This window comes from Poecile atricapillus, chromosome 5, assembly GCF_030490865.1.
Source record: "Poecile atricapillus isolate bPoeAtr1 chromosome 5, bPoeAtr1.hap1, whole genome shotgun sequence".
Lineage (NCBI taxonomy): Eukaryota > Metazoa > Chordata > Aves > Passeriformes > Paridae > Poecile > Poecile atricapillus.
Genome location: NC_081253.1, coordinates 26,186,941 through 26,298,330, shown reverse-complemented (window position 1 = coordinate 26,298,330; position 111,390 = coordinate 26,186,941). Strand labels below are relative to the sequence as shown.

At 43.7% G+C, this 111,390-nt stretch overlaps 2 protein-coding genes across 4 annotated transcripts; both read left to right on the top strand.

The window, feature by feature from the left end:
• Nucleotides 1-9,875: 9,875 nt before the first annotated feature.
• Nucleotides 9,876-88,701, top strand: PLEKHM3 (pleckstrin homology domain containing M3). Of its 3 annotated transcripts, XM_058840569.1 has the most exons (9): nucleotides 10,410-10,522; nucleotides 18,677-19,528; nucleotides 25,916-26,851; nucleotides 38,915-39,060; nucleotides 43,729-43,922; nucleotides 55,452-55,515; nucleotides 72,186-72,343; nucleotides 82,269-82,331; nucleotides 83,883-88,701. In XM_058840569.1, exons 2-9 carry the CDS (start codon nucleotides 18,877-18,879, stop codon nucleotides 83,968-83,970), a joined length of 2,301 nt encoding a protein of 766 aa, XP_058696552.1. In that variant the 5' UTR covers nucleotides 10,410-10,522; nucleotides 18,677-18,876; the 3' UTR covers nucleotides 83,971-88,701. The 3 variants fall into 3 exon arrangements, with proteins under 3 accessions (XP_058696550.1, XP_058696552.1, XP_058696549.1); XM_058840567.1 differs by lacking the exon at nucleotides 10,410-10,522 and adding an exon at nucleotides 9,876-9,959 and having other exon boundaries at nucleotides 82,269-84,018; XM_058840566.1 differs by having other exon boundaries at nucleotides 82,269-84,018.
• Nucleotides 88,702-104,334: 15,633 nt separating this feature from the next.
• Nucleotides 104,335-106,211, top strand: FZD5 (frizzled class receptor 5). The gene has a single exon (XM_058840570.1). The coding sequence runs from the start codon at nucleotides 104,481-104,483 to the stop codon at nucleotides 106,209-106,211; it is 1,731 nt and encodes a 576-aa protein (XP_058696553.1). The 5' UTR covers nucleotides 104,335-104,480.
• The last annotated feature ends 5,179 nt before the right edge of the window (nucleotides 106,212-111,390 follow it).

The following is a 111,390-nucleotide window of genomic DNA, read 5'->3' as shown; positions in this document are numbered from 1 at the left end:
GGATTATTTCACCTGCTTATTATCCAAGTTCAGTCTTGGATCATGTTCACATTCATTCTTGGTTCATATTTCTTTTCTGGTGACAATGCTTGTCTGAACAATGAGCACATCTTCAAAGCCAGAACCATCATCTTGCCAGTTTATATTGGCCTCCTGAGAAAGCTGATAACCAGAGTGGACTTGTACAATCTGTACCTGTATTTCATGGATTAGGATGTAAACTAAGATCTTGCATTTGCCTGTCCTGTGTGTTTGCCTCATCATTCTTAGGGTGACAATGTTTAGCTATGTGCACGTAGCTAGCTCAGAGGATTTTGGTTTGTGTTTTTGTTTTGTGGTTGGTTGGTTTTGGGTTTTTTGTCAAAAAAGAAGAAAATGGTCAGACTTCCTTCATCTTACTGAAATTTCCTTATATTTGCTCTCTTTCCCTTTAGGATGACAAAGGTACCAACTGCATTAATCCTTTTGGATGCTAGAGGGAGCTCATGTCTTGAGCAGTCAGAATGAATCATGATACCTTGCACAATTCTTGAGGAAACACAGATGGAAAGTAAAGTGCTATTGATGACTATAATGCACCTTTTTCCATCACTGGCAAAATAGAAGGGCTGAATGTATCTGGTTAGGAAATTACACATGGCTTTCAGAGACACTCAGATAATTAAATGCTGTAGCTGCAGTTTCTTCTATATCTGAGCACCTTGCTGTCGTGACTGGATTTATCTTCCCAACTGCCTCTGAGGAAATAAATTGTCTCTCATATCCCTATGAATACATGGGAAGTGTGACACCAGGAGCACTCATGTTGCTATGTGTGTGTATATACATACACAAAGTAGTAGTCCAAACAAAATTCTCCAAAGCACTCAGAAGGAGTCTTGAAAACACAAGGTAACATCATGAAACATATTGACTGACTCTTTTGCCATCTCCTTGTTCTTCACTAGGGATCTGTAACAGTGCAGTTGATAGCACATTAGCAACCAGAATTTAGGGTCTTTCGAGGCTGAAATGCAGCCACACTTGAACTAGCCTAGCTTAAATACATTACCTAAGATAACTTTCCATAATCAGAACAAATTTTAATTTACATTACACTCGTTTCATCATTCAGAGTTCTTGTCATGTGGACCTCTAATCCTAGTGAGCACCACCTCTAATCTGTTTAGTTATATTTCAGCAAATCCTTGCTCCAGAAGAAGAAGCTCAGCTGTCACTGCTCACTTTAGGTGTCAGGGTAACTGCAAATGGACAATCATACTGCTCCAGTGCCTGAGGCAAAGCAAGCTTGCTGTGCAGAGCTTTGGCAAGCCGGGCTTGGCATTTGTGCTGCGGCAGCTCTGCCCAGGAGAGGGCAATGATGCCTGGCCATGTGCTCCAGCAGAGTAGCCATGGTGGGGAAAATGTAATATATTGGATAGGAAGGTCCATGTAGAGAGGTGGATATGAGATATGACACAAAATAATCACTCAAATGCAAGTCACAGTATCTCAGTGGCATGTTACTGCCAGAAACATGCTGTCCTGGTGGATATAGATCCTGTTAAAGAAGCCAGACAAGGAGGCTCTTGCAAAGGGCTGAAGATGGGAAGGCATTACAATGGCATTGACTTCAAAGATACCTATGTTTAAGTACTGCAGTTTTGATTTACAGCTGAGACTGATTTCTGGAATAGAAGATACTTCAGCCCTCCTCAGGGTATACTCAGAGTGCCTAAGCCTTTCTCCTTGGTATCTTCTGACACAGTTATCTAAAGCCTGGTTGCTTGGGCTTTACTCTTACAGGATGCAGTAAATACTAAAAACTGTTACTCTCTTATAGGTGACACTGTAGAGACTCCTCTGCCCAAGGCAAACTTATGTTCCTTTACCACATAAGAGGTTCACCTGCGTGAACACCAACACATCATTTTTATTTACTTGGATTCCCTGTTAATTCTATCAGCCTTTTCCCCTTCTTTTTATTTCTGCCCTAGGTTTAAAAGTTAAAATGAAAAAGGCTGAGACTATTATAACACATACTATTGAGGCTGACCATATTCTTAGATGTGCTTTGGACATAAGTACCATAATGGATAGATGGAGTAAAGAGGATTTTAGTTCTCAGGATAGGATTTATATAGCAGTTGTAGCTATGGGGAAATTATACCTGTGGGCCACATTTATGGTCTTGAGAGCTGTAGTCCTTAGAACCAGAGAGAAAAAGAGCCCTGAGACTGCTCTAGCTTCCATGGAACTGCAGCTGCACCTGAAAGGCAAAAACATCTGCAAGAGTTCCCTGCTTTGCTACTTGCTAATTAAATTAGCATTAAGGTGAAGAGTCACTGTAGAGAAATATAGAGGCAGACTCTGAATGTCTGGCTGTAACTTAATAGGAGAAAATTAAAACAACTTGCTAGCAGCAACAATTACAAGGGGTCAGTTGTAAACTTTTTTTTAAGGTAGAGTCAACAGATTATTTGTGAAAGTCTTTGGCATCTCAGCCTTCTTTTAGATGGGATCTGGGTCAGGGTTGTCTATCCAAACCTTTCCTGGGGGATTGGGATGGAAGTTATTGCTGCGTAACATCTGTTCCCTCATCTCGCTCCAGCTTCAGTATTTCCTACCCACGGCATTTGCATCCCAGCAAGGAGCTCATATAGGCTCTGTTCAAACTGAATGCAAGCAGTGTCTTGTGAGACATCCCTGAATTGGCTGGAGGCTCCAGATGGTTGTGCTGCTATGCAGAGGGACTGGCTCAAGCTCTGGGTGCAGGATGGCTGCTCACCACAGGTAGGTGAGTGAAGTGTTGCACAGCACTGAGGTGTCAGTGTTCCTCCCAGTCCCAAAGCTGGCAGGATTGGTGCTGGATAGGGGAGTTGCTGCACTGAGCTGCCTCCCATGGTATAGATGTTCCTCTCTTCTGCTGTATTAAATGACTCACAGGGCGAGTGAGCAATATCCTGACACCAGAAAAAGGTCAGTGCCCATGACTGGGAAACTGGAAAAACCATGGGCTGCACCAAAACAGGCCACAAAAGGCCAAGACACTGGGTGGGGTCAGGACAAAGAGAGAGAGAGATGGGCTTGGAGCAAAGGCAGGCAGGGAGAGTTCATAGGCAGGTAGGGCAGAGCAGAAGACATATCACGAAACAAAGAGTACTGAACATTCAGCTCTATCCCTTAAGGCTGCCTATACCCCCATAAGATAGGGAGGCCAAACATGGTTCAGGGATACAGAAGCCACTCCTGGTCAGGACAGGAGTTCATAAAAACTTTATTTCTCAGTCCCTATCAGTGTAGAGTTTAAGTGTTCTCAAATGTACCCTTGCAGCAGCATTCCCCTTTCTGGACAGGGAAATGGAGATATGGAGGCTAAAGCAGCTTGCTGAAACTCACACAGGAAGCCCGTGGCATGCCAGAGGAGTAAAGGAAGACAGTCACCACCCTAATCTGACATTCCTGCCTGTAAACCTTTCCAAATGGGGCTGCATGGGCAGGCAAAAATGTCACACAGTTGCTACTGTCCCCCCTATTCTAGTGGACCCTTGATTTACCAGGCTGCTGAGTGAGTGAGTGCTCCTCTGTACCACTCCTGTTATCCTGGAGAATGGCCTGCAGGAATAAAAAGGAGGTGCAGGAAACACCAGTTGAGGGCATTAGAGGGACAGGATTTTGCTAAGCTGGCAGAACAAGACCTGTTTAGTAGAGAAAGAAGAGTTCTAAGGATACAGAGACAAAGCAGGGAAGTTGCATTGAACTAAACCAGGATGGCACTTGCAGAGATTAATAGCTGCTTCCTGTCCCATATAATGTCTTCTCCTTGCAAACATACACAAAGGATTTTCTGGAAATGCATACTTCTTCTCACTCCAGTCCAGTTTCCCCTGGGTTTCAAGATACAGGTGCAATTGAATAAATGGCTCAATTCTACATTAAATGAGATCAAACACAATTCGGGGCACAATCCAAAACTATACAGCCAATGAAGGCCTTTTCATTGTTTTAGTAGGATTAAAATCAGTTCTCGGTTAGATATTTTATTTAAAGTAGAACAGGATAACAGCAGTAGAGTGAAATAAAACAACCTGGAGAAATCCACTTATGCTCATTGTCTGTTTGCTTCAAATGCCAGTAGAATTATTAATAATAATATAAATAAATAAAGGGGGAGGGTGGTGAGAGAATATCTCTGTACTAAACTATAGATGTTAATGAGCAAGTCTAAATAGAACTGGCTTGATGAGATCTGATGTAATAATTCCCTGCTCACTACAGGAACTAGACCTGGAGGAAAATAAATTGGATAAAGACTTGCAGACAAGATGGTGGCTCTAGGACCGAAGCTTTGCTTCCAAGACCTTACTTGCTGAGTTTCCATCTATTTTGTACCTGTTGCCTCACCTTCAGTTGTCCTAGTCTGGGTAAAGTTCCACAGTGTCTCACTGCCCATCCTAGCTCTGTCACTAGGAGATAAGATACTGTGAGCTCTCCTACTTTCTAAAGTACCATCTCATTTCGGCCTGCCATTCACAAGGTGCTCACTGAAATTTCTTTCATGCAGGGTCTCAAGACTCCCCTTCTCATGACAAATCTCTGCCTTGACCATCCCTTCTTTACATGCTGCAATTAGTTGTTTTGTATCTATATCTTCTAAGCTGTAAACCAACCATTTTTTTTCACCTTTCTGTTAATTTCCCCTTGCTTTGGATATCAATGAGATTTCAGTTCTTCCCTCTGAGTCACTGCTTTGTTTTTGTTCAAATATTGTCTTTATTTGCAACAAAGCTGGCAGTATTATCTGCTAGTGGAAAAGAAGGACTTTTAAAGACACTTATAAAGCAAAACTCATGCTAGAGGCCAGGTCCTGTGCCACTAGTAATCATTGCTTTATTTATGTTTAATGATTATTCTTTTAAGAAGAAGAAGAAGAAATAATATAAACAGAAACTGATTAACATGAATAATGAAATGCTGAAAACAGGATGGATTTTCTGTATCAGGAATATGATCCTGAAATGTGATTCAAAAGAGGGTGAAGGAATAGCAGTGATCTTCATGCACTGCAATAAGACTCTGGAGAAAGAACTGTATCGACTTCCTAGCTCTGCCATGGTAAGATGACCTCAGGTATTATTTAATTTCACCGAGGCTTAGCTCTCTCTGTGTAAAGGGTGATTGTTCTTTCTTTGACTTGCAAGATTGTTCTGAGATGTTTTGATCCTATAGAGATGGTGTTCAGTTTCTTTTGTTAGAAGAGATACAGTTACTGGTGAAATGTTGAAAAGGCCAAAATCTTGAAAATTTCAAAACTACCAAGCCCTGAGGAAACAAGGGTAAACTCCTTTATAGAGGCTGTTTCTTCAAACCAGAGTCATGTGGTTTAAGTGAGGAGTCTGTCCCCACATATCTTTCTTTCTTCCTCTGTTTGTGATAAGCCTTTAGCACCAGGATATTTGCCTAAGTGGACAGGACTGCCTGTGCAGAGAATTTTGTCATTCCATACCTCAGCTGAATGAAATAATTTACCATAACAAAAGAGGCCCAGCTGTGAGGTTCCCAAGAGTGCTAAAGGAACTCTTCATGCCTACAGGCACAAAGGCACTGCTTTGTCTCTGCCGTCCATGGACTGGTTGTACAGTACAACCATCTACTTGAAGGTGAGATAGAGTAGCACAGTGTCCATAGCTTGGCTTCAGTAAAAGACCTTCCCAAGTACTGGGGGAATAATTTCCTTTTATTGCTCTTGAGATTCCTCACTGGTTAAAAATGAGTCTAGAAGTTCTCAACCTTGTATCCACAACACCTTGGAACAGGCTGTATTGTTCAATATTCCTATCTGTGTGTACCATTACAGTTCTCTCTTCCAATGCTGTTTTTAGCAGAGACCTTCTGAGATCTCTTGGCCCCATTTCATCGTTTTTGTGACCAGCATGTTGACCCGGTAATATTTCAAATTGCCTAAAAAACTGGCTGGCCCCTTACAGCTGGTGGTTGAAGATGGGGACAGTTTCAGAGCTCTCAGAAGAATTTTAGCTGCATGCTCCCAAAAGTGGCTCTGAAGAATGTTGGGATCGATGTTCATGCTTGTTTTTGCTTCAGTCCATCTCTTCATCACCAGAGAACTGCCCACAGCCAGAAGGTGGGAGACATTGGCCCATGCTAAAAGCCAGCCTGCCGTCTCTGGCAGTGTGGGAAGGGGAGGCTGCTTCAGTCGTGCCTTCCCAGCAGCATCTCCCAGTCACAGCTGCTGGATAATGGACAGCAGCCCCAGGTTTTCCTGCGAGAACTTAATCTGCACTGTCGTCCCTCATTACTGCCACTCAGTGCCGTCGTGTCCAGCCATGAAGGGTCACAAGATGACATGAGAGAGGTCGGGCAGGGGGTCTACAAAAGGGTCTGGCGAGCATCGGGAAACATGGAAAGGCTAAAAAGAGAACAGCTACCCAAACGATGCTCCAAGCGGCTCGGTGGGGATGGAACTGAATGCGGCTGGGTTCACACTAAGTTTTCCCGAAGGTCACTCTGCAATATGGTAACTCCCAGCCCGGCTGTCAGTGCCCATAAAGGCAGCTCTCCTCACGGTGCGGGGGTGGGGAAGGGAAGGAGGTTTGTTTAGAAGCATTAGTGCGCCCCTCCCCCGGCCCCATTAGTGGCCCTTATTAAACCAACACAGACAAAGAGCAAAGATGCCCTCGTTAATGGAGAGTCTTCGATAATTACTCTGCTCTGCCGCTTCTTTTGGGGCCTGAATAGCCTTTGAATAATGTTTCTCTTGCTGTGGTTGCAGACAATACCCTCGCAGACTGCTTTAAGCGGTGCCAATCCCATTAGCAGAAGAATAGCAGAGCTTTCTGGTTGTGTGGGTGTGTGTGCTCACGGGAGGACAGCGGGCTCGCAGTGGGAACAGACTACGCTGCCCACTGCTTCGCTCTCCTCCTCTCCCCCTGCCCTTCAGGACCCAAGGAAGCAAAGCAGGCAAGCGCTGGGCGAAACTCCATTTGGGAAACCATCTCCCTATTTAAGCAGCCCCCGTGCCAGGGGCTTGTGAGAGCCGTGCTGCTACTCACTGCAGGAGCGCAGAGACGGGCATGGCTGCTCGCAGAAGGGGAGGGAAGAGCTGGGAGGCAGAAGCCCCGCAGGACTGGGGTGCCTCCAGCCTTTCCTCATGTTCCCCAGGCACAGCTCTCTTTGTGCCCACACAAAATTCTAAGAGGACGGAGGCCAAATAGCCCCCAAAATCAGAATCAGGCAGAGTTACTGCTTTACAGAGGAGATGAGACACTCATCCTTCTGCATGCAGTTGATTACAGAGCATGAAAATGGCTATACCACCCAATTTTGGGAGGGTTAATTTTGAGCCGCACACCCCAAGCAGGAAGCTAATTAGTGTGTTCAATGGATAGCTGTCAGCCAAACTTGGAAGAGTTGGGATAATTCTACCTGAGCCTTTCTCTTTGATCTCCTCTTCTGCATGATAAGTGAAAATAGTGTATAGCTGGGCTGGCTGTGGTGTTTAATTTAATCATCTGATGATATTTATTTTCACAAACATGAACTCGGGCAACAATTATCAGAAAGGCTTCATCTTGTGCTGAACGCTCCAGTTAATGTCCTTTCTGTGAGGAAATAGCTTCTATGTAGGGAGTCAGTAATTAAAACGTGTGAAAAAAGGCCACTTTTTCAGAGGCAGTGGAAGACTGGTGGGTCTAATGCTCAGCTGGTATGAGCTGTCAAGTCAGTCAATGGCCAAAATAAATGGGCATTGCTCCTTCCACATTATGCCAGCAAATGATGTGCCCAGAGAGTTGCTGAGTTTCCCAGTTTGAGAAGGAGGTTTGGATTCTTGTCAACAGGAGCCAAACTGAGGAACACATGGTGCAATGATTTGGTCTTTGAAAGATGATTCTGGAACACTCATAGACAATGTTCAGACTGAAGGAGCACTTGGTCCAGCAAACTCTTCCAAAAGGAAAGCATCTAAGTTAAGTTTCTAGTATAACTAAAGAGAGGCATTTTTTCCCTCTTTGAACACAGTGTTGAAACTAAGGGAAAAAAATGACATTTGACACATTCCAAGTAGCAGGAAGATGAGTCCATGTGTCCCAGGTCAGTATCTTTGTCATATGGACAAATAATGTACAATTATTTTACTCATACATGTAACCACCATATGGCTCCATGCACAGTTCAGTGTTAGGCCATGTGCTGATGGTTGGTGAGCAACGAGGACAAAGCTGGAAGTCAAGCTGTGTGGAAGGTTCTGATAAATAGCCATCACTATGCCTTTAACCAGTATATCTTATTGGAAACAGCTCGTGATTTCATGTTGGGGGACAATGATATGCTTAAACAATGAAAATTGCAAAATCTGAAGCTTGCATTCTGAAATATATATATATAGTAAAAACAAAAAAAAAATTCAAAGGTTCCTATTTCTTCAGAACTGAGAGTGTTTTACTGGAGCTTTGAAACATAATGTCAATAATTGGGGTGGTTTTTTTCCATCTCCATTGGCACACACTGCAGGAAGAAAAATCTCTACTAGAGAAATCAACTAGAGGAATCAGAAGCAAGGAAGAGATAGTTGTTTGGTTTTTTTACAGTGCACACTACCTGCTTTTCTCCCCTGACAGCTGTGTCCCCACAGGTAGTGGACCAGCACATCCTGTGTACAATTTGGTTGGACCTGAAAAGAAACTTTTAGTTTGTACCTGGAAGAGAGGCAAAGTTCTGAAACACTGTCAGACACAGGAGTCCTAGAGAGTGTCTTTCCTTCTGAGGAGCCCAAGAGATAAATGTCTAAGTACCATTTGAGAAAAGGCTGGATAGTGATAAACAACATGGCAGGTAATGATGCTGCCTTGTCCTTTGTGGGATCTAGGTGGATACAGCTGGATTGGAATAAAAAAGATCAATCCTTGACTGTTACCTTCTTTACAAAACAGTGAAGAATCATTCATCTTTGGGAGCAGAATATGTTATTTTTGAAGGCTGAGATTAATTAATTTTCAGCCAGATTAACTGGTATTTTATGTGCCAAAGGTTCTCATTTATCCTTGCTGTCACCGAAGTGAGATAACCCATTCAAATAACACTTTGTTAATTGTGCCAGTTGCGTTTTACAGTATACATAAATGATTGATATGTGAAGAGATGAAAGCTGGTGGAAGCTGATCTAACGCCTGCTTTTTGCTGTGTATCGTGAATCCACTTTATGGATTCAATTCAGCACCACATCTTGTGGTTCCACTTCAGCACTAACCCGATCTCTGCTGCTCAGCACAGCACCACCGACTCCCCTGCGGCACAGCCAGCGAGACACCACCGTGCCCAGGAGCTTGGACCTGTGCATGGTGCTAGTGACAGATGGTCTGTGTACACGGCACATCAAAATCCACGTACATCCCTAATCCAGACGCGGCTATTTCTTGCCGTGAGGTTATTTTTGCAGGATCAGTATCGCCGTGTGGGTTGCCATGCTACCTGAAACAAGCCATTTGTAATTGTCTTCTAACTCTTTGTTTTCCTCGGGGAACAGGTTCTGCTAGAGCTCCTTTTGCTGCCCCGTGGCGCTATGGATTTATGCACCACGCTGCTCCCCGCAGCCTTCGCGCCTAGGTAAGCGATCCCGCACTTGGGACTGTGAAAATCCCGCTAGGATTTTGCGTTTCCCATCTCTCCTGAAGCCAAGCGCCAGCTTCCTGAGAATCTCGGCCGCTTTAAACTTGGAAAGGTGCAACTTTACCCTTGATGTTTATACAGGAAAACCTGTGGTTTTTCGAGTTCTGTATTTTTAAGGGAAGTGAGAGTGGCGGGTTTCCCCCGGCGCTGGCGGCGGCAGGAACCTTGGTGCGGCGGAGCCGTTTCCCGCGGCGGCCGGGACGGCTTTGCGGCAGGACGCGGCGGCAGGAGGGGCCGCCGGGCAGGGCCAGCGCGGGCCCCTCCCGGAGCGCGGGCACAGCGCGGCCCGGCCGCAGGTAAATGAATCCTCCCTTTGGTCCGCGGGCGGGGCGGGGCCGGAGGGGCTGCGAGGCTCCCCGGGCCCTCCGGGGCGGGCGGCCGGGCCGGGCTTCCCGCAGCCTTCGCCGCGCTGCCTGCCCGCCCGAGCGTGCGGGGCTGTGGGCGAGGGCCCGGGCGCGGCCGCGTTTGCATTTACAGCACGAACACGCCTGTAGTCATGTGCTTGTCTGCAAGGACATGTTCCCCTCTGCATAAAAAGGCCCCGCGCTCTCCTTTTCCCCACCCGGCTCACGGTCTCGCTAGGAATTTGGGTGCTCCTCGAGTCAGACTCCAGTATGTGTAGGCACAGGGTGCTGACGCCCCTCTCTATTTCAGTAGCCAGAGCTTGTCATATTGCCGTGGTCTTCTTACCTTGCAGTAAAATTGCTTCTTTTAAGGTGCAGGCACCCAGACACAGCCAGTGGAGTTATACGTTGTGGAATCAAACAGGCCTTACAGGAGAGTCTGTGTTGTGTGGGAATGAATGTGTGCTGGCTGGAGTATCAGCAGAAATGTGGGGTCACTGGCCGTGCCAGGTGAGGTAAGGGAAGAAACTCGAGCCTACGTTTTTGTAGGGCACCATGACTCGCTCCTGACCTGTTCTGCAAATATGCACAAATGGCCCTCATCCTGCAAAGCTTTACAGACAAATCGCACTTTCAGCACTGCATACCCTACTAACTTGACTACAAAAACTCGCAGTAAGAATAAGAAGGCATCTGAATCTTAGTTGGTCTAATGCCCATACACTTTAAGCAACTGTAATTTTCATCTTGCCACTTTAATGTCTTAATTATTGAAAATTAATGAATTTGGAAGTTAAATCAGAAATCTAAAATGTGAAACAGAGCACTGTACAGTGGGAATAAAAGTTGTTATCAGTCTGTAGTAGCTAGGTAGATTGTTCCTGCAGGATCTTATCAGACTGAAGTCAGATAATTGTTAGCATTTCAATATCATCAGATGCCTTGAGGTTTCTACAGGGTTTCTGCTAAGATTTTCTGTAATGAAGATGTAGTTCAGTTTGGAAAAGACTGTGCTGGGTAGTCAAGGAACTCTGTGGTTACATCCATCCCGCAGGGTTAGCTGTTGTGGCAGGGCTGCCAGGACCTGAGCATTTGGGTTGCTGTGGTACGTTGTCGAACTTAAGCATTATTTGGATCATTGTTTCTTTTCCTTCTCCTGCCAGTTTATGTGGCAATGCACTGGGGTTCTGGCTGTTTGAAAAACAAGAGAAGAACTTAGTTGAAGGTCTGAAATGAGATTGTGATTAAGCTTTTTTGTGATTGTATTTCCCTCAATGTCAGCACGCAACCACTAACAGTTCTGGGAAATCCAGCTCTCACTGTAGAATGGCTTGTAGTGTCCCAGCTGATTCTTTAGGTACTACAGTTGGAGAGAGGAGTTAGCTCCAGCTGCAGATCAGGACTACTCCGAAACCTGTACAGTACAGATTTGGATATCAAATGTGTTTCTTACAGCTGTGCTGGGACCTCAGGGGGGAATTGGTCTCCTGTGTTTTGTTCATTCTCTTGTGGGAAATGGTTTCTTATCTTCTTTTGGGCCTCTGGGGAAATGCAAGCTGTTATGCCCAGCTTTGCTTTTTACTTCTGTTTGCAGCTCAACAAGGGCAAATTGAAAATGTTTTAATTTCTGAACTTTAAAAAAAAAAAGTCAAACATTTAAGGACTGACTGTCTTTCCTCTTCAATCTAGTCCTAGAAAATGTGGAGTGAGGAGATACTTAAAAAATTTCAGTTTGCATTAAGTAGAAATGTTTCTTCTTTTTTTTAAGAGAAGTTTTATTTCACCTGACATATACCAAGTTGTTCCACATCCTAGCAGGAGCCAAGCTGCTCCATAGAGGCAGATACCATTAGAAGTATTAGACTGAGTCATGTTGTTTGTCGTTTCCTGCTTGTCTAGTTCAATCATGCTTCCTCTTGTAGTGGAGGAGTTTGTATCACCCCTCTTGGATACCCTGTTCCTTGACAACTTCTGTACTCTGTGCTGAATTCAGGAGGTGACAAGCTTCTTTTGTGGTGTCTGTGTGCCTGACAGAACAGGCAGTGTTCTTGTGGACAAGGACAGCATATAAAATCCCAGTTATACAACTTGGACAAAACTGGAATGTAAGCACAGAAATAATTTACTCTCTCAGGTTGTTAGTTGAGACTACAGGTGTGTTTAAAACCACAGATCCATGTCTTGGGCCAAATTACTGCACTGCTTTGTTCTTTTTGTCCCTGTGGATTTTGCGAGGTCAGGCAGCCACCAGGCAGCATGCAGAGGGGGTGGTCTGGGCTTCAGTCTGATGTGACCTAGGAAAATGCCCACGATGCGTTTGGCTGGCTGCAGCCTGGGCTATGTGTCACCACCAGCTGCTCCCCTGTGGTCAGTCTGCTTGGCTTTTTGTTCCTTTCCTTGTTGAAATCCTTCATCCTTCATCCCAGCCCAGCTGCTGGGATTTTAAATGGTTGGTTATCCCCAGGAAGTGACACAGCCCTATATTACTTGGTGGTGCTCCCCAGACAGGAGGGATGTGTGTCAGATGGCTGCGAGGCAAATGAGGCAGCGATAAAGATCTTGGGAGAGCTGTCCAGCAGTCAGTTTCTGGAAAAGAAATCCTTCTGGTGGTTTGTCTTCCTACACTCCTGGGTGCTCCTCAGCCTCTGGCCCCACTTTGTTCTAGTGGAGGCTGTTGTGCTCTTTGCAGCTTAGTGTTTCTTGTGTTTTAATCACTGTTTACAAATGACAGTTAAAATTAAAGATAATGTATACTGTAAGCAGTGTTTATTGTGCATTGCTGTGTGCTCATCACTGGATGAGCTGTTCTGGAGCTGTGATCTGTTAGCTCTCCACATGGGAAGATGCTTGGCATGGATGTTAGAGGCACTCGGTGAGATCAGCAGCTGAAGAAAATCCGTGCTTCACAGACCCAGACTCGTGTCCTTGCTAAGGGTCTGCTTCCCCTCACAGAACATGGCATTCTTCTTCCTACCTGGGTTCACTTATTTCTTCATCTTTTTGCAGTGGTTTATTTTTGTTTTGTTTTCTGTAGAGTAGAAAATATCACCACTGTCTTTTAGCTTGACTGTAATTAGGCCTCAGGTTAATTGCAGCTGTTCCTGCTGTTTGCCTCTCCCTGGGTCTAGCAGACAGGATGTGGGAGCTCTTCTTCACTGATAAATGTTGGCAATTAATTTCATCCTTAAGGGCAATGAGACTGGCAAGCAGGTGGGTTTTCAACATGGAAATGGTTATGCTTACATTCAGCTACCCTCTCTTGACCCTGTAGCCAAGGATTCCTGACCAGGGAGTCTCTTTCTCCAGTTTTTGTGAGTTTTTCCTGAGTATTGCCAGTGGGTTTGTGCAGGAATATCAGTCAAAATATATTTTTGTGAGACATTTTAAAATTGGGATAGTCTGAAAAATGTAAGCAATTAATTTCTCAGTTTGTCTGTCCAGGAAAGAGGCCTTTTGGAGAGAGGTTTGAAACATATGATCTAAGGACAATTGCCTGGGTGATGTTGAACCAACCATTGACTGTCACATGGCAACCTTTTGAAGCAGTGGTTCCCTGTATATGAAAAGTTTCTTGTAGTTTTCTCTTCTTTGTAAGGCATGGTAAATTTCCTCCAGCCATTGAAATGGTGGATTTAACAAGTTTATGTGCTTTGTCTCACTTGATGACCCAGTAGGTCACCTGGGGTTTTGGAATCACTTGGGAAAAGGCTTGCCTTGTGCCATGGGAATGAAATACAGCCAGGATCCAAGAGAATGTGATGTTTGCACAGGGACGGTGTTCCAGCTGATGCTCACTCTCTACAGTTATTCCTTGTGAAATTCCTCCTTATCAGTTGCCTCTCCAAAATGAGTACAGGCAAGTGGGGGTACAGCCTTCAGCAGCTGCTCAGAGAGCTGGCCACTGCATTGCCTGGGGGTCATAACCACTCGGAGGGAAGTGTCTTGAGCCAGGACTCTTACAGGATTCTTCAGCTCCTTGTACAAGCACCTTGTGCAGAACTGCACAGGCAATGGTAAAGGCTGTGTGTGTGACACATCTGTGCATCCTCTTCTGTCCACTCAGGTGTGCCCACCTGACAAAGACAGCTCAATTTCTTAACTATCAGGTAGCACCTAAGTCATCAGCTTCATAGCTTTTTCCAGGGATTCTCACAGCAGAGCCTGGTTGTCAAGGACTATCACTGACCTAAGTGTGTCCTGTTCAGATTCAGGGTAATACCTGTCTCATGTGACTTACAGAGCAGGTCAGAAATCCTTGTAGCAGCAAAACCTGTAGGTTGTGATTGTTTCAGGTACCTCTGGAAGACATTCAGGTAGCAGTCTGAGGTTGCTCAGACTGACAGGTAGAAAAGCTCAATAGGTACTCAGCTGTGCCAGCCCCAGTGGATTTTATTCAAAGGGACGGTGCATCCACCTCTTCTTCAGATGACCTGTTGTTCAGACCAGGTTTGTCTGAACAACACATAGCCCATAAACTGGACTGTAGTCATCCAGGCCTACAGCATAGCAGAAATAAGTCCCTAGGCTGCTTGAATTTGCTCTGCTACCCAGTTGTTACCCAACTGAAAGAATCTCTCTCTGTTTTCCTTCTTGGCTTTGGAGTTTCAGCCCACAGTTGTAATGCAGTGTGAGATAAGCACAGCTGGTTCCCACAGAAGGTTCCGGTGTGTTGAGAACGGGATAGGGCAAGCTTCCCAGTGCTTGAGGCACCCCTGCTCTCTTGTTTGAGTACAGCTAGCTTGTAAAACTCCTCTTGTGCTCTTGAGATAAAATTCTAAGAAACCCTAATCTTTGCCAGGAATTTGAGCCTAAGGGTCATTAAGAATCAATGAAACTTGAGGGACTTTTAATTTTACCTGTCTTTTGCTACCTTCTACTGACTGAGAGCTCCTGTAATTTATGCATTTCCTCTTGAACATCATTGATAGTTCCTTTCTAGTTCTCTCTCCAAGTACAAGGGGAAAGGGGAAGTCTCTATCTGTTGTGTGTCACTTGTGTTAAGCATCTCTATTACCTGGAATAGAGGTACCAAGTGCCCTGAGCACCAAAACCAACAAGATTGCTTATCAAGTTGTGTGAGATCTCCTATTCTTCCTTTATTCTTTTCTCCTCTGCATTTTCTGTGCTTTTTAAATTTTGCCATGCAATGCTTGGATAATTTCCGTGACCCACGAGGATCCAGAAAATGTATCAGGAAGCTAAATGATCTCTTCTGGTGTATATTCCTTGGTGTTTGTCATTCATGATTTTTCTCTGCTGTCAGACTGTGCTGTTACCTAAGTTAAATCCATGTGGCTTCTCCAAGGGAGGTAATCTTTACTAAACCAAACTTCAGTGTCTCACGTGCTATGACCAGTAATCCTTGCTGTTTACCTCAGCCATGTGAATGATGGGGCCACTATAAACTTGTGATAGCAAAGACTACTCATGTTGTAAGTGCACGTTAATTATCTGACAGCTGCATGTTCATGCTGGGCAGATATACAGGAAAGTGTTTCTCAGCTGCTGCAATCCCTGTGTACAGCAGTTTTTGCTGAGTACAATGCAGCATATTCAGTCATCCTTTTTTTCCACTAAGACTAGTTCCCAGGGGCCTAGATGAGCACAAATCCAAGCTTATAGTTGCCCATAGCTTCATCAGTCTGTAATAGTTTGGGCTGATGCTTCTTCCTCTCATATTCCCTGCCTTCGACTGAATGTCTTTGGAAAATGTAAGGTGTTTCAAGAAACAATACATAAAGCAATGCATTTTATAGTGACTTAAAAGAAGTTTAACATATCCCATTGTTTGCCTTTTTTTTTACCCTGCCCATGAAGGAAGTGATTTTTACTGCTTTCTCCCCTGGAGGAGATGCTGATGAAACTGTTTACTGCCATGTCAGAGTTTGCTTTCAATTGGCACCAAATCCATGCAGACATGTGAACTAAATTTTTGCTGAGTGCCAGTGTCAGAAGGTGCCTAATTGCATTTATGGAGGATATATAATTGCAGGATCCCGGTGCTAGTGGGAATTACTGGCACAACTCTTTTGGTGGTGTAGGAAAGGATGAGCCTGCCACCACTGATGTCACCTTTCACATCTTTATTGAGCTAGGCAAACAGACTAGTTGGGAAGGTATGAGTGCTGCAGTTTGTGAACCATGTGATACAGGGGCCTGTCATCTTCTCATGACCATGTGATTCAGCATCCTACTGGAGATGAGGTCAGTTTGTAGTTTGGCATCACCACACTTGGCTGGGTGGTTCTGGATAGCTCCAGTCTCACAGGATCCAGAGAAACGTTCAGCTGCTTGAAGCCTCCGGCATTTAAAAATGAACTTGTTAAATGTAAGTGTCAATTTTTATCCCTTGCTTTCCATCTTTCCTAGTGGCTTAAAATAAAGAATAGGCCAATATTGTATCTGCTATCACTAAAATGCTGCAGTGGCATGTCACAAGCCCTTCTGGAGTGATTGCTGCTCCAGTTGCATGAGGGAGTGAAAGGCTGCATTCTCTGCCAATCCCCATGAGGCAGAGTGAATGGACCAGGCTGTAGCCTTTGCTGCAGGCCTGTGATTCTGTTGGTGCTAGTTTTGTTCAAGTGAATGCCTCTTGGCGATTTGCAACTTCAAAATACAATACTTGCTGTAAAAATATGCTACAGAAGGATGTAAAGTGGACAGGTTGCACCACATTATGTCCCTTAGGCTGTTCCTTGAGCTTCCAAGCTCTGTGGTACCAGGGAGCAGGACACTCTTCTGGGGCTGCTGGCAGGAATGAGCTTCAAGAGTAAACTCCATGCTGCATTAAGCTGACAATGCAGATGTGCCCAGGATGACTTAATTTCCCACTGCTGTCAACTGGTACAGTTGCACAGCTTTGCAAAGAGTCTGCTCCCATACTGTTCTGATTTGAAATAACTCCAGGTCTGTTTTGTTCAGCCCTCTGCTTGTGGTTTTCTCTCTGTCTTCAGTGTCTTTATATTAATATAATTGAAGCTGATCCTCCCCTGGTTTGCTATGAGGTTAGCAAAGTGAATCCTTGCAAAAAGTTGAGGGGAGAAAGATGTCAGTGTAGAGGCTTGATGTTCCAGAGTTGTGTATGTGATTGGAAGTTACTTAGTTGGAGTGTCTTTTTGGACATCATAGTCTGAGCTGCAGATCTCCTAGGAGGGTGAGCTGCTGCTTTTGAGCACAACTGTGTCATGGCTGGCTACAGCCGAAGCCATTGGGGGATTGTGGAGGAGATTGGTTTGTGCTACAGAATTCTGTGCTCCCTTCTTGGGGGTTTGCTGACCACCTTCCTCTCTCCCTCTGGCTTGCTATAGTAAAGGGCGCCTATTTAAGCAGCTTTCCTAATAGAAGCCAGTCTAATAGACTGTTCTGGATTTTAAAAACCCACCTTAAATAGAAGTATTATCTGGTTGGTTTTGATGCTGTTTAATAGATGTTTTTTCCTGCTTAGTGTAAATCTTCATTCGTCCTGGTAGCACTTCAGCAGCATTTGCAAGCTAATGAGCTGCTAATTATTAGCCCACCCCAGCTAATTAGTTTTGTTAAGAGTGTATTAATCTAGACAGAGCTCTGAGCTAATGCAGCTTTGCTGCTTCTAGGACTTGAGCTGATGTGTTCAAAACTCTGACTTTAAGCTGTTCTGCATGTACAGGCTCTGGGTACTGCTGTTCTCCTGCCAGTACAAATGCCCAGTCTCCAGGTCCCAAGAACTCTGACATTTGACAAGTTAATCCCAATTTAAACATACCTACTGTGCATTTCCCTTCAGCATGGCAGCACTGTGGATGGAGCTTCAAGACTGAGAAGTTAGCAGCAGACTTGGTGTGGCAGGAGTCAGCAGTGGGACATCCCCTTACTCCACCATAGGGAATAGAAACTCCCTTTCCTTCCTCCTCACAGGTGTAGGCTCAGGTGATCAATACAGCTATCAATAGTTCTAGCCTTAAAGCTCCTTGCTGGTCTTATGTTTTGCCCAGTTAGTCAGCAGTTTGGAAGTAAAGTTCTGCAGATTGGCACAGTGCAGGATATGGTGTATTCTGTTTTGCTGTTAGGATGCATTGTCTCTGGGGCTTAGGTTGCTACATGGTTTCACTTAGGTTTACAGTCATATTCTAGAAAGAAAATGTGTGGAGTATGCTGCAGCAGCCTCATAGAATTGATTTATTTGGCAGGTGTCACAGTTCTGTTCATGCAGACAGGTAGGCAAGGTAGCCACTCTAAAACCCGTGTTGGTCTCCATAAAATTGTGAGTTCAAGCAATCTTGGACAAAAAGGCAAACAATTTGGGGCTGGTTAGCCTATTTTATGACCCTGTAGTTTATCAACTTTTTCTTAGAACCCTAAGGGAAGCTCTATGAAGCATTCCTTAGGTGGCTAGCTCTCAATGCAGCTTTCTAAAGCTTGGTTAACAAATGGTATCACTTTGCTTTCCTGTCATCTGGTGCCTGATCTTGCTCTTTCAGTTCAGAAAGGAATTATACAGAGTTCATACAGAGTGAACAACAGAAACGACAGAGGGTTTCTTCATACACAATATTGGTGCCACTTGAAGGAGAAAGTTAAATGAAGGGGATTATTGTGAAAGGAATGATGTGATTAAACGTATTTAATATGTATGGGTTAGATATCTATGGAAATAGACTCTTACTGATGTGATGTTTTGCTTTTCTTTACAGGTACTCTTCATCACTATGGACTTGTTTCATAACAGGGACCATAGCCCACTTGGCCAGTGAGTGTTAGATCTTCCCTCTGAAGACAAATTGAATTGGTTACTTCTACCACTATGGGTTGGGCCTGGTGACTGTTTGCCCACCACATTTGAGTTAATAGTGTGCCAGGGACAGATGTGAAGCAGGTCCTTAGCTCCATATTGATGTGGTATCTTCTTAACGCCTCGCAACGCCTTGAGCCCACAGCAGCACAGGATATGGAGGCTCTTGAAGTGGATGACATTAGCCCTGCCTTGGAAGTGACTGAAGACTTTTTCAATAGTTTTGATACTAAGCTTGAAAAGATTGTGGAGCCCTCTGAGGTGTACAGTGTGCAGGAGGTCCCTGAACTGGTTGGGCATGAGGTATTTGATCAGATAACAGAGAGCAGGAACCTGAGGAACGTCGCCTCCTTAGCCAAAAGTAGCCTCATCTGGGATCACTGCAAAAATGGCCTCTTGGAAACCAAAGCTCAGACAGCGTTCCCTACCAAAGAGCAACGCATGGTGCAGAGGGGAACAGCTGCTGACAATGTTGCTTGGGCAGGGGAAGGGGAGACCACGGCTTTTAATATCTTCAAGATCTGCCAGCGGCGGAGAGATAGGCCTCGTTCAGTGAATGACATCCTGGTGCAGAATGAGGAAGCCTCTGTGTTCAAACCAGGGCACAACAGGTCACGCTCTGATATCAGTCATGTAAACTGGAGAGTGGTCTTCACAGGCACCTCCCTGCAGCAGCCACCTGGTCAGGACAATAACTGTGCTTTGCTTTCCTACTTGGCATTAACCAAGGGAGAGGACATCCAAGGAAACACAGGTTTGTGCTGGTGCTTTGTTTATGTTTATATGAGGAGTTTCCTATTTAGTTTTAATATCTGTCTTGAAAGAGGAGCTGGATGTTAAGAAACACACTCAAAACCCAACCGTGACGTCTCTCTTAAAAGAAGAGAAATCAGTATGGCTCTTTTGTCTTAGAGGTGGGCTCTGTGTGTTTGCCTGCTTAAGGATAATTTTTTAAACTTACCTTGATTTCTGTTCTTTTTATGGTTTAAAAAACAAAGTTTGTTTTACTTTTTGATTCTTATTCAGTTCGACTCAGGAAAAAATAATTTATTTGCTATGTATTTCTGATAATTTCCTTGCATGATTTTCCCAAACTTAAAAAAAGCTTTGAATGCTAAAGCTATTAGGAGAATGGCAAATGCAAACAAAAGCACTTTTCATAAAGTGAAAGTGTTGCCATTACCAAGAGGGTGTACAGAGCTTTACTGTAAGGCCCAAGATGTCTGCTCTCTTTAAATAATGACTCTTCAGTCCATAAACAATTAACAGAAATTAAAGCATTCAATTTGTCAATATTAATCTAAACATGTAGGTTATTGTGTTATATTGTTACATAGTTGCTGTATCCCAAAGAAGGGTGTTCTGGGTTGACAAAGGCAAGTATACTTGCTGTTATTTTTGTTTAGGGGGATATATTGCTTCTTGTAGAGTGAGGTCTCTGTTCTACATCCTTTCTTTGGAAAGGATGCAGAGCAGAAATGCACCCACAAGTCTGGGGACAAAGCTCTTTGTTTTCGTCAGCTGTATCCTGGGCATCTCCTGACTTGATGTGTAAAAACTTACACATTGACTTAATGTGTGAAAACTTCATATGCCCACAGAAACTCCGTTGAAATGTTGCCACTGAAGATCCCTACGTGTCCCTCCTGGTGTTTTAAGCTTAAAATATGATACTTATGATACGAAATTCCCATGGACCCACTTCTCCAGGTTGTCAGTGCTTGCTGTGTGCCCTCCAAGAGCCTTTCTGTATGGAATGTTGGAAGGCTGGGATTCCTTCTTTGAGGAAGAAGAGCTTCTGTGCTCTGAAAATATACTTTTTAAACCTGTTTCCTTTACCTGTTCTATTCAGCTGCTGTGCAAGTTTTTCAAGGTAGCTATGCTGTTTCTTCCCTCTGTGTTTACAAGAGTGCCTCACAAAGAGTTTGCTGCTACTGTGAGCTGAGCTGAAAAGAGAAGCGCAAAAGCAAGAAAGTAGGATTTGCAGATGTGTATCTGTGGCTATGAATTGTTCTCCAGAAAAGATTGAAGAATGTGTTTGGAGGTTGGATAAAACCTGCTGAAGTTGTTAAAGGGGTCATAGTGGTTGCATCCTTAGAAGACATCCCTTTTCAGGGTTTCAATCCAAATTAAATTAATGCATTAGAATGAATGAATTAAATGAATGCAGTGAGATACAGAGAGGACCTTCAGCAACTCCTGTCAGTCCTCACTGCTGTAAAGGACTTCCCTCTGGAGCCTGCAGAGGTCTCCCAGTCCTCCAAAGCTGTCCCAGTTACTGCATAGATGAACTCTTCACTTTTTTTTTTCTTACTGTCATAGTACACCGATTACTGTGGGCTTATCTGTTCTTGCTGCTTGCTCTTTTATTGAATCATAGAATCATTTAGGTTGGAAAAAACCTTTAAGATTATCTACTCCAGCTATTAACCCAGCACTGCCAATTCTACCACTAAATCATAATACAAATAATATGACACTGAATCCTTTCCATGTGCTAAGAAAGAAAAGGATCTGAAAAGAAGCTCTGCTTTTTGGGGCAGTATCCTAGGCCTGCTGGTAAAAGAGCTCATGTGCTGGAAATAAACCCTGTTTGTGCTATGGGGCACAAGCAGGAAGCAGAGCTAGCAGAGACAGAAGTTGTAAGCAAATTCAAGGCAGGCTTTTGTATTTCTGGGCATGTGGTCTGGCAAATAAAGAGAGAATACTGCTTCTGTAATATACAGTGAAGCTTGGCTTGGATTTTTAAAACACAGTGTTTTAAACACAGCATGGCTTGATGGTCATTCAAACACCACCACTCCCGATAGTGTGGATGCTACAGTACTTTTTCCAGGTAGCTGATTTGTTTGCCTGTGAGCTTGGGGAACTCCAGAGCTGTCACTGTGTGGAGCATCTACACACTGACAAATTGAAAGATACATACCTGCAGACTCAGGTGGGAAGAAAAGACTGTATTTTTAAGTAGGAAGATAGTGGTTATTGTAGATATGAGGCACAGTTTTCCTGTGATCTAGCAAATCCCTCCAAGAAGGTGACTAGCCCAACCCAAAAGGGTCCCAAACGTAAGTTTTGCAAAAATGCTCGGTTTAGTAAAAATCTGAGAGGAAAAGTAGTGACAAAAACTCTCTAACTTACACTTATTACTTACTAAGCATTAGAGAGTTCAGAGAGGAGTGCCCCCTCACGATGCAAACTCCTCACAAGCTAGACATCTCTGCTTCCGCTCTTTTCCAAGTTACTTGGAATGACTGTTGTCAGAAATGCTTCAGTGGTGGAGAACAGAGTAAGCTTTCCTGCCATACAGGAAAAGGATTAAAATCCTGAAAAGGATCCTGAGATGCAAGTACAGTCAGTTGTTCCGGAGTGCGTATCTTCTGGACATGCTGGTACAACATTTGGTCTCTCTCCAGAGGTGCTGGTTGCAGCAGCTGCCCCAAGTGTGGTGAGTGGTAGGTGGGTGCTAGGCTGTCCTGGTTTCAGTGCTGTGTGCAGGGCTCCTAGCTGGGATGAGGGGCAGTTCCCAAGGGAGAGGAGAGATGCTGAGGAAGATATTACTCTGTCCCCAGCTGCTGAGTCTCTTTGTTTTCCTCTGCCTTCTTCCACCTCTTCCCTTGAAATTATAACTCCAAATGGCTCAGATGTGGGCCATTTACTGTGATTATTTCAGGTTTTTTTTTCTCTTCCTCAATTTACTCTGCCTGTCTCTATAAGGAGGAAAAGAGATGCACTTTGTGTTTGGAAGGTGGATAGAGAGATGGTACCATTTGCTCTGTGAGCAAAAAGGTATTATCTGGCACGGTGCATGTGGAGGAAATAAAGGAGCAGAGCTGTTAATACGTGTGTGTATGTGCAGCATGTGGATTCAACCCGTCTGCCAGCATCTATTGCCCTGACCTAAACAATACGAGGCATTTGAATGTTAATCAAGGTGGCTGCTGGTTCTGTCCCAGTTTGAGGGAGAGCCATTGGAGCCAATTTCACAGAGCTTGAAGGGAAGAGTGGGGTGAAGGAGGGAGAGGGGTTGCCCCTGTGAAAGACAGGGAGAGATAGCCTTTCTCTAACTCAACAAAAGACAAGCAAACCTGTGTGCAGATGAAGGAGGGGTGGCTGGGGGAAGGTTATGAGTTGTCTTATTATGGAGAAGCTTGGACGGTCATCTGTACTTGATGGAAGCGAGAGAGATTGCAGTTGGAGCTGCAGAAGCGCTGCCTCCCTGATTGGATTAATAGAAAGGGAAGATGACTCTAGAATGGCTGTCCATTATCTACACTACAAAGGGATTAGTGTGGGTTTCAGAGAAATTAATGGCTTTTGAGTTAGTGCAGAAATACTAATGAATGTCAGGGCCAGAGATGTACAGTGAACAAAATTGGCTCTTTTTTAGCGTGTCCATGTGTGTGCACATCTATCCATCTGGGCTATCAAAGTGTGCTTTTTCTCTACCATTTTGGGTTATAGATTAGGCTTTCAGTTTTCATATTTAGCTGAAATACTCTCGAGTACTTTATTGATATGCAAGGTATAGTTATACTGACCTTTTTAGACCTAGTGCCAAAATAGCAATTTTTAAAATGCTTGTTACGGTTTTAGCCACATCTGCAGGAAATCTCTGTAGATGGAGTGCTTTGAGCATGGTGTTAAAAGCAGGCTCCATTCTGAGTATGTGGGTGAATGGGGAAGCTGAAGCTGAGCTGTCAAGGCGAAACCTAAGTGCCTCCTTTTTGTTAGGGTGGCTGCAAGGTAGCATCCTTCCTCCATTTTTAACCCCATGAAATTTCCATTCCAACATTAAGTACAGCAAACAGTAACTTTTCATATATGTTCATTAACTTTAACTGGAGCTTGTCTCCTTAATCCTTATAAATCCTTAAAAGTTGATCTTTGCTGAAGAGCTGGCAAAACCTTTTACACTGTTGCTATTCTGGTTCTTTCTCCTGCCCATAGAAGAAACTGAGAATTACCAACAGGCATACTTCCAGCCAAAGGGAGGAGCATCTTCTTACAATGAAGGTTACAGCCCAAGGTTGCCTCAGCTGGTATCAGAAGCTCCTGGACAGTAACTAAGTTCTTCAGATACTCAAGAGTCCCTGACTCTCCTTATGCTCTGGGAGGACAGACAGACTCACCCTTTAGCCAGCAGTGGTGAGAGCAGTTTGGCTAACAATCTTGGCTGTATTAGCTGGGAAGGCCAGTACAGCTGGGGATGTAGTTTCTGTACAGGCCTGGTTTTGTTTCCAAGCTTCATCCAGTCTAGATATTTCTGTTCTCATACTTCTGTGTTGCAGACGTCCTCAGTATACTCAGAGTTGATGTCTAAAGCTTGTTAGAGTGTGGGTTGTTAACACAAGTGTAACTGGTTAAGCTGAGATGCTGAATATGTTTTATGCCTCCAGCTATCCCTGTTCCAAAGGCTGTCAGCCCTAGGGTGGAAATCTGGAGTAGGCCAGCTCTTGTATTGCTGTGGTCTGTAATACTGTGTGTTAAGGTCAATTGATGCTGATTTTGTTGTGACCTAATTATGGTGGGCCGTGGATGAGGAGCGGTTTCCTGGTGGCTACCTTGCCAGGAATAGCAGACTCCAAGGGAGATAATCGGAGGCAGAAACCTTTACTTGTGTCTGCTAATTCTGTCACTGTTTGTAAGTAAAGTCCCAGCACAGGTACCCTTACTGGAAGGGTGAAGTAGAACTCATACGGGGTAAGAGTTTGTTCCTCAGGCCTGGGTTGTTTTGGGGTGCCAAGGGTTACAGTTGGTATTACGGTGTAAAAGTGAATGCTTCTGAATTTATACAGGGACCAACAAGAATTGTCTAGAGCCACATGCCTAACCCAAGGTGAAAATATGAATCTTGCCTGTGGTGGCTGAAGTGGTGCAAATCATATTGGAACAAATTTTGTATGGAAACCCTTTTTTAAAACTAAGAAATGCTTTAGATAAGTCCTTTTATCATGGATTAAGAAAATTCCCCTTGACTTTGCTTTGGGTTGAGGTTTGTGAAGTGGTCTGCTCCAAAGCACCTGAAGTGCTGAGATGCTCAGGTGTATGTGTTTGAATCCCTCTGGGCAGCCTCTCACTTTTCATTTTTGGTTGTGTCTGCTACTCGTGAGCCTGATTCTCATAAATCAGCAAAACTCTGGAGTAAACAGAGCTGCACTGCAATCTTCTGGTCCCAGATTGTTCTGAAATGTAAGAGATTTCTGTGTTGGGCACAGTTCTGCATTCGCCAGGTCAGTCCAGGTGCCAGGTGCTGTACCCAGTGCTGGCAGCAGGGTTTTCCAGCAGTTCCTCCACAGGACACAGCTGTGCCCGTCAGCCACAGATGGCAGAGTGCATCTCGGCAAGGGCACAGCACTGGCAGCTGTGTCAAGAGCAGCTGAGGGTCAGAGGGATGAGAATGTGCTCCAGCCCCTGGGGAGAACGTGGTGGATGGAGCAAGATCTCCCTGGAGGCCCATGTGGGACCCCATGCTGGAGAATGTGGAGATTTCCTGAAGGAACTCTGGCCACAGAGAGCTCATGCAGGAATACATTTAACCTGAAGGACTGCAGACCCTGGAGAGGACCATGCTGGAGCAGGGGAAAGGTGTGAGAAGGAGGGAGCAGCAGAGAGGAGCTGACCAGATACCACTATTCCTTTTCCCTCTGAGCTGTTTAAGATGGGGGAGGCAGAGGTGGTGTGTGTGAAAACATGAAGTTGAGTCTGGGGAGAAGCAGGAAAGAGAGTTGTTTTAAATTGTATGTGTTTATTACTGTCAAAGTCTATTTTAGCTAGCAATAGATTTCTTGATAGTATTGTCCACTTCTGGACTAGGTTCTGGGAGACCTGCAGTGTTTTGTTGCTCTGCCATTGTTGTTCTGGCTATCTCAGGAAAATTGCTTTGCTTCTCTGTCCCTATGTTTCTTTGTTCCCTTTTTGTAAGGTGTTTTGGTACCTCTGGGTAAAAAGTGTTGTATTCTTGATGGCTCAAATACAGAGTTAGTGCTTGTGTTTGATAATTATAACCTATTAGATGAAGATTCTCTCTGTGATCCTATCCTCAGATATGCCGTGTATGGGTAGGAGGGATGTCGCAGCCAGAATGATGTAGTAATTTGAGACAATTAAAAAAAAAGTAACATTCTATTTTTTTTTCCTCCAGAACACAAGACAGTGTTTCCGAATCTTCTGAAGAAGGGATACTTGGAAGTTAGAAGAGACAATGACAGCTACTGGCAAACCTGTTATGCTGAGCTCTCCCAGTACAAACTGTACCTGTATTGCTTGGACAGCAGTGGCAACCAGACTCTTCCCACCGTGTATCCACTCTTGCGTTTTCAAAGGGTCACTGTTACTGGGGGCATTGAAACCAAGGTGGTGGACACTGTCCTGTCAGACAGCTCACAGCTACAGCTGAAGGCAGAGTCATCGTGGGAGACTTTGGACTGGGGACAGAAACTTTGGGAAGCGGTGCGTGCTTCTGTGCCTGCATTTACAAGACAGCAGGAGAAACTGGAGAATGTGCCAAAGCTGGAAAATAACAGTGACCTTTCTCAAACTAATGGGTTATTAGAGAAGCCTATGGAGCTCTTCCTATCCATGAATTTGACTGAAAACACTAAAGATTACCAAAATATTCTGAAATCAGGGACTCTTTACAGGTTAACTGTCCAGAATAACTGGAAAGCATTTACTTTTGTCTTGAACAGGTCTTATCTCATGGCATTTCAACCTGGTAGGCTTGATGAAGATCCCCTGCTGAGCTACAATGTCGATGTGTGCCTGTCGGTCCAGACAGATACTCAGGATGGCTGTGACTCTTGCTTTCAGGTCATTTTTCCCCAAGACGTGCTGCGACTGCGTGCAGAGACCCGTCAGAGGGCCCAGGAGTGGATGGAGGCACTGAAATCAGCAGCCAATGCTACTCGAAGTTTAACTCAAAACCCACAGGTGACGCTTAGGAACAAACCTGGAGATCGGCCCCTTGGAAATGATCTCAGAAAGACCAAGCGCCAGTCTGTGACCACCAGCTTCCTGAGCATCCTGACCACATTGTCTCTAGAGAGAGGGCTCACAGTTCAGAGCTTCAAGTGTGCAGGTGAGCAGCCAGGTTGCAGCATCTGCACCCACACCCCCTCTGCAGGAGAAGAAAATTACTTGAAAGAGCATGTGTGTGTTTTAGCAGCGCAGCTGTTCCCTGCCTCTCACTGTGGCTGTGGTTAGCCTTTCTCTCTGTAAAATGTGGAGGAAAACCTATGGGATATTCACAGGTTCATCTGCTTTTGATGAGCAGTGCTGAAACATTAGATCCTGTGCATACAGCACTACATGGGCCAGGGCTACCCTTCAGGGTGGCTGAGCTGTTTTCTTGATTCAGGATGCTGTAAAGGTGGTCCAGAATCAAAGGGGTTTGAATTAATTTGTTGTCTGACTCTAGTCCTATAGGCAAGATCATGTTTTTACCCAGTTTGGGAATGCATTGAAAATAGAGAGGACCTGTGTGAATGCAGTTCATTGTCATTTTGCTTTAGCAAGGGCACCTATCTGGAGCAAATTTGGGCACCGTATGCCTAAACTACAGTCTCTGACTTGCTTTAGTTACACTCAGAAATTGTCAGCTCAAGCAGAAACAGCTCTTTTGGAGACTTTTTCTCTTGTATTATGGGAGCTGTGATGGTCCTGCCTCCTCCCCATGCTGCTTTGGGGTGTGGTTCTTATGTTGCTCTGGAACCACACATGACTCTGGGGGCTATCTGTGTGGGCCCAGAACCTACTGGCTGGCCTGAATCCCTTCCATTGGAGACCTGGGTCCTAGAAGTACTGGTCTGTCTTCAAAATGGACTGTGGGTGCAGTTGAGTTTGTCCTTCTCTGGTAGTCAGTCACCTGCAGGTCATGTTCCTGCTCATCTCTCCACAGTGCATGGCACTCACCTGGCAGCATCATGATGAGGATTGGCATCATTGCAGTTATTGATTTGGTCACGGTATTTGGGCTTCTGCCTGAATTCAGCTGTTTTTGGCCACATTTGTATGATTTTATGTAATTTGTTTTATATTTTGCTTCATCCTCTGACTGAGGTTCAGGAGAGTTTCAAGTGAAATTTTTCAATGACCTCCTCTAAAATAGGATCAGGCCCTGGGATGGCAGCAAAATACATGTCTCCAATGTGAAACAGGTTTTAGTCTTGCTTTATGTAGTATGGGAGCAGACTTTTCTCTGGGAAAGGGTGATCATCCCAAACGTGGGATAATTAATCTCCACTCACTCATGTATTCCCTGTAAAAATAAGGTGCTCTGACCAGGGCTGCATGATGTCTTTTCCTGATACACCTGAGACATTCCCAATACTCCTGTGGTGTCCTTGTAGTCTGCCAAACTGAACAAATGTTCTTGTGCAGAGAAACTTCTCTTGAGTTGTGGAGGGTCTGTGGGAAGCTGCTCGCAGGGATCCTCTGTCCCCGAGGATGGGGGCTCACAGCACTTTCTGCAGGAGCGAGTCCTTTGCCACTCCTGAGACCTTGGAGCCGGCTGGAATTTGGAGCTGTTACCATGGTGCAAAGAAATAAATTATTTTAGTTATAACTGGGAGAAACTGGGGAAACTTGTTTGGTTCAGGAAAGTTCGTGCAGAGGAGGCACCCGGGCAAGCCGAGTCTCTGTCCTTGTTCCTTGCTCCCTGCGGGCAGTTGTGCCGTTCCGGCCATGGGCTGCTGTTTAACCTGAGGGGCCTGCTGTTGGTAATTACAGCGTGCAGGCATTGAGAGCCTTCTCCCCAGGGCTGCTGGGAGGGGTAAGCTTGGAGAAAGATGAGGAGGGGGGAGGAAGAAAAGTTTTGCTGTGAATTCTTCAGCCATTTAGTGCAAATTCCTGTAATTACCGTCTTTGTGTCCTGTCCCAATGGCACATAATACAGCAGAAGCCTTTCCTAATTGAGACCTTACAGGAGGTACAAATCCCTCCTTTGTTCAGCCTGACAAATTAGTGCCAGAAAGCGGCAAGGTCCGAGTGGGAATCAAAGGCAAGCAACACAAAGATGGAACTTACGGCTACAGTAATAACCCTCTCTAGTCCTGCAGGGGTGGGAGGGAAGGAAAAGTAATGACCAATGAAAAATGAAGGGGTTTTTGTTATAAATTCCCTTGACATGACAGCACCTCAGGGCTGCTTTATTTATTTAGGAAAAGCGATTAAATAGTAATACAACAGGGCAGACCATTGTCTCTCGAGCTACCCCCCTTCCTACAGACCCCTGCTGCCTTGGCTAATTGATTGACAATGAACCTCTGATAAAGAAGGTTGCTGGGAGGACCTGATGAGGACAGGCTTTTTAAAATTTATTTTCTCTTTGCAGTCTTTGTGGGGTTCCCTTCCCTGTTGTTTTTTTTTTTTTTTTCCTGTTTGAAATGCTCCCTGCATCCCTCTTTCCTTTTCTCCATCAGTAAAAGCTTTTCAAGGAATTGGTCCCAGACAAACAGCTGATATTCACAAGCAGGTAGGGAAGAATGTGAATGTCTGTGCCTCGCTATTGACAGGTTTGTCTTGGAGTCTGACCAGCACTTTTCAACTATAATGTCAGGGCAGTGGTGTCACATGTAGTCATGGGGCAGGGAGGACAAACTATTGATACCCTGGAGTCAGAACAGCAGATTGAAAAAAAAATTGTCTTTTGCTTGATCAGCAGATACAAAAGCTTTTCTCCACATTTCTAACTCTGTTTTACTACAGAGGGCAGGGCATTATTTGTTGTAATTTGAAAAAAAATGAGTGAACAGGCCACTGATTAGCAGTGGAGAGGCAGGGAGTTGATAAACCCTTTTAATTTTGTGGCCATTATTTATATTTTTGGCTTAGAGAAAGGCTTCTAGGGAAAGGTAGGCATTTCTTGTGCATGAGTTCTCCTGAAAGTCTGTAAGGAGCAAATATCCCCAGGTGCCGTTCACTATCTTTATTTCTTTGTCATGTGTTATCAATTTTCCATAGATGGGGAAGACAAATGGCCTTTGCCCTTGCATCCAGTTTTTGCATAGCTCCTGTTCTTTTGATGGCTCTCGTCTATTTCACCTTTTGTTTTCTTTCCCCCTGTCCTTTATTAAAACAGACATTTTTTCCAGAGAAGTCAGTTGTGTCTGCCAAAAACTCTTGTTACTTAGACAGCAAGTCCTAATGCATGTGGGAATTTCTGCCTTCTGTAAAAAGTGCTCTGCACCCTTTCATTTGTCTGTGTGGCTTTCCTTGCTCCTCTTCTGGGGCGCCTCCTGTCTTTTCCTCCCTGCTTTCTCCATGTCTCCTCACTTGCCAAAACGATAAATGCTGCTATTAGGGCTTGAATGACTTGGCTGGCTGAGCTGAAGACTAGGTGCAGAGAAGCCAAGGTTAGTAAATGTGCTATTTCCTGAGCTTGTAGGCCTGTCAAATGAAGCAGCAGGTGGAGAGCTCTTGTCTTTCAAGGAATCATTCTGCACCTAGTGCTGTGATCATGTGTGTAACTGGGGGACAGCCCAGTGCAACATGCGTGGGTCATGCAACTTCTGCTCTATCTCAGCCCCTTGGTCTGGAATCAGTAAAAATTTTACTGCAGTAAAAGTAAAATATCTTTTTTTCCCACCTCTTAATGAAAAGAAAGTATTTCCTAGTAGCTTGCAAGCCAGCAAGTGTGATTTAAAAACAAAACAAAAATAGTTATGTGCGATGTCAACTTTGTTCAACTTCTGAAAAAGCCTTGCAGTTGAAACTTCTCAAATACAGATAGTTGAGAAGCATCCTTGAATTTCACAAATACTTGGTGAACTGTCATTACACCCAACACTTATTTTTAGCATGTCACTGAAATAAAAATGCTAGAGGATAAACCCTAGAAAATGCAGCACAATAATATAATACCATAAGGTCCTTTGGAAGGTTTTCAGCACTCTTGTCACATTTTAGTTCTGAATAACCATTGTTCTCACCTGTCCAGGGCTTTTAGGATTGTGCTTTTTCTAAGTGCTGTATTTGTTTTGTGCTTGGTTTCATTTCAATTGATCTCTTTCTTCTAAGGCTTCAGCAGCTTTTTACCTTCCCTGTATTTGAGACTCTGTAAAATCCCCTAGGAATGTTTTGCACTGTAAAGGTTTTATTGTTTAGGTATCTTCACTTTAGGTTTTAGTCTTCTAGTCTTGTATGTGACTTTCAGGCCCTATTTCTATTCTTTTAAAACTAAAACTTCCACTGCTATGAGTGGGATTTCTAAACCAGTTGAGCAGAAAAAAACATGTCTAAGTTAGTGTTTGGAAAATACACCATGTTTAATTAAGGTCATTGACTTGTTGGGAGGAGTGGGGGGGAGTGTTTCCAAACAAGGGTGACTGGAATTTGCGTAGCAGGGAGCACTTTATTTGCAGTGGACCTACATGTTTCAAAACACAAGGTTGCTGGGCCACAGTGCTTTGCCATATGATAGCTCATTTTGGAAAAAGATCGGAAGATACCACATGTCTGGGGTGATTAAACCTGTTTATCTGTGATCAGTTATGATCACAGAGGCCATTTAATCTTCATTGATGAGTTCTTCAGTGCAGTTCTAGGATGGCATGACTAGAAGTGACAGTGAAAATTATCAGCTTTGTGTGGTAGAAGTTGGATCCTTCAGCCTCCTGGGATTTTGCTGGAACCTTCACAGAGTGAGATTTTCGTCTTCATGAGATTCGGTTTGGAGTTGGCCTGCTGCTGCCTGGAAGTGCAGTTTAGATAAGTGCTTGATCAGTTCAGTGCCTATTCTGTGCCCTGATGTGTACTTTGCAATCGGCTGGTGTTTAAGTGACTTCTTTGTCTCAGCTCTGCAAGAGGAACTGCTGATACAACTGTCTTGGCTGAGGAATATATGTATTTCTCCTGGCAACCTTGAAGGGAGCCTTTTCTGCCTGTATGGGGATAGGTGACCCCATTGATCTAATATGCCCCATCAACAACTCTGCAGGTTTTCAGTATGTTCTAGTGCTAAATTTTTGTACTATTGTGAGCTCAGTTCTTCTGAGTGTGAGCATGTCTCTACTGTAAGCATAGGCTGTTCTTGGCTATGCCTTGTTTCTTCCTGGCTTGTAGATTTAGGTATGAGTTCCACTGTCCCCAAAAAACTCTTGGTTGTCTGGGGACCTTTTTGGTCCATTTCTTGTATGGAACTAGTCTTGAGGGATCTTCTGGCATAGAGTGCAAAGAAAAGAATGCCCAAACCAGGGAGTCTAAATGTCCAAGTCTCACCTTTGTTGAGATGGAAAAAAGCTACATCTGGACAAAAGGAAGTATTTTTCAGACATGAAAACTCCAACACTTATCCACCACCCCCACAGTTCCTCTCTGGAGAACCCAAAGGTTCTTCATTAATTGTGTGCAAGAGAGAGCTTTATTTGTTGGGCTAGCATCTTTTATATCAGTCAAGCCAGCTTTTGCTGCTAAAGGCCTTGGCTTCCCAGAAAGACATAGGCATCTGCACAACTTTTTCTGCAGTTGCAGTTTATACCAGGTTCCTGAGTTGGTTTGGGCCACATCTGTTAATTTAGTTGCCTAAGAAAGCAAAGTTTGTGTTCCAATGCTGTTTGCTCAGTTTTATTCTTGCCTCATAAAATTTGGATCTACCTGACTGTCCTAACAAATTTTGTCAGAGATTTGGCAGATATGTGTGAAACTCAGAGGTGTCACAGAAGCCAGCATCACAGGGAGTCCCTCCTAATGCTGCTCTGGACTAAATTCCAGTGAAGTGCACTGTGCATTTGTTTGGCATCAGAGTGTCCTTGCAGATGTACAGCCTTGAGGGACAAACACTGAAAGAAAATGGCTGCTTTAGGGTCCACTGCTGCAGAACATCTGTGTGTGCTCTGGCAAGGCTCTCCCTTTTCTGTTGCATGCCAAAGCAGTGTATTATTGCAAAACTATTACATATGGATCAAATCAGAGGCAATGTAAAAGAAACTGCAGAACAAACTAGAGGCCAGCTGGCAGGAAGGGCTTAGGTTCTCAGTCTGGCCCTCTGCAACATCTATAATCTCTGATATGTACCTGTGCTGTGTAAGTCTGAATAGTTCATATGCCCAAGGCAGTGGTAGTGACCAAGAAGAAATTCAGCCAAATAGCATTGGTAAAAATATGTAACCACACTTACTGCACAGTTTTTCTTCTGTTAAAAGGAGATACAAAGTCTGTTGTGTATTCAAACAGAGACAGATCTGGTTATTTCTAGGTATGCTAATGTTGTATCAGATAAATGAAACTTGGCAAATCAGGTAGTCTTCAGTGTAAGTCAAGGAGTGAGCAGTGCAGGGATCTTCAAACTAACTGCACAGCAGAAATGAAAACTGGGCTAAGTAGAGACTCATTTTGCTAAATGGCCTAGCTGAGTGTGCTGTCACCAGTGTTTGTTCTCATCACACAAATGGCTGGCCTGCTCTTCGCTCTGTTTTCTGGTCTTCCTTCTCAGTATGTAGAACCAAGCATGAATGTAATCAACTCTACAAACAGGAATGCCATTATTAATTATGCTTACATTATCTCCTTACTTCTAGCTGGCCGGCAGGCTTCAAGAGCTGCCCCAGAGAGTGTGTTCAGTTCACATTCCTGACCAAAGAGTGGTGAATTACTGAATCCTACCAATAAGTCATTCCATGGTAGATCCCATTTCCTTCTGTCAGGGAGCACTTCAGAGTCTCAGCAAAGCACCAGATACTGCAGAGAATAATCCTATAAGGGCATGGGAATAAGAATATCAGATTAGTTTGAGGTGTATGGTGTTATTCCTCAGCACTGTTGTCCCGCAAACACAGGGAAGGGATTTGAAAATGTGCAATAGGAGAATGCAAAGTGGCCATGTGTTAAAAGGGTCACAAAGAACGGCTTATGTGAAAAGCATGTCTTCAAAGCTGTTTGTAATTTCCTCCTCTGTGAAAAATATAACTTTGCCACCTCTTAGAATTTGATACTAAAGGTAAAAGAACCTGTCTTCTGATGAAACTCAAGCAGGGAAATCCAAGCACATAAAAAACTTGTTCCCAAATGTATGGTTTTGTTGCTTGTCATTTGACACAGATAGGGTTTTTAGTTCTCATTTAGTGATGAAATGTTATTCTTGACTTATATATGTGAAAAGCAAGCTTGTACTTCGACTTTTAAGTTTTGGTGTTATAGTTGCAGGCTTAACTACTATTAGTTTTACTGGGAAGGCAGAATTTAGCTGTGTAAGCTGTAGCATGCCTGTATGCTGTCTTCTACAAAGGACATATACAATAGAGCACCCATATGTGCTATCACCAACTTGTTTCCAATATGTTTTTTTTTCCTTGATTGTTCATCTTCACAGAGAAAGTCACAGCTCTGTGCATTCAGCATGACTGATGTAAAGGGTTTTATTCACTTCACCTACCCCCAGCCATCTAAATATTGGATGTCAACACCAATCCAGTCTTTGCTGATTGGAAGAAAGACTGGGTGCCTAGGTAATAATTAATCTCATGTGCCCTGGAGAGCTGCTCTGAAGCTGAGTGCCTATGAGACATCTCCAGTAGGGCGGGATGGATCATTGTCTGGAGTGTCTAGTCTCCCCAGCCCAGAGCCACCAAGCCTATACAGCTAAGTCAGCTGAGCTGGAACATGTAAGACAGGAAAGAGGCCTATGCATTGTACATACAAATGGTGCTAAGATGGATGATCTGTTATTTTAGTGCTTAGTCCTAAGCTACAGCTCAGGATAGTTGAGATTTCCATTGACTTGAAACAGTTGGGCCACCATTTGGAGTCAAATAGGAATGCTTGCACCTTTCATTATTTCTGGAGAGGCTGATCTAGTTTATAATTAAAGTGGGATGTGTACATTGACGGCATGAGTTTTATATGTTGCTTGATAGGGTCAAACTCACATGGATTCAACAGTTTTTGTTTTTTTTTACTTTAATCTGTTAAGGTTTTGTTGTCTTTTTTTAAAGTTCTTAAGAAACTCACAAAAAATGTAGGCAAGGAGAGTAGTGTGTCAGACTTTACTTGGAGGTTTATAAGTTTTTAATTATTTATTTAAAATAAAATTGCTTTGGAAAGTAATGGTGGGAAAAGGACAAAGTGTAATGCAAACCTGGGTATGCATAAGAGAGAGCTGAATTGGATTTTTAGTGTGTCTTCCTTGTGAATTTGAGTTTTCCCATGATGGAGTGAATTGGTATAGATGCACAGGAATAAAAGAAAGCAACTGAAGTTATTCTCACCTTATTTCTGTTTGTGCTGAGCTGATAGAGCAATGTTGTCTGACCTGACACTGAAAATTTGTTGCTGTGTTCCTGCTTAGTCTGCTTTATGCCTTTATAAATCTGAAAGCCTTTTGAAGTCTATGGATCATTTTCTTTTCTTTGTATTGTATGTTGTTTCTAAATGAATTAGCTTCTAAGCTAATCTGTCACAGATTTAATTATGGCACACAATCACAAGGGACTTGCTTTTTCCTGTTACTGAGCAAGGAACTTTATTGAATAAGGAAAACAGTTGTGTACTTGATTCTAATTTGGTCTTTCACTTTCTCTGTTTCACTGTGGAGCTACTCCAGTCTTTTCTTGTTAAAAGATTAAAGATAAAGGTATCTGGATAAAAAGGATAGTTGTGTGTGTCTTCCTTGACCACAAGAGTATGCAACAACCTGAAAGTGGTGTTTTCTGTGCTTCAGAGAAGAGGAATTGTGTTCAGATGTCTTGGATTCCTCCTCCATACTAGACCACCACCTTAAGTGAAGGAGAGTTTTGTTACAACTTTTTAACCTCACCTTCTGTACTACTTTCTTCCTGAAGTCTTCGCACTTGGACATGAGCTTCTTGATGTTGATGCTCCTGCTCTGTTCACAGACATGTTGTTGAGAGAGATTCATCTGTGCCCAACAGCACTTTCTTACTGCTATTTTTTCTAACCCCTATTTTCTTTCCTTGATTCCAAGGTTGTTTTATTGTATTTTCTGTGATGAAAGGTTTGGGATGATTCCTTCCCTCTCTTTGCTAACAGTGTACCTTACAGCTACATTTCTTCCCTCTGTAGCTTGCTCTATAACATTCTTTAGGGAGGGATGATTTTAGGTGCTAGCAAATACTGTGGTATTCTCTTTGCATTAGTCTCCAGGTTTGCCAGACCTTTGTACAGATGTTATATAGATAATATTCTCTGTGAGCATTAGGAGTAGGTGAGAGAGGTTTGGTGAAAGTTGTGCTGCTTTTTTCTCCTATCCTGTGCAAGGTGCTTTCTCTAATTATGTAGGCAATTAAGTGTTTTCTCTGCAAACATGGTCCCTTCCCAAGCCCTAAACTTTGTTGAATTGTGTTATCAATCTTGGAGGTGGTCAGCAACATCTAATTGTCCTGCTGGGAGAGGTGCTCAAGAGTTTCAAGCCAGGGATCAGTACTAGCTATGCTTCTGGTAAACATCATGGCAGGTTGATATACCTGAATACCCAGGTGCAGGATTTCCAAGGTCATTAAGCCAATGGCTATTCCTTCTTCCTCTTCTTTCTCATTCTTGATCTATTTTTTCCCACCTTAAAAAAAACAAAGTAGCATAAGTGGTCTATGCCACAGAAATATGTTTGTCACAGTACACCACTTTGAACTGCATAACATCAAAGAAAATCAGTGCTTTGATAACTTGATTTGAAAGGGTTGTAGAAATAGCCATCATTATGAATCACAACAGAGAGGAATGGAAAAGATGGTGATTTTCAAACAGCAAAGCTTGTAAAGTAGGGGAAAATGTAATGTGGATGCCAGCACCACATTATCATCTAACAAACCCCAGCTACACAACTGTTATGTAGCTTTGCAGAGCATATTTTCTTGAGGATATGAAGAGGAATGAAGAACACTAGGTGTAAAGAGAAACGAAAAAACAAGCGTGGGCTCAGGGAAGAGTTGAAAGGAGGAAAGCAATGCATGCTGCTTGGGTACTAATTTCTTCCACTTCCTCCTCTTCATAAAACTGCCCTTCCAGAAGATGAAGGGTATCCAAGATTGCTTGCTGAGACTCTCCTCACCCCAGAGAACTTCAGTTCTTATGGTTGGGCATAGGGAAGAGGAGAGAAGCCCCCCAGCATTTCTGTGCTTTGTCACTCCTCTCCCGAGGACTTCTCTCTCTGTGGACTGGAATGAGTTTCTGGTTCTAGAAGGCTGCAAGAAATTAAGTCTTAAAGTGGTAAATTCCCAGCTGCAAATGTTGAATTTTGGCAGCTTGAATTGGACTTCAGCTTATTCTTGCCTTTGGTCTAACAGACAGGAGTTAGGGCATTAAGACAAGGTAGCAGCCAGTGGAGCAGGAGATGCATGGTGCTAGTTAGGTGAAATCAGTATGTCCTGTCCCATCCTCATTTTCAGACTAGTAAGTGTTGGCTAGTGGGGAGTGTTTATAAGGTTTAAATGACATTAAACATGAGTTGGGAGACTATTTGCATTCAGACACAGCTTTACCACTAGAACTTCATTAATACTTATGCTCTGGTCTTACAAAGTAAAGGAGAAGACATGAACATAGTTATCTCTTTTATCAAATGACCTGTTTATCTGTTTATTTTTACCAAGAAACTGCATGTCCTTTCTTCAAAAAACAAAAAAATGGCCAGGAGAAGAGGGAGATGGAAACAGGATATGTCCCATACTGATTCACTTGGTAGTGTGTATTGCAGAGAATCAGGGGCCAAATGGCTCTGGAGTGTGAAAGAGGAGGAAGTGAGCTAATTGTGTTGGTTAGGTTATTCTAATGATTTTTATTAGAGCGGAGGGGGATATGGTGACATCATTTGATGTGGGGAAGGAGGAGCTCAATTTATGCCTAGAGTAGCTGACCTGCAATCTTTCCTCAAATCAGTGTAACTTATACTGGGGAGAAGTCACGTAATTACACTAAATGTAATTAATTATATTGACAAAAGCAATTGGTCAGTGGACTTCTACCTGAAAAAACTCTCTTTAATGAATGTTTTTGCAGCAAAAGTGATGTACAAGGATTCTGAAACTCAGTATTTCTAACCAGCTGCAGCAGAGACCATCTGAGCATGCAGCGCATACCAGAGCGGAGCTCTGGTGCTGTGGTTGAACCTATAAATGTCATATAGGGACACTGGCATTTGAATGAAAAGCAGAAATACTGTCATGTGTGCTGTGTCTAGAGGTGTTGTTAACAACTGCAGACATCTTGGTGTACCTTGCCCAAACATTTTTAGCCTCACTTCCTGAGCATGTTTTTTAATGTGACTGTGCTGTCTGTCTTCAGTCATCCAGCCTAATATTATATGAACCTTTTGTCTCATTTTTGTCATTATTGAAAGGCAGAAGTGTCAAATATGTTGAGTTTCTATGTGTTTTGTGAGAACAGGTGGTCAGGTGAAGGAGATCTCGCATTAGTTCTTTCCAACTAAAGCAGCAGCTTTTGAATACGTTGTTTTACCCCAGGGACTCCACACAAGAGGGCATGGGAAGAGGCAAGGGATCTAGCTGTGAATAAAGTGTCCAGCGGACCTCAGACCTTGCAAGACACAGAGTAATGCAATTGTAAGGAAAAATAACAACCCTGCTGGAAACTGAGCTGTGTCACTACTGCTAGTCAAGAACTACTCATTCTCAGTGTGACTGCTGCTCAGTTATTATTCATGATCTGACTGTGGTTTGCCTTGGCTGTACTAATTCTGTGGCTGAGTCTTACCTGCCAAGTCGAGTCGGCATTCCTTCTGGATGTCAGTGGGAGCTGCCTTGCACTCCTGCAGACAGGCAATGCTGGCCTATTCTTTTGTGGGGAAAATGGGAGCTCTCTGGAGCAAGCAGACAGTGGAATGTGGCCTGTCTAAGCTTCAAGCCATGCTTTTCAGATGGCCATGGCTTTTAAATGCCCAGTGTCTCACAAGCAACTCTTCTGCCATTGTTTCTTGAGAAGTGCTAAGTATCTTTTGACTGCTCTCTGAACTCCTTGTCAATGACACCAAAGTTAGCGTGTGCTTTTTCAGTACTTGTCCAAGAATACTGATATTTATTTTTCAATTTTTTATGGAATGAGAAATATCTCTTGGGTAAAATAAATAAAATATTAAAAGGATCTCAAATGGAGGAATACTTTTCTGTCTCCATCCTGAATGTGTATCTCTGGCTTGGTGTACAAACACAGATTTTTGCCCCTCTCTTTTCTCTAGGCTGTCAGCGCTCCATAGGTTTGTCCAATGGGAAAGCCAAGGTGTGCAGCTACAGTGGATGGTATTACTGCAGCACCTGCCATGTGGATGACAACTTCCTTATCCCTGCACGGCTGGTTCACAACTGGGACACTTCCAAATACAAGGTAATCTCCCTGCAGGTTGGAGGAATGGAATTCCTAACAGAAACACAACAGCTCGCATGTTGTGGGCATTGACTGCTAATACTGTCTTCTCTGTCCCTCTTGACAAAATGAGCCATGCTCTCTCAACAAGACATGTTTTCATCACAGTTTCCTTGGCCAGATCTAAGGTGTTCCCCCACAGGAGCAGCCATGCTCTTCCTTCTTGGTCCTTCTTTTTCATCATTGCTTATCTGGCTGTTCAAGGGACAGGGAGAGGTAGCACACAGCAAACTCTCTTTGAGCTCTAATCCTTGCAGTTATTGGGCCCTTGAGGAGTACCCATTTCATGACCATCAGGGACTAAGGATTAGCACTGCTTGGTAATGGATGCTAAATTGTGGAAATGCCTATAGGAAACTGGCCTACCTAATGCAATGTTTGAGGCCCAGTATGTCCTGTCTCTTGGCATGAGCATCTGAGGACACTAGAAGGACATTGTACTTGATTGAACCAGAGAGATGAAAGCAATGTAACGAGAAAATTCTACAGTTTTTCAGTTGCCACACAAGAGCTTTTCTAAAACTTTTATAATCTGCTATTTGCTGCTGCCTCGGTGGCTGGTTGCTAGATAGGGGCACTGATTACCTGCCTCAAAGCATTGTACCAACAAATACAGTAACAGTGACAGTGTTGTTTTGCTGTCTCAGGCAGTATATGCTGAAAGAATAACAAACTCATAAGGAATCTAGACCATGCTAGAGCTTCAGACCTAGCAGCCACTGTGTGGAGAGGCTGTTTGATGTTTTGTGTCTGCGTATATTATTATTATGTGCTATTTGAAAATGAAAAAAATAACCAGTAAATGCCCTATTAGAGGAAAAGCAGGTCTCTTGAAGAAAATTTTTCAGATGGGGAGATTATTAAAAGGTAGCCACAGCCTGCCATCAGGAAAATGATAGTCTTGCTCTGTGAAATGCAGGATTCTTCAAAGTTGCAAAGCTTCAAGGTGTGGAGACTAAAAGCCCTCCCATGCCTAGAAGTTAGGAATATTTAAAAGTTCTTTTTTTGGATGCTTTTACCAAGGACTAAACCTGCCAGCACGTGGTAGTATAAGCAGATCTGATATGGGGCTAGTGGATCGTAGGGCAAAGACCTCGTATCAGGCTGTCAGTAAATACTGCCAAGAAAATTAACTGGTTTTTTTTCTAAACCTGCAGCATAGAAACTATGCTCTAGTCTGTTTCCTGAGGTATAGGCAGATGGGAAAAGAGAAAGAAACAGAGGGTTAAAGCTTAAGCATTCACTACAAACTTAGTCTATTGTCATCTCACTGTAATAGTGAGAAATTTAGTTTTGCACTTTTTTGTAGACAGAATGGTATGAGGTGCCTTCGAAAAAGCAGATTCTGTGTAGCTTCTTTACCTGTCTTTGCGTGAAAGTGCTCAGAGAGGTGAATTTAAGAAAGGAACACAACCCCTCAGGTAGGAAAAATACAGCATCATCCCCAACTATAAGGCAGGGAGGGAAGGTGAAGATAAGCACACTGCCCTGCTCCTTGTAGGTAGCAGAGAGCTGGCCTGAAAGTGGAGCTTCTGCAGAGGAGCACATGCTGACTGCACACCCCAAAGAAGGTCCTGCAGGAGGTAAGCACATCCCACATTTGATGGTCAGGACTGAGAAAGAGGGCTCCAGGATTCTAAAACTTACATGTGCCTGTCAGTCCACCAAATTGGAAGCAAAATTGAATGAAGATTTTGCAAACTGGCACTCCTTTCCACTGCTCACCTCTTCCCCACCTCCTCAGGCGTTTCTGGGGTCTGTCCTGTTTCTGGTAAAGCAGGCACCAAAAGGTACAGTAGGACATGAGCTGTTACAGTGTAACTGGGAATGTTTCTCTTTTTATGTTTCATGAGTTCAACATCCGAGCAGCAGCTGTAAAATAAGCTGTGGCATCAATTAAGTTTGGAAACTGAGAGGTTCTTGTCTGCTTTTGGCAAGATAGGTCATGAAAAACATAAACAATTAACCTCTCTAGAGCTGTCTGTTCCCATACCCAGGATCCTGAAAAACAGCAATGCAAATAACATCTGGTAGCAGATGGGTAGGAAAAGAGAAATCCTCTTGGCTGCAATAGAAGCTCTTTGAAAGGACTTTGCAGTTAGACACATTTCTTCTATCAGAACCAAAGCTGCAGCTCAGCCCCAAGGTTTGCTTTTTTCCCCTATGTCTCCTACTGGTTTCATATTTGTATTTCTCATGTATTTGCATGAAGGCAAAAGAAAAGAGGCAGTTTTGTGAACATGCTTTCCTCCTTTTGCTTAGGCCAAGTGTTTTCCCTGTTTGTATGCAAAGCCCACCAAATATTGCAGTTGGTTTCAGGCGGCTTTCAGCCTGCACAAAATGCCAGACACAGTAGGAAATGAACTGCCAGACCCAGAAGGTTTCAAGAGAAGCTGACTTATGCTAAATTGAATCTTGAACTCTAAGTTTGCTGACTCTAGAACAGAAAGGTCTGGAAATGTTAGCATCCATCCTTGTATGGCATTTAAAGCTATTTAAATGAAACCCTATTGCACTTTGCATCTTCTCACTCCTGGCTGATCTAATAGGATTGTTTTACTGCCCAGTAAAGTTGGGGGACTGTGAATATGCTAGGATGTGTACTAAAATATTGAATTAATGTGACTGCCCAACCCTTCCCGTTTTGAGACTGTGTTTCAGCCTTTTGTAACATTGCTGTGTTTGTCAATGTGAATTAATGTTTTACAAGAACTGTGTGTCTGTGTCAGCCATGCAGAGTGGACTGACACCTCTCTGTCAGCCGTTGATGCTGGGCAAAGCTGCTTTTCCTGCAACCAGTGCTCCATGAATGCATTGTATTGGCCAGGAGAGGGGAAGGTTTGCTTTGCTACTCTCTCCTCAAAGGCTGCGTTCAGACCATGCAGCACCAGTGCTGTGCAGTAATACTTGGTCATCATCGTGCATGCATATGGCAGAGTCACTCAGGGCACCTCAGCTGTGGCATCTCTTTGTTTCTATGCTCTTAATGCCTCAGGAGAGATGCCCAACACAGGGCACAGGTGTGCAGAGGTGGGAGTGTAGTATTCTGACAGGAACCACCCTCCAGTTCCCAAGACAGCAGGGCAGGTGGATGAGGAGCCTATCACTTCAACAGAGGCTTAAAGCAAGGAGATAGACCAAGACAGTGCTGAGCACCTGGTCCTCCTGGTGGCCACACACACCTCCTAGGGAATCATGGAATATGTGCTTAAATTTGCTAATTGATGGAAGAGGACTAATAAGTACTATAGATACGGAAGTTGCTAGGGGATTGCTGAGCTATTGCAGTCAGATGCGTAGTGATTGTAAAAGCAGGTTGTTTAACTTCAGTTTTTAGTGCACTGCAATAAGCATAATAAAATACCAACATTGCTAGTATTAAAAAACTTGACAAGTTTGGAGTTTATAAAATTTTGTTCTACAAAATCCGAGGTGCTTGTGTTGCAGTGTTAGCTCTAATTCCACTCAGATGGCACAGTCCCTTGTTACATGCAGGATATTAAAAAAAAAAAAAAGAAAAATTAAGTTAGTGGGGTGTTTAGTGTTAATAGGTGGGATATTTAATACAGCTTCAAGGCCTGGGAAAACTCTGGAGTTACGGTCTGCTGTATTTAAAATTGCACATCTTGTTTTCTGTGTAGTTATTGGTAGGAAGGCTGGTCTTGGCATATTTCTTAGATTTGTATTAAATGTTGTGAAGAGGTTACATCTGGGACTAGCTTCCCCTGTCAGTAGCTAGTTACTCATGCTGGTTTTGGAAGTGGTGCTATTTATAAGGATGTGTATTTTTCTTTCCTACAGCACCAGAAGGGAAAAAGCTTCCTAAATCTCAAGAGGCTGTGGCATGTGTGCCCTTTCTACTTTTGTTAGCCTAACTCATCCCTCCCTTGTCTCAGTGTAAACATTGACTTAGAGGTCCTGGAGGATTAATTGAATTGTGGAACCAGTAATATTTCTGTAGCAGAGTTTCAGGTGATTTGCAGCTCATTTCATGTAATCCCATCTTCTCTTTTCCAGCTGTGATAAAATGCAGAAATCAGGAATGAGAGAGAATTTAGCCTTTTCACTTAAGGAACAGGAGTATCTTTTCTACTGCAACAAGAGTCCCATTCATTTATTGAGATTACAGTAGCTTTTTGCAGATAAAGCAGATAAAACAGAGCACTGTCATGAAAAATGAATTAAAAACTTGCAGATGGAACTTTGGGAGTAATACCAATAAGATTCATTTTTATTTATCTGTATTTTAAAAAGCACAGCAACTTGCTTTTTGCCATAAAGAAAGCAGTGAACAAACAGAAAAATATTAACAGGGAAGAAACTGGTAATTCAGATTTTGGATTTAAAAAAAATCTAGTAAACTATGTTAATCCACAGCAAAAGCATATGTGACTGCAAATATGGTACTTTGGGTAAGTAGCTATCTCATACATTCAGTTTTGAAGGGCTAGATGAAGTTTGATTTGGCTATAAACAGAGAAAATTTGGATCTCTCTCAACTCTGTCTCTATTTGTAATTGGTAACAGAGTAGATTTTCAGATGCATGGAACAGCTGAGAGATCACAGAGGGGGAGATCTGCTTGAAAAGAGTTGGGAGAAAAGCCTAACTAAACTGCTTTTCTCTTTAGGTATCAAAGCAAGCCAAAGAGTTCCTGGAATATGTTTATGAGGAGCCGTTAATTGATATCCAGCAGGAAAATCCCATGTTGTACAATCATGTTGAACCTCTGGCAACTGTTGTCCGCCTGAGACAGCAACTAAAATCTCTGCGAGCCTACTTGTTCAGCTGCAGAGCAGCAGTGGCTGAAGATCTGCGGAGGAGGTAAGAACCACAGCCAACCTACAGCATGAGGATGGAGCTTCCTTAGTGTGTTGCCTCTCCTGCTGCCTGTTTTGATTTTTCTCACACTCTGGTTCTGAAGGCATTGCCCATTTAGAAGGATGTTGTGTGTGCATCTGACTTTTCTGGGAAGCTGGGTTATCCTCTGCTGAAGAAAATTATTTTATAAGGTCTGAATATCTTAAGTTGTTCTTGACAGCTGTTAGCCCTGGGGCATCACACATTGTGATGAGCACCTTTTACTCCTTCTCAGGCTTTCTGGCTGTGTGTATTTTCAGTCGGATCTGCTCCCACATGCCCCCTGCCATGGCATCACAGTGAGGTAGCCACTGCTGGGACCTTTGAAATACCTCACAGTGTGACAAAGCATGAGGGGGTCCAGAATCAACCCCCTTTCCAGCATTTCTGCTCTCCTCTGTGATATGACCTCAGCCAAATGATTTATGCTGGTCACTTGCTCAGCCAGTATCCATGACATGACTGTGCTGAATGTTTTGTTTATTGGCAAGTACATGGCCACAGCACAGCAAAAGGTGTTTCATGTTGAGTTTACTGTGGTGAAAACAGGAGTTTTATAAAAAATGAAGTTAATTTTAGAAGTGCTGTACCATAGTCCATTCAGCTGCTGCTGCATTTTTCTAACAAGCTGAAAATGAACTATTTTCTTAAAACTGTCAAGCCACAGCTGTGATCTTAAAAAGGCCAAGTAGTTTTTGGTGTGGATCTCCAAGAGATGGGAAGATGTCTCTGCCCATGCCATACTGTGAGGTGAGTGGCTCTGGGCATATGCAGCTGACCTGATGAATCTGTAAGCATTTGTATACCCCAGTTTTTAAGACCAGACTGGAAGTAGGAAAGCCACTACTTTGATATTGTGAGCTGCCAAAGGGCAAGGCAGCAGGTGACTTCAGTGACTATTTTGAGCATGGTGTTCTAGGGATCTGAATTCTTTGGAAGGGAGAAGAGGTTGCACCAGTGTCTTTATGTCAGGTAAGGAGAGCTGGTCTGCTGTTTGGTACATGACCTATATCATTGCTTTGATAAACTACCTAGAACAAATAGGAGAAATACACAGCAATAGGTTTATGGAGAGCATTGCTGAGTTCTTGTGTGACATGCATTGTGGGTTATTATGTGTTTGTGTGTTACTACTCAATCACTATTATTTTCTAGGGCAGCTTACAGCATTTAAAAAATTAGGATGCTTTTCTTTTATTCCAGAGGATGGTATTTTCTTGCAGAGCTGGTTTTCTATGCCATCCTCTTCAATAAAACTAAAAGGAAAATAAGATTTTGGAAGGTTGTTCAGAAAAAGTAGCAGAAAGGAAATTATGCTTTCTGATTAGTATTGAAAAAAGTAATTATCTTATTAAAATAGACAGAAGGAGTCAAGGAACTCAACAGACTTGGGTAAGACAGTAAAAGAAGAGAGTTCAAAGGAGGCCTAGCATAGCAATCAATTGACTAGAGGTAAAATAAGGGATGAGGGAAAGCCAGGAGAAGGAGTTTCAAATAAGAAGAAATCTCAGGAAACTGAGTTAATGAAGAAACCAGGTCAAAAGAGGAGCAACCCAAAATCTGCCTTCAAAATGGAGAGATGACAATTGCTAAGTAAATAGAAGAGAGAATGGACAAAATTTAGGACAGAAATGTGAGCATGCTTAGAGCAGAGAGGAGAGAGAAAACATCCCTGTGTCCAAGTGAAACATCCAGAAGGGTAGAAGGAGAAACTGTGAAACAGTACTCCTAATGCTCCTTTTTCTTGTCTAAGAGTTTCTTCACACCATCTCCAGTTAACGCTGTGTGATGGAGAGAAGGACCCCAGGCCAAGAAGGGTTTGGTTTTGTATTAGAGAACATCTCCAGTTTGATAGGAGATACTACAAGTGTAAAAGCCACTGAAGGAATGTACAATACATGCCTTAGAGTCCAGCTCCTTCTTGGTTTGTAATGTCTCTCTTGAGGTGACTTTGGTGCTCAGTTGTTCCCTCAGATGTCCCTAAGAGGTTTGCAGAGATGAGAACAAGGAAGTTATTTTCCTGTAAGGATTTATTCCTTGTTCAAAATGCTTCCAATGGCTTTATTGCCTTCATCTACTATCCCAGTGTGAAATGTTCACTACCAATGTGATGACTTTATAGAGCACAGCTGAAAAGCAAACAAAGAAAATACGTGATCTAAATTTTCCTTTGGCTCATCACAGGGGCAAGTTGCAAGAAAAGGAGTTTAAACATTATGGTAAGGCAGCATTCCTAAATTTAGTACTGTTTCCTAATTAAAAGTGAAAGATAGAGAGAGAATTGAGTTATCTGTCCTGCTCTAAAAACATTCTTTTTCTGCTTGGTCTTCACCTTAGTATGTGAACAGCTATTAATCACAAGAGAGTGAACACAGCATCTTGAAGACCTGTCAGACCCATATAAACAGACTGAAACAAACTGTTAATATTGCTGTCTACAGAGAACTAAAAACAGACTGATTAATTGTATTGGCACCTTGCTGCCTCTGGGACACTGATAGAGCCTGCCTTATTAGGGAAAAGCAGATCACTCTGAGGTTTCTTTTATTAATATTATTTGCATTATCATCTACTTTAAATCTATACCTCGCTCTTCAACCCAGATCACAAAATGAAGATGGCAATGAAGTTGGAAACTCTTGGTGTCCTTTGTGAAGACAAAACTGTTTACAATGCTTACAGTCACTTTTTCTGAAGAATTCCAGATGGCTATAAACCAGGTTAGCTCAGGATCCAGTTAGCTTAAATGTGGAAATGGTGTTTATAATGTTTGGTGTGCCTAGATAGGTACTTTGAGAACTTTGAAACCTGGCATCTAGCAGGGAACTCAGGATTGAAACCACATTGAATATCCAAGTGACAAAGTAGAAAGAAAGGAAGAAAAAAAGGAAGGAAGGAAAAGACAGAAGAAATCCTTAATGTTGCTAGAAGGCTCACAGTAAAAATGGTCTATGTCAGTTATAGTGATTTATTCTCACCTATTGCTCCACTGGATTCTATGCTTTTATATTTGCTGGGGGGAAAAAAAATAAGGAACATGGACTTGGCTGGGAGGTGAAATAAGGCCCTCCACCAGCACGTATCAGCAGTGTTCCTCTGATACTAGCCAGAAGAGATTCGTAGTCTGTTGTGCTCCCTGTTTTACAAGGGGTGTTGTTATGCCTGGTTAGCTGTAACTGTCACCTTGGTGTTGCAACACATCATTTGCCTCAAATGTCTTTACTGAACAAGTTCTCACTTGTTTTTGTTGCCTTGCTCATGTGGATGCTGTCCAGGCAGAGGCATACAGGACTGAAACCTAGAGCCAGCGCAGAATTAGTGCAAGTGGAGCTGTACAGATCCCACCACTGCCTGCAGATGGTGATTGAATGGCCCAGACAAGCCAAGATGGAGTCAATAAAATAGATGGCTGGGAAGGGAAAGAATCTCTGGGTCCATTAAATAGTGAGGATATTCTATGAAATTGTGCTGAATGATGCAAGTTCTGTTCTGGATTTGCTTTGTTCTTGTCATGACTGAAGATTCTTTAGGTGAAGGAACTGTCAGAATGATTTTTGGGGTAGTGTTCAGATGCCTTCATATCTCCTGTCAGGTAGGGTAACCTATGGCAACCTTGGAGCTCCATCTGGGGAGCCCTCTGGGCTCTCTGTTCTCCTAGCTGTACATTTAAACTTGCAGTTCAGGTGCTGCTAGCCCAGATACTTTAGACAGATGGCAGTGATACAAAGTAAGCGTTTTGCAGCACATTCCCCCATGCATTAGTCCTTGTTGTAGTGCCCTTGTTCTGTAAATAAATCTGAATGGTGGTGAGAAACTATATGGAAAAACTTGCTTCTTGTTACTCATCTCTGTTGGATGCCATTTGTCTGTCAGCTCCAGAACAGCAATACATCAGTTTTACCCTATCAAAACTCCAGTGCTAGATACATCACTTAGCAGGCTCTAGCTTGGTGTTCCTGTGTAGCAGCAGGAGGTTAAAGGTGCACCTCCGGTGCTGCAGACGTGTGCTCCTGGCTGAGCCTGCTGGTCTGTCAGCGCAAGGTGAAACAAGCCCAGATTCAGTTATGCTGAACAATAGAGTCCTGTCACTTCCTACAGTGAGGCCTTAGACATATCACTTCTGACACAGGAGTAGATTACTCTCAAAATATTTGTGTGGCAATTGGAGAACCTGTCTAAACACATCGCAGGAATCCTGATTGATCTAATGCAATCACTATACCTCCAAATACCTCATGTATGTGAAGCTGGGGCTATGTCATCTTTCAGACCAAGGACAACAGAAGGTCATTAAGTCATCTCCAGACTGTCAAAGGAGACTTCATTTTCTTTGCAATGTTTAGGCCATCTGGGGAGTGGAAAATTCCAAAGCAGGAGAATAAAGATATGGGTTCTGAAAGCAGTAAACTGCAAAAAGAAAGTCTGAGCAGGGAAGAAACAGAAGGATGTAGTTTCGGGGCTCTGAGATAATGGCAAGATGAACAGAAAAAGAAAACTTGTTGCATGGGTGGTTGGAAAGAGGGTAGGAGAGAAACTCATTCAAAGAAGCTGTCTATATAACTTGAGAGGAATCAGTGTTAAGACCAAACAACAACCCAAAGTGAGGAAAGGTGAGAAAATAAATGCAGAGAAGTATGCACAAGTCATTTGTTGTTTTATTTAGATCCTGCATGCCTGTAGTCATTGCAGTCATTGCAGTAGCTGAAATAAAGTTGCCTGTTGATGGAGCTCATACAAACAGACTACCTTCACCTCTTCAACTCATCTCTCTTTTGGAAGAAGTAACCACACAGGCAGGATCTTTGCAAATTAGCATCTTAAAAAGTGTTTGGCTAAAACTGAAGGGATGGTGTTAAGGTGGAATTTGTGCTTTCATTTCAACTAGAGGTAACAAACAGCTGAAGCATTGAGATGTGTGCCAGAGCAGCCAGGGTGGAGGCAGTGCTGCTGTCTGTTCATATCAAGGGAAGGTCAGAAGCACAAGCTGATGTTCTACCATGGTAAGCATCCAGCTGAGGAACCTGCCAGAGCTTTCCATGGTAAATCTTCCAGAAGACAGGTGAGTCTTTCAGTTCACGTTAGCATTTTATGGTCCAGGGGGCACACCTGTATCTCCTTGTCAAAGAGATGAGTAATATTACATCTCTTTCACAATGGTAATTTCCATTCACCTTTTGAGACCAGGTTGCTTTCAAAAAAAACAATGATCTAAAGACAAGTTCCTGTTACATGTGGGCATCATGTTAAGTATGACTTGTGCCATTTTTATCCCTGTGCTTTTATATCAGAACTTCCAGCAGCAAAGTGCAAAGGTTCAAGAGTGCCTGACAAAAGCAAAGACCATTTTCTTATTCTTAATTCCAAGTTAACTGGGGATCTAAACTATTTTGATTTTAAAATGAAACTGTCTCTAGTTCTCTGTTCTGCTTTTAGTAACTGTGATACTTAATTCATGAGTTAGATGTGTAGTAATTCCTGTCTTTCACAATGTTACCGTAACCTTGCTCAAGGAACCGCAAAGTAGAGTTGATGTTGATGAGAGGTACTGCATTTTAGTAGGAAGTTTATAAACTGGTTCAAGATTGCTGATGGGTGATAAGAGTAACTGTTTCAACATAGAGATGCTTGTGGGGAATTTCATAACAACATGAAATAATACCTTACCTGGACATGCTTGCTAATAAATCTAGCACTTAGTGTGGGCTGAAGATATGTGGGAGTGACAGTTCCCAGAACATAACCAGAAGTGTTCGTACCTCATGAATGTGAAATTATTCACAAATGCTTTTTTGCATAAATTCATAGAATTAGAAAAAATAAATTAATCTGGCATAGTACCACAAGAATGAAATGAACAAGTAATGTTTTGGTTTGGTTTAAATGAATTCATTTATTTTTACCTTTTGACTTCAAAATCGCTAATTTTTGCAAGCCCCTGCTTTTCTGAACAACTTTTGTTGGCTGGAAATTTGGGTTCTTCTCTCGCAGCAAACTTCCAAGAGCTAAGATTTCCGAGGAAATACAAAATCAAAAGCCTGAAGAAAACGAGAATGATCAACACTGGAAAAAATCCTACTTTTTCCCCTCACCTCTGATGCCATTCTCTTCCTTGAATTGACAATGTCCATTTCAAATTAATTGCAAGAGAAAATCCAGCAAGAAATGTTATTTACCTTGCCTTGTATATTTGAGATAACTGGCAATTGTCTGATACCCCTCTGTACTTACAGAATAGTAACTCTGAAAAATTGGAGCTGCTCTCAATGAGATCAGAGTGCACACAGGTCCTGCCCATCTGCTTCACACGTGGCTGCAGCTGGTGCAGGTGTATGGCTGCAGGGACAGGACCAGAGAGAGCTCTTGCCTCTTGTTCAGGGCCAAAGAAATATGGGAAGAGTAATAATTAGCATGTGCTGGCCTTGTGCTGTATTAGTTTGCAGTGTGATGCAGTAGCTCCAGAGGTGTGCATCGCAGTGCCAGGTATGAGCTGGATGAGGAAGCGGACTTGGTACCCTGGTGCTGTGCCAGCTGTGGGTGTAGCAGCTTCCTGCAGAGGGGTGGAGAGGAGGCTGAATGCAGCGCTGTGCTGGACCGGGTCATCTGCGTCCCCTGTGAGTCACAGCTCAGTCATACAGTTCTCAGCCTGGTCAAACGAGCCACTCCTGGCTGGCACATGAAACTGTGGTGCCAGCTTCCCCTCCCTTCACCCCTCACATCCTAGGTTTTAAGAGTCTTTTTGGTGTAGAGGAGACTTGGTTGTGCCCACCTGCCAGCTAACTTGATTTCTTTTGATTGCACTGTAGAGAGTTCTCCCTGCTTATCAGGTTTGTACTTTGGTTATAGTGTCAGGCATAGGCAGATTAATTGGTTGTAGCTTTAGCAGAGCTGTCAGGGTATTTAACCCAGTGAAGAAAAATTACCTCTGCTGGTGATAAACAGGCTTTAAATGCAGAGCAATTACTTACTGCTAAAAAAGCACCATGACTACACACTTTATCCAAATGCAAAAAGCAAACTCTTATCAGTGGTTCTGTTTGCAGGAGGACACTAAAAGATAACCTTTGTTTGTGCAAATACTTACCTGATAAGATCATCTGAGAAGGAACAGATGAAATTTCTGTCTTGCCTGAATACTGTACTTCAGATTACAAAGTATCAAGCAAAAAAGAATAATAATCAGAAACTGAGGATGCTCACTTCTTTTGATCCAACTAAGTCTTGGATGGTGTGTTTCTTTTCTGCTTGCATTGATTATGTTTATATCTAGGGTATAACAATAAAGCAATTTAGAGACCTTTAACCAGTAGGACTTTGGATTTCATTGTTCTCAGTAACTGGCAAAGCTAGAGGCTGCTCAGCATTGAACTTGGTTTGTTCATTGCAGGCTAAACCTTGCCTGGTAGCCAGGATTTACAGCACAGCAGTCCTGTGACTCATCAATGGTGAAACTGGTTCGGGAGTTTCCAAACTCCCATGAAAGCTTAGGAGGTGCTTTTAGTGGGACGTGCACTTGATACCATTTGCCTCTCAAGGGTCACAGGTCACATTCTGAAGCTGCAGAGGTTTGAGTTTTTATTGTGAAGAGTCTTAACATCTTGTGTTTGACCTCTGTCTAGTTCACTCCAGTTTCTTTTCTGTGCTAAGATTTGACTGAAAGGCTGCTGTTTATTGAATGCTTTTAATTGACCAACTTTTAAAAAAAAATCTAGTTAGTTGTAGCACATCAATCAAAAGATTTACAAAACTGACATATTTTATTTTGCTTTCAAATGACTAATCAGAGATTTCCCATTTGGTGTTTATAAAGAACCTTTATATTAAAGGGAAAGTAAAATTCAAGCATGTTTTGGTTTTTTTGTATCAAGGCCTTTTATTAATCCAAGCATGCTCAAAGTTCCCGATGCAACCTCGTGCAGAGAAACTAAATACATATTTTCTAGTGAAGTGTTCCTAATTATCATTATCTTAGCCTGCTCTGGGTCTCTGTGAGATTTTTGGACATAAGTGTGATTTTAGGTTTATCTGGATGCCTTGCAGTATTTTGGATGCTAATGCCATGGTGCGGTGTTTGTGTGAGCCCCATCTTGCCTTCTGCTCTCTTCTGACTTTGGTTTCCTTTGAACAGTTTCAGTTGCAGATGGCAGAGGGACAGAGATAGCATAGACACTACTTTGCTATTAATTACATGAGAGGAGGGATCCATGTTGGGAAGCAAGAGGCTCTGAATTATTCCTGTGTGCCTCCTACTGAAAAGGACTTTATATAAGCCATTACTTCATTAGGCTCAGAGAACCTGTGCAGGCAAAGCAAACTGTCGGAAACTGGCCGTCAGTCATTTTCTTGCTCACTGGAGTATTTGGTCTGTATGGATTTCCTGCCCCAACTGATTTGATTACATTTATGATGAGTTTTTTTGAAAATGTGTTTGGGTTTGGTATTTTGGTGCCCATTGTACTCTTGTTCCCCACCCACCAGAGGCTGCCAAAAACTGGCAATGAACAGACCCATTTCTGAGAGGTGGCTTCATCACTTACATTCAGGTGTGAGCTTTGGGTTTTTCTTTCCAAATGGAACTAATAGAAATTTTCTGGAGATGAACTTAATTGCAGACATGCAGCACAGCAAGACCTATTTTTGAAGCAGTTGCTCAGCTCACCACAGGTGTGGTGAAAACCTTTCATTTATATGATTGGGGCTGAGCTGCCTCCTTCTAGGCAATTTCAGAGTTTCACAGCCATGGGGCTGTATGGTTTCCACCTTTGGTGGTGTGAGCAAACGTTGAAGGAGTGTTTTGCACCTCTGCATTTATTGGGAATTATGCAGGGACTGGCCCAGTTGCTTCATGACTTCTGTAAATGCTGTTGCATTTGTAAGTTTTGGCTGCCCGGCTGTTTTTTTGGCTGGTAGGCCAATTTTAATTTTTCAAGTCAATAGAAGAACTGTGAATCTGAAGCTGGAGCAGCCTTACTTTCTGAGGGGTCTTTTATTCCTCAGTTTCTGTAGCAATGAAAATAATCACTCCCCTCACTTGAGTGCTAAGTGTGTGTATATATATATGTGTGTGTGTGTGTGTGTTTTGCATAAAACTGGGAGGGCAGTGCCTACTTTTTTTCCTGTAAATAGGTTTGGAAGGGAGGAGGTGCGTTGGATACCAGCTCTGCAGAGCTATTGCTGCAAATGAACATGTTTTAAAGAAGGGAACAGGTACAGGGATAAGATTTGTCACCAGGGCATGTGCTGGCTGAGACTTGTCAGATAAAGGAATTCAGTTGATCGTGAATTTGCTTTTCACCTGCACACTTATTACTAGGAGTTAGAACTTGTATGAAACAAGGAAATAAAATGTCATCCTTGTAGGCAGAGGAATGTGATGTTAGTCATCAATACTAGTCATTTACAGTTTTTGCATTATGGGCTATTCAGGCTATTTCCTGAAAAAGGAAATGTTTCATTAGCTAATTGTTTTCCTTAGCAATGCTGTAAGGGCATCAGCATATAATATGTTCTTTGGGAAAGCTGCTTAGTGCCTGCCTGTGTGATCGGGGTGAATGATGGGTGAATTTTAATGAAAGAAATTCTATCTGAGCTGAAAAAATACTAATGCTTCAAAATGCTGTTCAGAGTTCACTTTTTGTCTTTTAATAAGTCTGCTATGCACAAATGACCAATTCCAGTGTCATATGTTGTCTAATGTCTAGATTTTGACTGTTTTCCTGTGGTCTTTGACATTGTGCCAAATGTATTATGAAGGCGTGATGCAGCAGAGCCACTGCAACACAGTCCCCTGGAAAAGGAGCAATAGTATAGCCTACAGAGCTGAAGGGGGAAAATGGCAATGCCCTAGTGAGACTGCAGCTGAGAATTGGGTGGGTAGAGTGGATTTACTTGGTAAGTGAGGAGAGCAATGGCACAGTCCAGCTCCAGAAGACTGCCATAAGATCGGTGGTGTGCAGTTGTCAGTGCCTTGCTTGCAAAACTCTTCTCCTCCTACCCTAATAAATTTTAGGTTTTTTTCAAAATTATAAAAGGAATTACAAATTATTTGTACTGTCCACCTTAGCAGCAGTGAGATGTCCTAGTCCCTTCAGTACATACAGCTTTGAAAACTATCAGTATAAGGTTGTTCTTTGAGACACCTAATGGAATATTGGAAATAAGAGGTATTTTCATTTTTAGAATCTGTGTTCTGTGGAAAGATTGCCTTGGTAGTCTTGTTTTCTTGATCTGTGGTTTACCTGGTTATGTTGTTGCAGCTTCTAAAACTTTGAGCTACTGTGTGCTTTCTCAATAGTCTCATATCAAAATATCATGGAAACTCATATTGGCCTTTCGCTATCTTTGGGGTATTTTTGAACATCTGTGTTTACTGCCATTCAGTTCTACCATTACAAACCAGTCTTTGCCAGAGCTTTGTTCATGCATTTAATAATATAAAGAGTTTTGTTTCTATATTACCTTAAAACAATGTGATTGAGATTTAGGAACTGGATTTATAATTTCTACTCCGAAAGAGAACATATTGTGGGAAATAGTTCCACTTCTTAAGATACTTGGTTGCTTTTTTGCAAGAGTAATATGCAAGATTAATCTCCCCAGGAGACCTGAGTGTGGTAGTGGATTTGTTCTGTGTGGATGGAAAGCAAAGCCAGTCAGATTGTTGGTTTCTCTGTGCCATCTTTGCACACAAAGTTGGATGTACTTTTTCTGTTTCTGACATTTTTATAGCAGATACATAGGTTTTCATAAACTTTTTTTTATTTAATAGCCACTTAACATTCCGATGTCCTTTTTTTCATCTGTGATGTTATATTAACCCATTTTTTCATTTTACTGTCAATCAGTCTAGTTAGGGCATCTCTTCTCTGTTCAGTTTCCTGTAATTTAGCTTTACTTGTCAGGTCTGTCAGCACATAAGCAATGGTCTTGCCTGAAATTTTGGCTTATATAAGGTAAATACTCCTTTCTTAAGTAAATCATTATAGAGTCTATACCAATACATATAGTTCTGCATGGAAGAGGGAATTGATATCAGTCAGCTTTATGTTGGAAGAATAGTATCTGCACAGCCTTTTTCCCAATACAGTTATTTCAGTTACAAAACCATAAATCACATCTGAAACTTAAGTGTTACAGCTTTGTAGCAGACCAAGAATCTTGTCTCAGACCATAAGAAATACTTCTAATGTGTAGTTTGCATTTTTTGTTTTTATTGCTGCATTAATTGTTTAAAGAAACATTGTCTGTGGTCAGAAAGAGCTTTCAATGGCTGTAAATGTCTCAGTATATGACCTGACACTGGCACAGAAATTATTCTTATTGTGGGACTGTTGTGCCCATGCAGAAAGCTGTAAAAATAGCTGGTGCTTAGAGGGAGATATAATTTTAGTTTCTTTCTCTCTAACATCTCTCTCCTGCCATTATTTGATGGGGAGAGGAAGCTTTTGAGTTTCCCAGTCAAAAAGGTGTGATACACATCCATCTTTCTCTTTTCAGGATCTTTCCCAGAGAGTATCTTCTTCAGCAAATCCATCTTTATTCTCTGGCAGACCTTCAGCAGGTGAGTTACACGTGGTGCCTGTTTTCAACTTCAGAGCTAATTGTACATTTCCCTTCTAGCTATTCATAGCATAAATACTTTTACTTCCAAGTTGTGTCTGTGGTTTATAGTTTAGTGTAAGAATGGGTTAACAGTGGCATTGATTAAGGATGAAAGCCTAGAGCATCAGGGTTCAAATAGGGATGGAAAGAGACTGTGAAAGAAAACTGTAGTCTGCAAAGAGAACTTTGCTACAAGAAATTTTTCATCTGCTTCATAAATTCTCATTAAAGTCTCAGTCTACAGGTGACAAGTAGTATTTATTTCTTTGCTTGAAAGAGTAGTTGTTCAGGAATTTTGAAGTTTGTAAAGTCCCTAGTGCAACATGATTATTTACAAAGTCTGCTGAGCATTGCCACGAGGAGGGGGTGGGGGGGAACCTAACCCTCATCCTCCCACCCCTCCTTCCCCCCCAAACCTCAGCCAGCCTGCTACACAAAGCTGAGCCATGCAGTGTTACCATGACAAATGTGACCATGGAAGAGGTAAAGTGCTGGCAGAATTTATCTTTGCATTGATACTGATTCAGCTAAGCAAGAATCTTGAAGTACATTTACCTAAACAGCAGAATTTTATTATGTAACAGATTAAACAAGAGGAATTTGGAAAAAAGAGCTGAAAAGGAAGGGTGGGGAATCTAAGGTGAGTGTGCTGCAATGTTCAGGTGCACAGTGGAGGAAGCAATGAGGTGAGGTGTGCTGGCTGACCTGGGCACCTGTGTGTTCACACTAATGCTGTTGCCAGTGGTGTGTAAAACACAGTTTTTTAATCTTCTTTCACCTATGTTTCCCTTCTTTAGTGGTGCCTTTTTTGCAGGATAAGGGTAGCATAGTCAATTTGGGATGTTCAGCTAACACATGCAGTTGAAGTAGTTCAGATGCCCCTCAGAGCTGGAGACTACAGAACAACAGGAAACATGTTTTTTGTTGGCTGGTGAAATCACAGGGTAGAAATGATTCCATATATAAAATTAAAAGGCCAGTTGCCTGAGGTCTGAAACTGTTTCCACATCTTTTCAGCATGTTCTGCTATCTCATCTTTAATAATCAAGCCATGAAAGAGCAAGCTACTTAACTCCAGAGCTGCAGTCTCCCTGGTGGGTCTGTCTGTTAGCCCCCAGTGCTTTGTAAGCTGCTTAATCAGTTCCTAACATTGGTAGTAGATATTTTAGAAGCAATCAGCAGCTTATCAAGCACCTTGGGGGAGAGAAGGAGGGTAGAAGTAATAATTCATGCATTGATTTACCACTTTCCTTTAACATGTTTCTTTGTGTTTGTGTTTGCAAGACACCTTCTCTTCCCCTGAGGGCCCCTGTCCCAAACTTATCATATTTAGAGGCAATATATAATTTGATTACCATTTCTGCTGGGATGGGTTAAATTACATTTACCTTTTCATCTGGCTATAGCCTCGTTGTCAGCATGGAGAGGGTTTTCCACCGTTAAGAGACTCCAAGTTTGAAATTGGATTGCCTGTTTTTGTCAAAGTGGATCCAGAGTGGAAAAGAGAGTAGGGCCCCATTGAGAGAATGAATCCAATGGTCAGATAAGTACTAATACCCTTAACAGCCCCTCCCTCCTGCCTGTTTTGCCCCTTACTGCTGCTTTCTCCCAGTTGCTCATCGTTTTCCACTGACCAGCAGTTTGGGTAGTTTTAATCCTGAAAGTTTTTCCTCCTTTTGATTCCTCTGCTGCCTATTTCCTCGTATCCATGGACTGCTTTTGCACTGTATCCTGCTGTCATGTAGATTGCATGTGTTTGGGGAATTAACTAAAAGGTTTATTAAAGATTAATGGAAAGATAAGACATGGTGAGTGAATTAGAAAAGCAGAGAGGGGTAATCTGCAGATATAAGCAACCTTTACCCTGGTTAGTCCCAGCTTAATTCTGATTTGTTTCCTGGCCAAGTTCCTTTTAAAGGTCCTAGAAAACATGGTTGTTTCCTACCAAGCAGCTGAGTTTCAAAAATGGGGTCTGAGGGTCTGTTCTTAGTTGCAAAAAGGTTGAAATGCCTGCTTGCCAGTAGATGAAGCAGCTTATAATATTATTCTAAAATAAAACCCAATATGAATCTCTTTCCAAGCTTAACAGGGCCTAGATATTATGAATCTAGCAGAGTATATACTTGGGCTGTCTGGTGGTCTGGGGATGGTTGTTGCTTGGATCCATTTGGATAGGGCTCTATTGGGGAAGACTTTACTGTGAGGTTAAAGCAGAGTAAAAGAAAAAAAATTGGAACGAAATGGCCTTAATTTTGGAAATGTCCCAAATCCTGGCAAGGCAGTGATTTTTGCTAGCTTGGGTCATTAACAAATACTTGTAGTGCAGATGTGAGTAACCAGAAGGTTTTTCTGCAGACCAAGGCCCCAGGGACTGCATTAAAGTTTACAGAAGTCTATCTGTGGGCATTCCTGGGAGGTATATGTTCTTAGAATCCTGGTGTCATTGGAGGTGTCAGCAGACGAGATAACTGATTAGGTGTGTTCAGATTGAGTAGGCAGAAACACCAAGTGTGATTTAACAGGCACAAACACCACTACAGCTTGCCTGTTCTGCCTCATTGGCTATGCTTGCTTGTCTTTGCAACCTCGTGTCTTAGCTAACCTATCTGTCCTGCATCACCCATAGCCCTCTGCATCTCTGTTAGGCAGTTTATCCAGGGTTATTCCAGTCAATTAAAGCTTTCAAGAGGGAGATCTCCACTTGTTAGGAAGCAAGTATTCACTCCTGAATTTGCTGGTTTTACTATCCATTCAGATTTTACAGATGTGATTATGGGGCTGCTTTTATTGAAACTGACAATTTTTACACTGTTAAATGTTGATTTGGACCGAAGTTTGCTCAGACAAGAGTCTTGAATTTCTTATGAAAAGTAATTCTTGCTACTTACTTTACATAACATGTTAATGGGAGCTTTTGAAGTAAAAGACTAGAAGGGGCTATTGTGGTGATTTCCAAATACAGAGAGTTAACCAATGTCTTGCCTCTCTTTTATGTTAAATAGCAAGATACACAAGTGTACAAAGATGATTGTAGTGATGCACAGGAAGTTCCACCTGAACATGAGGAAGAACTTTACTGTGCAGTGACCATGCATGGGTAGCAGTTGCCCAGAGGTTGTGGAGTTTTTCCTTTCTGGAGATACTCAAGAACTGGCTAGACACAGTTCTGTGCCACATGCACACAGGGATAACCCTGCTTGAGCAGAGAGGTTGGGCCAGATGATCCACTATGGGCCCTTTCAGCCTTAGCCATTCTGTGACTTGGCGATGCTCTTTACTGTAGAAACTCTCTTAATCTTGGCAATTATTTCATCCTTGTTATACCAACTCTAAAAGATAGAGTAAAATGAAAAGGATCCACATAAGGGCAGAAATTACTGGATGTCAAGGATGGAAATTGTGAGCAAAATGGGAGATTAAAAAGATGATAATTTGAAGACTTGTTTATACAGGAACACTCAGGGAAAAATAATGAAATGACAAAATATGGGAATTTAAAAAGATGAGTTGAATTACTTTGAATCACTGTGTAAATACTGTTATTCAAAATATAAGTGGTTTTCATTTGGTTTATTTCCATTTACTTGGAAGCAAAGTGACATGAATTGTATTAAGGCCATTTTCATTCTGAATGTGTATATCCATACAGGGATTTAATGTAGTATAATTTATCCATTTTAACATTGTAGATAAACTAATCTCTTGAAATTTAGTTAAAATATTATTGACTTCAGATCAACTTTCCTGACTACCTTTAGATGAACCTACAAATAATGTGAAGAACAATGCAGAGAAAGGATGAACAGGAGAGCCCTGTTCTCACAATGATATGGCACAGATCACACAATGAGTATGAGGGACACATAAAAATCCTTAATGGAAATGCTCTTTGCAGAACACAGTGAGTATGAGGAGTTTAATGCCACAATAGTGTCACTGAGGCCAAAATGTATCATCTTTGAGAGGATTAAGTATCCATAATGAGAATATCCACAGTTTCAGTACATAAAATAAAAGGATTATAAGATTTCAAACTAGACATACTATACTGAAGGGATTAGGAGGATATCTCCCCTGCTGACTGACAGATCAATGATTTCATCTTCCTCTGACGTTTGTAACAGTGATTACATACAGCACTGATTACAGCTCCTGGGAGCATTTTGGGCTTGCTGGACTGTTGGTCTCACAGAAGCAGTCCTCACTGGGAAATCTTAATGTTTCTGGTCAAGCATTTATGCATATAAAGCTCCCTAACAGGAGTATGGGGAATAAAAATGAACTTCAATGAAACAAGAGATCTACCTAATTTGAGCCTAATATATTGTTAGATTAGGATTAGAAAGTTTTAGAAGAGCAAAGAAATCATTAGGTCTCCTTCACTTCTCCAGGCTTTTAACCCACGCTGTACTTTCATTGCACCTCCTAGACAGAAGTGAAGGAGGAGGTTGGAGATGCTCTTTCTACTCTTTTTATATATGCGAAGCTTTAGGTGGAATTAAACAAGTTGTTTTGTCAGTCCCAACAACAGCAAAGAATGCAAGATGTGGACTTCTTTGCCTTTTACTTGCTGTTTTTTTCAGAAGTAAAACTTATTTTCTGATAACTCAGTCCTCATACAATTGCTGGTGGATACTTAGTATAGATTTGTAACATACAGCCTGATGAATTCCAAGCCTATCAGTAGTGGTGTCCCAGCCCAGCAGTTCCTTTTTATTCATGCAGTAAAAGGATGGGATGTCGCAGCTCACCCACACAGAGCCTCTACATGTGGCTGTATTGATTGAAGAAAATGGGGTTTGGCTAACATACTTCAGGCTTGCTCTAGTTTTAGAAGTATTACTGAACTAGGTACATGACAAATACCCTCCTGCTCATAGTGTATGTAGCTGAGCCTCAGAAATCATGAGTGCAAACTCACTTACATCAGTGAGAAAAGTCTGTTGGTGTCATTTGTATCATTCAGTGATTCAATATAAGCTGTATCATCTTAAATTTCTGTTTACCAAAGAGGTTTACCCATATAGGTGTATCAGCAGATTCTTTTAATTTTAGGCAAGCCCTTTTTCTGCTTGAGGGGCAGGAGGTGGAAAATGAGAAGGAGAATTAGGTTTTGGGCAGGCTTGGCTATGCTGAGATGACTGAAGACTTGTCTGTCACAGTTCTCTGTGGGAATTGACTGTGCTTAACACGGGACAGAGGTGCAAGTCCTGCAGTGTGTTATTACCAGTGTAATAATACCAGATAGTTCTCTACATGAACTATGTAAAGATGCGTTTTGGGCCACAATGGCATAATGTTAATAGCTGTCTTTATGACATCCTTTTATGACCTGTGCCTGATTGAGTGTTCTAAAGTAACTATAGTTCTAAAGTATATTAGTAGAGGAATATGAAAATAGTCCTAGGATGAGAAAAACATACAATATACATCTTCATAAATATTAAAAGATTCTATTGCAAAGCAGCAGTTAAACATCTCATCTGCTTTCCTGTGGCTGTGGCTCCTTTATCACAGAATCACAGAACGAGCGAGGTTGGAAACACCACAATTTGTCATCTGGTCCAACCTCCCTGCTCAAGCAGGGTCATCCTGAAGCACCTGGCACATCATTTATTTCTGTCACTCCCTGGAGTTTGCCAGCACTGAGCTGCCTTTCAACACAACAGGAAGGTTCAGGTTAGCTGATACTCCCGGTGTGTGTGTAATTCCCCAAAGTGCTGACAGCTCTGGTTACAATTAGTGGTAGTGGCAATAGTCTTACTGGTTTCCTTTTTACCTCAGCTCTTCTGGGGAAGGCAGTTGCTGTCATTCAGAGTGGCTCATGGTCAGAGAGCATGGCAGAGCCAGCCAGGCTTGGGGATGAAGAGCTGGTTAGAAGCATTTTGGTAGGTGGCTGTCAGGAAGACAAGTTCATCTGAGTTAGGTATTGCGGGCAAAGTCTAGAGATCTAGCAAGATTGTAAGTAGATATTTTTAATAGTAGGACTGGTTCTAGCACTGTGTGAAACCAGAGTTTTTGGCAGGGTCTATTAAATACTTGTAGTCCTTTTACATGTGAATATGTAATCTAGGCCACATGGGATAAGTGTGGCATTTTAGAATGAAACTGTTTAAAATGACCCAGTAGTGGTGCCAGTGATTCACAGGAGCTTTTGAGTGGAGATCTCCAGAGGTATTTTAATTTTTTTCAGCCTGTAGAAGCAGCAGCAGTAATATAAGTTACCTCTTTTCTACTGCCTTGTGCTAAACAGATTTCTTCTGTTATTTTCTGCTGTGCAGAATGAAAAGCTCAGTACTGGAGATGCAGGTTAGCAGTGTGAAAGATTGGGCTCTGAACTCATTGCTTTGCTTCACATAAAATGATGATTTGGAAGAGCCAGCTGGGTGTTCCTTCAGGGCTAACATCCTGAGGATCCAGATTTCCCAAGAAATAAAATACTGTCTCAGGGCTACCTGCTTGGATGAGAGAAGAACACTTTTTTTAGATTTTTCTTTTAAATATACTTTGTACTCACAGAGGCTTTTTTCAGAGTAGCCGTAGCCATTTTCTTGGTATGTTGCTTTGTTGTTCTAAAAGTCCCTCAGAGGACTTCTCCTTAAAATGCCTAGATCCAGTCCTATGCAAGGCAGGAAAGTTTCTAATTTTGTGCTATCACTCATGAAATAACATCTTGCTCAGTGGGCATGTAGAGTCAGTTAATATCTCTACATGCAATTGCCTGCTTAACCTTAAAAAAAAAAAAAAAGTATATATACTCTCTGCCTGAATGCATATTTGCTTCTGTATTTAGAGTCACGTATGTTTTTAAGCTAAGTAAAGTGCTTTCTGTTTTCTACCAGACAAATCCCTGGTACTCTTTCAACCTTGTTTGATTAAAACAACCTTTAGCCTTTGCTTGAATACCTTTTTCTTAAAACAACCTATAATTCATCCCTGCAACAAGATCAGGAGAACTTGGGGTGTGACAAAATTGACATGTAGCTGCCTGGAAAGCTTGAGGGAAGGAGAAAGGAGGAAAGACGATTGAAACACAGTCAGTGTGAGTCTTGTTGCAGAGCTATCAGGGGAGCTGGTGCAGGTGATTTCCAGGCATGTTGTTTATACTGAGACAATTCCATCTCCTCTTCACTTGTGTCAGCTTGCATCCAGAGACCTGCTGAAATTTCTGGCATTTCTTCCTTTCAATAAGAAGAGTGGGGGAGGGCTTGGAGGAGCCTTGTCATCCTCTCTGTCTCCTGCTATAAATTGACTTGAATTGTCACCAGTTTGTTTTTCCTCTTCCCCAGCCAATGTAAAACTCCATCTTCACCTTGCCCCCTGCCTGTGTGTGCTTGTCAGAGATTAGCCGTGTTTGCTCTTGACCTTGTATTTCTTCCTCTTCCCAGTGCCCAGTGTTTTAGTTAGGGGCTAATTTGTTTAATACCAATTTAAAGTGAAACATATTCAGGGGTTTACTCCGGAAGGACCGTGAACAGCAAATGGCTCTGCCATCAGTGCAGACTGCCTGATGCAAACAAGTCAAAGGGGGCTTCTGATTTCTGCTTATTCAAATCTCACTCATTTAGTTTGCTCTGCTTTAGTTTGATTAATTGGCAGTTGGTTTTGTGGGGTTTTGTTTGTTATGTTTTGTTTTGTTCTTTGCAGTGTTTATTGCAAGGTTTCCTTTCGGGTTGCTCTCTGCCCTGTGTGGGTGATGAGTTAGCACAGCACAGTGTGCGCTGGTGTCAGCAGTGGATGAACAGAGTCCCTGGCCTCACCTGTTCCTGCCCACCCTGCTGTCACCTGTACCACAGGCTGAACAGGCTTTTGGGACAGTGAGGGACCTATGGAGCGTGTAAAGGGAAGATGAGGGACAGGGTGGGGTGGTATCACTCTTGCTGTTCGAAGCTGGGATTGTGGCCCATAGCATGCCTGTCGCAACCGAAGATGGAGCTCTTCTAAAGTTACTGCTGAATTATTTTTTAATTTGTTTCATAGCAGTGCACAGTGACTGATTCTAATGTGCATGCACACAAATAGTAAGAGATCATTCTTCCCTTAAATCACCTGTAATTTAAACAAATAAGACAGGCAGTCTGAAAGAGATGACTGGGAGTCAAAATGGAGCAAGGAAAGCCAGCTGACTTGTATATTGCACAAAAGATGGGGCCTCAGATCTGATATCTGCCCCTCTGCGACATTTACCTCATGATCATCCTTCCTTCTTCCATTTCCCTTTCCTCTAACTGAAGATTAATTGTGCATTGAAATCATAACAACAATTTGTGGTGTTAAGAATCTGGCCAACGGAAGAGAAAAAATCCTCAAGGAAATTAGCAGTCCATGAGCATTGTCTCTTCCCTAGATATAAATGACTGGGAACTTCCCAGCCAGGGAGTGTTTTCCCTTTATTTTCTCTGCAACTTGCATTATCCTTAGCTAAGCATATTGTAGCACGCTTGTTTCCAAGTCTGTGTTTTTATCACAGAAGTCCTGACCCCACTGAAATCATTGTGGGGCAGAGATTGCATTTACCATTTCTGCTTTAATGCCCAACTTCCATGTTTAATGAATGCAGAAAATATTGTTTTCCAGTAAATGAATAGGTAAAGGCAATCATTGTATTGTTCCTGCACCCACAGCCCACTTTTGCTTGTCCTGGCTTGTGACAAAAATTACCTGTGACAGACAAGAGAATTTGTCAGAAATTGGTTTCTGAAATAGATGTTGCAATTTAAGGATAGGAGGTAGAGTGTAAAGTAAAGATAGCTGACTGCAGCAAAAGAGAACTGAGGCAGGCATTAGGAACAACTTTCCAGTTTTTCTGAGCACTGGACTGTTGTGGTATCTCTCTGGTGAGAAGTTTTTAAGTAAGTTAGACAGTCATTTTGGTTGTGCTAGAGGGTGAGGAACAAACTGGATGTTTCTAAAGGTGTTTTTCTAGACATGTTTTCTTGTATCATTGGTAGTTCCTTTAAAAGCATACTTCTCATCTGTCCTGGAGGTGAAGAAAGATTATTGAATGTTTAGTCCTCCTCCACAAAGCTTCCACTGGTGGAATTTGGAGGGTAGTGAGCATCCAAGTGGTGAGTTGAAGACTGACTGTTAAAGTTATTGTATCTACCCTTTCATTCAGTCCAGGAAGCATATTCTCTGTGGTGCTTTAAAGTCTAGGCAAAGCTGGAGCTTACCTCTGAATTTTTTAGGAAAAGGCATGATTCAGACTAGTTGTTTCTGGAGAGGTAGAAAGAAAACAACCAATGGGTGCAGAAGCCTTTTCTGTAGAGGATGATGGAAAGCTGTGCACAGTTGTTGACTGCTCCTTCAGGTAGCTTCCTTCTGCCAGACATGCCTGTGACATTATTCCCATGAATTAAAGTACTTTCTATCTCTTCAATTTACATAATTTGGGATCATGAATGAGTTTCATGTCCACCACCCCTTCTCTTTTCTGAGTGCCTCTTGGCCTTTCATGTCTCTTCTGCATTGCGTCAGTGCCTCCTGGCAAATTCTGTCTATGTCTGTCTCTCCGATAGAGCCAAGTGTGTGTCTGGCCTTGAGAAATAATCATAAATTTTGTTCTGTCAGGAGGAGAGGCCAGGACAATCCAGTTTAGATTTGAACCTGTAGTTCAAGGTGTTTTAGGGATTTCATATCACTTAACCCATACCCTCCAGGCATCACTTGTGTCTGACATGTAGATCAGACTGGAGGAGTAAGAGGAACAGATTGCTCAGTGCTCCAAAAGAAGGTTATGAAGCAAACCTTTGCCTTTAAAGAGAGTGCCTTCTAATAAATGTTATCTGCAGAGAAACACACCAGCCCCTGCATAAGTAGTTAATGTTACTGCTTTAGTGTTGGCTCATAAAACAACTTTATCGCCTCTATGACGATAATGATTAACAAGCTGATTTACAAGGGTGGGGTCACAAAGCCATTTGGCAAATTTAGCTTGTCTCACAGTGGCAGGAATACAGAACCTGACTTTTACAGTATTTTTACCACTTTACCTGGAATACTTAACCCTGGTGTCCAGGGTCTTGTGCAGAGCAGTAGCAGCAGGTTCTCCTTTATGAGGCTAATAACGAGAGTTTCTTCCAGTGCTTCTAATACCTGAGGAAATTGCAGGTCTTGATCTGAGGACTTGGAGCACGGGGGAAGTTTCACAAGTTGCCATCTCAGTGTTTATTCCCTGATCACTTAGCCACAGTGAAGTGACAGTGTTTACAGACACACTCTTACATGATGCCCCTGGTTGATTGCCCCTTGTGCCAGAGCTGGCAGAATATCTGTCCAAAGATGTGTGTAGATTTATCTTCCTGCTCTTAGATTCTGGATAGCTTCTGTTAAAACATCTTTCATCTGTTGAGTCTCCATTATCTCGGATCTTAGTAAAGGATTTTTTTGTTTAGACTGTGTCATATTTTACTTTTATTATCATATGGTAGGAATTACTCAGAGAAGCAAATTTAATTTAAAAATTATTTTAATCCAGAAACGCTTTTTGTGGTTGTAATATGCCATGACACTCACCGTTGAGAATCTAGACTTCTTAACCTTGGCGGTTCCTCACATTGAGCAGAACAGTGTATCTGAAAGCTCAGCAAGCTGTATTCCTTTTACTGTCTGTTCTGACAGTCCTAATGTAGGTGATCAAAGGTATTTATGATCTCCATGCTATGTAAACATCTACTGCACTTTTAGAAGTTGGTAAAAATGCACAGACAGGGTAGGAGTTTTGATGACTCTCACTCAAATTCACAGCACAGACTTCTGCAGAGATGGAGGTCTTACTCAGTACCTTTTGTTCCTTATCTAACATTGCTGACAGGAGTCCTGCCCTCAAAATAAAACACTCACTGCCCTCAGAAATGTCTGAAAACTGTGCTGTTTTTACTTTCCTGTCCAGAAAGTTCATCATATCTGATAGACTTCAGTACTGATTTATGTGGCCATGATGCAAAGTTTGGTTATTTCTGTGGCCCTGATCTAATAGGTGGGTGGAAGACTATTGCAGGTGTTACTTGAGATACCTAGTGGATTACAGCTAATTCATTTGTCCTTCTGTTTCTACATACCTCTCCTAGTTCCTGATAAAGTTGTTGGGATATTACCTCTACGGAAATGATACAGTCTGAGTTAGGAGGGATCTTCCATGCTTGCTTTGTCTAATCAATATTTTATTGCTTTTCAGTTAGTCCCAGCCAGAGGCTTCTGCTAATGTCTTTTGTAATTTGAACAACTCTCAGGAACTGGAACAAACTCTAATTCTGTAATAGGGTTTATTTATGCCTAGTTTTTGGTCTTACTCTGTTTCCTAAACAGAAAGTTACTACAAGTCATGAGTTTAGGTTGCCATCTCTCTGGGCTAAAACTCTTAACAGACTTGAGAAGTTCTGCCACTGTTCCTTTGACCACTCTTCTAGTTTGGTTTTTAATATGAAAACATATATTGCAACACCATGTTCTCTGCATTGCTCTCCCATGGGACTGGTTTGTGCAACCCTCCTTCATGCTGGTAAGTAGGTTCTCATACAAGGAGTTTTTGTTGACTGAGCAGTGAAGACGGAGTGACTTGACTTCTCTGCTGTGTGTAATGGGGGCTTGTGCTACATAGAGGCACAGCTGGGTCTGGGCAGTGGGGCCTCAGAGGTGGACCTCTGCCACCACTGTGCTCGGCCCAGGCAGCTGGGAGGAGGGATGGAGTCAGGACAGAGCTGGAAGTCAGCGTGTGTCAGAGATGAGGGGACTGCCTCTCCTCCAGTGCAGAGCAGTGCTGTGGGCTCACAAATGCATTGTGAAGGTCAGACACGGGGACACTGGTCACAGGCCCCTGGGCAACACCTGCTGCTTCTGAAAGTTGTCTGTGAAGAAGAGCCCTGTTGTGTACCTAGTGGGCCACTGTGGAGGGTTTCTCTGGCTTGGTGGATGCTCTGGTCTATGGCCTTTGCAGTTCTTGTTCTCTGGGGACAGCTGACCACCCGTTTATTTGTGAAAACATCACCTTGAGAGATCAAGGGAACCATGAGTAACTTCCAGCCTTTGACTAGAAGGATCAGGAAACCACTGGGGGTGAGCAGCCCTCCTGACAAATGGTTTAACTTTGACTGATCACACATTGCCCTCATAATCATATAAATGTGATGTATCCAAAGAGACTTGTACCGTAGCCACTGCTGCCTTTTATCTTCTGTCTTCCTGGTGCATCAGGAAACACATAACCCGGTGCATGTGTCCTGTCTTCCTACTGCACAAGACTCTCACAGCCTTTGCCAACACTGGCTTATCTGCTGGTGTTTGGCAGTCCCTGTATTTTCCCCTCACCTCACTTATTCTGAGCAATTGTTTCTTCAGAATTATACTGCTCCCCAACTGAACACAAAGATATACCAAGAGGAAAATTTGATTTACCTTTATTCATATATAATATATGTATTTTGTATATACACACACACATATTATACATTGACTTGTATGTGAAGCCTCTGTTTCAGAAATCGTCTAAAATAATTGTGCCACCACCCTTTCAGCACGTGTTCAGATACTTGTACCCCTTCTGTTTCTCACATTGCTGCAAACAAGTGCCTTCCCCTCTTGATCTTCAGTACAGCTTGAGCTTTCCCAAGCTATGTGCAGGAGGCTGGGCAGTGGGGCAGGTAGCTGCTCTTGCTGGATTTCCTGGTTTATTCTCTCTTCTTGACAGCCCTGGCCCCTGCAGCCAATCTCTGGCCAGAGGGATGCTCCGCAGTGTGGGCAGGGAACCTGTATGGGAGGCTCCTCCAAAGCACAGCTTGTCGCATTTCAGGTGGGAGATATGTGGCAGTTACTGTAAAAAGCAGTGTTTGCTTTGCTGGTTTAAATTGTAAGTGCTTTGAGGGCAGGGCCTGTCTTTTATGTATGTACATGTGGGTGTGTATTTTTACACAGTTCTTAATGGGACACACACAGCTCTTAATGGGAGCTGCTGTGTGCAAAGCCATGGCTTTCTGTCTTGTGGAAGCCTAGAGAAATGTTTTTCCTGATCCAGAGATATGAATAGTGATTCTGATCTGAATACTGGGGCTGTTCAGAGACATAGCTTGCTTTGGACTTCTGGACACAACTGGTGTTTTTTTTGTTGTCACCAAGTAGTGTACCCCAATGTATTCTGGATACAGCAGTGGTAAGCATGGCCCTGTGTCCAAAATGATGTTGGAATGGACTCCTTGACCACTTAAGGAAGAAAAAGCTGCATTGGACCCTCTGTCAATTGCTGGCTGGGATACCATCATTAATCACCTTTCACTCATAGTTTTGACCAATTGAACAACTGCTTGCTCTACAAAGAGTTTGGATTAGAAACAGACCTTGCTCTTTATGTGTGCTGTAAGTGGAAGAGAATCTTATCTCAGCAAAATTTTAATTTAAGATTGATGCTTTTTTCTTTTTAAGAGACAGACATATATTTTTAACCCTTTGCCCGGTGTGTGCTGAGACATGCCCTATGTTAAAGAGAGGGTGAAAATTTTGGGTTCTCTTCCTTTGGCATACTCTTAACGTAGTTTTGTGCTAAATTGCCACACTTCTGAAACATGATGTACTTTACTGCAGCTTGTAGTGTGTGATTTCAGTTTCTCTATTTTGTAAACTTATTTTGTAAACTGAAATGTTCTTAGGAAAGGTTCAGGTCAAAGCTTGGGAGCAACTCCAGCAGTGAGAACGGACGTGTGTTGGATTAGACTGCATGGGGGCTGTGAAGTCTCCGTCACTGAAAGGCTTTAGGAACAGATACAGCTGTAAAGAGTGATATAAGTATTAGTGGCTCTGCCAAGACAGCCTCTTGAGGTCTTGCTTTTCCTCCCATAATTTCCATGATACCTGGATAATGCATTACATTTGACTTATCACACTTCTATTCTTTAATCACTTGTTTTTCCTTGAAACTCAAAATCAGATTCTAGCAACAACCGGGAGAAGATCCTGGGACTCTTCCATTGTGGTTCTGGAATGTCTAAACTGACAGACTCTGGACCTCTGGTAGTCCTTTGATGACATGTTCTTTTAAAACCTTTGATGACATGTTCTGTGCTCCTTTTCCCATGCCATAAAACACTCACTGCGAAACTGTTACCACAAAACAGTGAGTAGACAGCAAGTAGACATGGGAGAGCAAGTAGAAATCTTCCTTTCTGCTTGCCTAGCATAAATGGAGATGAGGATTTTATTCTTACTAGCTACAAACAAGAATGAGAGAAGGCTGCAAGGAAAAATCATCCTGTGCACAGCCTTGAGGTCTCTGATGAAACAAAATAGCACAAAATTTACAGATGCTAAAACCAGTGATAACGTCGATTTGATGCTGCTTTTTGTCTTTCTTTCTATAATACAGTAAAATGGCCTGTAATTCATATTGCAAAATTGGCATGCATGGCTCTTTGAAGATATCATCTTCCTTGTATGTCTGCGGTGGGCAGAGTAACAAGCCCACCCACTATAGTGCTACAGCAAACCATACAAATAAATAAATAAAGAGGGACAAATGACACCATCTCCTCAGGGCAGCTGCCCACTCAGTGTGTCTTGCTTAGGTTGTGAACTCTTCAGCACAGGAAAGCTTTTGTTCCTTGTAGTTTTAAATTCACCCCCAGTGCATAGGAAGGCAGCAGATTATGATAATTGTGTTTATTACATTATAAAAAATGTTAATTCAATTCAGAGATTTAACTTCTACATTGTTACTGACAGTGACATTAGTTCAGATTTAGAGTTTGTTTGTAGTCTTTAGACTGGCATTTTGAGCTGGGCATTTGTGGCCTGAGGTGACTGCTATAACATGAACATTCTCTGGAAAATTTGTATGCTTTGTGGTTTCTTTATTATCTCTGTACATGTATTTCATCTATTAGTTCCTAAGTGGGTTTTTTGAGACTGATTGTAGCTTTTTCACTAGCTGGGTGGCTTCACTGTTTCTTTCTTTCTGTTTATTGTATATTGTCAACTTCCGTGTCTTTCCCCTACTCCCTGAAAGCCCCTTGTTTGGCTTTCAGACCCACTCTGTAACTGTGCAAAATATTTCTTCCTTCAAAATGAAAAACAAACCCCAGCCTAGGGGAGCTAAATTAGCTTCTGACCATCTGTTTAGAAGGTTAGCAGTATCACTGCCTTGAACTATGGCTTCATTTTTGTATTTCATGCAGCAGCTTCTCTGCATTGTTTATGTTGTGGTTGAAGGGGATCTTCCTATACCAGGATGCAATAGGAACGTCATTTTTCCTCTGACATGAGCAGATGTCCTATCTGCAGTAGTAGCAATAACATTGCTTCTTCCTGTTGTTGCAGGTGTTGTTAGCTGGAGCTGAAGGCAAAGAAGGGGCACATTTCAGCCTGTGCCATCAACACCAGCACTCCCCATGCACCTTCTTTTCTAGGTGTGCTTGTTAGTAGTGGCTTTCTTGGTTAGTGGGCAGAAAGTTGCCCTGGAAGACAAGTTTGTTTCCTTACTACCTGGCATTTGCTTCCAGACTCTCTGTTGTTCTTCTTTGCCTTGATATCTCTGCTTTCTCTAGATTTGTTTACACTAAACCCAAATTACAAGTGGTGTATTACCATATTTAGGGAACTGAGTCTGACACTCATTTAAGTGTAAAACTCCCCACTCTTGGGTTCCAGGGCATAGCCCCGTGCAAATCTTCAGTCAGCAATTACTGCATTCTTTTTCCTTTTTGCAGGAGGTTGCTATCAAGTCCCATGACACATTTCTATCACTAATCTGGCAAGCTGCCATTCAGACCACAGGAAGCCCAGGAGAGAAGAATACGCACTTCGGGCCTTATTCCATCTTCATTATTCCCTACAGCAGCAGAATTCCTTAAAGTCTCTAGAAGTTTGATCTGAATGGAAAGTATTTTGCCTGAATAGCACCCCTTATTGAGGCATTGTCTCCAAGTCACAAATTTAGATGAGTGTTGTGGTTAGCAGCTTAAGGTATATGGCCTAGTCATTTTTTCCACACCAACATGAGGAGTTCTAATCACTTCTAATGGTCTAGCAAGATTCTCTGGGGCTTCTTGATTTGAGAGCTGGACACTAAAAGGAAAAAAAAAAACCAACAAATTCCTCTTCAAGACTTTACCTAAGATGTTATTCATTTTGGCAAGGAGCAGACCATTATATTTGAATAGTTTTCAGTGGGAAACACAGTCCTACTAAAGGACTAAAACCAGGACTCTGTTCACAAAATACATGCAAAAACTTGTACTTTGAAGGAAAAGAAACAAAACCAAAACTGTGATATGTGCATAAAAAGTAAGAAGTGAAAATGGTAAGGCAGTATTCATAGCTGTCAGAGATACTGTGGAAGCCTTAAACTGGTTTCCTATTCACTACTTTGTGCCTTATTGTATGACTGCATCGTTGCACTTAAAATAGCTACTAATATTTTGTTATTGCTGTGTAGAGACTTAGAAAGAGATACTAAGTTAGTTTTCATGTTCAATTCATTGCTGCTTCATTGACTACTATTATCACTTGTGTTTTCATGGATCTGTAATTGTTGGGAAGTAACTTTCCTATTGTTTTAACCAACAGCATGTATTTCTGTAGTAATAATGCCTTAGGGCATTCTGGTTATTTCTGGGGGGTTCATTCAATATTGCCTTCTCATTCCAGGTTATTGAAGGAAAGCTGGCTCCTTTCTTGGGGAAGGTGATCAAGTTTGCCACCTCTCATGTGTACAGCTGCAGCCTTTGTAGCCAAAAGGGTTTCATCTGTGAGATTTGCAACAATGGAGAGATCCTTTACCCCTTTGAGGACATTTCTACAAGCAGGTACTCCAATGTGGTAATGTCAGTCATACGTTTGATTTGAGTGTTAAAGCCTTGAGGACTCTCTCAGCCTCATGACCTTTCATTTAAATAATTAGGGACTGGATTCCACTAATGCATGTTTCTGAGCAGCTACAGTAGATAACTGCTCCAGGGAGGCCACCATGAACAAGTGTGGAAACAAATGAGAAGTGCTAATTCGCAAAGCCCTGTAAGTCTCAGAATAGATGTTCAAAAGGGGAAGAGCCCCCAGTATCATCACACAATGTGATTTATCCAAAGCTCTTCTGAGTTTGCAAAGTGTCCTGAAAAGCCAAATTACTTTTCTGGAGTGATCACAGACATCTTTCTGTTCTTTGGTATCACTGGGCCCATAATGTACAGTGGTCATCCATTATAAAACAATAACCATCCGTTCTGAGGGGTCTTCCCCGTGAAATGTTATGGCTAGTTCTCTGCTCTTTGTCTGCTTATTCCTCCGTTCCTGTATATGCAAGATTTCATATTTTTTAACGATATTGCTATTCTCAGGTGGCAACAAAGTAAGTATAAGTGTATGGGAGTCCTGAACTAAACAATAAAACTTTATTTCAGATCATGTAGAGTACTGGATGCCAGATCAGGGACAGGAGTCACATGGAAAACCTAGAAGCAAAGTGCAGGAAACCAAAGCAGACTTGGCAACACAGCAGTGTTACTACTCTTTTTCAGTAGTGTCTTGAAAGTGTTCCTCCTTGAATAAAGGAGATACATTTTTTTCCACCCTTAACAGAAAAACAGTAAATCTGACAGCACAGCATTCCTCCACAGATAAGTATTTTTTTGGGCTGTTTCAAGTACAGTCATTGTAGTTTGTTCTCCAAAGTGTTAATTTGAAAGGGAAAAAAATCAAGGACCCACCTTTGGAAACAATCAGGACCAGCCTGTTAAAAAGGTTTGTTAAGAATCTGGTTTCCTTGCATGCACAAAGATGTTAAATTACAAGTAACCAAGGACTACTCTTAAGGGATTTTCAGTCTGATCTCAGTTTCAAAGGTTGTTTGCACATTGTTTTTCCAGTCTTATTCTAAAAAATGTATTGACAAAGCAGTGGATAAAAGCTAAACAAGGTGTGTGGCTGAGTTCTGTAAATGGTTTTTAAGAAAGAATGCATCTAGGGTGCATGGTGAGGTAGGCTGAGTTAAAAAGAAAGACTAGGATGGCATAAAACATAAGATGTCTCTTGAGACTGTATAAAAGGTGATTGAAGATATTCCCAAAAGATTAATGAGAATGTGAAGGAACATTTGGGAATACAAGTTTACCTTAAAAATTGATTTGTCTGGGGGATTTTTGGTCACAAAAACATTATTGGGTGTATATTGTTTCCCTGCCCTTCAGCTGAGATCAGACATACCTTGCAATTACAGAGTTCAAAACACTCTGGAATTGAATAGAATTTGTCAGCAGTTCAAGCCAACAGAAGCTGCTCTAGCTCCTGTGTTTATGTGAGTTAGAAGCCAGAAAGGAGTTGTGTTCATGTTTAACAAATGTGAAGTTATGGTTGATGTCATGCCAAAGACAGCAGTCTTTGTTAATGGTTTTAATTAAAACACAATAAGCATGAAAGGTTCTCCGATATTTCTCTTCCTTATTTCATCATTCTGCTTACTCCTTTTGTATTCCTTATAACTTAACTTTGTTTTTATCCCCAGCATTTTCTGTTTCCCTTCCAAGTTAGTTTTCTCATCTCATTACCACATATGCACCTATGTGGAACTAACCAGATTATTTCAGTTCCATATTTTTGCTCTGGAGGCAAATTATGCCAACAGAGGAGCTTGTACACTTTACTGTGCAGCTCCATCAGCTCCAAAGCAGTGCGGGAAAGGCCACTGGAGGGATTTTGTGTTTGTTTCCATCTCTTGAAGATGAGAGAGGTTTCTAAAGCAGGTGTAGCGACCACTAATAAGACAAATTTAAGGTGAGGATGCTAGTTAGAAATAGGGAGATGTACAGAGCAAGCTGTGGAAAATGGAATGGCAAGTCCTAAAACATCCATGTGAAGACTTGCAATGATACCTGAAAATTCTGATGATGGGTTCAGCTTTCCTTGTCAGTTGTCATACAGAGCTCTGAGTAAACAGCTCAGATTTGTGATTTAGTTGTACTATCTTGAGTCCACAGTGTACAGAGATAATTGGCTACAACTCCCTTTTCTCCATCCTGGTTTTCTGGAATTGCTATCTACAGCATAGTATTCATACTTTGTACACAATACTAGACTGCCAGGTACCCTGGCTGAAGCTGGTGAGTCGAGGAGGAAAGAGCTGCTGAGCTCTCAAGACCATGTTTTTCTTTTTGCATTTGAATGTTTGTTCACTCTTGAGCTGTTAATTCTACCATCAAACTGGGCTGTTAATTTAGAAATATTCAAAAGTGGGTGCATGACATCTTTTGCAGACTTCAGCTCTTTGCTGCATGCTTGAAAAGTGAAGCCTGCTTTTTTTTGTGTATGTATGTATATATGTATATGTGTGTTGAGCTGAGATTTGGTTTTTTGGCAACCTCCCTGACCTTTCTTGCTCTTTAAGAGTGACAGCTGTCAGAGTGGCCATTACAATTCCAAGGTGATTCTCAGTTGGCTGTTAACTTTCCATCCTCATGGTCTCATAGGTCAGCTTTGAGGTGAAGAGATTGTTTCTCTCCAAAATATTTTCAGGAGTTTTTGGCACAGAGTTCAGCAGGAATTTATGAAGGATGGGTATTCTTTAGATAGATACAGCTGAGAGAAAAGGAGGGCCCCTCTTGAGGGCTGGAGTTTCTCTTTGGTCTGGTTATTTGCTTGAGAGTCATTTTTGTCAGTCCTTGGGCAAACAGAGTGAATACCTGGGTTATGCACTCCCCAGGGTTTGAATACACATATATTACATACCCTTCTCTCACTAATCAGTGTGACACATTCCTTTGTTGGCAAACGGTTCCAAAACAAACACAATCAGTTCACTTAATTAGCGGGTCTGTGGGCTGTGCTTGGCAGGCTCTTTACATCCCGCTCAACAATACAGCGCAACAGTTTGCTGCCTTGAATGTAAGGGTGGGCTCACAAAGTCATAAGCTTTCTAATGATACATCCTTTCTCTGGCTTTTCTTGGGAGGTGGCCATTCTGCACAGATCTTAATAAAAGCTGTGATTCAGCAGTTAAACAATTTCTTGAAAATTGTCCCATGCTTTTGATGCCTCTTCCAGTCCATTTGATTCTTCTGTCCCTTATTTCCCTCTTTTCTGTCTTACCCATATTTATATAACATTTAATCAGGGTTCTTTCAAAATTTCACAATTCCACCTTGTTTTTGAAGGCCTTTAAATCATGAGAACTATTTAAAGCCTCTTGAATTAATTGCACATTTCATGGACCAAATTTTCAGCTAATGTAAACTCTCAGAGCTCTGCTTTTGCTGGAGTTCTGGCAACTTAAACGAACTGCGCATCTACCTCCTATTTTATTTCTTGGACCATATTTGCCCTGGGCTTAAATTTAGTGAGTAAACATATAAAATTATCATATTATATCACTTATTTTATATTTACATGTGTTGTGCAATGACTTTAAATATCCTTGGCAGTAATAGCTTGTTAGAGCTATCCTTGCCTATTAGCAAGCAGGCACCTCCCTTCAAGTTGCTCTGATTTTGCTTGTTCTTCACTAATCTGGGGAAAAGGTTTTGTGTCTTTCTCCTAAAATTAAAAAAAGACCAACAATCAACACAAGTGAAGTCTGTGTAGTGGCACTGTTGTCTATAGTAGTGGCTGTATTTGTTTTATAACTTAAACCAATTCTTAACAATTTTAAAATCTTAAAGAATACTGAGAAAATTACCTTTGGAATGAGAATAGAATTCATTAAAACATGTTTTCTGTCACATCAGACAATTTAGCAATCGTGGTTATGATTAAGATTATTTTATGTTACCAAGTTAATAAAGTTTTGGTCTTGCCTGTCATCATCCTAGTGATTACTTTCACAGGCAATTAAATTTGTTGTGTTTTGCTGGTTAAGTTACTTGACTGTTAAGAACAATTTAGTCCATTCCTTTCCTTTTATGTGCTGACTGTAGATGTATGTGAACCATGGAGAGTTGCTCTTTTGTGTTCATATTCATTTATCAAGGCTAAACTGTTTTCACTTTGCTAAGTTAATTTGTTCTGCTGATCAGTTATGACATGTAGACCTTTTAAGATACAAACCAGAAGGCCCAAGTTTAAAATAGACGTGCCACAGAACAGGCTTGACTATATCAACCAGCTTGGATGCCTCCATAATCTTTGGCCACCATCCTGATAAGACCTGTGAATGTACTTTGCACATAGTGACAAGTCTTACTGAAGGCTCTGGGGCTGTGCATGCCAAAGTCTCTGCAAAGTTACAGCTTACAGTGTTATGGATGCTGTGTCACTGGACAAATGCAACTTTGAGCATTTGGGAGAATGTTAAAGATAGATGTTAGGTGGAGACTGAAATCGTAGCATACAGCATTTGCAGGAAGTGCCTTGGCACAGGTCAAAGGCATCACTCAAAGTACATCATTTTCCCTCTTGGTTTGATTGGTTTGTCTTATGCTAGAAAGCCTTTTCACAGGCCCGGCTCACCTGAGTTGTGCCAGCAGTTTAGTACCTAAGTTTTGAAGGAGCTTAGCTTATCGGATACTGATAGCTAGTTCAAAGTGCTCTGAAGTGATCTGCTCAGCACTTCTTTGAGGAAATGTAGGCACCTAAGTAGATGTTAAGTTCTCTTGGTAATTTAATTTCACCTGAATCTGTCTAAACTGATCAAAATCTTCTGGCCCAGATTGTCTTGTTTTCGTTTGTGCAGGGTAGCACAGTAATATTATCTGGAATATGTGAACAGAAAACAATAAAGTATATCAGCTTTTTCATCAAGTGTTGTCTTTTGCAACTTAACTAGCTTTAGAGGTTGGTTTTACTTGCCTTATGTTTTAACTAGAATGTTCAATCAATGTCATATTAGTGCCAACTTCCTTGCATTCGATTACTGTGTGGGCATCCCTCACTAGGCAGGCTACTTGCATTGGTTCCTAGGCAACTGGAATAATATTGCTGCACGTGTGTGTCAGGCATTGATTGCCTTCAGGGCTTTTTTTGTGTTGTAAGTGAACACAGGCTAGTCGTTTTTCCTTTTCTTTGTGTTCTGCTAAAGGCTCGGAGTTTGAAGGGCCTGTCTGTGATATTCACAGCTGAGCAATTCAGAAATGCTTGCAGACAGGCACATGTGCATAGTGTGGGATGGTGATCATGCTGGAATCCCCAGGCAAGGCTTACTTCAACCAGTGTGGTTTGCTCTGTGGGGTTTTTTAATAGGCAAGTCACAGGTGGTTTAGTGTTTTGGATGCTTGGTGAATGTTTAGCATCATCTAAGGAAAACATAAGGAATAACCCCATTTAATCCTGCTTTTACTCTGCATGGCAAGAAAGAAGAAACTGAAAAGTTTACTCAGTGAAGGGTTCAACCCTAAATCAAATCCTTGCTGAAATTTATTTCAAGGGATTATTCACTTGACCAAATGTGTGCAAGGTCTGGCACAAAGGAAGTGAGTTTTTAAAATGAAAAGTTAATAGGTAAAATTAAAAAAGAAAGGGTGGTGGGTGAATATGGCACTGCCGTGAAACAGGGGAGCTCTTTGCCCTTCTCAGCTCTGCTAGGGACCCCTGGCTGGCCTTGAGCAAGCCAGTTCACCTCTGGCTTCCTGTTACGAGGTGGGAATGATGGTACATCTGGTACAGCTAGCCCATGTGCATGGCACCGAAGGTATCCTGATAAACCCTGTTGGTTCCAGCAGCTTCATCCCACTTTTATACCAGTCACATTTGTGAGTCTGTCAACCAGTAGGGTTCCTACAAGACAAAAACCCTGTCTTTCAGATGACATCCTGGGCCACCTGTTGATGATCTCTGCTTCATTTTGTCCATTTAAGGTGAAAGGTCTTTGTGTTGTACCTCCCACTTCGGGCGCCTGATTCTGCTCAGGGGCACTTAATGGTGGTGCAGTATGGAGGAGAAATATGAGCATAATCAATGGGTTGTGCAGGATCTAGAATTACTTGAGCTATGATCCTGGGAAAAATAGATGGGAAGCATGAAAAGAACATGCCAGAATTTACCATTTACTGAATATTGATACGTTATAAATGCCCAGACTTAATGGGAGATACTAACATTGGTATTTCCTCAGCATACAGTGAATGATTATATGCTTTTAATGTAGAAAGACTTTTCTTTTGTAACTAGTAATGATAATAATAAGAGCATTATAATGCCTGTCTGGCTGTGGAGAGCTTTCCAGTGCAATAGAAATTATTTAGAGGATTTAATAATTCTCTGCGGTTTTTTTACTCCATACAAGTAAAACATCCTTAAAAAATAAAACACCCCTCAAAGTCTCAACAGAAATTGAGTTAGGTCAGGAAAGAGGAAAAAAAAAAAGAGAAAACACCAAAACAGAGAGGAAGCTATTTCAGCTGCCTTCTTAGAAGACTGCAAGTCTGTGTGAAAACAACATGCAATGTTCACTAAATCTTCAAATACTGTTTGAAAAATAGCAAGATGCTATTAATGTGCAGTGTCACAATATCATTCATTAAAGAAGGAAACATGAAAGGCCTGAATGGCTATGGGCTCATCAGCTTATTATCAGTGGTGAATAGCATTCTCACAAAGGATGTAGGGACTTTCTGGCCTGCAGACAAAGAATAAGTCAGGATTCAGAAATAGCACCTGAACTGTGAATTACCTATGACAATGACAAGGGTTAAGGGAAAGATAAGTAAGTGTAGTGAACTATTAAGTGAGCCTCTTAAAGGCTACAAAATATATTTTATTTCTCTAGAGAAATAAAATCATTTTGGTATACTGAGGCTTGAAAACAACAAAAAACCCTATGAAATTCACATGTGGAGATAAAACCAGATCTCAGGATTAACTAGGAAGCAATCTGCTTGTAATATTCTAAAAAGGAAGATAATGTTGGTGGAGTTTTCAGTTTCACTGGAGAATCTCTCACAGTGAGGTTAGAAATGCTCAACCAGTCAGCATTCCAGGGCCAGTTAAGACTGACTGTATTTGATGTGAGGAAAAGCAAAGCTGTGTAGGTAGCTTGGGGTAGTATAGCTCCACCACTTTAAAAGGAGTAACTTGCCCGTTGCACGAAGGCAGAGCAAGATCAGCATTGCCCCCTGCCCTGGTGACTTTCTTTGTCACTGAGGCGGACACAAGCATGCAGTGAAGGCTGATATTGGTGTCCTCCCTTGTTCCTGTGCAGAGCTAGAGGCAGCTTTGTTCTCCAACTCAGAGCACCCTTCCTTCAGGCTGCTGCTGCTTTGTTGTCATCTGCACCCCTTGGCTGAGCTCAACATTGACCAGAGAAGGCAGAAAATAGATCTTCAGAGCAGCAGTCAGGGGTGGGGGCACCAGAATGGACCAACGATGGCAGCAGTGGGTGCCCATGCAGTGACTGTGAGATCAGGGCTGGCTGTTTGCTCTGCCTCTGCTTAGTGCTTGACACTGTGGGGTCCTGGGCAGAGATTCAGCTACTGCACCAGCTCTAATGAATAACAGTTCAGGCAGATTTTTCTCTCTGTTTTGATTCTGAGTGATGGGAAAAAAGATTTGCTAATCTTTTCCACTGACCTTATTTCTGAAAAACTAATTCATATTAATTTGAACACCATCAATCTTTGTGTGTTCTACTGATTGCCTTTGACTTGAGAGAGCAGGTGTGCTGGCTTCTCTCTCATCCTGCTCAATCCATTTCTGTAGCAATTTCTGATAGATTTTGTCATTTCCATGCGTGCTGTAGAGAAATATTGGGCTAGCAGGGCTAGCATAGGGAGTTGCAACTGAGAGCACAAAATTACGCTCCTCATCAATCATTACCCTCTAGCAACTTCCAGAGCACTGTAAACTGCTGACTAACAAGGTAGAATTAACTTGATAAAATCACCATTAGTGTCAGTTCAGAGTGGTGTCAAGTTTTAAAGACACTGCCTTCTTCTGTCTCTTCTTTGCCCATTAGCATGTCTGTTTGTGGAGATCCCAACCCAGCAAAGCACTGAAGCACACTTAATGGAAGGCAGATCAGTAATCCCAAAGAGATCAGTGGGATATGAGTCCTAAGCATGTGTGCATGTGCTTCGGTGGATAAGGGCAATAACACACTCTGTGAGCACAAAAATTGTAAATATCTCTGCACGAGCCAGTTTCTTGATTCAAAACCAGATTTAGACTGTAGCTGGACTGAGCAATCCAACAGTCAAGTTTTACTGCAAGAGAGCATGGAAGCCAGTAGATACATACTGCTTTATACTTAGTCTTGTTCATCTGCCTTTTCTTACTCATATTTGAGTTTTATCAGTTTATGCTAGTTAGAAATGTGCCTCCTTAAATTTCTACACAACCTTCTCAAAGCTCTGCAATTATTCAAATTTAGACCATGTTTGGACCCATGCATGAAACTTCAAGTGCAGCCTTCAACTTCATAGTGCAAATTTCAAGTGCAGGAACAGTTTTTTTTAAAAGCTGCAGGTGAGATGCAGCCAATATAGCTAACAGGTTGTGTTAGCTTATGGACTTCTCAGTATTGTCAGACCACATGCCTTATGGCTTCTCACTTTTTAGGGGTTACTTGTTTTCAATTTCCTTCACAGTCTTGAAGACAAGAACCTTTTTTCTATGAAAAAGAGGTTCAAAGCAAACCAACAAAAAACCCCACTAAAGTTATGACAATGGGCACTTGAATTCTTTTATAGTCATTTGACTACAATAGCTACAAGAAAGGAAAAAAGAAGTGCAAGGCATTTCAAGATGTCCTGCAGAATCACCAAGGGTGACCAACACCCATTGTTTGTATTTCATGTTTTGTTGCTTTTATTATTTGATTATCCAACTGAAATCTAAGACTTTTTACCTCCGACAGTCCTCCTTTTACATTTTCCTTTACAAAGCTGTAGTGACAACTTATCACTGCAGATAGTTATTTGCACTGAAAGGCTGAGAATGCCCAACTGTTCAGTTGTAGCCCACTCACGATCACCAGATGTTTCATTGCTCAGCATCCGTCTGCAGCTGGGGCTTGATCTGCTGTGACATTAAGTTCATTGCCTCACAATGCCCCAAAAGTAAACCAGTCATCTTGTTTGAGGAGTTGATTTGTTTGAAGTCTTAATGTCACATTTGAGAACAGAACAACACAGCTTTGAATGCCAGAATCATAGCTCAGAGCAATGTGTTGATCAACTGATCAACATAGATCAGTTGTGTTCATCTAGTCTAGTCTTCCGCAGGACACAGGGCAGACAATATCACCTCTGTTTCATTTTACTTTTGAAATGATGACTTCTCCTGCTGTTGAAGTGGACTGTTCTTTACTCTTTCCAGAACAGCTGACCAGTGGTGCTTCAATGAGAAATATGTCATAACATGGCTGTTGAAATTAGCAGAATCTGTTTCTGCAAATGCTGAAATGTACCTTATTGGAAAATAATATCGTCACTCCTCATTTACAAACAAAGCAAGACTTGTCTTTCATAAAACAAAGTTGATGTCTTTTCAGCGATATACCTGAATACTAGTTACTAAAAAGATACGTATTAATCCTTCTAAAAACTTGTCTCTGAAGCAGAAGTGCTGGGACAGATATTCAGCAACTGCAAAATGAATGCAAGTCAATTTATTTTAATGCTCCTGAGTAGCTTTACACCAGCAGAATTGTGGCCATACCAGTTTCTTTTCCAACGCTACTCTAATGAAGCATAATGCTCTTTGAGCTCCCAGAATGGTGTCAAGGAACACATACTGCCCACAGCCCACGTGAAGCCTGTTGCATGCTCTGGTCCTATTTTATGATTCAATTTTGACACTAATTTGTGTTTGCAGGTGTGAAAGCTGTGGTGCTGTCTTCCACTCTGAGTGCAAAGTGAAGGCTGTACCATGCCCCAGGTGTGTGCGTAAAGAATTGCAGAAGAAGCAGAAATCCTTCTGGAGGCAACTGAATATGGACGAGAACTTCGAAGAGTCTTGCAACATGTTTGAATTGTCGTATCAGAACACATGAGTTCCTTAAGGCAGTGCCCAGCCTGAAGAGAATCCCTCTCCCAGCTGCCAGCTCAAGCAAATTCTTGGCTTAGACAGGCAGAAATTTTTTTGAAAAATATTATCTGACCTTCTTCATCTGTGAATAAGAGCTGCCAAAGTGGCCATAAAGCCTTGTTGGCTTTGAAATGCCAATGGCTAAACTGCATTGGAGTCCAGACATTAGCTCTCATACAAAATGTGGTTTACGAGAAATACTTTAGGTCTAGCTAATTAAGTACCCAAATTTCTTTCCCACCTCTGGAGAAGACTTTATCTAAAGGCAGAAAATATTTGCTGCCATGACTGCATTATTTTTTGTGTTGTTCATTTAGAATTGATGAATCATCTACTTATTTATGTGTATTATTTATTTATTAGTAGCCTTGGCAGGGGTTCTGGTGAGGTATTTCACAGAACACAGTAGAGCAGGAATTATTTTAAATCCACTGTCTCCTCCTGATACGAACATGTGGTTCCATTTCCTCATGTTTTCAGAGAACTATCTCAAAGGATCAGTGCATTTACATCTTAAAAGGATCTCCTTACCCAGGAAAGAAAAGGATCTCCCATTAAACCTTATTTGGGGTACTTACAAACGTAAGATGCAGAATAATTCCTTCAGTTATGTTTATACATTTATAACCACCCCAGTGAACTACTCCATATTGAGATAAGCATGGGACTTGCTACTCTTTTGGTTCAGGCTGGGAATATCAGTTAAGCTCTGTCCCTGAAATCCTTTGAGATTTGTGCTGGTTACTCTTGATTTATGGGAGGCTATGTCCTTGTCTGTAGTAACATAATGTTGGTTCTCCTTCCAGTCTGAAACTTTAGGGTATTTTAAGTGTTCATAATGCTTTTCTTTTTATTTCATGAAGTTTACTTCAAATGTTTTTCTAATCTGAACCTGTTAAACTGTTAGGAAAGTGGTCTTGCCCATTTTAGTTAGCAAATACCTCCAAAATTGTGAAACACTAGTTTGCTGTTTACATATACAGCTTGTGTCCTGCATTCTTTTTGAGCTCCAAGGCATTTATGGTTCTGTAATGACTTCGGTGGTGGACAGTGAAGTTCCTCAAGGTATGATTCTGCTCCGTGCACCTGGAACACGGGGAAGTATTAAACACAGTGAATTATTTTGTAAAGGGAAGTACATGATGGATTTAACTGGGGAGCTGTGTGTCATTACTAGCAGTATGTTTAATTCATTCACCTCCAATGAGCAGTTAGATTGTCTTCCCCCCATTTCACATTCCTGGCTCTTTTCCACACCCTGCAGTGAAATGTGTATTACATACCTATGAAAGCATTCGTATATATACACACATACACACACACATCTGTATACAGAAAGCAAATATGGTTTCAGGAGAATAATGCAAATTGCATGTGTATTTTTCCTCTCTTCTCATACAGGTTTGTGAAAATATGGAATACTGATTTTTGCTTCCTATATAATCTACAGACTGTTGTATTCAAGGCAGAAAGCAGTTTTGATTGTTGAAGCATCTCACTAATTGCTGAAGTATTTTAAATAAAAGAGCAGGGTACATCATGCTTACATTAAAAGGTAAAATTCTACAATGAGTTGCATTGTACTGGAATATAAGTGGTTACCTTTTCCAGCCTCCAGTAAAAGAAAAAGTAGCTTTCTCAAATTTGAGTGCAACTACAATATATATAGAAGCATGTTTATATCTGTAGACATTAGACAACCAGTGCCTTTCTTTTCCAAAAATCCTTCTTCCATTGGGATTCTTTAGAAGGAAGTGAGGGATTTTCCATGTTCTTGGCAAAGTGCTGTAGGGATTCCCATACTTAATAAACCTGGAGAATCATGCACCTTTGTCACTAAAATTAATACTTCCTATACACAATGGTGTCTCTGTCTCAGCTCACTGCTCCTCATGTGGAATGAATTGCTTTTGGCTATCACCCTTAAAGGCATAATGTTCCTTGCAAATCCATTCCCATGCAAAGAATTCCCTGTGTGTTCAGAAATGCAAACACTGGGGAAGTATTGTGAAATTAGTCAGGCAAACAGGAACTGCACTGGTACTGGCTGAATAAATAGAGCGCTCCCATGTTTTTCAGCTTGTGTCACTACAATTACTCCTGTGGCAAAGCCAGTAGCTCTGAACTGTCAGCATCTGGCAGGTACTATTTTGAATTATCTGTAGACATAATGTTAGGTCATTAAAGAAAAAATGGTGGTGTTTTTCATATCATCATGCTCTGGTACTTATGATACCTCACTGTGCCGGTTCATGTCTGGCTCAGTTTAGAAAAGGCTGCTTGAGTGCACTGTCAAAAACCATACGGAGTCAAGGAATCAAGGTTTCAGCCATTGCAAAATGTTAGTTACTTTGACAGATGTCCTGTCTCCAAAGTACCAGTTATGTGGGTGGTTAGATATTGGAGTTGAATTCTGGAATAACAGCAGAGACAGCAGTGGACTTGCTCTGGGTTTCTACAGATATTACAGAACAGTTTCTTTGCTAACAGAGGTTTAAAGGATAAAAGTGTATGATGTTGGCAAAACTGCTGAAATTAGTCATGGGTCTGAAACCACTGCCATTACCAATGACATAGAGCAAGAGCATGTTATGATATTCTGTCAGTGCCCAGAGCTTTATGTAAAAGGATACTGTACAATACAGATCATGTTATTTGCTTTAAAATCCAGTGGTGTTGTAAACCAGCTACTTCCTAAAATGGACATTCATTTCTACTTTGGAAAAGTGATGCAGCTTCACAGTAGCTCTAGGAGCAGGCTGTAATGTGGAAGATGATGTCCTCTCAGGGATGCCTAGCTCCTATCCAAAAAAATAGTTATTCCTTATAAATGGGTAAGATAAAGCATTCTGTCACCAATTTTTGTAAGCATAATGAAAGGCTTAATCCTGCCCTCAGTCGACTTTCTTGCAGGAGCCTCAGCCTGGGGTTCTGCAGGTGGTTTGGGTTTCAGACAACGCTGTAACCTTGCATGGCTGTCTCTGCTGGATTAACAGCACTCTGTGCTGGTCCCCACTGCTTCTCTGGCCATTCTGCAGCCCACAGCCTGCACGTGGCTCTGCTCTGCAGACTTCTGGATGAGCATCAGCTGGTAAAGTTCCTGGGGGCTTTGCAGATTGCACAGCTCTGCCCGCACCCTCCCCCCATCCCAGGTGAAATTACGTGTTAGTACTTCAGTCTTGTCCTGCCCACGCATGAAATAAATTTGAACAATGCCATTTCATTGTGAATCAAGAATAAAATATGCTTTTTGTCTTCTTCAAAGAGAAGATGCTTTCATAGCTGACTGAGAAGGAATTGATCTGTAATCCAGTTACTGCTTTTGCTTTGTACAGAGCTTGTTATCAGTGTAAAAATAGGATGCTTAACTGCAGTGGACCATAGCCTCACTCTCTGCAGGTACTTATAGGATAGTCTGGTATTATTTTAATCTAAGACACTATCCAAGATGCTTATTCAAGTCTCTTTTCCTCTTTACCCTAACCATCTACCTTTCCGTCAAGGCAAAGATGGGCCTACCTAGGGGATGCAAACTGCAGCTCTTTTTGTATTATCAATCTATAAAAAGAGAAATTTGTATTTCTTGTGTAGGAATCCTCCTATTGCATTTCTTGTTTTTTGTCTGTCTTATGTGGTAGAAAATGATGGGTTTGTGGTGTGACAAAATATCCTGGCTGGCACATACCAATACGAGCTCGCTGCTGGGATCAATAGGAATTAGCAGGTGTGAGGGAGGATACTTTTTTGAGAAGAAATTAAGTTTTTCACAGTACTGCACAGGCTCTGATGGCCCTTTTAGGAGTGAATCATCCCGGTATCTCTAGAGTTCTTCTTGTCATGGCTTCTCTTATTATTAGGATAGTGTGTATATTATAATAGATTGATGATAATGTCTTGAAAGATTTTTAAAAGGAGCAGAGGACATCTGTTTACAATGAAATGGGGAAGCTGCCCAGTTGAATTTTGCTTTTTCCCTATAGCAGCAGAAGTCACCTAGTTTCCTGGGCTCCCCAAAGGTCACTGCCTGGATTGCAGCTGACTGTTGATATGTATAAAAGAAATCAATTGAATAATCATCATAATCTTTCTGCTGCTCAGTTGCCAGCCAGTCTCCCCTCTCTCTCTTCTGTCTCTGCCCATGTCCTTACTCACAGTACTGAGCCTATAGCCAGGCTTGGACCTTCATAGCTCATTGTGTTGCTTTTGAACCAGTTGAGTCCAATCATTCTCTCCTTCATAATTTGCCTTCCAATTTTCCCTTCCCAGTAGGAGTGCCTTACAGTACTGTATATTAGCATCTCTCTTTCTGTTTTGGATTTCCTGATTGCATCTGCTGTTTTATTAACTTGTAGACTTAAACTGAAACTCTCCTGTGGTTGTGCCTGCTCTTTTGCAGGTGCAGCTGAGTAAATCAGTTTGCTTGTTCTGCCCTCATGAAGTGAGCTCTACAGGCTTATATACCAGCTCTGAAGACACCAAGCTGTGTGGGAACTCCTCACTTTTGCTCATTTTGGTGCCTTAAATTTTGAGAAGTGAATAATTTTTTTAGAAATGCTCTGCCATGGTGCAATGTGTTTGGCATTGGAGCTTAAAACCCTTGCTCATGACATTTTCCATCTTGCTAGAAATGGTAACCATAACATTTGTTTACTGCCTATGCTTTGTGAGGGCATTATGAGAGAGGATAGTGTGGAGATGGTATTGGTTCTTACTATGTGTATTTTTGAGACTAGCTGGGCTGCTTAGCCTGAGATGCAGTTGTGCAAGACCTTCCGAAGCCGTGCTTATATAATAATGTCAACTACAGAGAATTCAAACTGGGTCAGGTCACATGCAGTTTTGCTCCTCCTGGAACCCCTGGTCAGTCCACACAACATGGCCAGGGACTCCCATACAGAGCTCCCTGCTCGCTTGCACAGCTGGGTCCAGTGCTGTGGGAATGAAGGTGTTTCCTCAAAGCTCAATTATAATGCAGCCTGGCTCCCTGAAGGCTGACCCAGTGTGGGTTTAGTCAGCTTTACCTTAGAGAGAGGGTTAACCCCTTGAAATTTTAGGATTATTTACTTAAGTATGTGGCATGTGTCGGCCTGGGGCACTTGTCCTTACTAACTGTGATTTTATAAGTCCACATTTGACACCAGTAGCGGGAATCCCATTTGTCAGTGGCAGTGCTGTTACTGCATTTTAGCAGTACAGTGAGGAGACAGCCTGGATAATAATGTGCAAAGTCCTTCTTTACTTGAAAACCCTGGTGTGGCCATGATGGCTTGAGTCATATCTTAAAATGCCAATTTCACCCAAATTTCTTAGGGTGGCCATTAATCCAAATTGCAAAGATGCCACTTGTGGTCAGTATCAGAGATATCTAGGTCTGGAGAGCTATCAGCTGTCTAGGATCGAAGTGTATTAGACTTTGTGCACAAGTGTTGGTGGCTCAATTTATTTATTTATTTATTCCTATCTAATCCACATGTTAAACCATTATAAATCCATGAATACACAGCATTGTTTTGGTGGAAAAAGGATCTTTTCAGATTTGCTTATGCACTTGTCTACCAAGTTGATTTTGCTTAAACTAAGCTGTGCTTTCAGGCTAATTTTTAATTAATACCTGTGATACCAAGTTACCTTATATGAGTCCCTGCTATACTTGAGGTAATCAAAAGTAAATTCATGAGCAAAATGTGTGTTTCATAGGTATTAAGTGATAAGGGCAGCTTCCAAATCAACCTTAGTTCAGTCAAGGCAATTAAAAGCCAGGGAAAGCCAGGTGTGAGCCACAAAACCCAGTGGCTGATGTGGTCCCTGGAAGCCTGGGATTTCTTTCCTGTCAGAGCACCAGCTCACCTGCACCACTTACAGTGAATTTTAGCATTGCTGGCAGTGCACCCTGAGTTTTTGGAATACTGTTATGTGTGTGTGCAACTCTGTTAACTTATTTGCAACATTGTTACATGTGTTTCATTGTTCTTGTGTTTCCCTTGTTGGTTTGTTTTTGTTACATTTGACAAGGATTTTTTTTTTTTTTAATTGTCTGCAACTACTGGGCAATAGTCTTAATTTATTATTGATGTGTAATGAAGTTATAATTTAAATCCATCAAGTTGAATTGCTTGTTGACACTTGAGCAGGGTTTATTTGGGTTCACTTGTGACTGCATCAGAGCACCAGTCCCTCCTGTATAAAGGCAACTCTCAATAAACACTAAAAAAATTGTTACTCGTCCTTTTTAATTTGCCTTCTGGTGAGTACTGTACCATGGGTAGGGCAAGCTTTGAAAGAGTGATGGTTTTCTTAAAAATGGTTCTCTGCTGGTTAAAGTCTTCTGAAATAAGAAAATATGGTACTTACTGTTCCCAGATCTCAGCCAGGAGGGCCTCTGGAAGTACTGTTGATGTCTGCATTAGGCTGTGAGGGTTTGGATTCCCAGTTAAATCTTGTGGTTTTGGAAAGCCACAAATTCCTAGATTTTTAATAATGCTGACCCCTGCCACAAGCTCCCAGGAGAGCTTACTGTGGCTTTGAGGCACCCTTGGATACAGAGCTCCTGGGAGGCTTGCAGGAGACAGCTGCTTACTGTGTGGCTGCCACACTGACCTCTGCCAGAAGGGTCCAAGGTCAGGGCCTTGAATTCTGAGTAAGGGAGGCATCTTCCGGGTGGACTGAGGGCACCACTGAGGGGCTGGAAGGGCAGGATTTTGCCCATGTTATAAGGGTTCTTACACCTATGGATGTAGGAGCAGGCTAGATTCTTGTTCTTGGTTTATTCTTCTAGTGCACCAGCTAAGGAGCTTCTGCAGCTCCTTGAATCTGGATTTGATGACTAAAGATCGCAGCACAGAGCTGTGGTGGAGCTCATGGGCCCAAACCCCCTGCCTGAGACTCCCCAGAGCATTCCACATCCAGCCCTATGCTCTGGCAGCTTTCAAAGAGAGGGATATATCCCCTCCTCCACTATCTTCCTGCCCCTCCTCAGAAAGACCAGAAGTCTATCAGGAATGTCAATCCTCTCTCCTGCAGGAATCTTTGGACTTCATCCCTGTGATGAAATCAGCTACAAGAAATGAGTTAATGTTTGACCAGGATCACACAAGCTGCACAAGGAAACCATATGCAAGACCTTCTCTTCCTCCTTATTTGCTTTATAAGGTGAGCAAATTCTCTTATGACATCTCCTTCCCCTTTCACTGCCACCTCCTCTCCTCACTTCACCCTCTAAGAGATGGTTTGAAAAAGCATTCACACAGAGCAGAGACCTTGGGGTCTGTGGAGCCCTGGGAAGAGCATGCCGATCTAAGCTCTAGCTCTTCTTTTAAAGTCAGGATAATTCATTTTAAAAAATCCACCCTTCTAGCTGTCAGACCAAAATTAATAATATTAATAATAATATGTGAAGTCAACTGGTTTTCTGAAAGAATGGAGCTAGCAACCTTCTCTCCTTAGGGACTGAGGGGGACATTTGGTGTGCTACCATACCTTTTCAGTGAAAGCACACTGAGGGCAAATGAAAATATTCTGGGGGGTGTGTTCACATAGCTCCGGACTGTCTTGGTAAAAGAGTTCTTGTTTAACTAAATGCTCTCCAAAATAGTGGTCCCATCTAGAGGCCCGAGTATTACCACTATGAGAAGGTGGTGAAAAGCATCTCAGATAATCAAGTGTTACAATTAAAACCAGACAAAGACTCCAAGGCAAGCAGGAGTAAATTCCATCCATTTTAAGCATAGACAAATATAAAACTTGGCACTGAAGCTGTAAACATGCTTTTAAAAAGTCAGTCCGTTGTTTATAGTAACACTTTCAATTTTCTATAATTTAGTTCAAGGCATTAGCATTCATTTAGATATTAAAAATTGAGTTGTAAGGCTCATCTGGAAAGCGAGACAAGTCAGAGAAGAGCTTGTGTTAAGGGGCTGAACTTCCATTGACTTGAAAATTCTCAGGTGTTTTTCATGTATGTACAGTATGATGTATTTAGAGGTAAGTAAGAAGGAACTATTAGTAGAATTAGATACTCTTTAAAAATAAGAAAGCGCAAATTACTGAATCAGTGTAAGAAAGTAATAGATGTAATCAGCATGCATGGAGCAGTTCAGTCCAAAGTGCTTTCCTAGCATTTAAGTTTATAAATTGATCTCATTTCTGACTGACACTGCTGGCAAATATCTGAAGTGCAGCACCAAAATAATGAAACACAAGGAGTGTGCAGTTTTGGGAACCACAGTATAAGTAAGACATTAGACTATTAGAGAGTATCCAAGAGGCGGGCAACAAAGATGGTGAAGAGCCTTGAGGAGGAGGAGCAGCTGAGGTCACTTGGTCTGTTCAGCCTGGAGGAGAGGACACTGAGGGGAGATTTCACTGCAATCACAATTTCCCTGTGAGGGGAAGAAGAGGGGCAGGCACTGATCTCTTCTTTCTGGTGACCAGTGACAGGACCAGAGGGAATGGCCTGAAGTCAGGTCAGGGGAGCTTTAGGTTGGATATTAGGGAAAGGTTCTTTACCCACAGGGTGGCTGGGCACTGGAACAGGCTCCCCAGGGAAGTGGTCCCAGCACCAAGCCTGACAGAGCTCAGGAAGTGTTTGGACAATGCTCTCAGGCACAGGATGTGACTCCTGGGGATGGTGCTGTGCAGGGCCAGGAGTTGAACTCCCTAGTTCTTGTGGGTCTCTTGTAACTCAGCTTATTCCACGATTCTGTGTCTCTCCCTCAGTTTGCACCTCCTCTACAATGATTTCTGAGAGCAGGGGTACAAATGCCCGCGAAAGCAAGGCTAGGGTGGAAGACAAATGCCAGCACCATCCTGTCATCGGACATTGTCACACAATGGCTTGTGACACTGGTGGATACTTTGTTGTGTACATATTGCAAAATGTCCTGTTCTGGCTTGGACTCTGGACTTCTGAAGGACACTTCTTTCGGATTTAGCAGACAACATGTCCAGTCCTTTAAGCAGATCCAAGATCTGCTGGCTCCAATGAAAGATGCAATTTGTCAAAGAACCAGAGCTGAGCTCTCAGTATTTAAAGACAGGAGCTGTAGGAGTGTATAAAATTGGCAGATTCCTTGTGAAATACAAGTGCATCTAGCACAGAGTTAACCCTGGGTGATAACAGGTAAAAGAGGACAAATGCATAATAAAATACAGGTCTCTACTGTAGGTATTTACACAGTATTGACATTGTTAGCTGTGCTTAGCAATTTATGTCAGGTGTTAACTGCACTGTCATAAAACAATAAAGTACTTCTGTGAAGGGCTTAGGGCAAAGGGGAGGCAAAGAAGTCTCGCTATATAAGGCCCTCCTCCTGCATCTGTGGTAATCCGTGGGAATGTTTCCATAGCTGTTGTGGGGAGGCCTGCTAGGGGAGGGCAAGCAGAAGCACATTTACTATGTTTGGCGCAGGTAACTAATGATTTTGTCTCGGGGAGGATGTTGCCACCACCAGATTTTAGGAGCTAACATAGCTTGTAAGTCCACCTTGCAATAAATGGGGAGACTAGGGTTCCTCCTGGCAGCAGGGATGTCCTTTGGTGTCTCATAGAAATGCTGACAAGGACCCATAAAATCTGAGTGATTACAGTAAGAGAACTACTGTGCTCCGGGTGGCCATGAAGTGAAAAGGGCAAGAGCCCAGTGGTTTCTACACAGTGTACTCTGGACACTGCACACTTCCAGCTTTAGGCTGTAGCAACTCTACTACTCACACTGGGCTCACAGTAGGCTTTCCCTCAGCATTTTGGCTGCAGGACCAGATTTCTCAGCTGAGTTTAGTGTTTATATGTAGTAGACCAAACTGAAATGCCAGTCCCAATCAGTCAGAGCACCAGGGAGTTTAGATCCAGGCACGGCACTTGCCTGTCAATGGGTTTGTAGCTCCAGTTTGTCCTCTCTGCTTGTGTCTGCTCTTCATGAGGTTATGGCAAGATTGCTTCTCCAAGCCATGCTGATGCATAGGGCTTACTAGAAAAGTATGGCTCTTCCACTATAGATGGTTCCTATGTGGTTGTTCCCTGTTTAGATGACACTGTATGGGAAGGTGTTGTTTCTTTCCAGATGCAGGAAGTAATTCTTCTTTATCAAAACATTTAGTAGAAGTTTCCCCCATCACAGCAGTCCCACAGCTCTCCTGAGCGGGTTAGGAGAATTACCTGTTTCCTGGCCCTGCTCTGGACAATGCTTCTCCAAGGTCAGTTGGCTTCAAATAAGATAAATGTCTTTGTCCAGAAGACATTTCAGAGCCCTTCATAAACTTGAGTATTACTGCCAGCCTGGCTTGCCTTGGTTTCTCTGTCTGGAACCAGAGTGCTCCACACCTGCTGGTCTTGACTGTTCTCTGAGGGAGCTGATAGGAGCTGTTTGGAAAACAGATGAGTAGGTGTTGAACACTTCAGCATCTGACCCCATGTCTGTCAACTGTCTGAATTAATTTTGAGCCAAAGCAACTGGATGAGATTTCCATACTTCTTTCTCAAAAGCATTGTCCATGCCATTTCCTGTCCCATATTTTATCTTAAAAGCTAATGAATAGAGCTGAAATCTGTCCCTCACTTGTCAGCTACATCAGCTTTAAAACTCCAGGGCTTCATACTGAGACAGCTTTCAAAGTCTGTGGGTTCATTCCTGCCATATTTCAGTGTGAGACTGAATTAGTCCCTCCTGAGTCCTGGGTGGTGTCACAGTAACAATAAACAGCTTCAGTCCCATGAAGTACCTGTTGTCCCTTTCATCCCTCCAGCCCTCAGCTTCGCTGGTGCTGGAGATGTGGGCCAGATTCATTCCCCTACTCCCAACAGCACCACCTGTTCCTACTCCACAGAACCAGCACCTACCCCAGCACGGTGCTGTGGGGTCCTTGCATCCACTGTCCTGGTGCAAAATACAGGTATGTTTAGCTCATGACATGTTTAGAAAGAGGTAAGCAGTCTCCCATGGGTACCCAGAGCAGAGCGCCCCAGCACCAGCGTCTTCTTGGCTATGTGTGTGTGACCTTTTCCCATGAATATCTCAGTGGTGTCCTCATCACAGGAGTTCAGCCTCTGGCATGGTGAGATGGTGAGACAGCCTGGGAGATTGAGATGACCCTTTTAGATTGCACATCTCTTACTCTGCATAGCCACGCGTTAGAATTTGTCGCATCACACTTCCATGTGAGAATACGGGGGGGGCCCTCGGAGCAAGCTGCCTGGAGAGACGCGGAGCAGAGCGTGTTTCTCGCTGCTCACACTTTTCTTTTTTTCCTTGACCCGCCTCAGCCATTGGAAAGGACCCATGTCCCGTGTTCCACCCCCACCCCCCCGGCCGGCCCCCTCCTCCTCCCCAGCCGCACAATTGTCACCGCCAATTAGTGCATTGTTAGGGCACACAATGGCGCTGTGGCCACTGGAATGGGCCGCTTTTGTGCGTCTCCAGTCGGCTGTAGGGGCAGTCAAGATTCATTTAGGGCCTTACACAACATGGACAGAAAATACTATCAGAAAAGCAAAAGGGGAAAGAAAAAGGGAGAGGTAGCGAGGAGGGAGGGGGGAGCCCGCTATTCAGGGGTTAGCCCAGCCGCATGAAAGGCCCAAGAAGCAGTGCCACATTGAAGACGTCCCTTGGAACACAAAAAGGAACCGGGGCTTAATAGTAATTAGTGGGCAAACTGCAAAGCGCACCGTGGCTCTCCAGTGAATTGTTCCTGCACTTACTGCCACAGCTGCCCCTTCCCCCCTCCCTGCGGTCTGGCTGGGAGGGGAGCAGCTCGGGGGTGGGAACTGGCAGCCCTCCTTTACCCACCGGCTCTAGGGAGGCCTCACCAAGCTCTTCTTTGTGGCAGGTAAATTGGATTTCATTCTCTAAAGCTCGTAGCCGGCTAGAGGAGGTACTTTGCAGCCAGGGCAGGGGGGTGGTTTCAGAGTCAGCACCGTACCCGTGTCAAGGACCTTTGAACAGCCCTGTCCCTTCTTGCAGCCTGGCCCGACACACCTTGAGGCTGGGCTGTTTGTCTGTGGCCTGTCCCTTTTTCCCCAGCAGAGACTTGGATGCCACTGCTGTTGTTCTGCTTCTGTTGTTTCCACCTTTGTTTATAAAATAATCACCCGCATGGGTTTTTATGATCTATTTAGGGAAAGGCCTGATAGCACCTCAGTCAGCTTAGTAAAGATGAGGAATCTCCTCAGGCTGAAGACCATTGAGACCATCTTGCCCATCCTTCCAAAAGTCTGCACAGTGCAAACAGCACTTGCCTCCACCTTTCTCCCCTCATATCTCTCATATATGTGCCAGCTCTGAGTCACACTAAGGCCTTCATTGGTGCATACAGAAATTCTTAAAGAACATTTTGGCCCAGCACACCTTGGGATTATTTTAGGCAGCTGCATTAGTGTGCTGCTGAATATGTTTAATCCCTACTTCTGTAGAGATCGGGTTGCTGGTGTTGTCAGTCTCAGCTCATTTCCTGAACTTCTTGTACTAGGTTTAGTCTGGAGCCTATGTGTCCAACAGAGTTAGCTGTGTCTTGGAAATACACAGAATTAAAAGAGCCTCAAGGCAGGTTTGACCTTACATAAATGTGGTTAAGTATTGAGGAGACATTCAGGGCATCTTAGCCCCGACGGAAAGTCACAGAGGCACAAAATTGAGAATCATTCCTTTGATGTTGTATGGGAATCTAAATAAAATCTATGGAAGAAAGCTGTGGGGTCTGATGGTTTCTTTGTTGACTCTTCTTAGCTAGTGGATGTATGTTTCAGCTGTCCTTGAATACAGGGCTGCTGAAATAGGTGCTATTTTGAAATAGGTGCTTGCTATCTCAAGCACAACCACACACAGTCCTATAAATTCAAACTGGACTCTTGCAGATTAAGCTCAGCGTGGCTAGACACTGTGGTTAGAGCAGACACCAACTGACCAAATTTAGTAACTGACCAAATTTAGTAGCCTCAGCTGGAAATGTTTCCAAACTGCAGTGAGTGAGATACACACACACAGTTCTGGACCACCATCTCACTGCTGGTAGAGATTGAAAATGCCTCCCTGTTTCCTCTGGTAGCTATGAGTACAACACTCGTCTATCTCCTAGATATCCAAGCAAGCCTCGGAAATACAGATGCTGCTCCAATACCAGTCTTTTTCCATGACCTGGAAGCGACAGCCACTCTGTATGTCTATACAAAATAGGTTTGGTTGTATTAGAACAGTGAAAATAAGATTTACAACCAAGATGTTTTGTCTGTCTGAAATCCCATCAAGGGTTTCATATGAGGGCAGCACAGTGGGCATCAAGGGCTCAGCTGGTGTTGCTGGGATGGCTCCTGCAATACAAACACAATCAGGGAGCTCACAGTGTCTCACAGATAGAGCTGGTTGAAGGCACTGTCTCACAACACAGAATGTGTCTGTCTCTCACCAGGCACAGTACATCCTCTCTCTGGTAATTAGCAACATCCTTGGCAAAGTCTCAGCTGAAAGGATTACGCTGTCTTCTCACCTTGCTCTATCCCTTCCTCCCGCAAAGAGGGATGTTTAGTCCTGTCAGAATGCAGCCTGGCTGGCCCAGGTAAAAAGTCTGCCTTGTTTCCCTCCAGACTGCTTGTCTACCAGAAGACAGATTTTGTCTTCAGGACAGTAAGTCTGGCCTTGACTGAAGGGAGGTGCAGCCTCAGCCTTGCCTCCCTGCAGCAGAGAGCCAGAGGTTGTCAGCCTTATGTGCTCTAGTGGAACAGAAACAGGGAACAGCATCTGCACCAGGAGCCAGAATGGTATTTTTCCAGCTTAGGACTGTGGGGTTGATTTCACAGCTCTCTCTGGCCATAGAGACAAACCACAGACCTTTTAGGTCTGCAAAAACAAGGAGAACTACCTTTCCTTTCTCCAGATTTTTGTGTTCCCTGTCTGCTCAGCCCAAGAGCAGTTTGAACTGCAGGTACATTCAGCACCTGGCACAGGTGGAAGCTTGCACAGGAATTTCTGTGAGTGCACCCAGTAGAATTCTGTCTGCCTTGTGATGGTGTAATGGTTGGGGATCTGGCAGTGCTAGTCTGTGGGAGACATGGAGAAGGGCTCAGCTTCTCCTTTGTTCCAAATAGTGGGACAGCTAATTCACCAGCATAATGGAAATACGTATCCAACATGAATTCTCCTGCACCTGGACAGACTTTTCTGAGCAAAAAGCTGAACCAGACCACTTCAGCGTTTTCATGCCAGAAGGAAGATGCTGACCTATGTGAGCCCCATTTTTGCAGCAATTGCGCTACCTTTTGTGTCAGCTCGTTGCTTATACAAAATCAATTTGATTGTATCAGTTTGGGAAAAAAAAGCCTGTAAGAGGACTACACAACCTTGTCATCAATATTTTTGGCAACTCTATGCTAGCCCTTGTGGAATATTTTGGAGCACTTTCTTGCATCACCAGGTGATATCCCAAGCAGGATAACATAAATGCGTGCTCAGTGTTGTTGTATGTGGCAGTGAGGTACAGGATTTAGAGAATGGTTTCCTTCTTTTGCCCAGCAAATTTCCTGATTTGCTCCAATTCTGTTATCATTAGTCCCTGGCCTTGTGGCCACAGAGAGCTGGGAAATCAACCACTCAGCCTTGAGCTGGAAAACGACCATTCTGGCTCCTGCTGCAGACTCTGCTCCCTGCTTCCATTCCACTGCAGCACGCAAGAGTCACTTTCACGTTAATCCTTCACATCTGACTAATACGTGAATGGCAAGGTCGCTATCAACATCCTTTCCAAAATCACTTTGACCTGTGTATTATATTATGCCATGAATGACTTGCAGAAGGAAGTAATCAAAATGTGTATAGTTCTAGCTAGTGCTAATTGCCTTTTCATCTGTTTCTGGCTCTTTTTATTGTGTCCAATAAATGTTGATTATGCAGGGATTTAAATCTGTATTTCAACATCGTTTCATTCACTTGATGTGAATGACACAACTCACTAAAGCTTAGTTCCAGATATTCCTCTAGCTCTGTGTCAAGCACTTCAAGGATATCAGAAGAAGATAGGGAAAACCTGAAGTGCCTGGTCTTAGCAAGAATGCCTAAAAGGTCAGGTAGAGGACATTGTTTCAGGAGGTCTCTGGCTTTGATACTTTTTGGTTCATAGAAATATGAGAACACAGCATGTGTGTATTGTACGTGAATGTTCTTTTAGGGTAATGTACATAAGTACATATACAGGATAAAGCTTTCAAATGCATAAATTTTGATTGCTTCGGATCTTAAGTGAGTGATATGGTATCTTGTAAAGGAGTCCAGTTTCTGGAAATAAAGGTCCCTTAAGGTTGCCCCAAGAGAGTCCAGAATCACTGCATCTGGAAAGGCTTGATCACAGCATCTTGAGAGGTTAGTGAAGAAATGCAGCCAAACTGGCTTACATGTTTGAAACCTATTTTAAATAAATCCTATATTTTCAGGAAAAGACAGACTGAACTCGAACTATTCTGAACACAGACTGAAGTTGCTTTTAACAGCAACAGTTGTTATCATATGTTTTGTACCAATTCATAGAATTTTAAGGCCAGGAGAGACCATCCATAACCGCAGATGTTCATAGAGGGCAGTTTCTTTCTAAACTGTCAGTTCAGCAGAGACAGAACATTTCTTGGAAATGTTGCTGTTTTGACTGACCAATTTTCTCTGAAAATCGGGTAAGACCTAAGAGACAAATGCTCACCAGGCAGATTCTTGCCTGAAATCTGCCCAATTTGCCAGCAAGATCCATCACCCTAGGATTTCTGTGTCCCTCACTCCAGCTCCTCCCTCATCCTGTGTTCCTAAGGCCTTCCTGGGCAGGGGGTTTCTAGGAATTCTCCATGTTTTGCAAGGAAGCCTTCAAGCTTTTCCTGATGCTGCAGCATTGCTCAGAAGTATGAGCAGCTTGCCCTGTTTGGAACAAACTGGTGCGTTTTATATTGTTTTTTACTGTTGGAGTTTTCCACAAAACAGAAATTTTAAGTTATAGCCAGCTTCAGTCTAGGCTGCCTGACTGTTCTCCAGAGGACTGGCCATTACAAACTTGTATCCTAACTCTGAAATACTTGCCACAAATTTTTCAACCAGAGGACCTCTAACTTGTCCCTCTTTTTACTGTAATAAAAAAAACCTGCTTAGTACTTCTGTCTCTGCAGCTGTAACAGATAATATGTTAATTCTGGTGTAAAACAAGCAGATAGAAACAAGTCTCCAAAGGCTGCAATCTGAAGCAGGGCAGGAAAAGCATTTTGCCAAGGAACTGCTTTGAGCAGTTTCTCCCTGAAGGTCTCACACAGCAAAGGAGAGGGCAGGGAAAAAGGCAGAAAAGGAAAGAACTATTTTTGAGATAGCACTGATCAGAACAGCATTGATCTGAAGGTAAGTCAAGCAATAGTTAGTCTATACCGTTATTGTTTCATAGAGGGACTTGCTGGCTCCCATGTATGAGCTGGGGGTTTGTTGTACTCTGTGGTCAGAGTCAGAGCTGGTGTAAGCCAGCGCTGATCTTTGCTGGGCTGCAAAGCTGAGCTCCTTCAGGCCTGCTGAGGAGCCTGGACAGGAGTTTGGCTTCTCACACCTGCATTGGTCTGCAGAAGCCAACACTTGTGTTCTTGCATGCTGGCCCCCAGGAGGTTACAGGGAAGTGCTGATGGCCCCACCTCATGTGCATGTAAAGGGTTAGATGTGCTATGATGCAAACCACAGCTTCGTGGCTCTTAAGGTCACTTTTGCTGGACTTTCAGATCAGATAGGGCAAAACCTGTGTGGTTCATGGGACATGCCCTGCTCTCTAAGTTAGGGAAAGGCCTGAGCTGCAAGCGCTGGCCCCTTGGTTGAGAAAAAAAAATCTCAGATTCCATGCTTCAAGGCTGCTCATTTTACAGCTTTCCTGAGAGCTCGGTTCACTTACAGCTATAGGCATACAAATACATGTGCCATACAATAATCTGGCTTGGAAATCCCACTGGAGCAAAGTATTTAACTCTGAAAAATATTTGGAGTAACTTCTTTGCAATGTATAGAGCAGCAAGAGTTTAAGAAACAATCTCACTGTATTTAAACAGTCATTACTGCTTTCTGGGTAAATAACACATGTTTTTAAAATGGTCTCTATACACAATAGATGCTAACACAATAAATCCTAATTGCTCTGAAGGGCCCATTAGGCTGTATCAGGTCAATACATGGCAGAGCTTTTTTGAAAGTCACTCACCCTGTTGTTACATAAGCCACAAATTGAAAGTCCATAAATAAGTATTTGCCAAATGAAGAGTGAGGGCTTTGCCAGGGCCATACTAATTTATCATGTCAGCTTCACTATGGGGACTGTTTTCTTTTCAAGGGCCCATGAGAGAAAAAGAAAAGAAAAAAAAGCATAATGTGTTGTGTTTCAAAACTACATATTTGAAAAGTTTCAGATGTTTCAGGCTGCACTATACCTGCCCCCCCTGCCCCCCCAAGAAAATTAGATGTAAGGAACTTCACTGCTTCCTCTTTATCTTGGCATTGTGTGAGTCACAGCACAGAGATTTGAAGACCAGCCATGGCTGTGGCATGGCAGAGGCCCATCCTCATCACCACCAGCCCCTCTGCACCTCTGGGCCCCAGCCCTGGTCCTCCTGCCTCTGCATGCTGTGGTAGTGGCACCTCAGGGCAGGAACATCCCTACAGTATTCCAACTGTGGCTCATGGGAAGGTTCCCAGTGCCTGAGGAGACCAAAGAAAACTTAATACATACATTTTATGTGCACTTATATGTACAAGTATAGTTAATTAATAAGTGGTGAGTTTGGCAGGATTAGTTTTATGTGCAGCCACTCTTCCTGATTTTACTTTGGTCTTACTCCCCTGAACTTCTGGTGGCATTTTACAAGCTGCAGCATTTGTGTTAGGTGTTGCTAAAGTCTTTGTCACTGTTAGAAACTGTTAGAAATCAACATCATCTTCACTCAGAAATTTTCAAGTTTCATGTAACTTTTTGGACAGGGTACAGTTTGGCATGGTTTTGTTTTCCTGCAATATGTTAAGGTGTGTAATTGCACAGGTGTATATAAAAACAAATTGTATTGATGTATGTTAGGATTTTGAAGGGAATTTCAGCAAGGCATGGGGAAAAGCATTCAAGTGATTTAAATCTGAATTCCTTTCCCCAGGCCACAGCCTTCAATTCATCTGGGCACATGAGAAATGTCCACCCCTGCTGCTGTTTCACCTCAGTAGGATTTGGGTGCCAGGGTCCCTCTGCAGACACTGGCAGTGATTCTCTTTGCTCTGCCTGCTTGCAAAGGGCCAAGAGTCTCTCTGTCTCCCTGCCTGTCAGGTCCTTCCTGCCTGTAGTGAGCAAGAGCCTTGGTCTTATTTAGGAGCCCCCCACTCCAGGTGCTGTTACATGAGGTCAGTCTTGGTGTGGGGTTTGCAGCACAGGCAGCCTGGAGCTGCTGCAGCACTTAGGTGGGAAGGCAAACACTTATCATGGGTGGAAGCAGAAGCACACCTGCCTTGGTGCAGCATGCAGCCGTGTCCTCTGTGTGGGGCAGACACCGATATCCTTTTGTACCAGTACACAGTGGTCTGCTGTGCTGGCGCTGCTTGGGGGCTGCACCGTGATGCCAAAAGTGATGTCTGTTCTGCACTCGTGACAGGCAGTAAGGCAAAGTCTTGTGCTGCTGCAAACCACCTTGTGGTCCCCAGCACCCCCTCAGTCCAGCAGATTGTTATCAGGGGTCACTGCTAATTTGAGCAATGCCTGAGCCAGCACAGCCTCCAGCTGGGGTGACTGGCAGGCTGCCCACCAGCACTGGGAGACCGCCGTCACCTGCGCTGGGCCCCCACTGCTCCCTTCCTGGGAGCTGGAGACTTGTCAGCAGTGCAGACAAAACCAGGATTTTCTGCTTCAAGCAAGAGGGGTCGAGGGCCAAAGGGTGGTGTGCTGATCCTGTGACAAGAGGGGCAGGAGGTTCCTGCCCTGCTTTGGTACCGGCAAAGCCAAGAGCGACATCAGTGCTCTCTGGCTTTGTCCCTGCCCAAAGCCTGGGCTGAAAAGCTCTTTGCGAAAGTCTGCTGAGTCCTCTAACAAGGGCAAGGGCAATAGTCAGTCTTTACAAAGGAAACTCACTTAGTCCTTTTCTAAAGTCTTTTAAAAGTCATGGTATCCTTCACAAAAGCTATTTGTCCAGGTAAACAGTGTATGCTGACAATCAGCAGTGCAAGAACCAAATACAGAAATATTTATCACCTTTTTACTTTCTGCTTGTACCAGGAACCACTGCATCCCAGCTGAAAACGCCTCAGTGGGTGCAAGGTATGTCTGTGAGGACACGTATTGTCAGTCCATGCCTGTATCCTCTGGGCTGGAGCCAGGAGCAGGGATTAGATGAACTCCCAAGCAGACCTGTCTAGCATGGTAGAGCTTCATGGACACTTCTGCACATGGATAAAAGGTAAAGCAATTTTTAATAATTTAAGAGTTTTTTAACTACAAAAGCATTTTCTTTGGGCCAGGAAACACTTTCTTTTTTGTCTGCAGGGTTTGACACAGTAAATTTTGTGCAGATACATCTTCTGTTACTAATAGTGCTGGATGCACATAAAGCACTCTCATACTATACTGAAGAGATGAGTAACAAACCTAACAACTGCACTTGCACTTACACCATATTTAATCCTGCTCTGGTTGTTCTGCTACATATTCATAAAAAACAAGAAGGAAACAGAAGCACAGAGCAAGCCAACAGATGTCTACCTGGCTCTTAATTGGATTTTACATGTCCCCAGTGTAGCAAATACAGCATTATTAACAGCCAGGCTCTAAGAATTAGATATATCTGGAGGAGTGGCAAAACCTGAACCAGGCTACAAGAGTTGATAGATTAACTGAAATTAAGAGCTGCCCCATTTTCCCCTTCTTATCTTTTCCCTTCCCACTTATGTACCCTTTCCCTATTGTGTATCAAATCAAACTAAGATATTGCCCAAGAGAATGCTTATAAAAATGAAAAATGCCAACAAAAAAAAGAATTTCTGCTCTTAGGGAGCTTCATCAGCATTTTCTAATTGTACAGCAATGATGATAATAAAAAGGCTGCCCTGTGCTCTCAGCTATAATTTGGATAATCAACTGACAGCCATAATGAAACTGTCTGTGATTGCTTTCTGCTGGGCTGCTAGTTCACAGAAACTCATTGTTGGGGAGAATTAAAAGTTATGACTCCTGCTACAAGGATATGCCACTGTCTTCCAAAGGAACATGTGACTTGTAATTTTCCTCTGTATAGCTCTATTACAGGGAAAACTTACAGCATAAAGCAAAGAGGTATAGGGATGTGAGATTTTTTTCTTCCCTTAATAAAATTGTTGTCGAGCATCAAAGTTGACAGTGCCAAGTAAAATGCATGCCTAGGCTGGGTGGATGTGGATTTCAGGGGTGGTCGTGAGGTCTCTCGCCTTAAAATCCCTGATGACTTTGGTCATCAGCAGTGAGTGCTCTGCCCGTGGGTACATCAGCCACTGGCCTCAAAGCAATAAGCAAGGCAGGTTTTAATTCTGGGAGGAAGGCAGGAGCTAAGTCATGCTTTGAGGGTTTTGGGTGCAGTTAGGGGTATTTTGGGTACTGGTGTTCCCCAGCACCAGGCCTTGAATTCAAGCTGTCTGTATCTGTGATGTGCTGTGCGTATGTCGTGACTAGTAGATCCAGGGCTGGATGCAAGTACTCTGGTCCAAAATGCCCTTCCATCCTTCTGCCTTGGCCAGAATAAGGCTCTGCCGTAGCAGCTGCAGCCTGTGACCCCCGAATCTGGCTTCTGAGGCAGGTCTGTTCTCCTGCATGCCCTGAACACGCCGTGGGCTTAAGGGCTTGCAGAGAAGCGCTTGAAAATCAGGCTGGCAATTTCGGTGTTTACGAATGCATGGGCTGGAGGATTTGAATTCCTGGCAGCTAAGCGTGACCACCTCGGTGGCCCTGGCAGGAGCCCGAGGTCCCAGGGAGCTGGACAGAGCCCTCTGCCCCGGCACGGTCTCGTCGTTGGTTCGCGCTGCGCTCCAGCGCCTGCCGCCCGCCTGGAGGGTGGAAGAAAGGAGCTGTGGGAGCGGATGACGACCGGAATCCGGGGCAGGAATGCGGTAGTGCAGCTGCCTGCACCCGGGCAGGGGCGGCTTCCCGTTCCCTTCCCGCCGAGGCTCAGCGTTCCGACAGTCGGGAGCGCTGCCCCGCCGGGCAGCTTGGGCGGGGGCAGCGCCGGGAGACAGCGGCGGTAGATGCTGCAGTGCCCCTTGTACCCGGGCTGATGTGCCATGGCCGGAGCAAGGCAAATCCGGCCAGGACCCCTTCACATCTTCGCTTCCCCTACCCAGGTTTATCCCCGTTTCGTCCCAATCCCCTTACGGCGGGACAAGCCCCGGCCTCCTCCCGCGAAGAGGGGCTGAAGGGCCCGAGGAGGAAGGGGCGAAGCGGCAGCAGCGCCGCGGGCACCGCCTGCCCTCCTCCTCCAGCCGCTCGGCTCTTCGCGCCGGGCCGGGCAAGCCGGACCGGGCCGGGCCGTCGCGGCGCAGAGGGGGGCGGAAGGCCCCGGGTCTCAGGAGGGGCCCGGCGGGCAAGAGGGGAAGGAGATGCACAGATGCGAAGCAGTCCGTGGTTTGGCAGCACCGTCATCTTCTCACTTCCCCGCCTGCCCCCGGGCCGCCGCGGGACTCCGAGCGCCGGCGGACGGGGACGCTGCGGGCCGCCTGCAGCAGCGGGGCCGGGGCAGCGCGGCGTTCCGCTGCCGCGGGACTCGGCTCCCGGCGTGGGGGCGGCCGCGGGGAGCCCCGGCGGGGCGGGGCCAGCGGCGGGGGCGGTGCCGCGGGCGGCCCCGGGGCGGGCTCAGGGCGGGGCGCGGGCGCGGCGCGGAGCGGGGGCGCCCGCCCGGCCCAGAGCGCAGGTGGCGGCGGCGGCGGCGGCGGTCCGGATCCAGCTCTCGCTCCCGGCCGGGCCCCGCTCCCGGCGCGGAGGCGGCAGGTGCCCGGGACATGCGGCGGCGGTAGGACGCGCGGCGGCGATGGGCGGCCGGGGGCTGCCGGTGCCGCTGCTGCTGGGGCTGCCGCTGCTGCTGGGGCTGCCGGCGGCGGGGCGCGCCGCCTCCAAGGCGCTGGTGTGCCAGGAGATCACGGTGCCGATGTGCAAGGGCATCGGCTACAACCTCACCTACATGCCCAACCAGTTCAACCACGACACGCAGGACGAGGCCGGGCTGGAGGTGCACCAGTTCTGGCCGCTGGTGGAGATCCAGTGCTCCCCGGACCTGCGCTTCTTCCTCTGCAGCATGTACACCCCCATCTGCCTGTCCGACTACACGAAGCCGCTGCCCCCCTGCCGCTCCGTCTGCGAGCGGGCCAAGGCCGGCTGCTCGCCCATCATGCAGCAGTACGGCTTTGCCTGGCCCGAGAGGATGAGCTGCGACAGCCTGCCGGTGCTGGGGGACACCGAAGTGCTTTGCATGGGATACAACCACACGGAAGCCACCACCCTGCCGCCTTTCTTTGGGAAGCCCACGCGCCCTGCCAAGGACATGGCCAAAAACCTGACGCCACTCGATGGGCAGCGCCTCTCAGGGCTGGACTGTGGTCAGACTTGCAAGTGCAAAGCGCCCCTGATCCCCATCTCCAAGGAGTCCCATCCGCTGTACAACCGCATCAGGACTGGGAAGGTACTCAACTGTGCCATCCCCTGCTACCAGCCCTACTTTACCCAGGATGAGAAGACCTTCGCTACCTTCTGGATTGGCCTCTGGTCCATCCTCTGCTTCCTCTCCACCTCAACCACCGTGGCCACCTTCCTCATTGACATGGAGCGCTTCAAGTACCCTGAGCGCCCCATCATCTTCCTCTCTGCCTGCTACCTCTTCGTCTCCGTGGGCTACATTGTGCGGCTGGTGGCAGGGCACGCCAACGTGGCTTGCAACCCGGAGCACCACCACATCCATTATGAGACCACAGGCCCTGCTCTCTGCACCGTGGTTTTCCTTCTCCTCTACTTCTTTGGCATGGCCAGCTCCATCTGGTGGGTCATCCTGTCCCTCACCTGGTTCCTGGCAGCTGGCATGAAGTGGGGCAATGAGGCCATTGCTAGCTACTCGCAGTACTTCCACCTGGCTGCCTGGCTCATCCCCAGTGCCAAATCCATTGCTGTACTGGCACTGAGCTCTGTGGATGGTGACCCGGTGGCTGGGGTTTGCTATGTGGGCAACCAGAGCCTGGAGAATCTGCGGGGCTTTGTGCTGGCACCACTAGTGGTTTATCTCTTCACCGGCAGCCTCTTCCTGCTGGCTGGCTTCATCTCGCTCTTTCGCATCCGCAGCGTGATCAAGCAGGGCGGCACCAAAACTGACAAGCTGGAGAAGCTGATGATCCGCATCGGCATCTTCACCGTGCTTTACACTGTGCCTGCCACCATTGTCATTGCCTGCTACATCTACGAGCAGCACAATCGGGAGGCCTGGGAGCAGGCACAGAACTGCTCCTGCCCAGGGGACCCTCACCGCCCCAAGCCTGACTACGCTGTCTTCATGCTCAAGTACTTCATGTGCCTTGTGGTGGGGATCACCTCTGGCGTTTGGATCTGGTCTGGAAAGACACTCGAGTCCTGGAGGCGCTTCACCACCCGCTGCTGCCGGGCCAGGAAGCCTGCGGGCGCCTCTGTGTACGGTGAGGCCAGCCCGGCACTGGTGGGCAGGACGGTACTGCCCAGTATGGCCTCCTACCACAAACAGGTCCCACTGTCCCACGTGTGACCGGAGGCAGCCTCGGTGACCTCAGCCACAGGGAGGAGAGGGTTGTGAAGACCCTGGGCCACAGAAGAGGGGGAGACAGCTGGGCCACCCCAGCATCTTCAGCCCCACCGTGGCGGTGCTGCCTGGGACCACGAGCACGGAGCAGCTGCAGCCCCAGGCAGGGCAGTGGGAGGTGCTGCCAGCTAAGTGGGGGCAGAAGGACAGGGAGGCCTGGAGCCTGGCACTGCCATGTATGCCCCATTTGGGGTCCCACATCCTGTTTGGGGTCCTGGGATGCTGCTGCCTGTGTGCCAATCAGGTGGCAGTAGCCCTCAAGCACTGATTTGTGTCCCACACCAAGCCTCTGGGCGGGTCTTGCTGGTGCTGGGGTGAAAGGCAGATCTGTAGCAGGCAGGGCAGATGGTGGCCCCCAACCCCAGGTGGGGGCTGGCACTGCCATTGAGCCCCTCACTAAAGCCCAGAGAGTGAGTCAGGGAGAGCTGGCAGGGGTTGCTGCCTCCCTGGGTGCCCTGGGCAGAGCAGGAGACTGCTCTCAGTGCCCCCAGAGCCCCCAGGCACAGCTGCATATTGAGGAGAAGGCTGGGGGCTCTGGTGTGAGGCAGCCGCTGGCCTTGCTCAGGCAGCAGCACACTGAGCAGGAGGGGAGGAGCTGCATGGGCTGGGGGCTTCAGGGGTGGTGACAGTGCAGGGGGAAGGGGCCATGGAGAGGATCTGCCCCAGGTACGGGGTCCCAGCTGTCTGCAGCGCAGGCAGGGACCAGGTGATCTGCTATGGTCCTTTTGTCCTGGGCAAGCACATCCAGCTCCCTTCAGTGTGGGGCTCAGGACCGGGCAGGAGCTGGCTCCGGTGGGCTCGGCTGGGTGGCACTGACTCCCTGCTCTGTAATGGGCAGCCAGCTCCACTGCCCATGGAGTCACTGAGCCCAGGGAGCCGAGGGGCTGCACAAGGGGCTGTGCAGGTGGTGGAGCTGGGGTTTGCAAGGAGCCCTGGCACCGCTGGCTCTGGCACGGAGAGCAGGGCTCTCCTGAGCTGCCCTGGGCCCTGGGAAGGGTCGGTGCTGCTCGTGCCTCTCGCCACTGCAGCAGGGCGAGTTCCTCCGTCTCCCTTGTCCCATGTGGGTTACGTGGGGTGAAGGAAGCAGGCCCTGTGTCCTGCCCACCAGCTGTGGTGTGTGGCACAGCAGCTGAATGTGGCACAGCAGCTGAGTGTGGCACAACCAGCCCTAGAAGGTTGGTTGCACCCCTGCAGCAAGCCGGGACTGCAGGGATGGGGGTGTCCCAGCCAGGCAGCAGGCTGTCTCTCCGGAGAAGCAGCTGGGATTTCCAGACAGTCGGCTTCAATACTTGTTGCTGCTTTTTTCAAAGCTGTGCCTCTGCTAGAGAGAGTACCAGGTTCGAGAAGGAGCAGTTAATTTAGGGAAACTTAGCAGAGCACGTGTACTCTTTTCCTCCAACTTCCCAAGCCTTTTCACTTCCTGGGATCAGACAGCAGCTGAGCACCGACAGAACCATTGCCTACCATTAAGCAGTGGTGACAGCTGGGTTTCAGTAAGTAGAATAATGGTGGGGGGACCCTGTTGTCAGAGTCACTAAATGTAGCCAGGGCAAGGGGCTCCAGCTGTGGCATGGGATGAGGCTGGCTGCCTCTGATTTCAGGCCACTTGTGAAAGCACCTGTGTTTTAATTTTTTTTTCTCCCTGCCCTAAGCAGTGGTGATATATGCAACTACCCAGCCATTACTGGAGTGCTTTTTGCCCTCCTTCAAGTGTGGCACTGTGACCCAGCTACTCAAGCACTGGAGAACAACTGCTGGCTTTGCTCCTGCAGGACTGCAAGGATCTGAGGTTGTTCTTAACATCCTTGGACCACTTCAGTCAAAAAAGTTTCCACCTCATTTTAAAACCAAAACCTGGGAAGTGAGGGAACACTCAAGTGGCACATCTCTGGATAAAGGTAGTGTGTGAGTGTCTCTGGGGTGTCCTGGATACAGGAGACAGAGGTGCAAGGATGGAGGGCTCACCAGGGACTGTTCAGCTGCACCCATCTGCACTCTTGCAGTAGGGCTCACCCCCTCCAGCATGTTGGAGTACTTTACTGTGGATAGAATTGCACCATATTGTGTTACAAACTGTAAATAATTGTATTATAGCCTAATTTGTACATACAGAAGCCGTAGTGACCTTTGATACAGGTTAGGGACAGGTGTGTTCTCAGCAGTGAGGCAGGTCAGGCGCAGAGACACTGTTGGTAGTCTCGTGCTGTAATCCAGGGCATTAAATTATTCCAACCTCCTCCAGTCCACACCTTGCTGGACTCCTCTCTCTCTCTCTCTCTCTCTCTCTCTAGTGCCTTTTGTAGATACAGCTAAACACACATCATGCAATACAATGAACAAAAGAACCATGTCAAAGGTGGTATTTTGCTGTTTTTGTTTTTTCCAAAGTACAGCTGACTGTAAAGAAATCCAAGATTAGCTACAAATCGTTGTCTATTGAAAAATGCAAGAGCGTTTTCATCTTTAATCTAACGGTAGGGTAATACAATCAACTCGTGTTTGAGCCTGGCTTCTCAGCAACAAGTGGCAGGAGGGGGGAAGGAGCTGTTGCCATGTGCCCTGTCTGCTGTAGCCAATTTACATGTTGGGTTTTGCCTCTTCCATTATCAATGCTGTTCAATGTTGCTTAAATAACTGTACTATATTGTGTGAAAAGCTGAAGAAATTTTATTCAAAGAGAAGTATCAACATTAGTTATTTATGAGTATAAAAAAAATTAATGTGTATTGTTTTCTTTACTTCTGCTTCTATTAGAGTATTTATTACCTTAGAAGCTTACCTGTCAGGGGGAGGGGGAGGACCACGAAGGGCCCTTATCCCTGGGGATCGTGGGGAACTGGTGAGGCAACTGCACTTGTGTGGCACAGGAATAGCATGTTCTGTGTGCACAAACCCCACGCAGCGCTGCCCTTGGCACAGAGGATGCCACACATCCGTGCCCTCAGCGCTGGCGTGCCCGGGCTGGGTGGTGCAGCCAGGCTCTGCCCTGAGTTCTGTGCTCGGGGGCGGCCGTGCTGGCTGTGCCCGTGACCGCGCTGACAGCGCGTTCCCTACAGGCCAAGGTCACTCCTCGCTGCTAAAAGAGGGTTAACTATCAACTTTTATTGGCGTTCTGCAGTTTGTGCAGTACGTGTCCCTCACCCCGGGCCGAGATCAGGCCCTGCAGAGGTGCCCTTTTGATACTCCTAAGGCCAAGCAGATGACAACTCTTAGCCAAGGGCCCATTTGGGTGGTCGTGTTGCCATCTGCTGTGCGACCTCTCTCGTTGCGAGGAGCACTTGGGGAGGGACAGCAAGGGGTTAAGGCTGGCTCCGCGGTGACTAATGGTGCAGGACTCTGCTATCTAGTTAGGTGTGTAGGCACACACCAGGTCCCACCAGATAGGATCTCTTACCTGGAAGCAGCATTCCAGCGCCCAGTGATAAACCTGACAGTCCCACAGCCTGACTCACCTGATTCTGTAGGGATCTTCCCCCCCATGCTCAAGTACAGGCAAAACACACCATTGGGGCTGATCCTATCTCCCCAGTTACCCAGTTTTGGGGTGTGGAGGGGATGTGAACCATTTCAGCATCAGGTTCTTCTCAAGGAGCTGTGGCCACTCACTGCCTGCTCCCAGAAGTAACTCCAGCACCTTGCTGGCAGCCTTGTTGTCATTCTTGCCTGCCAGGAAGCTGTTGTGTCCTCAGCTCCTCATAAACAGGAGTTTGGCAGCACTGCCATCCACCGCCTACCTCAAGCCACTGTTTCCGAGCAAGGGAAGGGCCCTTCCTGCAGGCAGCATGAGTCACCTGCAGGACTCAGTTCCCGTGAGCACACGTGCTCCAGCACAGCTGGCCCAATGCTTGTGCTCCTGTGCTCTCCAGGTTCCACTTGGCCAACTTAAGCCACCCTCAAGGCACTCACCGGCTTCCCTGGGGCTGAACAGTGCAAATGCAGCACAAGTTCAGGCTGGGTGGCATGGAGAATGACAGTGCCTGATGCCATGGGGGAATGTGGCTCTTCAAATAGGTTTTAATATCATAGATCTGAAGCCAAACTGGTTATTTCACCTAGAAAATGCCTTGTCTGTGAAGGCAGCCTGAGACTCTCCTCATCCTACAACAAGCAGGCCCATGCTCTGCCATTTAAGTGCTCTTTTGCCAGTCCATTGAGGGGTGGGTGTTACTAAAGGCACTACAGTTACTCTGGTAGCACCCTGTAATTCATTCTATGTTGCCAAACAGCTTATTTAGTGCAAGGATAATTTTCCCAGGTTAACAATATGGAATGCCAGTTCTGTGTCATTGTCCTGCACTACAGTGCTGTGGGAAATCCCAGGACAGGATGTGGGCTGCAGCCTGCCCAATGCTGAACTCTGAATGGAGCAGCTCACCCTGCCCTGAGCACTCCTGCCAACCTCCTGCGCAAGCTCTTGCCTCAATGGCTCTTCTGTCCAATTCTGCTTGCTCAGGGTATGCTTGACACCTATACTCTTATCCAGGAGCAGTGGTCTTGACATTTATTCCATCCCTCAAGTGCCTGTCCTCTTAACTGCCAAACCCAAACTGAAGTAGTTCTCATAAAATTCCCTTGGAAACAAAATACACAGTCCCTGTACACAAAGGGAAGGGGCTGCTGGAACCTAAGGGCATCTTGGAGACCACAAACTCTTCCATGGCTTCCTGCCCCTGTTGACTGCTAACACACGCTGCTCCTGCTCGTCTGGCTGGTGCTCACATCACTCTTGCTGGGCCGTAACGCAGCTATTGTCTCTGCAAACAGCATTTACTGCCAGATGGGGAGTGCTGCCCTGGATCTGAAAGCAGGTCACCTCAACATAGATTAAATATTATTCAGCTGTTGGATTAAGAAAAACAAGGTACATTGATCCTATGGCCAGTTGTTTTTCCCTGGGAGCAGAGATAGGTAACAGTCTCTATAATTCCAGTATTCTGACCATGATTGTAATTTTTCTTTTGCCTCTTTGAGAAAAGTGTTGCCAGCATATAGAGTAGTGCAAATTGGAGGGTATTTCCCCATCACAGTTCATTGTCCAGCAGAACCACCTAAATGCAATTCCTTCAGAAACACTATTACTGTCCAGCACTTCAAAAGGGAGCTGTATTTTTATTGTTTTATTGTT

Excerpts from the sequence above, each read along its gene's own strand:
- PLEKHM3 (XM_058840567.1), top strand. The coding sequence starts at position 18,877 with ATGTGGTATCTTCTTAACGCCTCGCAACGCCTTGAGCCCACAGCAGCA. Across the intron at positions 19,529-25,915 it reads GGACATCCAAGGAAACACAG|AACACAAGACAGTGTTTCCG; the intron begins GTTTGTGCTGGT and ends TTTTTCCTCCAG. Across the intron at positions 55,516-72,185 it reads CTCTGGCAGACCTTCAGCAG|GTTATTGAAGGAAAGCTGGC; the intron begins GTGAGTTACACG and ends TTCTCATTCCAG.
- FZD5 (XM_058840570.1), top strand. The coding sequence starts at position 104,481 with ATGGGCGGCCGGGGGCTGCCGGTGCCGCTGCTGCTGGGGCTGCCGCTG.